This window comes from Carassius gibelio, chromosome B8 (genome assembly GCF_023724105.1).
Source record: "Carassius gibelio isolate Cgi1373 ecotype wild population from Czech Republic chromosome B8, carGib1.2-hapl.c, whole genome shotgun sequence".
NCBI classification, from domain to species: domain Eukaryota; kingdom Metazoa; phylum Chordata; class Actinopteri; order Cypriniformes; family Cyprinidae; genus Carassius; species Carassius gibelio.
In genome coordinates this window covers 14,508,244-14,628,593 of record NC_068403.1, presented here as the reverse complement: position 1 = coordinate 14,628,593, position 120,350 = coordinate 14,508,244, and the positions used below count along the sequence as shown (strand labels likewise).

The window sequence follows — 120,350 nt, the reverse complement described above, 5'->3', positions numbered from 1 at the left end:
ATATATATATATATATATATATATATATATATATATATATATATATATATATAGTTACAGAACTGATTATTTGTTAGGGACGCAAAAGGCACCGATTTCACGGAATCAGCCCCTGTGTTAACCAACAAGTAATATAATGCTCCATCGTGTAATTGCGCGTGTAGACAGCAGGTGGCACTGTAGACAAACAAGTCATGCGCACATTCTTCTTGGCCGAGTTACTGCAGAAATGGAAAGGTTGAACGAGTTCAAACAGCTGGAGGAGAAATTATGTGCAGAGGGAAGAGAATAGCCAGCCATGCGTGCTTAAAGCCAACCAGGAGAAAAGAGAAAGAAATATGACTGGAAAATGTATGTGTTTTGTGTGCATGCGTTTTCACTTGCTGTTTTTAAAGACGCCACCATCCTCACAGCTCTCTACACGGTCTCACAGTGTCAACATGCAAATACATATCGATATATCTTGGACAGAACAGAATGTTCGTTGACGGGCAGCCATTAAAGCGATAGTTAAATTAAATATGAAAATACTGTATTTGCTCAGCTATTTTGTTTCGAACCTGAATGGCTTGCTTTATTTTGTGTCTGTTTCATAAAAGGAGACTGCTTTACAATTTGGAACACGTTATTGTGTGTGAGTGTGTTTGTGTGTGTGTGTCTGAGTACAGGGTTATGAGGCACACATGTGTATAATGACATAGGTATTACAGTGTGAAGATGGTTTATGAGGACACTTCCCTTCTTGTAAACCAGATGGCCTAAAATCATATTAAATTGTGCACTGCAGTCTGACCGCGAGCACCACCACAAACATCGAAGAAACAGGTTTGAATGCACTCAACACATAAATTGGGGCAAATGGAATGCCAGCAGGGCATATATTTCAGTCTGTGTTTTGTGTGTTTTTGACACTAGAAACATCTAGTAGAGATTGCATATTCAGAGGCGCAGAAGTGGATGTCCAAGAAGCGGTTCCAGGATGTTGTTACCGGCTGCTCTCCTATTCCTGCGCTGGGCCATGCGAGTGTATGGATCCTGTCCTGTTGAACAGGTACCAGCTTATCTACTGCTCGCACAGGCTAATACAGGTGAAACATACATAGAAACACAATGCTATACCAGTTTTAAATCTCTCTTAAGCTGAGAACACACTACACAATTGTCATGCTTATTATGAATGGAATTTGGTATTGACAACTGATCGTGCCCAGTCGGACCATGTCTGTTCCAGTTGGGCTCAGTTGCTGTGTGCAGTTGTCAGAAAAAGTTGCATAGTGTGTGCTGTCTAAAGATTATAATCTTAGAATTCAAGAACCAATTGTTGCCAGTCGTCTTCACAAAGATTTTTTTAACACATTTAATATTTGGGACTGCCACCAGTGATTGTATGCAGTTATGCAATGAAGATGTGTTCACTGTCAAAATCATTTAGGATTCATTTTGTAATTTTGTAATATCTTTTTTTCTTCATTACAAGAAAACTCTCGATTGTTTTTGTTGTGATTTATTTATTTATTGTCTTTCTTTTAATTCATCAGTTAACTGCAAATTTTTTAACTGCAAAACTTTTTTTTCTGCAAAGTATAGACTAGCCAATAAATTGGCAGTGATTTCTCTCATTTTAAAGATTATAAAGAAATGTTTTATTTTGATCTGCAGTCTTAATAAAAGGCCTATATATAGACTAAAGGCTAATTCCATTTTTCTGAACCTTAAACCTCTTAAAATTTGTTATCAAGAATTTTAAATCAACTTAACAAATCGGCTAGGCTAACAAATTTTCTTCATAACGAATATATGAACATAATGAACAGTATTGTTCTATTCTTCAATACTAAGTTTTCATAAAGAAATCTTAAATCAGTTATATGATTATATAAAATTATTATATATTTTTTAATTATATTTAGTAATTTTGTTAAATGGATGAATTTATTAAATAAAGTTTTATTTCCTTTGTAACCTGGAAAAGTGTAATAAAAAATAGCCTAATGTTACAGTTTTTACTTAGAACAAATTAATTTTTAATCCCCAATTTTAGACATACATGAGATAATATATTGTTGCTTGACTAAACGTTTAAAAATACAGCTAGAAATGTTGAGAAGAACTAGGTATAAAATCTACTGAAGCAATAATTCCAGAAAGAAAGAGAAGTGTCAGACTTAATGCAAAACATGTTCAAGACACATTGTTGTGACATTAGAAACATCAACATAGCAGGAAAGCTAATGTTTTCTGTTATATTAAACACAAACTAAGAAAAGTGGGATAAAACAAACCCGTGTTTTCTGCAGTGTTGTCTTTGGAGGAGCAGGAGTGGCTGAGGGAGCGTGGTAGATCCTGCGGTTTTCGTGGGGGTTTTTGGCACAATGGTTAACCAGAAAAATAAAAAATAGCACATCATGCTGAAAAGGTTGCAAACCCATTCTGACAGAACACCTTCTCCCAGCACGATGAGATAAAGCCAATAAAACTTGTTACAAACAAGGCATTTGTTGCATCCATTGGGGACATAATTACTGATTATAATGACTTATACTGTCTTTTTAGCGTTGCGTTGCGTATCATGCTGCGTAAAAAGAAAACTGTATCTGCATTTGTGATGGGAGAAACAATACACAACGAGTCTGCCCTACACTGCTCAAAACTCGCGTTTGAATCATCATTGGCAAATTATTTGAATATAAAAAAACGTACTTACAGATAGTGAGTCAGAAGCGGCAGACTGTCTTTGCAAAGTTAGAACTGCCCCACTTTATAGAAACAGCCTTTGTGCCACAGACGCATCGTAGGCTACTGGTTCAGGAAACAGTCCTCATCCTCCATAAAATGTGTGGCACACACAAATATTTGTGCAGATTTCTAGTTATGTCTTCTTTTGGACCACCAAAGAAAGTAGTTTCACTTTCACAATGAAACATACAGTGTCTCCACAAAATGGTAGCTGTGATAACTCTGAGAATAAAAGTTACACCTTCTTTCTTTGCATGAACATTTGGGCAGCGTTATGCAAATCATCCCACTTAGTGATGTAGACATGTGGGGGCGTGTTTGAATGAGCCATTTAAGGGGCGTGTGGTTGACTCTTAACTTTTATAAAAAATATTTCTTTGGATTCAAGATTTTAGTCTTTGCAACCTTACAGGTCTTCATTATGCACCATACATACAGCTTAACACGCAAGAGAAAGGAAAATGTGAAATCATCATATGACCCCTTTAAGATCCATTAGATTTAAAGCCACAGGTAGACATCACAGTTTGCTTCACTTTCTCAACCTCTCTGGAGGCTGGCAGCAAATAACTTCCACTTCAGGAGAGAATGGAAACAAATGTTTGCTAAAATCGGAGGCTGGCAGAGAGCCCTGTTAACTTCCTGTGGGATGGTCTATTGGTGGGCTCAAGGGCGGTGCTTGGACATGAACTGTAGAGAGAGACAATTGTTATGTAATTCAGGATGTGGCAGACTGGTCATGCAGATGTGTACTGTCTGAGTAAAAAACTCTTACATTGAAAGCTCTTTGTCATGAGCTGCAACTCTGTTTCTGTGAAAAGAAACTGTGCATTAAAATGCATCTGGTATTAATAAACAACCTCACTGTATAATGCATATAGTGCATCTACTTAACAGCTGTTATAAAATATGCCTGCCCTGCATTTTTTATGTTAAACAGGTAATGTGCAAACATAAGATTCAGACAACAACCTAATTAAGCAAAATGATTAAAGTATACAGTAAATAAAACAGTCAGTAAAAACCTTTATAAGAATCAATACTATAATTCAGCAAGAATGTACTAAATTGTTCAAAAGTGAGATTAAAGACATTTATGTTACTAAAAATTTCATTTTCAAACAAATGCCATTCTGTGAACTTTATATAAAAACAGTTGTTATTGTAGTATTTCACAATACTTTTTCATTGTATTTATTTCTTAATCAAATAAATGCAGCTTTTCTGATCATTTGACTTCTTTTAAAAACATTTTAAAAAATTATTACAAAACTGCAGAACATTCATAAATTAAAGTTTTTAATTCAAATAAATGTTGTTTTCCTTTTAATTATATTATAATGAATTAAATTATAAAAACGTATTATTATTTAATTATTACATTTTATAAAAACCCTTAAATCTTTTATGGTCATTAAAAGTTTGCAGGGTGGTTTTTCTTCTGTGAATATTAAGAATAAAAGGTTTTAAAGACAGAAACATAGCTTTGTCTTCATGGATTTACACTTGCACTCATCTTCTCACAACTAGAGAGACTGCAAAAAAGATGACATTTCCAGTAAGTGAATATAGTGAGCAGCTGATGCTCACTAGATTTTATGGTGGATTCAGTGGATTTCTTGGGAGTGAACATGGAATGGTTTTGATGATGACAATGGCCCTAGGAATGGCCAACTCCCTGGGCACTGTATTGTTGAATAAGGGAGCGGATTGAGACACACCCCTGATAATTAAGCTTCTGTCTATGTGGATAGATGCAATGCGTTGTATGCTGAGAATTCACAGTGGCTGCTTTCATCTTCTGTTTGACAGAGAAGCAATCCAGACAGGAATCTTTAAAACACTGGAAAAAGAACTTCTAATAGCTAGGCTCACTTAAATTCAAGAGGCATCAAGAAACTCTTGTTCATTACTTTTGTTGATGTGTGTTTAGGTTTAGGTTCTCTCTCCCAGGCACATGAGTATCTGTCTAAGGCCCAGTGGACAGTAGTGAAAAGACCAGGCTGCAGTCACACTGTCCTTCATCAGCTACACAGAACCCTGGTCCGCCTGCATGCTGCCATGGGAAAATACACATCTGCTCTCCCTCTCTTTGCCAATGACGTGAGTCCTAAAACATGTGGAACACTGTTATTGGATTGCATGTACATAATTATCTGCTATGACTCATTGCTGATGTGTGTCTGTTGTGTAATATATATTAGTATATTGTTAAGAATATTGCAAGGCCCTTTGAAATATGTAATTCTGATTGGTCAATTGGGGCGTACTGGCATTTATAAATGTACCAAATTTTTATTAAATGATTTATTAATCTGTGTATTAACTGTACATAACTGACTATATGTATTTTTTTTTCTATGTGTAGGTGTACTATACCAGTGAGATGTTTGGTTTGGGCAGCACAGAGATGACTGGAGGTTATTTCCTTATGGCTGATGTGTTTCTGAAGCAGAACAAGCCTGACATTGCCCATTCGCTCTGTAGGCAAACCCACCATCAGCACACATTGAGACATCTGTCTCTGTGAAATATCTTTCATTGTATTGTGTGCGGGTGTACAGGTGGCAAATTCATGGCACGCTCACTTGTGTAAGCTGATGGATGGGATCAGTTGGAGCTGCACTCAACCAGAGTGTTTTGGTGAGTGGCATAAAGACAGTTAACCTCCACAAATCTGCAATTTAATTTTCTGAACACCCCACAGCATTAATGACATATTTAACTTCCTGAAAAACATATTTTCCCACCTCAGGTATCAAATCCCTATTATTATTGGTCATTATTTTAAGATATGGGCACTATTAATCTTCAACCCTGTTATGGACCCTATGGAGCTTTCTGAATATGATCATAAAATGTATTTGTTATGAAATCCACATTTTCCTGTTAATCAGATGTCCTCACACTACCTCAGTATTTCCAAATATAAAATTACACAAAATCTCACAGTTTTGATATACTAAAGCCTGAAATTGAATTTTGTGTGACATCAACCTCATAATGTTTGATCAAAGAAGTGGGTAAACTTCAGAAGTTGAACTAAAATCAGTTTTCTTATAATTGCATTGAACATTTCAGAGTTCAACAAGCATTAAATCATTTTTTCATAAACTTTTGGTGTGACGGGGTTGAGACTAGGATAACAGGGTTGAAGATGGTCATGGGGTTGAAGAGACAAATAGAACTTAACATGTAAATAGTTGTTTTTTTACTCCAATTCACTGTAAGATTTTCTATAAACGCTGTATTTCATTATGTGACCAAGAAAGACAACAGATATAAATTGCAACTGAACGGCGTTTTATTAACCCGACTGCAGTTAAACAACAATAACAGCATACATTAGAAGATAATAAACTGACTCAATAGGTCATGATATATAAAACATATAACTTGTGTGGCATTCAATATATGGCCCACACCTCTTTCAAGAGCTCTACATAAAATAAAGAACACAGGCTCTGGTTTTAAACCAACATACAACAAGCCTGTATAGTGCATCCAGAAGGTATTCACAGCGCTCCACTTTTTCATAACAACAATTTGTTATGTTTCAACCTTGTTCCAAAATGGATTTAATAATTTTCCACAAAATTCTTAAAACAATACCCCATAATGTCAATGTGAAAGAAGTTTGTTTGAAATCTTTGCTAATTTATAAAAAAAAAAAAAAATCACATGTACATAAGTATTCACAGCCTTTGCCATGATACTCCGAATTGACCTCAGGTGCATCCTGTTTCAACTGATCATCCTTGAGATGTTTCTACAACTTGTTTCGAGTCGACCTGTGGTCAATTGAGTTGATTGGACTTGATTTGGAAAGGCAAACACCTGTCTATAGAAGGTCCCACAGGTAACAGTGCATGTCAGAGCACAAACCAAGCCATGAAGTCCAAGGCATTGTCTGTATACCTCAGAGACAGGATTGTATCAAGGTACAAATCTGAGAGATGGAGAGATCTGAAAACTGATGCACTGACACTACCTTTCCAACTTTGTTCACCTTGTCATTATGTGGCATTGTTTGTTGAATTTACTGAACACTGAGATATGAAAATCTAGGAAGAACACAAACACACAGCTTTGACATGGACATTACTACATTCAACATATGCATGTGGGATAAGATACTTGATCAAATATAATAATTATAATAAATAACGGCCCCTGACCTAAATGTAGTGAATAACAGGAGAGCACATGGTATGCATGATATTAAGAAATTATCTATATTGTTAAAATAAAAAAAGGATAATTTTCACAAGTAATCATTTTCTATCTTTATTTGATGTAATTAAGATGTAATGAGTCATTAAGCTTGACAATCACAATATAATTTATGTTATAGTTATAAAAGAAGTTAACTTGCCTATGTCTGCTCACAATGTTGTTCAGAAGAGTTGTATGGTGTCACTTCCTATTAATGATGTTACGTAAGGATCAGTTCATTATTTTTATGGGGCGAGAATGATTGTGTAATGGGGTTGAGGGGTTACTGAGGTAGCACTGCCAGATGCAGTTAGAAATTTACTAAAAACAAGCCTATCGCAAGACATCTGAAAGGGGGGGGGGCACCTGGGGTGGACATACAAATTTCGGGTGGGGGTGGGTGTTCTGGTGCCACCCCTGGCCTCCACGTAGACATGCAACTGTTTATTGTCCAAAGATACATTAAATGAATCACTTACAGTAGAATGTAGAATATTACAAAAGATTTTTGTCAAATGGATGCTGTTGTTAAACATTTTCTATTTATTAAAGAACCCTGGAAACCCTGGCTTCCACCAAAATCATCTGTTTTAAACATTGATAATAATAAGAAATGAGTCTTGAGCACCAAATCATATTAGAATCATATTACAATGATTTGCAGAAAGCTTTGCTGTCACAGTAAAAGATTAGATTTAGAATCTATTCAAATAGAAAACAGTTATTTACCATTTCATTGAATTGCAGTTGTTGTTTATTTAAAGGGGGACTTGGGAACGTTTTACTCTTCTCTCCAAAACTGTCCATAGTGTTTTGATAATATTCATTCAGAGAATTGAACTGGCCAGGGCAGATGTTAAAATTCACCCTGGTGCTCCAAATATTCAGGTTTTATGATCATGACAATATTGTTCTTGTTTTTGTTTTTTGCATTTTAGCATTGGTGTGTCTATTATTAGTGTTTTAGCTTTTTCATGAATGCCGGCTTTGTGAAGTTCTCTGTGGTGCGTTTTTGTGGAAATACTGTCTTCAATTGTGCATACTGAGGTTTGCTGTCACTTTGCAGAAGTAGTTCTATGTTGTTTCGACACAGACCTTCTCAATGTTGACCGTCCCTATCATGCATTTTCTGTTTCTGCCCACTGTTCTTCTTCTCTAATGAAGTCTTGCTGTCCTTTGTGTATGCATTCATAATGAAAAAGACTGTTGTTCCTAAAACAATTGGGCCATTAAGTTTACAGACGCTCCTGTTAAACAGGCTCCCATGATTCTCACTCACTTCACAGACGGCTTTTAATATAGATATATTAAAAATAATTCAAATTAATAAATTCATGTCTATAACACTTTGAACTTGCAAATAAAAACTTTATTTTAATATGTTATCTATATACATTTAAATTGTTTATGGTAGCATGAAATGTCACATCTGTATGGTGTGGAATTCATTTATCAATCTATTATAGCAGCCTGTACAGTCATGATTGTATGTATTGTGTATTGTTTGTAGTTCGTATGAGGTTAGCGTTATAATTAGAGCCACGAGGTTGTGTCCTAGAGCAAAACCTAGTTCATTCCACTGATAACTGAGATCAAACATGACACAGCCGAGAGTACGTGCTGCGCTTCTGCCCTAGTTCTCTCTCTAAGCCTATTAACCACAGCGGTGTTTTGGCTAAGTCTTACAGTGACGTGGCTGGCTTTGCTCAGTGAGGCTGGCTTGCTGGTCAGTACGCTTGATCCTTCCTGCTCTCTGGCCTCATGCTGACTGACCCGAGGTCAGTAGACTGGCGCCGGTTCCGCCCTCTGGCCAGCCACATCATATTATAACTTCTGACCAGATGACTCTATAGCAGGAAACAGCTCAGCCGGCCTTGCTCTGCATGTCCTAGTGGATGTGACTGCACAGAGCAACAACAACAAGCATGACCTGGTATCAATCAGGGACACAGGCTAGCCAGTTTTATTCTCTTTTCTCTGTAGGGCAGACAGTCATTTCATGCAGTGCTCAGTGAAGCCCAACACCAAACTATTTTCATTGTTCAGTCAAGCAACTCAGTCACTATTTACAATAGTTTAATTTGCTGACAATTGGTAATGTATTCTCAGCATTATTATTCTTACTTAGTTAATAAATGAATTAATTTAATGTTAAATCTGCGTAATGTTAATTTTTAATAACAATGTTTATTTATAAAAAAACACTATTGTTTGTTTGGAATGCATGAACTTTAATTTTAGAAAATAACAAATAAACTGATATAACCAAACACTTATAAATTATTGAAATGTTATTACAATTTTAAATATTATTTATTTTATGAACATGGCAAAGCTGAATTTACAAGTCACATAATATGCTGATTTGCTGCTCAAGAAACAGTTCTTATTAGTTCAAAACTTGTTTTCTTGGAAACCTAATGCTTCTCCTAATAAACCAAGCTGGCATGGTTATCAGCCAACTCAGATGATCATAAGGAATAAGAATATATTTCAAAACACTAGATAGTGGATCACGTTGCTGAATATCTCCTAGAGATTATTCAACAGAATTCATCATTCAGCCTCAGATAGATCTGGTTTCTCAGAATCCAACTGCTGCACTCACCTGTGACTATTATAGCTGACTTGATCTTCCTCTTTTGTTTGTAGATGAGGCCCGGTGCGTGGAGGCTGATCAGTTGTTGAGATGTATGTTAGAGTTTGAGGAACAGTGTTTGTAGATGAGGCCCGGTGCGTGGAGGCTGATCGGTTGTTGAGATGTATGTTAGAGTTTGAGGAACAGTGTTTGTAGATGAGGCCCGGTGTGTGGAGGCTGATCGGTTGTTGAGATGTATGTTAGAGTTTGAGGAACAGTGTTTGTAGATGAGGCCCGGTGCGTGGAGGTTGGTTGATCGGTTGTTGAGATGTATGTTAGAGTTTGAGGAACAGTGTTTGTAGATGAGGCCCGGTGCGTGGAGGCTGATCGGTTGTTGAGATGTATGTTAGAGTTTGAGGAACAGTGTTTGTAGATGAGGCCCGGTGCGCGGAGGCTGATCAGTTGTTGAGATGTATGTCAGAGTTTGAGGAACAGTGTTTGTAGATGAGGCCCGGTGTGTGGAGGCTGATCGGTTGTTGAGATGTATGTTAGAGTTTGAGGAACAGTGTTTGTAGATGAGGCCCGGTGTGTGGAGGCTGATCGGTTGTTGAGATGTATGTTAGAGTTTGAGGAACAGTGTTTGTAGATGAGGCCCGGTGCGTGGAGGTTGGTTGATCGGTTGTTGAGATGTATGTTAGAGTTTGAGGAACAGTGTTTGTAGATGAGGCCCGGTGCGTGGAGGCTGATCGGTTGTTGAGATGTATGTTAGAGTTTGAGGAACAGTGTTTGTAGATGAGGGTGGAGGCTGATCGGTTGTTGAGATGTATGTTAGAGTTTGAGGAACAGTGTTTGTAGATGAGGCCCAGTGTGTGGAGGTTGGTTGATCGGTTGTTGAGATGTATGTTAGAGTTTGAGGAACAGTGTTTGTAGATGAGGGTGGAGGCTGATCGGTTGTTGAGATGTATGTTAGAGTTTGAGGAACAGTGTTTGTAGATGAGGCCCGGTGCGTGGAGGCTGATCAGTTGTTGAGATGTATGTTAGAGTTTGAGGAACAGTGTTTGTAGATGAGGCCCGGTGCGCGGAGGCTGATCAGTTGTTGAGATGTATGTTAGAGTTTGAGGAACAGTGTTTGTAGATGAGGCCCGGTGCGCGGAGGCTGATCGGTTGTTGAGATGTATGTTAGAGTTTGAGGAACAGTGTTTGTAGATGAGGCCCAGTGTGTGGAGGTTGGTTGATCGGTTGTTGAGATGTATGTTAGAGTTTGAGGAACAGTGTTTGTAGATGAGGGTGGAGGCTGATCGGTTGTTGAGATGTATGTTAGAGTTTGAGGAACAGTGTTTGTAGATGAGGGTGGAGGCTGATCAGTTGTTGAGATGTATGTTAGAGTTTGAGGAACAGTGTTTGTAGATGAGGGTGGAGGCTGATCAGTTGTTGAGATGTATGTTAGAGTTTGAGGAACAGTGTTTGTAGATGAGGGTGGAGGCTGATCGGTTGTTGAGATGTATGTTAGAGTTTGAGGAACAGTGTTTGTAGATGAGGCCCGGTGTGTGGACGCTGATTGGTTGTTGAGATGTATGTTAGAGTTTGAGGAACAGTGTTTGTAGATGAGGCCCGGTGTGTGGAGGCTGATCGGTTGTTGAGATGTATGTTAGAGTTTGAGGAACAGTGTTTGTAGATGAGGCCCGGTGCGTGGAGGTTGGTTGATCGGTTGTTGAGATGTATGTTAGAGTTTGAGGAACAGTGTTTGTAGATGAGGCCCAGTGTGTGGAGGTTGGTTGATCGGTTGTTGAGATGTATGTTAGAGTTTGAGGAACAGTGTTTGTAGATGAGGGTGGAGGCTGATCGGTTGTTGAGATGTATGTTAGAGTTTGAGGAACAGTGTTTGTAGATGAGGCCCGGTGCGTGGAGGCTGATCAGTTGTTGAGATGTATGTTAGAGTTTGAGGAACAGTGTTTGTAGATGAGGCCCGGTGCGTGGAGGCTGATCGGTTGTTGAGATGTATGTTAGAGTTTGAGGAACAGTGTTTGTAGATGAGGCCCGGTGTGTGGAGGCTGATCGGTTGTTGAGATGTATGTTAGAGTTTGAGGAACAGTGTTTGTAGATGAGGCCCGGTGCGTGGAGGTTGGTTGATCGGTTGTTGAGATGTATGTTAGAGTTTGAGGAACAGTGTTTGTAGATGAGGCCCGGTGCGTGGAGGCTGATCGGTTGTTGAGATGTATGTTAGAGTTTGAGGAACAGTGTTTGTAGATGAGGCCCGGTGCGCGGAGGCTGATCAGTTGTTGAGATGTATGTCAGAGTTTGAGGAACAGTGTTTGTAGATGAGGCCCGGTGTGTGGAGGCTGATCGGTTGTTGAGATGTATGTTAGAGTTTGAGGAACAGTGTTTGTAGATGAGGCCCGGTGTGTGGAGGCTGATCGGTTGTTGAGATGTATGTTAGAGTTTGAGGAACAGTGTTTGTAGATGAGGCCCGGTGCGTGGAGGCTGATCGGTTGTTGAGATGTATGTTAGAGTTTGAGGAACAGTGTTTGTAGATGAGGGTGGAGGCTGATCGGTTGTTGAGATGTATGTTAGAGTTTGAGGAACAGTGTTTGTAGATGAGGGTGGAGGCTGATCAGTTGTTGAGATGTATGTTAGAGTTTGAGGAACAGTGTTTGTAGATGAGGGTGGAGGCTGATCAGTTGTTGAGATGTATGTTAGAGTTTGAGGAACAGTGTTTGTAGATGAGGGTGGAGGCTGATCGGTTGTTGAGATGTATGTTAGAGTTTGAGGAACAGTGTTTGTAGATGAGGCCCGGTGTGTGGACGCTGATTGGTTGTTGAGATGTATGTTAGAGTTTGAGGAACAGTGTTTGTAGATGAGGCCCGGTGCGCGGAGGCTGATCGGTTGTTGAGATGTATGTTAGAGTTTGAGGAACAGTGTTTGTAGATGAGGCCCGGTGCGTGGAGGTTGGTTGATCGGTTGTTGAGATGTATGTTAGAGTTTGAGGAACAGTGTTTGTAGATGAGGCCCAGTGTGTGGAGGTTGGTTGATCGGTTGTTGAGATGTATGTTAGAGTTTGAGGAACAGTGTTTGTAGATGAGGGTGGAGGCTGATCGGTTGTTGAGATGTATGTTAGAGTTTGAGGAACAGTGTTTGTAGATGAGGCCCGGTGCGTGGAGGCTGATCAGTTGTTGAGATGTATGTTAGAGTTTGAGGAACAGTGTTTGTAGATGAGGCCCGGTGCGCGGAGGCTGATCGGTTGTTGAGATGTATGTTAGAGTTTGAGGAACAGTGTTTGTAGATGAGGCCCGGTGCGTGGAGGCTGATCAGTTGTTGAGATGTATGTTAGAGTTTGAGGAACAGTGTTTGTAGATGAGGCCCGGTGCGTGGAGGCTGATCGGTTGTTGAGATGTATGTTAGAGTTTGAGGAACAGTGTTTGTAGATGAGGCCCGGTGCGTGGAGGCTGATCGGTTGTTGAGATGTATGTTAGAGTTTGAGGAACAGTGTTTGTAGATGAGGCCCGGTGTGTGGAGGCTGATCGGTTGTTGAGATGTATGTTAGAGTTTGAGGAACAGTGTGTGAACCCTCGCCCTGACCAGTCAGCCATGTTGGCTCATTCTCTGGATATGCTCTGGTGGTTACTATGCAACAACTACATCAAGGTAAACAATAAAGTTTGACTAATTAAAGTATTCAATTCAGACACTTCATGAGATACATTTACAGTATGCTCCTGAATTCAACACTCATCTCCTCAACAGTACCCAGCGTATCCAAATTATAGTAAATATGATCGTTGAATTGAATGCTGAAATGGAACATTTGAATTCCATTGACTTGTATGGAGTTGAGCTGTGAACATGCAGATTAACACTAAAGACTAAAGCCATGATGGAAATTGACAGTCTGACTGTTCCATTGCTATTCTGGTTGTAATGGGATTCTCTTTTAAGATTCCTCCTACATCCCCCTACTACAGCTTAAATCCTCTGTTCTAATCACACACTTGTTCAGCCTCCCAGCTCTCATATCAAACTACAACGAAACTCCCTGATTTATCACTTCACAGCTCCTGAGCTCTTATACCAAACTGTTAATATCCCAATATTCATTCAGCTAAACTATACTCCCTAAATTAAACAGCTAAACTTGCCACACCATCATTTAAATAGGTGATATTGTTTAGCAAATTTTCTGTTTAGAAACTAGATTGTCTTTTTTTGTTTTTGGTATATATTCCTTTTATTTTAGTGTATGTAGGCTTTGGAGTATGAGAAGAAGGCTGAGGTGTTGATCCAGGAGTTAAATGAGCAAAACACACTGAGAGTCAATCCATAATCTACTACAACATGCTGAAAAACACTTGGAACGAGACTGGCCACTAACCTAACAAATACAAAAAATCAAAAAGGACCCCAATATACAGCACAGCAACAGTGTTTTTACAACGTACGGTGTTCATATTCATTAATTCTATGGATAGTAGGAGATGTTGTTTAATTAAGATGAGGTCACATTTGCGAAATTTTCTCAATAGCGATGTATGATGCATAGCTTACACTCAAGTTACTTTAAAACCAAGCAGCTTTCTCTTGGTCAACGTGGTTAATTTGTGACCAACTCAGCCCAAACGTGTGGATTCCTGTTAAAATGACTGGATTGAGCCTGCGAAAATTTGCAGAACAACAGTAAATGTGACCACACTTTCTTTAGTGAGGTAGACTACAGCAAAAGATCAGGGAAGAAGGCCTGTCAACTGTGACGTGAGAAAAATAGACAAGCTGACACCGCTTCACATTCTGGACATTTTTAAAATGTCTTTATTGGTATTATTACGTAATAACACATAACATCAACGTTAGCGTTCTATCACTAGTTATTTCTTGTTTTAAAATATACAACATTGCTTGTTTTTTTGGCATTTAGGTTCCCACTAAAAAAAAAAAAACAAGAGGCAATGAAATGAACATGGAGTCTTCAAAACATTTCCCTTTTCCATAACAGAGAGCTAAGTGTTCATAAGCAGCAACTGTTGTTTTTCATCTTTAGTTAGGCGACGCTAGTTAATTGCCAACTCAAGTCGGAGGGGTATAGTGGTACCTTAACAATCCAATTCAGCATACCTTCATATTGACAAGTGAAAAATCTGATGCTATTGTAGCTCTCAGTTCAGATGCAAGTCATGGGAGTTTGACCTCTCCATTCTGAATTTGCATTTTATTAAGCGTTAGGGCAGAAAATACTTCCTGTTTTGTCCTAGAAGTGGAGGCAGAGCTTGAAAGAGTTTGACAACCATATGGTATGTTATCGCAAACACCAAAAAGTGTAGAGTTTACAGGGACACTTGTTCTTGTGTGGGAAGAGGTGGAGGGTGCAAGTCTCTGGTTGCATGGAATGATGGAACACATCACACTAAAGACAGCAAATCACAACGCTTGAGAGGGAGATGTGAGAAGAGTGTGTGTGTGTGTGCATCTCAGGTGGTCAATGGCTGTTCAGTCCAACTCACACCAAAACCCTTTGTCACATCTTTCCCAAGCAAGATTAGCGCTTATAAACAGGTTTTCTTTTTTTCTCAAAAAAAGAAACAAAAAAAAATTATAAATTAGGAAAACAAAAGACAATAGCACACTAAATATTATAAAACAAAAAAAGAAAAGATTGCATGTAACCGTCAGGTCTCACAGCATCTGTTTCTTAATATTTTATAATGCTTTGTCCTTTTGTTTATTGATACACATAGGCAGGACTGTCTAGCATGAATGTGTCACATGTTTCCAAGGAGAGGAATTTGATCAAGGCTGCTTCCCTGAGTTGACACTAAATTTCAAATCTATATTGAATCTTAAATGTAAATGACTTTTCATCTAAAGTCCGGACTCAAGTTTAATTAATCTAAACTATGACGTCTATCACTGTAAACCATTCTGAGCTGGTATGGATTGTGAGCTTGGTCCACTTTAGGTTTGCTGTTTGGTATCTTTAAGACTCGATGTGAATTTCATTACATGCAAATGTGCTGAAGTTAAGAATTTGTGGATTTTGAGAAACCCAGATAGAAAAAGGGACATGAATAGAGTTGCTTAAGTTTAAATAGAAGAATTAGACTTATGAGAAATGTGTGCTATAACTAGAGTACAACAAATAGATGTCAATTTAGCTCAAGTCAATACAGTTCCTGGTTCTCTTTCAGGTAATCATTGGCTTTTAGACCACTGGGCTGAATTAAGAGCAGATGTAGCACCCATTTGAGTTGACATTTCAGTTTTATTGTTGCAATACAAACAAATCGTTGAAGACAAATAGCTTATTCATCGTCAGCGCTTAGTGTTGGCAAATCGTTCAGCCCCTTGTGGTAAAAACATTAGTATTTAAAAGTCTATTTGCTCTATTTCTATGCAACTCACTGTTTAGACTCTAATGTGTGGGAAATTTCCTTTGGGGTGGCAGACATGCAGATTGGCAAGTGGTCATTAGCAGATTTGCATAGTAGACATTGGAAAAAGAAGCTCAGCAAGTTTTTCCGTTCTCAATATCTTCCATACTATTGATCCGAAAGTTTAAAATGGGGGACTTTTAAAATGGCTGCCTCGTTCACAGAATTACCTGACAGAAGATGCCTGTGAGAATAAAGTTCCTATGGGCCAAATCCTCACTTACACATTACGGAAGGTAATTCAAAATGGGTCCCACATCAGTCATTCAGTTTTACAGACACCAGCAAAGCAAATGAAACCTTTACGCTTGTCTGATCAGCAGTAATTCATTTACTACAGGCAGCCACAGCAACAGACTAAAACAACTCATTCATTCTTTTTAAAAGAGATGGGATGGATGAGAATATTCACAGCTTTCCAGTTTTTGTTCTTGCTGACCCTCTATGGGTCTGTCTATGTGGGCTTTTGAGGGCAGGGAGGAATGTGCCTTTGTATCCTGGTGGGCAGTTGAAATTTGGGTCCATTTTGGTTTCCTCTTTCTCGCCCCACACATTCAATGCATTATACCTTCAGCCAGGCCTTACCACAAAGTTTGTAACAGACAAAATTCATTCATTCTCTCTCTATAATACAGACTTTAATATTTTCTCAAGTGTATGTAAGTATGTGTGTACCCTAACCCACAGTATGTATATCAGAATCCAGTTGATGGAAGCTGAAAGGTTAAATTTGGGAATCATGTCCTGGTAAAACCACTCTACAGTGCATGCACCCTCAAATTACAGTGGCAAACGCATATTCAGCTGCTGCACTACAGCCAGGCAGGAGTGTACACCATCTAGTGCACTTCCAACTGCACTGAATGCCTGTATAATTCTATAGTCTGTGAATGGAGATGAAACATCAGGGGAGCAGCCTCAGATGGGGGTTTACAGGGAGGGTTAGTATGATTACACGTGTGCATCTGAATGAATAATGTCCACTTCAGTATGTGTCGCTCTTTGATGTTTGTGTATATCTGTGTGTGTGTGTGTGTTTGTGGCTGTAATTCCAGCTCACTCAGTCAACAGTTTTATCTCACTCGCAAGAAGGGAGTTGATATTGTAGGTGGGATCTGCGGTGACAGGAGCGGGGCCCGTTTCGGTTAGATCCGCCTCGCTCTCGCTGGAGGTGGAGCTTGTGCTCATGGCAGAGACGCCGGTAATGCCAGGCGGGCAGATCTCATTGGGAATACACACCTCTGTGGGGATTATCACCTCGGTCGGGATACAGACCTCAGTCTCGCTGCTGGTCTCGCTGGTGCTGGAGACCACGGAGAGCAGCGACATCTTCCTGCTAAGGCGGCTTGGCAGGAGGGAGAGGGCGTAGTCGGCCACGATGCCCGCCACGTCCATCCCGCAAGCCTGGTCAAATGCTATGAAGCCCACGTTAGCATTGGCCTCGCACACCACGAAGGAACCATCGTTTAGCTGCAGCAGGTCAATTCCACAGACGTCCATCCCCAAAATATTGCACACCTGCACTGCCAGCTGTTTCCCCTGCTCACTGAGTGGGCACATCATTCCCACTCCACCTAGAAAAGAAAAAAAAGTAAGTCTCATTATATATATATATATATATATATATATATATTTTTACTGTATATAAACTGTACTAATATAATGAATTTTACATAAAGTCAAACATTTTAGGCGAGGTGAGTGTGCAAATGCGTACCAAGTGAGCAGTTGCTCTGCATGCGTCCGTCGGTAGAGCAGCGCAGCATAGAGCCGATCACTCTCCCTCCGACTAGAACCACTCGCACATCCCGTCCATGACTCTCCTTCACATACTCCTGAAACAGGTATGGGGCATCATGGCGAATCAGATGACACAGGTCTGAGAGGTGCTGCTTGTCCCGGGCCAGGAACACTGCTTTACCTGTACAGATCAAAAATGTGACGCCATTAAAGACCAACTCTGTCCAAGTGCAAATTTATTAGTAGTGAGGTTTTACCAGTAAAAAATTAAACAAAACTTGACTTGCTCTACAATTCTCAATTCATTTTAGGAACTGCTGAAACAACATGTGTCTTCTGCTACTTCAGGAAGTTATGCAGTATGTAAGTTTCAAAGAGTCACTGCCAAAGGGTCAACTGATGGTTAATTTTATCTGCATAGCAACCAAACAGAACAGGAAGAACCTTTAACAGACTAGGGTTAAATGCATGAACCTTCATGTGATGACAATCACATAAATTAGGGTCAAATTCATCCCTTTCACATAATAAGAAATACACAGCCAGGTGTAGCAGCATGTTTTTGGACATGCAGAATGTCCTACTTGTTTTCAGTGAACAAAAGGAAGAAGAGAAATAAATAATTGCCATCTAACAGATTCAACAAGATGCTAAAGACACTAAATGCAGGGAGAGCAACCAGGGGTTAAGTGTCTCGCTCAAGGCTACAAAGGTGATACAGCAGGGCCATGGACTCTCCAGATGTTTAACTATCCGGCTGCTACTACCCCACCCAATTCCCCATGGGTCCGAGGAAACCTTTAAAAAAAAAATATTCACAGCATGACAAAGGTCAACATTGTGTGCAATGTTTTATTTCCATCTGTAGTTCATCGACCTGATAACCTTTTTAACAAAGGTTTGACTGAAATGTGTGCGCACAAGTCCTGCTTTACATAACCAGTGTTCCCATACCTTTAACCAATAATTTCCATGACTTTCCCAGTTTATGGTCACTACTAGATATGGATTTTAAAAAGATAAGAGAGAGACGAGGGAAAAATGTATTTCTAGCCTATCAAAGTTTAAGAAAGAAAACATTGAACTAGAAAAAAAACCCTGAAACATTCACTAAGTGAAATTATTAGTGACTATTACGGTAATAAAATTGAATGTGAATTGTGATACTATTTTAGTTATCCATTAATAGATTTGTAACAATAAAAATACAAATTAATATTCTATTGTAAATTAACAGGACAATAAATTCCATTGTAATTGTATTAAACAATTTTCAGGTTCCACAAATTCAAGTCATGATGCAATGCACAATTTCACAACTCCACAGATCGGCACATGCATGAACCTGCAGAATTCTGAACCGGCATGCACAGCTTGATTGAGATGATTTGGGAGAATCTTTTAGCACAAAAATAAAATATTAATACTGTAATTAATACATTACATCATGAGGTAATGACATTGTTTAATCATTTTCTTCACGTTTGGCCGCTGGTCTTGGAATCAAAGCAAGTTCTAATACGACTGAGTTCTTTCAGAGCCTTTTGTGTGATTCTGCAAGATTGCAGCAACTACCATTAAAAAAAAAAGCAGTTGAAAAGAAAATGATGCTTTCAGCACACACACCTTAAATGTGCTTGAAAAAACAGTGCAGGACAAAGATGCCTTATGTGCACTGTGAGAGAGAAAGAAAGACTACCTTTTGTTTTACCTTTTTTTTTTTAAGGTAAAAGATGATTCTAAGTAGGGGTTGAATGACTTCAGAAGTTTATGTGATTAAAGCGGAGTTGACATCAACTTGTTGCTGATTAAAAGTAATTATACGAACAAATAAGCCTGAACCTGTAGCTGAGACTCAAACAGCTTGTGCACAGTTATGGCATATGACACAGCACTGCACACATGGCTACTGCTCCCATGACAGCTCATTTTTAACAGAGCTTTTGTCTTTGCGTTATTATATTTCTCACAAATTTCTGCTTGTTCAAAATCAGATATTAGTGAGAGCGATTGTCTGTAGGGCTGCAACAAACCATTATTTTGATAATTGATTAATCTAACGATTATTAGACCGATTAGTCAACTAACCATTGCTTATTCAACTTGTTAATAATTAGACATTTATTGATTATTCAGCTTTTATCATTTGTTAAAATATACCAATTCTAACAAATAAATTAAGGTAATACTTCAGCTATTATGTAATTACAATTAATTTATACAAATAAATATATTTGGTACACAAAATTAGATGAGAGAGAGAGAGAAACACTGCAATTTCGTAAACATAGTTGCCTAATGTATTTGTTGGTCAGCGTGATCTCTGGTTGCAGGTTGGAGATAAGACAACATTTTTGTTATCTGTCAGTTTCCTATTTTTGTTTCCGCTTGTTAAAACAAATATCATACCAGGGCTGTACATTGCCTTTTTTGTTATAGATATTGAATGTTTTTACATTAATATTCTGTATTTTTATAGATTAATATAACTAATTTTGATTATGATGATTATTATTTAAAAAAGAAAAGAATATTACCTTTGTAATATTTTGTAATAACACTTTCACTAGAATATACAAAACGGAATATTCAAGAATAGATGTATTAATAAATCTAGCTGCAAAAAAAAAAATTTAAAATAAATAAAGTACTCTTCTCTACCCTGGAGAAAAACGTACAGATTTGCAAATGTTTACCTCAAAGTTCTTAATTATTTTTACCCACATTAGGGTTTTGTGAGCAGTAGTGAGAATCAATGCATTTTCTTTTACATTCATACTCCTAGCCAGAGGGCACCTTAGCACAGAAACTCCAGGAGTGAGACTCCCTAATGATGCTCCAGGAAATCCCTTATACGAAGAAAATAAGAAATTTAGTCTACTAGTCGGTGCAACCCACTGATCTATAATAGAGAACTGGACTGCTCATGATGTCATGAAAGTGAAGCCGCCATGCCACCATATTGGTATCCCCCAATATTCCAATACAAACCATTGAATTAATAGTAAATCGTATCAATTTAATTAGAAAACATCACCTAAAAAGTCAGTGTTTTTAAATCTGAAGTATCCCTGTTCATTATTACAATGCAAACACCCTAGGCAGGTTTTTCTTTTATGTTCGTTAGGGCTATGCAATTAATCACATACGATTGTCACACACATCTCATCAGTGAAGCAAGTCCCGTTATTAGCAATAAATCTCCATCATCTGCTTTCAGATGGAGTGGAACTTACTACACAGAGCCATAGTTCACTGACAAGTTACACAATATCACGTTCAGAATCAAAGGTGATTTGATCTGCGGTACTGATCACGATATTGCCTAATTGTCAGTGAAAAGCAGGTGATGGAGATTTACTGCTAATCATGGGACCGACTTTACGGACAAGATTACATGATAAATCGCATGCTATTAACTGCACAGCCCTAAATGTTGGGAATTTTACCCGCTTATTAAATAGTTACGTTACAGTAGTGAACATCAGATGAACATGATTAACACCAGATGGACACAACCTCAAGATACATATACACACACACACACACACACACACATATATACACATAACTATAAAAACATACAAATATTATTTGTATAACAGTTATACATAGTCTTACTGCAAATGTTTCAACAATGATTTCGTTAACAGCATTCATCTTAAAGCAGGTTATGATTTAAATGGTGGTTAAATGATTAATTTAGCATATACATGCTAGTAAACATTTGCACAATCTTGGAGAGTCTGAAATAGATACTGCTCAATCAGGACATTAAAAATATACCCATCAATTTATTCGGAGAAATAAATGACTACATACAGTACAGACTTAAAGACATGAAGCTTTATTTGGAAGATAAGCGTTTCAGTTCAGTACAACAAAGCAATAAAGTAAGAGAGGCTATTGTATTATTCATTGTAAATTCAAATCAATTTCTGACATCAATACATTTATGTTAAATAATTCCTGAATAATTACATATTTAAAGAATTTGGCTGTATTTGGTGTTCAATCAGTTAACGTAACATTACCGGTGTCAGCAGTGCGCAGCAGACACACCCACCTTAATGATTTACATATATCTAAAATGTATATATAAAAAGACCATAAACATTGCCGATAACATCTGAAGTAAAAATTAATTTACATACGCCTAACATAAAAACTAACCCCGTTTGACTGATTTGCTTCAAATCAGGTGATTTTAGGTCAATCTTCTAGTAAGATAGTAAGATGGCGGATCGAACACTTCCGGTGGCTTCACTGCTTGTCGGCAGTTTAGAACGCAAGAGCGATCCAGTCATTATATATAGATCAGTGGTGCAACCCCTATTTCTAAGCTGCTTGAGTTTTTTTTTTTTTTTTGGAGAGATCATGCGTGCTGTATAACTTTGCAAAGTTGAGGTTTGTCAGCATGCAGATCTGAAGTCTAACTTGGTATGTTATTTTCAGTTCCCAAAGGACCCATTATATACACGGCTGTTCTAGAAACAGTGATTTACCTCGGTGTCCACGAGCGTTCTTCACCACCACAGGGTAACCCAGTGGCTCGGCTTCATCGATCATCTTGCGGAAGTTATCGTGTCCTCCTGGAGAGAGACAGACGCACACAGATGTTGGTTAGTGAATATGTAATGAATGTAATTAAAAGCGAGATTTAATTTGAGTGAGAGATTCCTGAGCAAGATGCAAACGGCTCTAATGAAACAAGCAACACTGAGACATTCAATATCCACATGAGAAGGACTGCAAGACTGACAGATTTTTTTGCTATGCACAATGTTTCCTGGACCGTATCCTGTCCAACTACGCGGCCAGTTTTTCAAGGTTAATGGCCTGAAGATGTTTTAGGAGAAACATGACGGCCAAGTCTGTAACGTTGTAACACTTTATAAAAGCTTCCATCATTATCTAGCTTAATACTTTTACAGTAAATTTGATATCTCTGTAATAAGTAACATTTCCATTAATTGACAAATGACAGTTCATATCCAGAGTTCAGTAGATCTGTTAAGTTAAATGTCATTTAATCAAGTCTATGACTTGAAAGACTTGATCTGAACAAAACTGCCTACAAGCTAAAGATGTTTAAAGGGGAAAATATATAGGTTTAATGGTTTTCTACTTTGTATTTATATTCAAAATACTAGACAACAAAATTAACTGGTTAGTATTTGGTAAATGACTAACTATTTTCATTTAACGCAACAAGTTTAAACAAACAGAAGCCTATAGAAAGAGTACAAGGAGAAGAGAAAGAGAATGTGTGATGGAGTGGGTGGAAATATAATTTAAGCTCAAACCCAAACCACATAAGTATAACTTCTGGATGTTTCTGTACCTTCTACATGCGGAAATATAAATATTCTTCATGCTTGTGAAGAGAAGATTCTTTGGGATGCAGAATGTGTTTGAGCAGATGAACTAGCGTTCAAGGTGAAAGAGAGAAATGCAGGGTATGTCAGACCAGCTCTGCCAGGGACACGTCACTAAAGCAGCTGTAACTGCTGTTATACACCCCCTCCCCTTTTCCACTCTCTCACTTTCTCTGGATTTTTATTTTGCTTTTCTTTAGCTAGTCATGAGGGCTTCCAATTTCATTCTTTAAACAGTAGACTGTCACATGAACAGCCGTTGTCTGTAAGAATGAATGACCCCCCCCAGGTAAAATTGTGAAATATTACTACTATTTAAAACAACTGTTTTCCATTTTAAATAAAATGATGCTAAAAATTATATATAATGTTTTTAATCAATTTAATGCATCTTTGATCAATAAAAGCATTTGTTTCTTTTAAAAATAATTACTGCGCCAAAAGTAGTGTGTTTTAAAACATTTTAGTGCGTTAAAAAATATGTTATATATATTGGCAAGAATTTCAAATGCCAGTGCATCTTTGTGTAAAACACGAAAACCATTTCTTTATTACAGATTGGGGATCAGCGTGTTTCAGAGATAAAGATGATCTCTCACCGTAGGAGTACGTGTCTGGCAGAGGCACTCCATGCCCGGCGAGCTCTTGGAAGGTCCAGAACTTGTTGACACAGTTGAGGATGGCCTGAGGCCGGTTGACCAGACGACAGCCCATCTTCTCCAGGTGACGCAGAACGGTGATGTCACTGTCCGACTGGACCCATGGGGTTGGAACGCGCACCACAGCAACTTGCGGGTATGAGGTAACGATTTCCTGCTCAACCCGCAGACCTGAAAGAGAGAGAAAGAAAGGGAAGATAAATCACAATGCTGCAGTACAGTGCAGTGCAGTTTGGCCGGCACAGTATTGTGTGAAAAGATTACACTCATGTATCTGGGCAACCAATGAGAGCCAGACTTTCATTTGGATGCGTTGCCCTTTTCTCTCCCTCCCTCTCTCACAAACACTCAGTATGACAGATGAGCTGGCCTTGGTTTAACAAACAACACACACGACAGCATCTCTGCAATACTAAATAGCTGATCTCCTTCTGAGAGCAATTACACAACACTGCAGAAGGTCGCTCGCTTGCTTGCCTGGCCTCGCTACTGCGACGTTCATGCTGACCCACTAACCCAGTTTGCACTGCTTTCAGTTAAGATGCCACTTAGGTTTTATGCTCCCTTAACACCAGCCTTCACTTAGCAAAATCTAAAATCGGTTTTAAAACCGGCACTCATTGGATTTGACTCCACAAATAATGTGTTTCAACTGTGATTATAAATACAAGAGCAATCAAACTTTCATAGAAATTACATATGTCATTTTGTTGTTTGGACGGAAAAAAACCCCCCACATAAACAGCAGATGACGACAAGAAAGGATTTCAGAGATTACATAAAGGCAAGCATGTTTGAGCATTCAGGAGACAACAGGAAATGTAAAAGAGGATATAAAAGGAGGCATGAGAGAGCAAGAGAGAGACAAAACATGAATGAGTCACAGAATTTCTCATCTCTCCAGTTTCTCCGCCATCTTAGGATGGAGCAACACACACAAACCACGACTCAGCATCTTCACTAGCAACTGCTACATCAGCACTCCCTCTTCCTCTCATGGATCAAAGCAGATGGGACTCGAATGAATGCAGTTAAAGCATAAAACAGGACTATACAGGCATAAAGAGACCAATATTTAAGTATATAACATTATTTAATGTATACTGACTGAATAAACAGGCATTTGCTTAGAATTTCCTATATATTTTAGCTCTGTTCTGTTCCCTATCAAGGCATTACCCTAGACATCATAGAACCTCATTAGTACTTTGCACGCTACACAAATAGCACTCACATATCGGATACTCGCAATGAATCATGATTGATTTTTAATAGAATTGTACTTTAGCATACTGCTAACCTAAAATTCATTTCTAATTAAACTATGGAATACAGACATATTTATAAATGTTATACAATTTAAAATAAATAAAAAATATTATAAAATATAAATTAATCTTGTGATACAAAGCTGGATTTTCAGCAGGAATTACTTCAGTGTCACATGATCTTTCCGAAATCATTCTAATAGGCTGATTCGGTGCTCAAGAAACATTTCTTAATGTCGAATTAAACTATATTTTTGTAAACCATGGTTTACAGTATTCTTGTGAACAAAGTTAAAAACAACAGCATTTAAAATCAAAAAAGCTTTGTAATGTAAAAGTTGCTTTAGATCAACTTTGCACATCTTTAGTTCAAACTTCTGAATGGTAGCGTATAATTGCCATTTCTCTTACCATATTGGATGGTGTCAGTGGCTCACACTAGGTTCTGAAACTGCACAAAATTCACACTCAGCATTTGAAAACACTGATTAACAATAATAATATTTTTTCTTATTCGTTTCGTTCATGCTAATTCATTGACTTTCTAATGTTTTAACCTCAACCTGAAACAGCTGTTCATTATATATAGGCCAACTGTTACCAAAAAGGTACACAGATCAGGCGTTCATACCGGTCTGACTAGTTTCCGGAGGAAATGACACTCACTGCGGCAACAAGAAATCAGCCCTCAAGCACTTGTAAGTGTACAAATTTTTATTTGCTTATCTTTCATGTGGGTGTTAAATTAAGACAATCAAGTTTTTTTTCCTGCCTGAGGCTCAATAGGTAAATGTATCCACAGACCCAGAATTCATAGCACACATGCCATCTACTTCCTTCACTTCCCCTTCTGTCAGTTCTGCGGCAACTGTCTCACTGTGGGTTAAGAAACACGAATGATTCTCACACTTACACCAAATCCAGAGCATGTGATAATTTCAGCCAGGGTAACCTACTGTGTTAAGCAAATTATAGACACAGGTTTAACCTACTTCAGAAGTGTGCTTTGAGGGTGAGGAGCTGGTATTAGATGCACATAGATAAACAGACAATATAAACACAAGACAAGGAACCCCATTTAACAAACACCACAGGTAAAAGCACAATACCACACAATTACGCAATATAAACCTCGGCTACAAAAAATGCGGGGTTGGTACAATTTAATGCTACAATTTAACACCCCCACATACTAACCAAGCCTGCTTTTGTTTGCTAAAAATAGAGTACGTCATTTGAAATGCTATAAAAGGAACTGTTTGCTATTTGAATCCATTTTAAAAGTAAATTGATTTCTGTGATGGCAAAGCTGAATTACTTATGTTTATTGTCACATGATCCTTCATAAATCATTCTAATATGCTGACTTGGTGCGAAGGAAATATTATTATCATCATAATCAAGTGTTAAAATTTGTTGTGCTGCTTAATATTTTGTGGAGACAGGGATACTTTTAAGATTCAACTGAATAGAAAGTTAAAAATCTTGGAACTTTAGTCAACTTTGGTCAATTGGAATAAAAGTATTTATATCTTACTGACTCTAAACATCTGAACAGTAGTAGAACTCAGTTTGTTTTACTTAATTGCCCCCCTATTAGCGAATGTAAAGCCATCTTGCATAATTACACATTTCTAATCTCATTCATCCCAAAAAAACCAAGGCTATTCATTCATAAACTAGACCAACATAAACAGCATATTAACATGTATATTCATATTAAAGCATATTAACACATACAATCCAATCGGTGTGCATTAAGGGCTAGAACTGGCATTCATTCCTTTATGACTACACTAATGTGTAATACAACACAGAAATCCTGTATTCAGTACTGAAAATCAGTGAATTGGCACACTAGTGTCATCCAACACCGAGGATCCTAACCCAAGTAAACTGCCTTCCGCATTTGTTTATGAACATGCATTTTGTTTTTTCCTAGTTGAGAATCAAAGAGGAACTACCTCAATCTTAATGCACCACCCGTGCTACTCCTCTTCATCCTCCTTTTATTTATATAAATGAAATGTCTTGGGAAGTGGTTAATTAAATCGTTCCAGTCTAAAGTTTCACTTCCCACCAACTAAAGTCCAATATAGTCACATGTGTGCATGCAATATCTGCATATTTTTTTCTGCATGCTTGGAGTTTGTGCATGTGTGAGACTTTGCATCTATTGGAGGAATGGACACTTGACATCAAAAAGTAACACATACACACTTCTCTCACACCATCAATGAAGTGAAAAATCTGTGTCTTGAACCCCAATTACCCATTGATTGTTTGATTGCTGCATGTGGTGCAACACACACAGCAGGTGATGAGATAAGCGTACACACTCTTGCAGCGCCTGTCAACAGGTTCACTAATAGATTTGCACCATCTTTCAATTAAATGAGACCTGCTCAGGAATTGTGATTTAAGACACTGGTCTCTAACTGCAGTGGTATTACTGACACAAGAGATCACGATCAAGTGTTGGCCTACTCCGTTCCATGTGTCTCACGTTGATGATGTAACTCAGAAGAATGTCAGGATCTCTGGGGGTTTAAATCCCAAAGCTGACCCACGGTCAACCACCTCTTAATCTGACCAAGACAGGATCCAGGCCAGCAGATTAAACAAACACACAGACAAATATGACATGCCAACAACCTGCACCAGTCGTGCTGCTATCATGCTCTCCAGACAGCAGTCTACCTTTGCATTAAAGTAGGTCAATGTGGTCTTAGTTCCACTCTCCTTCAATTATCTTGTCTGTTCGGGACTTCCTGTTAGACTAGATGTCCTTCATGTTGCAAAAACAACACTAAACTTAAAGTAACTGATTCAAAACATTGCTGCATTGGTGCATAGCCACTCCCTTTACCTCAGGTCTATGCAAAATGCACTATGTCCCAGTCCCCATCTGCTGCCCCTAAAAGAAATGCTGTCACCTCAAGGCAAAACAGCCCCACCCACCCACAATGGCAACACTGGTGTCAGTGACTCAGATCATTGTCTTTTGAAACACTTTGCAACTGGCTGTTAGCTGGTTATTAAAGGGACAGTTGAAATGAAAAAAAAAAACCTATATCTTGCTGGCAAGATGTTAAGCAGAATGACCGACTCAGTCACCATTCACTCGCTTTGCATGGAAAGAAAGATGCAATTAAAGTGAATGGTGACTCAGGCTGCCAGACTCTAACATTCTGCCTAACATCTCCTTTGGTAGGCCACTGAGGAAAATCTGCTCGGGACAACATATGGGTGATTAAATGAAAGATGTGTTTGTGAAATGGCCATTTAATTTATACAGCACCACCACATGAATTTTATTCATATCCAAATGTTAGTGAGTTCTACACGCTACAAATTCACACACTTGGTTATAAATTGGCCTGAAATCATCTTTGGTATAGAAGCCATTGTCTCAGATGTTGAAGTGGTTAAGTATATAAGTGGCTATAAAGCTACACTGGTAAAACAACAGAGTAATCCATGACTAAGAGGATTCAATATAGGTTTGTATATCTTTAAGAATCCAGTATAACGTTTCTCAAGTTCATTAGACTGTATCTGTATCTTAAGTATGGCTACCAAACCGTGATGATATTACATAAATACCGTTTAAACGACGGTACAGACATCCTCCGATTGGATTAAACGTTTTAAAAATCGTATTTCAACCTAGGTTTGCACGTGACGAAACGATTATTTCATCTCAAGCCCTTTGTAACGTTATGTGGAACCTCGCGGGAATGCGTCATAACGTCTCAGTTTAATTAATTGGACCAAAGCTTGCGCATTTAATATAAACATACAAGAAAGAGCAAAGAAAATAACGTCATTATAAAGAGTAGAACCTTAATATCGCGGGTCTTTGTGAACGTCGCGCCATCTGCGCTCAAGGCTTTATGTGTTGATAATGAACGCGCTCGCGCCACACACTCGTGACTGTCCGCTCATTCGCGCGCACATGGTGCAACAATAAACGCTGATACGAAAACATTCACGTCAGTATTTAAATACCAAATATTAAATATAAGATTACAACAATTTCTCAACTATTTTAAACGTCGTCCCATTCATCGGCTAGATTGTGGTGGCGGACTGGTTGAAAGTGGGTTAGGTGGTCACCCACACGCACATTTAACGTTACACAAAACACTCTTACGGTGATGTACATCCGCTCAATACGAGCGCGCTAAACATCCACACTAACCAGTTATTTAGCCAACTCAACAGTTTAAACAAAAACAATTTTCGTGCTCGTACAGAAGAAATGTGTATGTAACGTTACATTACGCGTGTGTGTGCGGTTTTTACCGAGCTGTCCATCCGTGATGGTCAAGACGATCTCATCCATGAGAAGATAGCGGAATTCAACATCGTCCTCGGCGCAGCGCTCCTTCAGAGCTCGCAGGATCTGGACCTGCGGGTACTCCTGGCAGATCCGCCGGTCTGTGACAAACCACACTCGGGAGCACATGTTTTGGAGCTCGGAGTGCGGAACTTCGTTAGCTTGCAACAGGGACACGAAGCTGAAGCTACACAAAGAGCCGCGGCACGGTTTTATTTTTTTAAATCCGAGGTAACGTTAATCTGGTCTAACCAGAACCAAAATTAAGCAGCGACACCTCAAATCGATTTTTTAACGACTACGCGGTGAGACTACGGGTTTGCCTCCCAAATAACCGAAATATGACAACCCGCTCCCCCACTGAGGGGCAACAGCAACTGTTCCCCCTCAACTAGGGCTAACAAAAGCCTCGCTGCCTAACTCTGGTCCTAACACTCCCTACGATTCAGAGTCCAACTGTAAAAACTAAAAAATCGCGACAAAATGGAGAGAGAGAGAGAGAGAGAGGGCGGATGAGAAGCTGGATGTTGTGACGAGTGATGTCCTTCTGATCTCCGGCGCTTGCGCTGCTCTCAGCCCTACGCCTCGGCTCTCCCAGCACGCGCTTTGCGTTTACATCTCCTTTCCCTCGCGCTCATGCACGGCCCGCTCCAGCCAATGATCAAGAAGGGCTCGAACTCAGATCGACCAATCGCAGGACAGAGTCCCCACTGCCAACCAATAAGAAGCGATTACAAGAGGAGGCTCGAGAAGGCCGCGGGAGCCAATGGGAGATGTTAGAGGAGCGAGGCAGAGGGGAGGGGCGACTTGTGCAGGGTGCGCGCCCGCTCGATCTCGTTCTCTGCTAAGGTTTTTTTTTTGTTAGTGTGAGCGCGTGGCAGGAATTTCAGCGAGCGAGAGGGGAGGGAGTCTCCAAGAGCGCGCGCTGCTGCCCCCGAACCGGTTCAGACCGGGCTTGGGGAGGTTTGGTTTGGTTTAGTTTGGATACCAACGCCTCTCGCTCATGCTACGTGTTGAAACGTTAAAAAAAAAAAACGGTTGAGAGAAGAATCCCCCACCTGAAGGAGGTGGGGAGCGAGTGCGTCTGCAAGAGCATCCTTGCTCTTTTGTGTAGCTCAACCAGCGTTTTCTTACTGTCTTGACAACCACATAACAACAATACACTAAATATTCTTTTTTTTGGAAAGGCACGTGCCTGATATGGATAGCTTGTCGTCAGTCTGTACATTTGAGTCAATATACTATTATGTCCCAGAGAAACGTTCGTAGTTTGTTTGATTTCTTTTGTGGTTTTAATGACAGATAAATCGGCTCTTTACATGATGAGTCAGGGATGCGGAACCTTTACTATTGTCATGCGAAATCAAACCACGATAAATGACCCACTTCGGCTTTGTTTACACCCAGAGAGGGAGGGGCAAGGGAAGGCTGAAAGAGCAGGCTGCTTTAGATGCAGACATTACTGAACCTGCAAGTAAATAAAGGGTTTTCAAAAAGCAGCCATCTCAATGAAAGTGCTAAATTCGTTTGAAATATGATCTGTAACGTTCACAGAAATACCACGATGCAGTAAATCCTCCTTTCAACCTAAAGGAGTGTCGGTCCAGCCTTATCTTTAGCTAACACCGTCCATCAATCTCCAGCGCCAAACATCTTAACCAATCAGCTTTCAAGAAATGTTTTCAGGGCGGATCATTTATGGTGTGATACTCGTTATTTATTTATTTTCTATCGAAACTGACAAAATAGCAATGTTTATGAAACTACGACCTCCTATTTTCCCAAAGTGCTTTAATATGACGGGCATATTAAATCAAATGTATCGCAAATACATTACTTCTACAAAATAAAGACTAGAAGACACCGGTGATGTGGGCGACGGAGATGTAAATTTCGTTGTGATGCAATCTTGAGTCGATGCTGCCACCCAGTGGTTATTATTGGTATAACATCAACACATGCTTACAACACTGAGATTTTTGATTAAGCGTTGATTATCATCCTTATGTAAAATATATAGCATAATAAATATACATTTTGGATTTTTTTTTGTTCATTCTTCTAAGTAAACAATAAACACTCCCATTTACAAAATATATTTAAATAAAAACTCAGCCCCTCCTCTGTCATCTCACATCTGTTTAATTTAATCTTTTAAACTTCATATTATAACAAACATATATTTAGGATGGCTAGAGTAGAACTTAAAATATGATATGCTAACGTAAAGTTTATGACCTTATTTTGAGTAATGGTGGACTGAACTAGTAACGGAGAGTGCGGGGATACTTAAGTCACAGTTCTAGTTTTGCATAGCAGTCTATTAAATGAGTAAAAAAAGACAAAATAGATTTTAGTCCGATTTAGAAATATAACATGCATTGTCTTAATATTCAGTTTGTTTTAATGAGGCTTGTGAGAGCTGTTAGAATCTGAAATATCAATTTCATGATGCATAATTGTTTGGGTAGGATTAAAAAATACTGATATGTTTTAGATGCTTCTTACTTAGTGTCTGTTCTTTGGCTTGCCCTCATTTCTTCTTTTTTTTTTTTACTTTTGTGTGGCATCATGCTATTAGACAATGAAAGCGAAACACATTCATCAAATGAACTTTAAAACAGAGCAATTTATTAAATCATTCAAGAACAACGTTTCTAAAGTATACATATTCAACTCAACCCTTGAGATGTTAAACATTATTTTACCATTTCCGAGTCTGCACAAACATTTCACATTAAAGAGACTTCTGAAACCCTTCAAGCCTGCAAACTATTTTGGGTCAAGAATATGAATGCCACAAAACAATGGAGATGTGAAATGGGTAATGACTAAATAGAGTCCAGATTTCTCTCCAGAGTTCTGATATTAGTAATGTAAACGTCTCAAATGGGCATGCTTTGGTAACATTTTCGCTCACAATAATCAATCATTGTGTAAACAATTCGGGGTTCATTTGAGCTTTAATTAACTTTTGACCCTTGTTATAAAACATTACAGTTGACCTAATTTAAAAACAAGTCTTCTAATTAAAATAAATATTATTCTGTAACTTTGCATCTATTCTTCATAATGATTTACATATCATTGGCCCTTCCAGGCCTTTTGTTTAGTATAATACCATGTTTACCATCAGAATCTTCACTCAGCAGGACACAAATTTGTGCAAATTTAACAACTGTCTTCAGGGGCACATTTCCAAATCTAATGGAAAAATGCTTTCTTTTTTTTCATTAATTTTCTTTATTAGTTTAGGATAGTGCAGAAGTAGCAGGAAGCAGGGGGGGGGGGGGGTGCAGGATCTGGAAAAGTCCTCGAGCCGGGATTCTCGTAGACCAACAGCTATATGCCGGCCTGTTGCCCTCAATGAGGATAGCACAAAAAAGTAAATACAGAGACTTTTGACCTACACTACTATTCAAAAGTTTGGGATCAGAACGATTTTTTAATGTTTTTTAAAGGAGTTTCTTATGCTCATCAAAACTGCATTCAGGGAAAAATGTAATATTGTGAAATATTATTACTATGTAAAATAATGTTTTTCTATTGTAATATATATTAAAATCTAATTTATTCCTGTGATGCAAAGCTGAATTTTTAGCATGATTACTCCAGTCTTCAGTGTCACATGATCCTTCAGAAATCATTCTAATATTTGTTGGAAACTGCAGCTTAATATTTTTTTGGAACCTGTGATGCTTTCTTTCAGGATTGTTTGATAAATAAAAAGTTAAAAAGAAGAGCATTTATTTAAAATAAAAATCTTTTCTAACAATATACACTACCGTTCAAAACTTTGGGGTCAGTAAATTTGTATTCTTTCTTTTTCTGAAAAAAATTAACCTTTATTCAGCAAGGATGTGTTAAATTGATAGCAAAAGATTTAGATTTATATTTTGAATAAATGCTGTTCTTTATAACATTTTATTCATCAAAGAATCCTGAAAAAAGTAACGCACTTTCCAAAAAAAAAAAAAAAAAAAAAATAATAATAATAATAATAATAATAATAATAATAATATATATATATATATATATATATATATATATATATATATATATATATATATATATATATATATATATATATATATATATATATATATATATATATATATATATTTGTCAGCACAACTGTTGTCAACATTGATAATTCCAATAATAAATAAGCATATTACAGTTGAAGGAGTTCTTAAGGATCATGTGACACTTTATACTGAAGTAATGGCTACTGGAAATTCAGCTTTGCATCACAGAAATAAATGATATCTAAAGGATATTAAAATAGAAATAATTATTTTATATTTTAATACAAACTTTCAAGATTACAGTTTTTTTATTGTATTTTTTATCAAATAAATTCAGCCTTGATGAGCATAAGAGACTTCTTTAAAAAAAATTACAAGTCTTACTGATCCCAAAATTTGAGTAGTGTATATTCATACATATTATTGTGAGCACAATATAATTTTCTCCTAATCCTTAAGGTGCAGATGTTGTCAAGTATGCAGTATGATCTGACCCTTCTTTTTCTGCTGCTGCTGCATTTGTTACAGTACAGAGTCTGATATATAAACACTCACACTATCACTCAACATGAAATCTCTGGCATGCATGAAGAGTTTAGACTGCATCTATTCAATAAAACACAACTAACACAGTCTACAAAAATAGAAGTGAGTAGCCATTACGATAATATATGTGCTCCAGTGAAGCCCACTGAACACACCTTCTTTTAAACATAGAATACTTACATTAATAAATAATAAGTAGTAATGGATTCATTGTATTGCAATGCATTCAAAACTAGGTAAATACGAACTGCAGCATAAAAGTGCATGAGTTCAGGGTTTAATTTAACACACCTAAACCAGCTCATCAAGGTCATTTGAAAACCACACACAGGTGTGTTAAAGCACAGGTATCCAGGAATATCGCCACCTGTATTTGTACGTTACAATTTTTTCAGACAGCAAATGTATTTACAAATGAGAAGTTAATATGTTGATGTATTATTATGTGGACAGTAATGGGATTTCATAATGCTTAGAAGTTCTAAATTATAGCCTGCTGTGTTTTGAAACAATAAATTAAAAAGCCATCATTTTAAGTTTAAATAGTGTCCAATATTTAGATGGCTCATATTTACAAATAAATGTTGCATTAAGGAGGCATTTTAAGAAAACAGATAATTGACATCGATAATATATATTTTTTAATTATTATTATTATTTCACAAGTCTCATTTCTTGACTTGGAGAACAACAGGGTGCATGATGATGTTGTGACTGTCTGGCTGTTTCAGGACTGTTGTTGTGGTGCTGGCCTGCTGCACACTGCGGGTAATAGGCCCTACTCTCTTTCTCAACCTCAGAGACAAACGCTCTTCTCTTCTGGGCTGTATCTTCATGTCACCCACTCTCTGCTCCATTTTTCTACTTAAAACATTTACACGAACACCGGGCTCCTGAGAGTTAACCTGAGCGACAGATGAGATGACTATCTGCTTTGAAGCCAGCTGTGGCATAAAGCCACTCTTTAGCTCCATAGGTTTGCCCTTTTTACTAGACTGAACCACAGATGTTGACAGTATGGTAGATCTTTTAAGCCTAAAATCCTGAGTGGTATCAACTGCTGCATTTTGCTTAATGATCTGATTCTTTGTTATTGTTTTTGGCTCATGGTCTGACACTTGTGGCTTTGCGCTCATGTTTGCAATTTGTCTGCGAAGGCTCCCGTTGTTCTCCTGTGCTGAAACAATGCTGAGTGTTCTTTTTTTGGAGTTTCTACTGGCCGGTCTCATGGGACAGCTAAAAGCTACGTGTTTCTTTAAACTAGCATTGTATGTAAACTCTCTCCTACAATGAGGACATGCAAAAACGCCCAGGTCATCCTGAGCAAAGGCCTTTCTTCCCCCAGCAGGTCTGCCCCTTTGCACCAGCTGAGATTTCTTCTTATTCAGAATACTCATTTTTATCCTAACTGGCGATTCATGAAAGTTCAGTTTTCTTGGTTGGCTGACCTTTTGCGAGAAATTTTGCTTACCATTAACAATCCGTGCAGGTGATAACACCCCATTTTGCGCTTTTGCAAACCGCTTAAGTGGTATAGGGTTCTTTTTAGGAGTGTATCGCTTCTTGTCACTTGCATTAGCACAGGCTAAGATGTGCTTGTGCAGTTCAGGCATGTTGTCAAAGCTCTTACCACATTTGGTGCAACGAATGGCTGTGCTGAAGGTCTGAGGGATGTTATGGGTGGTGAAGTTAGTGGCCGATGCTGCCGTAGTTTCAGATGGTGTCCGATTGTGGTATGGAAAAGGAGGCGGTTTGAAACTTGGGTAATGTTGGTTAATTCCTAATCGTACATCTGGACCTTTTGTTTTGACCCCTCCAGATGCCAAGATTTTAATTGTTGTGAACAGTTCCTCAGAAGTGTTGTCCAGGGAATCATTGTCGACCTTTAAGGCTGTGTTGTCAGGTTCTTGCTTAATTTCTGTGACTGGAAGGCCTGGGTCAGCCATGTCGGTTTTGGGATTGTTATGGTTTTCAGGCCTTAACTTACCATGTACTGCTTCGGTGTGTGAGCTCTCTTGACCAGGATGGAGATCTCGCTGATGCTGTTCCAAGTTGCAGAGAAAAGCAAATTCCTTAGAACATGCTTTACAAACATAAATTTTACCAATGCCATGATAACTGGAACGGTGCTCCAGCAAACCTGTGTCACTCTCGAACAACTGCACACAAAATTCACATTTATAGGGCCACTCTTCTGAGTGCTCACCAACATGTTGACTAAGAATCTTCATGGACTGGAAGGGCTGTTCACAAACATTGCACATGAAGTTCTTGCAAAAAGGATGCAAGGGAGGTAACTCTTCTTCAACTTTGTTTTCCTGCTTAGAACAATCACAGAACTGTAAATTTTCCTGTCCATTCTCATTGCTCTTTGCTTCAACAGCACCGGTGGAATCAGTGTGGGTCAGTTTACTATCTGTAGTGCTTGTTGACTGCTCTGTTGGGGCTGACTGTGTGGAGGTTTCAGGTAATAGGGTGGTGTCAGGACTGAGAGGTTGTGGCTCAGATGAGACATGAGGTTCTTGGTCTAATGCATTGACAGGAATTATATCTGAGAGACATGGAAGGGAATTATGTTGGAGAGCTGGAAGAATATTTTCTGTTGATTGCACTGCAACTGTATACTCAATAACAACAGTGTTTGGAGGAAAAGCCAAGGACGTGACGTTGGACTGGTTCCCAGGCAGAGATGAAGAAAATATCTGTGCATCAGAAGCTAATACAGAGTCTACAACCAATGTTCTTTGAGCTAGTTCACATACAGCAGGATCAGCAACCCAGTGAGGGCTTTGTAAACTCAGTGAAGGGACTGCAGGTATAAGGGTTTCCAGACCTTCAGGAGCAGAGGAACCCCAGCCAGGGATTGTCACTTTCATATCACCCTGTGAAAGATGTACAGAATTATCCGCGCAGTCTTCTACAGACCCTGTGGTAGCTACATTGTCAGATACCACAAAGGCTGAATGAAGAGTTTGAATGTCCTGACTGGGTTCCACTGTGGGAGTTGATAGAAAGGACACAAAGGTTGGAGATGAAGAAGGTGAACACTGAGGTGGTGGGACTGGAGTAACTGGATGGATACTGACTGGAGCGAGCAGTGAAGGGGTTGGATTGATTGAAGCAGGAGGAAGAGCCAACTCAAACAAAAACTTTTCAGGTTTTGGTGGACCTGCATCAGACACTGCCACAACTGCAAGATTTGCTATGTCAGGGACACTGAGGACACCTTCAGCAGCTGGAGCTTCAACGGAAGGAACATCTACCCCACCATACTCATTCATTAGCACCTTCTGAAGCATACTAGAGTTAGGTTTACTCTTCCTTAAAGCAGGCTGAGTGAGATAGACTCCAGCTGAGTCACAGTCTGAACTCTTTCCACTAATACTTAAGTCCAGGATGGACTCTGCTAAAGCCTCGCTGTTCTCTCGATTAACCACAGAATTTGAGAGGTCCAGTGGCTGTTGATTGCAAGAGTTTCCGCCTGTTCTTGATACAGAGCAGTCCAATGGCAATACCTGTTGCTGCATTGGAGCTCCATCAGAGCTATCTATGGGTGAATTCAAAGGCTCAGGTTCTTCATTGCCCAACCTGTGGCTCTCCAACTTTGACTTCTTTGCTTCTGTAGAATCTTGATCTTGCTTTTCTATATTCACATCAAGGGTTTTCTGTGGTGAGCTCGGAGGGGAGGTTGTCCTTCTCTTATATCTAGTTGTTGTTGCAGGTAAAACAGTCAGGGATAAGGGAGGACCCAGTTTTTGGCCATCAGCAATCAATGCAAATGCCAGTTTACTGCCATCCTGATTCTGAAGGATCTGCTTGAGTTTGGGAGACAGATGGACAGTTTTTTCCTCATTAAAGGCAACTGTCTCAATGCACTGAGGTAAATGAGCAGTGACCAGCGGAGTTCCAGACGTAGAGGACAGTGTCAAGCATGACAAGGAAGATGAGGAGGTACTCAAGATGGATTCAGACTCTAATTCTGTTTTTATTTGTGGGAGTAAAGGTGGTGTAGATGTCCTGCGTCTGGTTGAAGACTGCCCAGACAAGTCAGAGGTAAAACTACTGGTAATGGTTTCTAATTTAAGAGCTTGTGAAATCTGAGCTGGACTGATTAGAACAGCATTTAATCCGATCACAGCAGAGCCACCAGAGTTCATCTCAATCACCTCACAGTTACCTACAGCACTTGTGGAGACAATTTTCCCATCTATGTAAAAGCTGAGATTCTCTGAAATGTTACTGGAGATGTCAACCATGTACTCCCTTTCCTGATCAATGTCTTCTACACACTGTGAGGTAGCAGTATGGTTGTCTTGTGCCATCTCAACAAGCGGCTGTCCTTCAGGTTCTTGAATAATACTGACCTTTTTATAAACTGCTCTAGGAAGAAGATGGCGCTCATGGATCCTGCGCTGATGTCTCCTTAAACTAGTATGAGTCCTAAATGCTTTTTTGCAGTACTTGCAGACATGTGCGGCTTTGGCATCACTGTTTTTATCATCCTTTTGTTCACCATCAGCTGCATTAATGCACTTGTTTGGCTCTGGGTTCTGTGATGCTGTTTTCAGAGGTTCAGCACTGCCATGCACATTCTGACTTGCAGTGCAAGGGTTATCTGTGAGATCAACCGTCTTCCTGTTTCTATTTTCATGTCTTTTCTCATGCCTCCGATGACTAAACAATGTACTGAAACTCCTTCTGCAGCGACTGCATTTAAAACGCTGTGTGTGGCAGGTTGAAAGGGCATGTGTTTGTATGTGACGCTGCAGGCCTTGACTAGTCGCAAACCTTCTCTCACAGCGAGGGCAGGGTAATTTACGCTGGGGTTTACTACCAGGTTCAAGGTCAGTCTTAGTGTCATTTAAAGGCAACTCAGTTGCACTTGTCTGACAGGTTTGATTAGCTAGATTTTGGGACACAGTCTGTCTTCCGTTCTGTTTGTCTTTGCTGTCCATCTTCACACCTATTCCTCCTTCTATCCCCTTTTCTATCTCTTCCTCATCTGGCTCCGAGATGCTGTGAAGTGCAGTATCATCAGCGTGGGCATCTTGAACCTCAGGGTGCTGGAGAATAACCTCTGATGGCATACTAGGCCTCTCCTCTTCCATAACTGAAACATATGAACATGTCTGTGTCACAATGAAGAATTTTTATTTGCTGAAATAACAAATAAGTGTTGTAATATATCTACTATGTGTGCAATATTGTCCAACATATGTGAAATCAATTTCCAAATTAAAAAAATTAAGAATTTTTTTATTTACTTTCATTTGATCTCCACATCACTTAACTGCTCTCTTTAATGTTTCTTCTGGGGTATGTAAAGGAGGCCCCTTGTTTGCTGAGGGGAAATAAATACAGTAATAATATTTCTTGACAGTTTCTATGACGTAATTATGCACTCAAAGACAACAATAACTTAAAATAGCAAAGCATAAAAATAACAAAGCATAAGTGAAATCTCTATTAATATTAAAATTTATGTTTGTGTTCAAGATAATTAACTAAATGGGTGACAGAGTGCAGTTGGTGATTCATGGCATGCTGCAATGTCACTCTCATCTGACCTTTAAACTAAGCCAGGACAAACACATAAATGTAATCAAATTACTTCTTTTCATGTCTGAAAATGAGTAAACAAAGGTTAATTAATATAAGGTTACGTTAATAAGGTTAAAATAAATAAGGTTCAGTTATATTATATACAGTGTATATAGATATATATAATAAAAAAAATACATCTCCCAAGAAAACTCTGCCCTTCAACATAACCTTCAACATAAAATGATCAATAATGCAAAGATATTCATACAAAAGAAACTCATTTAAATTACTAATTTGGTAGGCTACACTTACATTTGGAAAACTGATGATCGTTGTAAAATGGTTGAGTTTAACCAAATTAAAATTAGCTAGGGGAAATTACTAAATGTCCACTGTCATCATGAGTTTACAATAGATGTCTCGATTTATGATTTGATTTGTGATCATGTTACTGGATCAAAAATGACATTTAAAACATCCATGTTTTTAAGTGGTGTCACAACCACACTGGAATAAACATTTGAAGATTAAGAACAAAAGAAAGTGAGCTCCTGCGGTTCATGTGCAGTCCACCTGTAACACTGTGGAGGTGTGGGTGGGGTCAGATAAACTTACCTAAGCTAATAATAATAAATAATCTCATTTTACAGACGCCTCTTAGGGTCACAGGGCGTCCTAATGCTGTAAACTGACAATTTATCAACATAATAGCAACAGAACCAGGCAGAGTCGTTGTCTGCGATGCTCAAGAAATAACGTAATGCAGCCATAACTGCCGCATTCCCGCTGTACATATGCGGGGAATCGATTTACCATGCAGCGGCTGTTTATAATGTCAGGCCTTTTTAGATTTATGCATGTGCGCAAATAATTACGCACTTATGCAACATAAGTACATGTTATCGTCGAATAGATTAAACTGCTTAAAATGGATATAATCGCGCAAACTTGTCTAGTGTACAGTCAGGGCGCACATGTTGCGGGTGTCTGACAGCTCTTTAAATAAAACAAACCCCGTTTGGCACTGTCGCTAAGCGCAGACGAGAAGGTCACAGGCAGAGACACACGCTTCATGCTAAAGTGCTTCGACATCCATTTAGTTAGTGCGCCTGTATATCGCTGGGGTTTTTACGGCGTTATTGCATGCACCAAAATAATAAAAATGCACACATGGTTATTCTCAGTGCTGACTCTCAGACAACATAAACAAGACTGACATCGCGAAGCTTCGGCGAGCCATTTCACGCCACATGATTTTGATTAGGTATGCCCTTTGGTCTCTGCATTAAATTGGCTATACCTGTGTATTGCTTACCAGCTTTGTTGTGACGCCTCGCTGCTTGAGTCTGGTGGGCACGCGCAGGACGCTCGCTACTGCAGACTGCACTGATGACAAGGCGCATGTGCGAGATATCATGCACCTGTATAGTTACATGAAATATTACACGTGAAGCACAAGGACAACAAATTACCATTTTGCTTTAACTGCATGCACTTAAATATTTTCAGGGAGAATGTTTTATTGACTAGAGATCTAGAAACAATATTTTGTTTGGAATACTGTTGTGATAAGGTAACCTATTTTGTTAAAATTTTCACTTATAAATGTGAATGCATGAAAACGTGAAAAAATAGTGTTTATATTAGTCATATTCCTTAAAAGTGAAACAACAAACTCATCCATATTATACAGGTATTGAATAGATTGTCATTAATAAATATTATTAATGTTTTAAGCCAGTTGTCACCAACCATTTGATTGAAAAAAATGCATTACATTGCATTACTTTATTATTATTATTTTTCTGTTATTTTCGGGAGCTACTGGGGCAGTGACAAAGAAAAATACATTGCACACGACATCAACAGATGTAAGAGACGCTGAAGACAAGCGCAAAGAATATAAAATACTGTAAAAGACAGAGAACAAGCACACTGTTCACTGTGCTCGAAATATAGGACGAAAATGAGGGACTGCATTGAGAAAAGTTTTGATGCGATAATGGCATTTTCTTCTCTTATCTCAGTATAAAGAGCAGCTCTGCTTTGTTTACAGCGGTAACCAAGGTAACACTATATCGCAGCTGGTTCTTAAGCGCCACCTGCTGTCAGAGAGTGAATTTGCGTCCCATTCAAAGATGTTGCTTTTGTTTCATCTGTGTGTTATGTTGCCAAAAAAAAAGGGTCAGACCATTCTGACATATATATATATATATATATATATATATATATATATATATATATATATATATATATATATATATATATATATATATATATATATATATATATATATATATATATATATATATATATCATTAATATAATATACATATAATAAGTAATTAACATATAACAAGTAATTAAAATACCAAATAAAAAGCCTTAAATTGGAAGTACAAACTGGGATGTCTATTCCTATCAGTTCTTCAATATGTAGGTCTTGTCCTTTATAAAGGCCGAGGTCAGGGATCCTGGGCTTAGAGTTGGTGACCACTATTTTAAGCATATAATTAATAGGCTATAATTTAACATTTAATATAGCCAGTTTGCTTGTTTGTATATAAATTTATATTGTTTCATTATTCTTTTATATAAACAGTAAACATGACTTCATTTATGCAAATGTATTCCAAACTTTAGGCTACAACACCTACGATGTTTTCATCATCCAATGTGTCAAATGATAGCCTCATTGTCGAGAGTAGGCAATAGATCACTGCAGAAATGTTAATCATTTTGCAAACAATGAGGGATTTTTACTCTTGAACGTTCTCTGAAACACTAGTCTATTTTTTTTAGAACATTATTAAAGACCAGATAACACTGGAAGTTACTGGAAGAATGTTTGTTCACAACCAGGGGTGCGTTTCTCCATTGCTAGCTAACGATGCTTTTAGGAAACGCACCCAGGACGTCAGTCAAAGTTCTAGAAATGTTCCCTGCTAGCTGATCTCTTACAATCTCGATTCCTAATTTAAATGTAAAGTTTTACGCTATATAAATATTTTTTTCAAAGAGGAGCAAAGGAAAGGGGCACAGAGTTTTATTAACAGTATGTGTGTGTTCATGTTAATGTATAGACATTCTGAGAAATAACAACACTTTAATTCAATGGCGTAATGGTAAATATCAGCAATAATACGATGCAGCAGTCTGTCCAGTGACAAAACTCACTTTCTTGTAGTTAATACAAGTGACCACGAGAGGCCGCTGTGTCCCAATTTGTACTGATTTGAGATTCTGTGCTGAAAAAGTGATGCATTAATCGAGAGCTCCATAGCTTGGATATGCTCACTACAATATGTTTGAGAGGGTATTAGGAAACATATAATAGAAGCCAATGGATTATTCCTCAAACTGAGATCTGATATGTGTGTTGGTGTATGTTTATGCATGTTTCTGTCAACAAGTAGGACCCTGGGTCACATTTTTGTCTAAAGAGGAGCGGGAAACATCAGTGTCCAGTGTGTAGTGTAAAATCACAGGTCTTATTCAAGCATACAGGCCATCTGTGGAATTTATAGACCTGCTTTTGGTATCTGTGGTCAGCGAGCTTTTGTACTATTCAACAATCACCCATTATAGAACTGACACATTACTCTGCATTAATCTTCACCTACTCATCCTTCATCTGCGGGTTGTCCCACTCTTATTCCATCATTTGCCTTCCGCCCTCACACTCTCACTATCGTACTGTACATTCTTTTACGTTAGAATGTGTTTCTGTGTTAGAACAGCGTGTACCCTGCGTATTCTCCCGTATGTTAATGAGTGAGATCATGTGTGACCTCAACGCCCCTGATCAGTAGATTATATGGCTGTGAGTTAAAAGTCTGCCCCCTTTCACTTTCATTTAATTTCATTGCTCTTGAGAAAATGGTAATTCCTAAGGAAAGTGCAGAAGATTTTAGTTCTTCATATAGAGTTTTTTTTTATGTATAAGCTCGGGGTATGAAAATTTAAACCGTATGAATAATCTCATTCTAAAACAATCTACAAATTGCTTCGGTCTCTCTCTGTGTTTCTCTCACACACGCAACCCAGTGGAAATACATTTCTTTAAAGATCAATCAAATAAAAGGTAAATGCTCAAAACTATTTCATAAGAGTGAGAATCTGAGAACTGAGTGTTCACCATTTTCTCACTATTACCTATGAGCACTACACTCTCAGAAAAAAGTACAAAAGTGGTCACTGGGGCAGTCCCTTTTAAAAGGCACACCTTTGTACCTAAAGAGTCCATATTTGTACCATAAAAGTACATATCAGTACCTAAAGTGTACATATTAGTGTACTAAAGTGTACCTTTTGAAAAGGTATCACCCCAGTGTCAGCTTTTGTAAAAATACATTCTGAGAGTGTAGCAATTACTCAAAATCCCACAATTTTCTCATGAAACCTCAATTAGTCATCAGTCCTTTTATATAATCTGTTAACTCACTTTTGAGGTTGCTTCATTACTCACTATATTCATTTCTTTATTTCTTTATTTGATACTCAAAAATGTGTGGGATAAAGTGAGATAATTCTTGAATCTGTGAAACAGTATTTCAGCCAGTCTCCATCTGCATGTCCATTGATTTCCACCATAGAAGTAAAGCTGTGAGAAATCTTGTGTGCAGAAAAACACAGCGCTGATTAATTTACAAGATAATGACTGCATCCTAGATCTGAACAGAGATTGTAAGATCATTGTGGCACCAGAGGGAATTGAAAAATAACTATTTCCAACTGTTCATTTTATTTTCATACAAAACTAGTCATCCTGGATTATTTTGTAAATTATCTCCAGAAAAACAAGAGGATGACTTGCCATGACTTATAATATGATATTTAATACAGTATATATAAATACACTTTACATAAATGAAGGGTTCTCCATTAGATGAATTAACTTTTTATTGATTTGTTTGCAAAGACTCACAGCATACACATTTTTGTGAGATTCATGGGGTTTTGTGCATGCATAGATGGCTGAAGGGTCTCGAACAAGAGCAAAAATGTAATTGCCCATTATATATTTTTTTTAAACTATTTTTCATTCATGTGCTGAAAATACAAACATGAATGCAGAACAAATTACAGGACACTTATTTATGCTGTAGATAAAATGTTTGTGTCAACTACTGACCATTGGCACACACACACATACACAGACGCATTAAACAATGGGCACTTCTGAGCTGCCATTAGTGTCACACACACACACACACACACACAATGCAGGTTCCGTCCACATGGCACAAAGAACTGCTTAACAAAAGAGAGGGAGAGAGACTTACATATCACAGAACACCAGACGTGAGCTAAACAGCCTCCATTCTGACACCCACCCAACACACACACAAACATGCTAACACATCCATACACACCCAGCATTCAGCTGTCCAATAAATTCAAATGTCAGCCTAGTTCCTGACATCAGCTTCTCATGTACTGTACTTTTAGATGGCATTTAACACACACACACACACACACACACACACACACACACACACATACACAAACACATGAATGTAGAACCCTTTATTAATTTCTAACATTTACAAGTGTTTGATTATAATTTTTGGGGGGATTTGTTTGTGTTTTTTGAATAATGATGAAGGCAAAATATTAAATTGCAAAATAAAAAAATATTAAAGATTTATATTTACTGGGTAATCCATTATTTTATGGGGGGGGGGGGTGACTTTATAAAGTGAGCAGCATCATGTTATTTTTACACAGAGATTGTTGGCTCTGATAATTCAATCGGTTGACTATAACAATCTTTTCTCATTTCATTATGCCAACGGGGATAGTTCAAAAATGACATAAAGCATTTCTCGTGTTTTTGACTCAAGTTTGTAACTCAATAAATATTCTTTTTTTCACAATGCTTACACACAGTTTTTTAACATTTCTCACATGCAAAACGTCACACACGTCTTGCAAAAGCAACTTCTTTGAAAACATTTTTTTGCATAGTAACTCTACACAAAAACATCAAATAATTAGCCACGTACACAAACTACACACAGATGTGAGAAATGTAAAACACTACTCTTGTGTGTCTTTTGTTTTTCAAAGTGGCTCTCGCACATATTGTACATGCATAAATATATACACTGTATATACAGTAACTGACGAATTTTACATAGTTATGCAACTGAACTTAATCAATGGTGAACTGACTTGAGCTGTAGAATAACACTCACTATTGACTTGCTATAGAGCTGCTTTACAGCAGTAAGTGAATTTGATTCTTTTGTGAAGCTATAGAGATGAGTCCAGTCTCTTACTGGTACTGTACTCCCTACAAATATATCACAGTGAGTGGACGAGACTGAGAGTGAGTGTTTCTCGAGACCTGGGGAGTGACCAGACGCACTGAGAGACTCTGCTTATATGTGTGTATCCAGGCTCTGAAGTAAACATGAGGTTGCTGTATTAGCTGTCCTCCCTTGAACACTCACATTCTTCTGTGACACACATAGGACATGGGTCACTTTAGGTCATTTTTTTTAAGTTTAGCATACATGTTTATGTGTGTGTGTGTGTCTGTGTTAGCAAGACTTTGTAGGATTTTCTGCAGGCATGTATATATTTGTATTTCATCGTGTGTGCATATCCAGACATAGTTTTGTGTGTTTTTTTTTTTTTTTTGTGCTTCTCGCTTTTTCTATGTGTTCATGTGAGTGTACATGCAGACTTTTACTAGTCAGGAAGTGCCCTTCTCATTAGGAATGTAGAAATCATTGGATCACAAACAAACGGTTACAGAGATCAGACTGTGAGCAGGACGTCAGAGTGAGTCTCCCACTAAAAGAGTCCATTGTTCATAGCTAAAGAGAGAGAGTAGCTGGGCTACTGCCTAAAACCACATTCAGCCTCATACATATATGCTCACCCACTCAAACACACACACAGAAGTGGCTGTCATAATTTGGTTAGAGGGCTTTCTGATTAATAAGGAGAGAATTAAATATTTATAAAAATATATATATAATTTAGATTTTTAAATGATCATATTGGAGAACTATCTGAGGACAAAAATAAGCAAACTATAGTACAATAGGTGTACTTGAAATACTTGAAAAATGAATACCACTTCCAAATGAAAGTTAATGTTCAAATACGTTTTGGGGGCAGTTGTCTGGTACTCTCATGTTATTTACTCTACTTATCCAAAGAGGTCACTTAAGTACATAGTCATATTTACAAAGATGCCTTAATTCATTGACTCTGCATATCTCTTCCTCTCTCTCCCTTGTCTTTTACAGTCTTTATAACCTAAGGGATTAGAGAGACAGAGAAAGGGAATGTGTGGGTGTGTGTTTGTGTGAGAAAGAGACCATGGGCGTAAATGTGTGTGAATAGCTGGAATGCTAAGTAAAAGGGGCTGAAAAGTAAACAGAGAATAAAGAGACAATGTTATCTGGGATCCACAACAACACAATATGGCAGCCCAACATACTTTTGAACATTTTTATTGAAACTGATTGAACAATAAGAAAGAAAAAAAAAAACAATACACAAAGACAAACTGTATTCTGACATCAAATGGCAAAATGAGATGATGGAATAACAGAAAATAAAGAGGAATCTGGCAAGCCAAAACCACAAAATATCGTTGCAAACAACTGCAGTGTCTTGTCAATATAAATTTATTCTTCATAATTCAGTGCACCTAATACTGATCTCGTAAAGCAAAGCCCAGGATAGCAATGCTATCGAGAAAGAAACGCAAACCCCAACACTTACAAAAAGAAATGCAAACAACTCAAATATACCATGCAAAATGTCTGTATGCTGTTAAAATGATGTAGTCAGGCTGAGGAACATCAGGATTTTAAAGATGCATGCCAATAGCAGCTATGCGCTGGAGCTAAGCGGATTGGAACACACAATAATTTATGCGTTCCAGAGGAAATGATGTCACTTTTGGAATGGGTGACAGTTAAGAACAGCACAGTCAGGCACTCAGTATTAATGCACTTCAAACAAGTAAATCTCAAGCACTTATTGTGTGCTGCTCCCCTTAACTCATAATTAAAAAGAATATTTCTTAGTTAATGCCGCTTACACATCTTGAGAACAGAATGTGTCCTCAGCATCTGCTTATGACAGTTCATAGACTGTTCATAATGCGTCATAGTCCTATTGGACACATCTGTAGAATGGGGAAAAGAAAAATGATTTTTTTTTCTGTATGATTTTTACACTCAGTGGAATAAAAACATACAAGCTTTTGCTTGCATGGGCAGCTGTTTTTTGTTTTTGTTTATTAGGCCCTTCACAAATTCAACATTCATTTATTCTCCTGTTACACTAATATGCATTAAAAAAAGATACTGTAACTACCTGTGGCCTCCCAGTGTTGGGATAAATGAGACTTTTCATGCTAAATAAAGGGACTTGTGGGCACTGGGATGGCGTATATGTGGGAGGGCATCTTTTTTTAATGGGACAGGGGATGGGACACTCTCCTGCTCCCCGTACAGTCCTGGATGGATGGTGAGAGTGCTGCTTGCATTGATTTTGACATCAGAACAATAGTTCAGAACTTCCCGGATTTCTTCTTCTTCTTCTTCTCTTCCTGTCGTGCCTTTCTTTTCAGGGGCTGGGAAATAAGGAAAGCGGAAACGCAATTTAGCACAAATACACCAGAATCAGACACAAATGAGTTTGTATTCATGAAACATAGACAAAGATTACATGACAATGTCTATTAATAGGGTATTTCAGTTATATTTATGAGTTTTATTCATAAGTTTGACTCAGCTATGATCCAAACATAGAAAATCTAGAAAGTATTTTTTTAGATCATATGAATTCAATTGGTTATTTTATTTAATTATTATTATTTAACCAAATTATTATTATTATTTTGTTTGGGGGGGGGTCACACCATGTTAATACCACAAATAATATAGCATGAGCACCACTGTGTTGCTACACTTTTTTAAACAGTACATTTGTACAATGTACAAACATACCCATTATGAGGTCACTTCCCTGTTTAACATTCTGATCTCTGAATGATTCAGTGGTGTTTTTCTCCAATATTTGCCATTTGGTTGGACACTGTTAGAGCACTGCTTAGAGTAGCAACATAGTTTTGTCAAGCTCTAACATGTTTACCATTTTATGAGCAACTGGGTTACACTAATTCATATGGGTTATCAATGAAACAGTAAGACAGTTACAGAGATCAAGATGCTCTCTTGTTTTTGAGGCTTTCGTTTCTTTGCAGTCCTACAACATAGAAAGCATTTACCGTTAGCATGCAAAATTTCACCTCAGCCATGTATAGAGAACACGTTCCTAAAGCAGCCAGCCACATCTGTTAAACATTATTGTTAACACAACATTGGACTCCATTGGGCAAAAAAAACACAATTTGAAATTGAAGTTTACAATTTGAAATTGAAAATGCTAAGAAAATCATATAGATTTGGAATTGACTTGAGGGTGAGAAAATAATGTAATTTTTCTTTTATTTTTGGGTGAACTAACTCTTAATGATATTTTTTAATTAATAATTGTAAAAATTTAATTTTACCTTAAAATGTTATTTATTTTCTTGTACTTACGAGTATTGGCCCATTCTTCTGACCACCAAGATGATCACAGCAATGACAATAATCCCTAGGATCAATGCACCAATTACGATCCCCACCAACTGTCCTGTGGCCATACCTGGAATGAGGAAAATCACCAGGTATCATGGCAATGGCTGCTCATCCTCACTCACACACATTCTGAAGTTATGTTCACACCATTAAAGGTTGTTCTAAATGTAAATATAATAGCAGAGTCCATACCTCAACTTGTACAATTTTCTTGATGAATGATGAATGATTAAAACACTTATCGTTCATGGAGTGAAGAGGCCTTTACTCTAACAATATTTACATTGTATGTTTGTGAGTATATTGTATATCTAACCTTCATCCTCCTCTTTATCTGCTGTCTCTGATTTTGTTTCTTCAGTTTTCCTAGCTTCTTCTGTTCTTGCAATGACAGTGGCTTCAGGGCCGGCTGTCCCTTTAGGTCCAGCTTCTGTTGATTGTGCTGTATCTGTTGGGGTTGTTATTGCTAATGGGGCATCTGAACGTATCATTGGTGCTGCTGTGGAAACCGCTGGCACTTCTGTTGAGGCAGCTGCTTTTGTAGTCTGAGGAGCAGGCTCTGGCGTTGAAACAGCATCTTGAGGAGCTGGTTCCACTGTTTTGGCTGTGGAAACAGGCGGATCTGATGCAAGATTTGGTTCTGAAGTTGAATCAGTATTTGTTAGCACCACCAGAGTACCTGGCACAAAAACAACAAAACGGTTCATAAAAATCAGAAACCCTTAGATGTTCATTTCAACGTAAGAGGAGAGAGTCGGATATAAATGGAGAAATTCCACTGATGCTGTTTGCTGTGTGTTTTGGTTCTCCAGTGGTTGTATTGGATGGGATAAGCCAGAATTTTCTCATGACCTGCCGTTAATAGCAAGAACATTCCGGCCTTCTCCATCAGCTTAGTAAACACACACACTTACACATTCACTTAGACATTTACGTACAAAAACTGTCTGCCACTCCCCCAATAGCTCCAAAGTAATGAGATCACTTCCTTTTTACATCATACCTTCAGCCAGAGTGCCAGACTAATTGTCTCACTTCCTGGGTGGAGCCTGCAATAACTGCACAGAAGGAAATGAAGCAGTGGAGAAAAAAAGCAAAAATGGCGTGTTTCCTCAGGGCTGATCGTTGATATTTCTGCATCCCTCACAATGACCTCAGCAACCATTAGAGACGCAGCAAAAACTGATCTCAGATCTGTGCTTGTGTCTAATCCAGATGGACTTCACATTAGAGACTTTCTCTTGACGATCCGAGAGGAAACTCCCTTTACAATAACACCACCTCAACTGCTGAGCTACACACTTTAAAATATCAAACTCAGCATGCATTGCACTTCAGCTCTGGATGAATAGCAAATTACTGTTTCGCATCTTTAGTAATAGTTTTATGGAGAAAATTGTGTATTTTACTGATGATTATATGACCCAGACACTCTCAGCAGTTTGGAATTAAAGGAGTTCTTCACCCAAATGAAAATGTGTCATTATGTACTCATGAGGGTGAGCAGTTTCCCATATGACTCTCTCTCTTCTGTAGAACCCTAAAAGGAAATTTCTGAAGAATATCCTGGCGCTCTTTTTTTTTCTGAAAAAATATGACACATTTTAATATATTTAATATATGTAAGCAATATCACACAAATAGCCTTACTTGCAGTTTCTTTCTAATTGTTTAAATTGTTTATTTCTGAGTAAAAATGGCTTCTACAACAGTTTTATTTTGTTGTACTTTTATGATATGTTTATGGTACTTTTGAATTATTTTTGAAGTGTCTCCTTCATGTATCTGCACTGAAAGAACAACCAGCTAAATTTGTCATTATGTAATCCACAGAGCAGAGAGTTATACAAGTGTGGAATGACACGAGGAGAGTAAATGACAGAACGTTCATTTTTGGAAGAACCATCCCTTTAATAATAGGTTTCCACACAGTTTGTTATTTTAAATCCATATTTATATAACCTAATTAACTGGCCTCCCAAAATAAAACATTCAAACAAGTTAAGAACTTTTACGTGAGAGTAGAAAATTATTTAATTATAAGTGGGTGTCAAAAAGCAATAGAAAGACGGACAGAAAAATCTGTCACTGTTAGTGCCACATTCAAACAAAACAGTCCAGTTAAGAAACATATTTAAGTGTGGGGTGTGGTCAGAGATCACATTGTCCTGTGTGTATGTGTGTAAGTGTCAGTTTGTGTGTTTATATTAATGTTCTTGTTGACTGCAGCTAACAATCAGCTCATTATGTTAGAGACCCCAACAATTAGTTCTAAGTATGGCTCTCTTTCCCTCCAACCACTACCACACACTCACATAAATACACACGATGTGATGGGAGGAGCAGAGCACGGAGAAAGAGCAAGCTGTTAGGCTGCATGGCCAGCGATTGTAACTGTAAGTTATGTAAAGCATAATGTACAGTCAGTCCCTCATTATTGGGGAACAGCGGCTTGTGGTGGCCACTCATTATGTTAACTGACAAACAATGTGAAAGCGTGTCTGAGAGACGTGACAATAGTGACCAGTTCATTTACCTGGACAAACGGACTGATATCCACATTATTATTATCGCAAGAAGAGAAAGCACATCCATTTTTACCTTAAGGATTTCACCATAATTTATTGCCAAACTGTAATTTGTTGTCATATTATTTAAATGTACTACTGAATCATAAACACACTAGTGCAAATGGTTTTACTGTTTGCTGCACTTTATTATGCACTTTTGCATTGGACAATAAGGAGGATTAAAAAGGTACTTATTTACCTATTGTGGCTAATTAATTGTAAGTCTCGCACATTCACAGGAAATACCTTACTACTTGATTGAAAAATAAGGTGGATACAACGTGGACTTTGGCAACAGTCCATCCATTCAATCACCAAATCGCTTGTCCTGTGTAGGGTGGATTGGCAGTGATAAATAATATAATGACAAACCATTGTGCTACAGACTGCAATGAGTCAAAACCCACAAATTTAGAGCAGGTATGTGTGTGTCAGTGAAAATCCACCCATTAGATGATCAAATCTATGACCAAGCCTGAAACAGTTTCCTGACGAAACTGAAACCATAAAAGGCAAAGACAAGGAAAACGAAAGGCAAATATAGAGGAAAAGAGCAGAGAACAAGGGAAATAGAGCACAAGAGGCCAGTGTAGGGTGTCTGTTAAACAGGGAGGCAGAATTGTTTTGCCGGAATACAGAGAGGAAAGATTGATCTTCCTTTACCCAAACTAATTACTTCCAGTCTATCAGATTAATCTCAATATATTGCTTCAGTATGTGTGTGTGTGTGTGTGTGTGTGTGTGTGTGTGTGTGTGTGTGTGTGTATGTGTGTGTATGTGTGTGTGTGTTTGTGTGTGTGTACAATTTGTGAGGGAGTATGCTGCTGGAATGTTTTAGTTCAGGAAGAACAAGTGAAGAAAATCTCAAACACAAATTCCCTCCTTCACCCATACACACACATACACACACATCACATGGCACGTTATGAGTGGGCAGTAAAGGACATAGCAAGTGAAAATTCACTCTTATCAACAGCACACATACACATACTTAGGCTCTCACACGCACAATCTCCAGGGAACAAATATCTCAATGCTAACACACATCCTAATCATCCAAGGATGATTTTAAGTTATCAATAACAACATTGTTAAAGAGTGAATTTAGATTATGAAGATAATTTATATTGTGTTGTATGGAATTAATTCAAATACATAACAATAAAGTCAGTCTAGTGTAATCTCTATCAGACAGCACTTTAAGGAGTTGATTTGATTCAGAATGAGGACTGGAATTTATTTTCTTTTTGAGCTAAAGATCAAGCGGAACAAATTAATTTAGATGTATCAAAACTCAGTTAGCACTCTTAAGTTGAATATGAAGTTGTTTGAGGAGCACTGTAAATAAGTTGGGGTAAGTCTGTGGTAGCAGTCAGAGACCCTGAGAGAGTTTTAGGGTTCACGTAGCTAAATTAACGGTCAGTACACCCAATACCTCGATGTGCTCTCACGTGCCAGTTTACCATTACTCTATTCATAACACACACAACACATACCAGGCTGACTTAAGAGATTTCTGAAAAGGTATAAAGTTCACAAAACAACATTAATCTATGTCTCAAAAGTAATCATATAAACAACACTGGATCCTAAAAAAAGGAGTACTGAGCAGAAACGTTTAACAGTCTGATGAAGCGGCCCGCATTTAGAACAGGGAGTGGCACCAACAGACTGGGAGAACAGGAAGAAAGAGAGACAAAGGGCAGAGGAAGAAAGAATGAGAGAGACAGAAGGAAGTCTGGAGAGGTTGATGCTCTCTGATCGCAGGGAGTGAAGTTTTCCAAAGTTTGAAACTTGCTGAGCATTTTAATGGGATGTTAAGAGGGCTGTAACCAACCCTGAGCAGTGAGTCAAAGGCCCTGCAGTTTAAAAATAACGTACATGCCCCTCAAACTGAGAGGGGTGAAATCTTGATACCCCGCCAAAGATGGTTATAAGCGAAGGGGGTGAGGAGAGCGAGAGAAAGAGCTCTTTTTCTCTCTCTCAGGCCTCCTCGGATGTAACCAGCCTGTGTGTACTAAATGTTCGATTTCATCCCTTAAATATAGAGTTGGCTCTAGCATTAATGCACGTGTAACCCTGCCCAGATTGAAAGAAACAGAGAAGTAGATCAGTGCTGACTAACTCAAAATGGGTATTACAATCATTGCACCGTTACATCATTTTCCCAGCACTAGGTCCACATGAGAGAAACAGTGTATCAGCACAGGCCTAGATGTATGGATAATGTTCATCATGAACAGAAAAGCACTGAAACATCTATAGATGCATGTAAAGATGATTTTTTACGTTCATTTACTTGCACTGAAAACCCTGTATATATTGTAGCTGATCACTAAAATACTACAATGAATTAATGATCTAAGTAAAGAAAAAAAAAATATCATGTAAAAAATTAAACATTATAACCATTATAACACGTCTTTTTCCTTTATATACTCACATATAAAGCCAAAACACAACTCAGATGAGAGCAAGAGTGAGAGAAACATAATTTAGTGTAATCATGAATAAAGGATATGGCTAGAAACAGATGGACAGCATGGCCAGAGTGTTGGAAAGAAAGCAGAGCTCCCTGTATGTGTGTTTACTTACTTGCTTGGGTAAAGGTACAGAAAGGGCCCGTCAGGGTGACCAGTAGCAGTAGTATGATCCTCACCATGGTCACTTTTGGTCACTGTTCGTGAAGAGGCTCCTGAAAGTGCACAGCAGACTGTGGATGAAATGCTGGCTCACACGCTCAGAAGTGTGGCTTAAAGTTGGTTTGAATGGAAAGGGGTGGTGAGGTCTGAAGCAGCAGTCTGGACATAGACACTGAGAGCCAGAGTGAGAGCGAGTAAATGTGCTTTAGTGTTTCTTCAGAGGGTGAGGGTGAGGGGGCTGGGCATTGGTATAGGTGGTCCTGCCCCTTATGCCTTAAATTGAATCTCTGTATATCTGTCTTGCTCTCTCTCTCTCTCTTTGACTATATAAACCTGAAAACAGCTTCAATATCACCTTTTTATATTCCTTTTTTTTTTTTACTTTTACCGTTGCATACCGTTTATTTTTCTCATATACTTATATCAATCTTATGGAACACGTTAGATATGCTGTATTTATTCTTATTTGAATATAAACGGTTGTGATTGCTAGACAGTCTGATTAATGGTTTACTTCTGAAAATATGGCTTTCCACAAAAAAACTAAAATTAGATGTGATTTAAGACAGTAGCCTACTGTTGTACAGACTGTAACAGTTATGGCTGTCCTTTATAGCCACGTTGTGTAGTAATTGTGTGAAATTAAATATGGCGCACACCCTGACTAAGGTATATTAGATTATGGGAATTTGTGAATTTAGGATGTAATTATGGACAGATTGCGCTTGAAAATAAGAGTTTTCTACTACCACGAGGCCTATGCAAAACCCTCCAGCACATCAGTTTATGATTCTGAGGAATTGGAGCAAGAAAAATAGCCTGCTTGACGCCGAATTATTTTCAACCGTTGAAAAAGTGTGAAATGGCCTGTGAATGTGAGGCATTTGTTGGGTGTGAATGCCGCCATTTAATGCTTCCATCTAGTGGCTACTTTGTGTAATTACAGGAGCACAATGTTCCTACTGTCTCACAGCAATCCACTCTCACATATCAACAAGACCACACAGAAAAAGGGCATTTCTTGAAGACTGAGGCTAGTTATGAATTTTAATAGCAGCACATTTAAAAAATAATAAATTAATCAAAAACATATTTAGGTTAATTCCTGTTATTTATTAAATGTTCATGTCTATAGGCTGTGTGATTTAAAACATTGGATATAAAGTCTTGACAGTATCACAATTAGGTAAACTTCCTTTTCCCGTTTCTCTAGTGAAAATGTGTCAAACAAAACGTTTTATTGGGAACATTGTTTTAATAGAGTAATCTAATTTAATCAGGTTTCCTGTGTCCTCAGTTGATTTGGTTCAGAATGAGGACTGGGCAAACAGCATTAGCAAAGGATTTGTTGTATTCTTTGATGCTTTGTGGTATTAACTGGTGGGTCACTGTGAAGCATTCCAACATTTTACATCAAACAGAAACTGGTATGGTAATATCAACATTTTGCAAATAACTCTTATGCTAAACTCTTAGTATGCAGTTCCAAACTCAGCATTAATCTCTCTTAGAAAGCTCAAAGGGTACTGCATAAGAGGAATGACCTCTGTGTATTTGAAAGACATTGTTTAAAGACATTCTTTTAACTCATTCAAACAGCTTCACCTCATCAAAATTTAAAAGACTAAGGAAAGAGACACCATAGGCTACACACATCACACAAAAGACCCCAGGTGGAGGGAGGTCTCTTAAGTAAGGAGAGAGAGGAGGAGAGTTAAATCAGTTTAGCTTAGAATTAGAAGCAGAAGGGATACTTAAAGGAAATACTCTTACTCACATAAACATTCAAAATATGTTCACACACACATTCCCAGGAGCAGTGATCTTAGATGCTTGCAGAATTGCCTGCTCACCTTTTTCATACAGTGAAAAAGAAAGAGGATGCAAGACAGAGAGAGTGATAAGGATGGAGGAGGTATGAATAAGAGCAGAACAGAAACCAATTTTATCAAGAGTATATAACAATATTTACCATTAACAAACACAAACACACACACACACACACACACAGGATGGCAGATGTTCCTCCGAGTCTCCGTCAGGTGAAGGGAACTCAAATACAGCCGACAGAAGACAGTGAGTATCTGTTTTCTTCTGCCTCTGCAAACTCAAATTGCACTTCTTACCTACGAAGTTTATAAAATAAATCAGTAATAAGTCAATCTTATTCTATGATAATCTGTATTATTTTCATTCAAGTTTTATTTGTAGTGATGTTAAAAACGGTCTGTTCGGTTGTTTACAGTTGTTCAGATTTTTTGTTTTCATATTTTGTCTATTTTATACTCATTTTTAATTGGCAGATGATGGCAGATGGCACTGTAATTCTATAAATTCCATTTTCATGTTGTTCATTTATTGTTAGTTCATAAATAGCAATTTTAGTTTATACCAGGCTTTATACAGAATCTTTATTTTACTTTTTATAATTTTTTACATTAAAATTTGTGAACATAAACATATAATAAATGGCACACAATTTTAAATACTATTGTTTTCATATTTAAATTCACATGGTCAAGTTATTGGATTTATTCTCTGATTGAGATCCTGTATGGATATGGTGCTTTTTACTTTAGAGCACAACCTTAAGTCTTCAAGGATACTGTCAGATTAGCCTGAAAAAAAAGAAAGAAGTAGAAACAGAGTGAGAGAGAGAGAGGCTGTTTTATTTGATTGCTGTTGTGTGGGTATGAGTGAGGCAAAAGAAAAAGTGCAGAATGTTAATTTTTCACCTTTCTCAGCTTTTCTGTGGACTTCTACCACTTTTGTGATTACAAATGATGAGGCAGATTATTCCACACACACACACACACACACACACACACACACTTTGTCTTTCCGAGGCTGCGGTTTCTGTACTTTCTGTAGATGGTAGATGTCAGCAAACTCATTCGCCTGGCTGCATTCACTCCTCTCATTTACCCTGCAGTCCTTTACCCCGAGTGCTGTAGGAACACTTCAGCAGAAGCCTCTTGGATACATTTTTTGCTGCAATGACAGGGCCTTCTGTCCAGATGTACTCGAGCACCCAGCAGCGCACTGACCAAAGGGCAGCTGTTAAACATGACGTATCACAAGGACCCTCACTTCACTTCAGACCATTTCAATGCAACACAGCGGGACATTTTGACATCACTGCAGAGGATTATTTGTGAATCTCCAAAAAACAGAGAAATAGGGAGAGAGCTGCTTCAGTTCTCTGACCTTTGCTGTCAGCTCTCATTATATCAAAAGCTTTATTTAGTCTGCCCGACACCTTTGTGTTACTCTCTTGCACACACTTAAGCACGGAAAGATTTATTGTAATTTTGCCAAGAAAAGGACGGTATCAAATGCTGCAAAACATCATTGTTACTTAATCTGTGTAATAATATGATTTCTGCTGGTGAAATCTAGTGTATATGGTTTAATCTTTACAGCAATATTAATTTGCTGAATATTTACTGAGACCACCCAAGGTGTAGATGAGTCTGTTTCTTCATCAGAACGAATTTAGAGAAATTAAGTATTACAGCACTTGCTCGTCGATGTATATCCTCTGTCTGCAGTGAATGAGCGCCGTCAGAATAAAAAAATCTAAAGTTTTCAGCAAATTTTTGTAAACTATTCTTTTAAGCCTCCACAAACTTTAAACCAGCTACAACTAGTAAACCAGTAAGGTTACCAGTAAGTTTAAAGAACCCGACAAGGATGTTTTTCCCTGTTTTTATACAGTCTATGGTTTTTCCAGGGACTATAGCATCTCTGTTGTGTGAAATGTCTATCACTTTCTCACTCTTAAATTGTTCAGCATGTCTTCACTGCTGTTTGAAATCCTACAGTTTAAAAATCTTTCTTGAAACTTGAGTGTTAAATGAAGATGTGTCTGCAGGAATTAAATGTGAGAGAACATTGTATTTCGTGTGTGTTTGTTTTAGCTTCGCAACATCATATTTTAAATTCAGGTTTCAAGATAACAATATAAATAGATGGAATAAACTGTGTGTTGAAGTAGAGCCTTGTACTGCCTTGTTTCGCGTTTCCTGCCTGCCTCATGCTTAACATAAATTATAGATGATTAATTGTAATAGACAATATATTGATAGGATATTAAGGAATCCTGTGTGATCAGTTTTTGCTCTTTGCTCATTTTGCTCTTGTTTAGTTACATGACCATTAGAGGGCGACATAGATCCTCAGTGTAAGGCACACGAGACGCCAATCATTTACCACTGAAGAACGTTGCAAACACATTTCCCTGTGAAATTGCATAGCTCATTTCGTTTCATAAAACCCATAAAGCCTAAAATCACACTCATAAACAGTATTAGAGTAGTTATTTAATTCAAAGCATTTCTGCACAAGCCCAAGATCTACATCCCCAGCCCTACTTTTTTTCTTTCTTTTTTTACACTCAAAAAGAGTGTATCATGACTCAGTAGCAGCATTTGATCTGTTTCAGTGATGGTGAAGTACGCACACATTCGTGTTGTTGCAGCTGAAAATGAGCGATGTGCTTCAAGATTAGGACTGACAGCAGAAGTCAGTCTTGGCTCTTAAATATGCCTATTTCAGCAGAGTCACACATCTGATGTTAGAAATAATAAGAAACCTTTGCTCTGAACCAATCTTCTTCTTGTTTATAGTCTCTTTGACAGAGCATACTGCGACATTTATGTCGTCCTCGTCCCTTTCAGTGTTGTTTAGATTAATTAACATGCATCTATTAAAGCTCTCTAAAAGATAAGTGGTATAATTTCACTCAAGCATCTGCCATCAGCTAATGAAATGCTTCGAGCTGTAGTAATGTGTAACCCTCATACAGACATGAGAGACCAATTTAGATACAGCTTTAAAAATTATCTTTTAAATTGGTCTTGAAAGAGAAAGATTTTCTCCCTGTTTGTTTTTATATCCACTTTGAGACTATAAAAACACAGCGAGAGGATGACAGTGAAGGGTTGTGGTAGAAAAAGATGACTCCAAAAGGCAATAATGTCCGTCTGTATATTTATGAACTAAATAAATCTCTGAGCGATTCAGAAGATGTTTTAGGGTGTGATAAATCCTGACCTGTGAGCTGCTTCCACAGTTGTACAATGAAGATTTAGATTTTCAGTCTTTCAGCTTATATGCTGGGAAATATTACTGCCTGTCGAGTGTGAATTTGTTCTTGCATTCAGTAATATGAGCAGGTCCACATAAAATATTTTGACTAATTTAATAATGCCTTCACACACTCTCTCTTTACTGTCTTTACTGTTTATGAAAGATTTTAGTGTTTTAGTGTTTCAAAAATATTGTCATCTGACTGAACTGAATAATTTGTAATTATTTACATATTATCAATTGAAAATAAATGGATATATATATATTTAAGTATGAACAGATACAAATGTATATGTTTTTTGTTATTTTATATATTTATAAGCAATACAGTTGAAATCAATAAAATGTATCACAATCAGAAACTTTCATTATATTGAAAAAATAAATAAATACAATATTTTAGTAATGCACATTGTTCCACTCAAAGTCTTAAGCATTCTAACAAAATGAGGGGCAGTAAATAATGACAGAATTTTATTTTTGGGATGAACTGTCCCTTTAAGAATTCGCAATCTCCTTGTGACAAGGAGATTCTGCTTCTAGATGCACTGCTCATTAAGGCATAACTTAATTTAAAACTCATTAAATTAAACAGAAATTAAATCCTAATTAACTTCAACTCCGTCTAAATGGAAAACAGTGATCACTCAGGGACTGTCAGTGTTAATACTGCCATTCATTATATTGTGGCCTCTCTTTATCAGCTACAGTATTCTATAACTGTGTATGAATGTACATGTGCTTGTGCCCCTGCAGAGGGTCAGCTTCGTTTGTATGAGTGGAGAGAGAATCTGGAAGATGAAGAGCAGGCTTCATCACTGCTTATCAGAAGAGAAGCACTTCAGAGAGCCATGACACTCATGACACACCTGCAGCTCAGTGCACAGGTACAGCCAATCATGTTCCTTTATGTCAGTTTCATACAATATTGCTATATACACACTGCTGTTTTTTAATCAGAAGCAGTCAAATGTGACAGCAGAAATTAATAATTTACAAATATTACAAAATGTTAAATATTTGAAATAAAATTGCAATGTCAAATGTTATATATATAAATACCTAATATTCTGAAAAAATGCACAGGAGAATGTTGTTTTGGTCAGTTCGGATGTGTTCCAGTAGGTGTGAGTATGTGTGTGGTTGGGCAGACAATTTCCCTATCCCATCTGCTCCTCCTGGCCGAATCAAACCCTGATGAGCCGAAACCTCCCCCTTTCCCAGACCAGAGATCCATCAGCCAACCTGCCACTCAAGCCCTAGGGGGGGCTAGAAATGATAATGTTGCTGCCATCTTCCTGTCCTCCTCCTGCAATTTTTAATAACCCGAAGCACACGCTCACATCTCACGCCATTCCCTCGCACATAAACACATTTATTTCAAGTGAGCTTTTAATAGGGTTACAAGGTTTATCATAACTAGATGATTAAAAGCCTTGTTGATTCAAGCCTCGCGCTACACATTAATGACCCTCAGTACGAATCAAGGCTAGACGGGACCTCGCAGGGTCCAGACTAATCTCGCCAGTGAGTCCCTGGGGGACTGAGAAGGTCTGCAAGAGTCAATTTGCTATTCCTCATCAAGCCTATCTAAGCACACACGTGCACAAACACACACACACACACACACACACACACACACACACACACACACACTGGTCAGTTTGCTCAGGCCCAGCTGGTTCTCAGAGGGTATATGTCACAAATGACTAACGTATCCCATAATGCCATCTGCTTCCGATATCCCAGAAGGCTTCCAACCAATCAGAAACCCATGGTCACCAAAGAAACACCTGACTGACATTAAAGGGCTGGCTGTTACCATGGTGATGAGCCCAGATCTGATGAGTGCTTTAAACACCACAACAAATAGTTTTAGTGGTTTCATGCATATGTGTGAGGTGTGTGCTTAAGAGTCGGTTTGGGATCGGACAAGATGCTTAGTAAGTGTCTCGATAGGTGCATGAGGGTCTGGCTGGGCTATTGTGTCTGGTTGTGCAAGAGCTACATTAATTGTCTCTCCTCTCCTCATTTTCCTGCTCAGCAGAGCGGAGAGAGAGAGATGGGGAGAAAGGGAGAGGGCAAAGGACAAGGGAGAGGAAGATTCAGAGGGGCATAAAGAGAAGAAGACAAAGAAAACCAGAGGAGATTAGACAAAAAGTGTAAATAAGAAAAATGGGATCTCATTCTTTCCCTTAAATCTCATTACAGTAAAGCCGGAAAGTAGTAATTAAAATTAGCATGATGAAAATAGTTTCTCAAATAGTGAGGATCCTTTATCTATAAAATAGCTGCTGGATAAGAGATCCTGAAGGTCTGTCTCTGGGGTTTCAAAATATTTAAAGGGATATATTCCAAAAAAAACATTTTGTCATCATTTACCCACCCCGATGCATGTAGTACCAAACCTGATTTTCTGTGAAACACAAATGATATTTAGAAAATTTAAAAAGCATCCTTCAAAATATCTTGTTTTGTGTTGCTCAGAAATAAGAAAGTCTTACAGATCTGGAACGACATGAAAGTGAGTCAATGATGACAGAATGTTCATTATTTGGTGAACTGTTCCTTTAAGTGTTGCAGTTGTTCAATCACTGAAGAGGTCAATGGAAACAGTCTCTCCACAAGGGATTTTCGGTGCTGTTTGTGACTGACAATAAGCACATTGAGGGAGACAGCTGAATGTCACCCTCGCACAGCACTCTGACAGCAGCCTGGAGGAAGTGATGTCATAAACCGATGGAGGTGTTGTCATCCGCTCAAAAAAACAAGCTTGAATGCATGTGCTATATTTCACACAGTATGTTGCTCACCTGCAGTTACATGTTACTGTCCTTCTCTTTAATGCTGGGGTTTTTCTGCTTAATTGATGAATTCATCCAGCAGTTACATACATTTTGTGGTCAGCATCATGCATCCTGAGAGGGGCGTGGTCGGTGAGGTCATTGGTCAGGAACGTGGGACTAAATTAACCCAGAAAAAAATGGACTTAGAATGAAATAAAGTCTCATTGCTTATACTGAACATCACAGTATACTTGCTACTATTTTTTTGTTCAATGGAACACATAAAGATGCAGTCACATTAGTGAAATTTCTGTAATTTTTTTGTCAAGAGAGTAGTGATGCATGAAGCACAGCTCACACAAAGTCACTTTAAAAGCAAAGTTGTTGTAAAATAGTAAAAATAGTATACATACATTCCATACTGATCATAGCCAAGGTCACAAGAACAAAGCCAGTTCAATGGCAGCTATGTTTTAAAGTCAGCCTTGCACTAAAAGCAGTTAATATTGAACAGTCATCCCACTGGAATAGCTTTCACAGAGTGATGTATGTTAAGAGGACTTTGTCAGATGGTTTCTGTCTTTGGGTGTGGTTAATACTCTTTTAAGCAGTTTAGCATTACAACATACATTAATAATATAAAAGAGAGAATGAGCAGATGATCTATTGTGATTCCACCCAGATATGACAGGACTGACCGCAGCCAGGAAACTCACATTAAAGTGGAATCATTTTGTTTATACAGAGGAATGAAGAAGAAGACTTTTCCGTTTAGCAGAAAGTAGTGTTAAGGGGATTTTTTAAATGAGTCTTTTATTTTCTTGGCCCTAGTTCAAAATAAAAGCTTTTGAATGTCCTAACACACACACACATTTGTACCATTCTCCCAAAACCACACTATTCTGCCAACTCAGAGATGACTGAGGTGAAGAATTTGAGTGGGTACAGTACAGTAAGTTGATGATATGTAACCAAACAGACGGTGAACATATGTTGCAATCAAACATGCAAAATTTGGTAGTTTTCTGTCATAGATTTCTGGTAGTTTTCAGGCATCATCTGAGGTCCTCCGAGGGGTTGGCATCATTACTTTTCAGGTGTTTGGTCATCTCAGATCTTTGTAAGGATTGGATCCAGAGTGAAGCTTGTGTAATTCATAGTTACCTTGGGATGCTAGTATTGTGGCAGAAACAGAGAAGCAAATAGAGACAACATTATCATAGCTGATGTTCAAACTGAAGCAAAAATTATTTGTTCAACCAAAGCAAAAGCATGATAATGTGCATTTGATCAGATATAGAGTACAAGGTTATGAGATACATTATGTGAATGCTTGGCTAATTAGATGTGTTTTTAATCTAGATTTAAACACAGAGAGCGTGTCTTAACCTCTGAACGTCATCAGGAAGGCTATTACAGAGTTTGGGAGCCAAATGAGAAAAAGCTCTAATTCCTTTAGTGGAATTTGCTATAGGTACTACCAAGAGTCCAGAGTTTTGCGATGGATTGCAGCATGATAGAAGACAAGTTAGGTGCAGGAGCTAAACTATCAAGGGCCTTAAAAGTTAGTAATATTTTGTAACTGATATGAAACTTAATATGTCTTACAAAAACTTTGAATGTGTCAACATTATCTATTCTCCCTCATAGATACTGTCTATTAATTCATACCTAGCTTGACATTAATAATAATAAATACAAATAAATAATTGTGGGAGAAATATAAAGTAAGTTAATGAGTGAGGATGAGAGTCACACAAGACACATATAAAACCTTAGAAGCTATTACGGTTTTGACCGTGTCTCATAGACAATATTTTTTACACTGAGATAATGATATCTACCATATCTTTAATCCTAGCTCACCTTATTTGATTTAAAGCGAAGCTTCATTTGGCAGATTTATGAACCTTAATCACAAGTAGGTTTTCTAAATGTTTTAAGATATTTATAAAGATATTTTCAAAATGTGGCCTTCAGAAGTGTAGACAAACCTGTACATGTACACACACAGAACAATATGCACATACTGCACGTATTCAATCAGCCGAATAGGCCTACATATTAAAATATAACATAAAACGCTTAAAACGATTTTGAAAAAAGCTAATTACTTATTTATGAAGTGAAAAAAAAGATTACAAAAAAAAAAAAAATTAATGGGAAACATTTTATTTATTCGTTTAGAATAATTTTTTTAATAATAAAAAAAAAAATAATAATAAAAAAAAAATATATATATATATATATATATATATATATATATATATATATATATATATATATATATATATATATATATGTATATATATATATATATATGTATATATATGTATATGTATATGTATATATATATACATATATATATATATATATATATATATACATACATATACATATATGCAATATGCAAATGGCACGTTCCTTTTGATAGTTGCCCTCCTCTTTTCTGTCTCAGATGGTACAGTCCGTTTAAAGAGCCGCTCGGAGTCTCTCGTGCGTTGAACTCTCTCCACGAGAGCGCGCGGCAGAAAGAACCGTTTAGTGAGCACGCTGTTTTATTCTTCATACTCTTTAAAGACTCTGTCTTTCACTGTCTGTCTTTCTTTTTGACAACCACATCCGAACATTAGACATTATGGGACTCTAAATGTCCTTTCTTGCCTTGTGGATTTTGGGGGATTTCTGCACTTATAAAATAGAGGACATAGAAAGAATGGGATTTTAGTGTGTTTATGATGCAGCAGGCGATATGACTCGCTACGTGAGTTCCGTGGATTCTCCCCTTAGGCGAAGATCCGGAGAATGATGGACGAGAACAAGCAGCTCGCGCAGCGGATCGATGGGGCGATCCAGAGCGCGAAGCAGGAGGTCGCGAACCTGCGCGCGGAGCTGACAGCCACCGGCCACAGACTGGCGGAACTCGGCGAGCTGGAAGAACCGGGCGAACCGCAGGAGCACCAGCAGCAACAACAGAACCATCACGGTAAGAACCGCACCTGTGCGTCTGTGTGAGCCCTCATATCGCTTACCTGTGTGACCTTCGAGTGAATGAATGGCAGGATAGATTCAAACTCCCACTCTTCCTCCGATTGATAGTGGATGAGTAAGGTTACTTTTTGTTTTTCAGTTTCCCCAGCTGGTGTTTCAGGACTGTTTTTAGTGTTTTTGTGTGAATCAGAATATGTGTTAAGAAAATATAAGAAGATGGGTGTTAAGAAAAGGCGTTTATATTCATCAGCATGCTTTAGATCAGTATCAGAAATAAACTTTTTGTTATTGTAAGATATATTTCCTCTCACTGAAATGTTTTACCTTTTTGAATGGCATTTTATTTCTCAAAACAGTTAATTCAGTTAATTAAAGTGGTACAGTGCCAAAAAACAAAAAACAAACAAACCAAAAAAAACGTGTAGGTAATATTATGAAATGCTACATAACCAATAGCCTACCTAAAAATGAACTTCATTGCAAATCTAGCCCCATGTTGTGAATATCTCTACATTTTTCTCACTTTTAGATCTTTCTCCTGCTTAAATAAGACTATATCCACAAGATAAACTGTTTTACTGACAACCGAAGTAATATAATCGAGCACAGCTCGTGTTTCTGGAAATGGCCCTTCATTTTTTTTCCATTAATGCTGTCAGACTAAGTGTACCACACTATAGAAAAGCTCTCCTGCTGTTCTGTGTGCTGTTGTATCCACCATTGATTGATTGGTCAGTCTTGTGATTGTCTGTAAGCTGCGTGGTGTAGCTTGGGGTGGCTTCTGTTTGAGTCTCTTGGGTGATCAGAGTGAGTCTCTGTTTCTGATCCACCTGCGCTCACTGGGTGGAGTAGACACCCTGGGCTGGTTTGGGTCATAACATTTAACAGATGCTTTTTATCCAAAGGAACTTACTGTATGCCAGAGCCACCCTGGGGTTGTGTGCCTTACTTAAGGGCACAATGATGAATCATGATTGTGATTTCCATAATTACATCCATAATGATGAACTAGATGTGCCCTGCAGTGACAGTGAAGCTTTGGTTCACCTTAGAAACATGCTGCCATCAATTTACACTTCTATTCTTAGATCATCACACAAGGTTAGTCTGTGTGTGTTTTTGATTAGCACAAATCCAACTTGCACTGTAAAAAAAATGCAGTAAAATCCTGTTAATTGATTAACTCTACGTTGCTGTAAAACTGTAAATGGTTTGATATCACTTATGTAATTTTACTGTAAAATTATGTCAAATTTGTGTTCGTGTGGGGGGGGGGGGGGGGGGTTCTGTATATATTTTGGTTTATATTATGATGCAAAACAAGGAAATGTTAATTCCCAGTAGTCCATGCATGACACATCATATATGTTTATATTATATTTAAAGAGTAATTAAAATAGTTAAGTTGTGAAATATACAGGCATCAATATGCTATACTGTAATACCAGAAACATTTTTTGACTGTGTTTTTTACACGGTATGTCTGGCAACCACAGCTGCTGTATTTTTGTTTAAATTTATGATTTTTATATTGATTTCTTAACTGTATAGTTGACCCTTGTGTATGCCAAGAAATTATTTTATATCTGTTTATTTATCTTTTTGGTAAGCGGTCGTTTAACAAGTGGTATAATGCAAAGTCAGCCAGTAGTTATTGCAAAAAAAAAAAACTTCAGAATAAATATTACAGTATGTTTAATTTGTGATGATGTTGGCTAACTGTACATTATGCATTACATACATTGCTGTCATAAAATAACTTATAAAAGCATGTAAAAAGAACAGTAATCTTTCCCTTCCTCATCATTTCTCAGTAGAAATCCATCTCATAAGATGAATCCTGACACTCAGAGGACCACTGCGAGGCTCTTGCCCGCAGCTCTCTGATTTCATTCAGCACTTCATTGAGAACTCAGCAGATTGCGATCTTGTGTCTTTGTCCCACATCCAGTCCAGGAAAGGCACTTTTCGGCATTGAGTTTGGCTTGCCAAGTCACTTGATGCAATTTATTTATGTGTCCATTTATGCATTTGGCAGCCACTTTTATCCAAAAGCCGTTTAGAAAGAATTCAGGCTATATTTTTTATCATTACATGTATTCCCAGGGAACCAAACCTATGACCTTGACATTGCTAGCACCAGTTAAGCTACAGTATTTCAGCCTGGCAAAGCTGTTTTTATGTAAGCAGGGGCTTTGTTGTTGCATTTTGCCACATGTCAGAATGCAGGATGTGTGTATTGACAAAATAATGACTTATCAAGATGGAAAATCACACGGACACATGCACCCAGACATGAGCCTGTCGGTGTAAATGAGAACAGTGCTTATTTATCTCTTGGAAGAGAGAGTAGCAGTGCAGATGGCCCTACAAAGACCTGCTGCTAATGAATGAGACACTAAACGCATACAAATAAGCACGCGCGCTCACACAGTCTTGTCTGCTTGTAGTTAATTTCCCAATTACGGCATTGTATCTACATTAACTGTGTTTTTATGGGGTTTTATTTGCTTAAAGATGATGTTTATGTAGCGTTTCCACACTATAGCCAGAAGAGAATGGGTTTAAGTGCACTTGGCCATGTATCTGGCTTATGTGATATTGATGTTTCTAAATTGCCTTAATTGCTTGGCTGTGTAATTGTTTTGATGTAACAGCTGTCAGCTGCCACGCACGTAAAAATCTATCTGTTTCTGTTTATGGGAATTACACTTGCTTATACATTTGAGAATGAGTTAATTAGTTATGATAAAGCACTAACCTAGTAATGGCGCTTCTTAGTAAATCTTGAGAGACAATGCCAACAGAAGGTTGGCTCCATACAGGTGAGCTTGTGTTCATCTTAGATTATGTCATGGGGGCTGTTCAAGTTCAAATTCCCGATCTATCTGTCTCTAGGCAGCAGTGTGGGTTGCTAGGCAATCTTCTCTAATTATGACATCACAAAGGGGGAGGACTGATAATGCAGCTAAAAGCTTTTCTCCTTTCTCTCTATATACGCTCAGACACACTCCGGCTGATCAATGCTTTTAGTTTATCCTACTGACATTAATGAGCTATTAAGCGGGTCATTAGCTCTTCAAATTTTGCTTATGTTGCGTTGTATAAAAGTGATTATATTTTCATAAGGGTGTTTGTCCATGTGCTTGTTTGTCTATTATTAAAATGCTAAAGAATCCAGTTGTTTGTATCTCAGCAATAGACAGGTGCTATGTATATGTGTGAGCGCACTGTGATGGGAGCTGAAAGCAGTCCTGATCCTGATCCCTCAGACGTGTGAACTGCCTAATTTAAATTCAAGGCAAAGATGAAACATCTCGACATATATCCACATCAAGCCTCTGGATTGAAGCAGTCAAGAGCTCAGTTCACTCATGAAGACCATTTCCACGCACGGATCAAAAGGAATCATCATAATTTAAGATGTAAGGCTTTAAATGGCACTAAAACAGCATTAAAGGTCAGGCTAAATCACCACCATCAAGTTATAGACAGTTCCGGGCTCAGTTTTAATCTAATATTTTTAGACACATGAGTAGGATGTGCTCTCGACTAATCCATACCTAATTCGCTCACTTTATTTGATCCTGCTCAAATTCCTGATGGTGCTGACGGATGTTTCACCTTGCCTGTGATTCCGGCTCTTTTCTTGGAAATGATGGTAATTTAAAGTGAAGATGAAACGGAACTGTCAACAATTTTTTTCTTTCATTTTATAAGGTAAATCCAAGTAAACGGATTTTTGGAAAAGAAATGATGTAGTATGAAGACTGGTTCTATGCATCGGTTGCTGCTTGGGTTTTGAGATGAGGCAGATGAACGCAAGCTTGCAAAGGTGGGTTTTAAGTGGTCTAAATGATTAGAAAATAAAACGTATGAAGAGATGAATTGATCACAATAAATCATACAAACATTTAGAAAATAGAAAGAGTGAATTTCATTTCATTCTGACTTTAACCTTTATTCTCTTAAATAATGCAGATAAAATTTTTTTTTACCGATAATGATGGTGCTTTACTCTTCTTGTTGATGTTCACATATTTTTGAGGACTCACTTATTTTCATGTCATAAAACAACAAAACACGCAGTATGATAATTAGTGTGCTTAGTTATGACAATATGACTCGCTCTTTCATTGCTTTGAAAAGTCTGATTCACTTGTTTTTTTTAGTCATTATTAAATAATCAGCAAAAAATTGGTCTTGTCCTCCTACTATTGACCATACTGTTGTTTTGTATTGCTTTTTGCTGTAGCTAGTCTTGATGCACAGGATAGTCATAGACCTTTGTGACGTTTCAGGCTGATTCATGATTTCAAAGGGCAGAATTGCTAGTGATGTCATAATTAGTGAAAAATTGGACAGACATGAATCAACTTATATTTTGCCGTTTTTTTAGATGATTGACCAAAATTGACAGTAAAGACATCTATAATGTCAAAAAAGATTTATGTTTTAAATTATTGCTCTTCTTTTGGAATTTATGTTTATCAAAGAATTCTGAAATGTGTGTGTGTGTGTGTGTGTGTGTGTGTGTATTTCCACAAAAATATTTCTCAACATTGATAATAATGAGAAATGTTTGTGAATGAAACTTGTGAATCACGCACAATAATGATTTTCAGTTATCATAATTTTCATTATGATTATTATCAGTAAATAGCTACTCTGCTCTCTAGACATGCTTGTTGCTGGTTTGATATGAAGGATTTTAAATGTGTCCACAACTCCATTATAGAACACTTAGAATCTGTTGTTTTTAAAGATCAGTTTTGTGAAAGTCTGTCATGAGACCACAAATTGAGAAATGCTTTCTTTTTCTGCAGTGCACTCTGCCGTAGGCATCCATTGAGCAATAAGGATCTCAGACATGCGGGTCCACTACCTCATTTTTTTCCCTCCATCCTTTTCTTTTTCTCTTTCTCCCTCTGTTTTCTCCCTTCCTTATTTTCTGTCTTTTTTTTCTACTGGTACCCACGTGCATGCTGAACTGATGAAGGCTGTAATCATAAATCTTTACTGCTGTGTTGGTGATATGTTTGGCTATCACTGTTCTGAAGGTGATCAGGTCACCTGACAGCTGCACGTCCTGCTGCTGCTCCAGTGCCCCTGATTGAAGCTGTTTACTCGAGCATTACAGTTCGTATGATCTCTGTATGAGTCACTTTGCATGAACGTGTGTGGCTGTATTTAAACATAATAAATCATCAATGTAGCCTACTGAAAATCTAAAAATAGTTTTTTCCACACCTGCCAAGGATAAATTAACCAGTCATTAATAAAAAAAATTTTTTTATGTGGCATTACATTAACAGATTTATTTATTTTATTTTTTGGTGAAAAATAAGAAGCTGTAAAAGTATGTATAATATATATGGCACGCCGCAATGCCCAGCCGTGTTCAGCGTGCAGGTTTCACTCTCCCCGTCACTGCGCGCTGTGATGCTCCTCTCAATATTCCGCTCTATGAATGTGCGTTTCCGCTCGTGTGCCGATCATAGTAACTGGAAAAGCAAAGTCCGCTTAACACGCAGACCGGAAAATTCTTTGTTCCTGTCTGCAAAAGTGCTACTGTTCTATAACATGGCAACGCTGGTAAAATGACTCCTCTCTCGTGATGCTCTGCTCTGCTCATGGATGATAATAGCTTTGTAGGATTATACATTATTTGGATAATTAGTTTCAAAAAGTTATATTTGATTCTGTTGCATAAAACTGAATAAAAAATCTATATTGATATTTAATGTTAAGGTAATATGCAAGGGATAATGTACACCCAGCCAGTTGTTATCACAGAATAACCCCCACGGAGGGGTCTTGTATCACCCTGAAGGGGGTTATTCTGTGATAACAACTAGCTGGATGTACATTATCCTGCTTATTACAGGGCTAATTGCCACATAAGTAAATGATTAGACACAAAATATTGATTTGAGTTGAAATATTTTAATTGAAAGTTTCCATGAACTCAGCTAAAATTCACCACATAAATAATTAAGCCAAAAAAAATTAAGACGAAAATGTTTTAAAATCTTGTTAGTTATCTTATAATTCATTACAGCTTACAAAACAATCATAGCAAAATGGCACCAGCTGGGTTTGCATGAAATGAGTGAGCAAATCCACAATACCAGGATGACACAATTAAATAATTGAACACCATTTTGAATCAAGTTTTGATATTTTATTAGCTAAACAAACACAAAGCTTCCACAAAGGAAAACTGTTCTTAGCAAGAGTACAACGCTGACTTCAGTTACCCAGATGAGCCTGTGTTATCAGCTTTTACCAGTTGTTATCGAGGGATAACATACCTCAGAATGTTGCGACTGACCAATCAGAATCAAGTATTCCACAGAGCCATGTAATAATTTACAATAAGGTTCCATTAGTTAGTGTTAGTTAATGTAGACCAATAACTAGCAAGAACAATACATTTATTAAAGTATTTATTCATCTTTCCTAATGTTAGTTAATGGGAATACAGTTGTTCACTGTTAGTTCATGTTAATTCAGTTGTCATCAACAAATCAATAACTGTTATCGATAACAAATAACTGTTGATTTAAAGAGCCATTAAGGCCTGGTTCACACGGGACGATTTTAAAATTGTCGGCCGATTTTCCAAACCTGAGAGACCCCACACATGGCGATAAAAAATCACGGGTCCAACAGTTTTGGTCGTTCAGTGTATGGTGTGCAGCCACACGGCAATATCAACACATCACACACGAACTGATTTGACTCCCGAGCAAATCTCGCAAAATCCCTCGAGATCAAATGTGACTTCAGAGTAAACAATCATGGCGGACGAAGAGGATGCAGTGGCCATAGTTTGTGCTTTGTTTTTAACGGAAAAAAACATAAGAAAAACAAGAAAAGGCGATGGTCAAAGAGGTGGAGACAACGCGAGCATGGACTATACTTGCTACATCATGATATGGAGGTAAGTTGTTGTTTTATCTAATAGAAATGTTGTTACGTACTACACAGATTAATTACCGTTGAAATAAACGTTCATATATTCGTTTCCATGTACTCTGGTGTACTGCAGTTGTGGATGAAGTTATGCCCATCGACTTTATTTGTATTTGTTATATTTGTTATTATATACGCCGGCTGTTTTGATTTTGTTTCCCGGTACGTCCTCACTGCCTCGTCACCTCACTTTCTGATTGGCTACACTCCACAGTCCACAGGCTGCGTGATTGTTTGTCCTCGGGGGACACCACACACGAGAAGAAATCGGGCCAAGTAAATCCAACATGTTGGATATCCCCGATTTGAGATCGGAGCGGTCCCGACATTCTTCCAAGCAGAGGAGAGCAGTCTTAACACACCACACACGGCAGGAATATTTGATCAGATTATTTTCCCATAATCGGAGCATCCTAAGATTGTCGGAAGGGGTGAATCGGGGCTAAAATCATCCTAATTATCCTGCCGTGTGAACCAGCCTTAAGATGAAAATTCTAAGCTTCCTATCACCAGTGTTAATTTTGACACTAAATTTTAATTTAGTTTTAGTCTTAGTCTTTTGACTATAATTCTTTTTAGTTTTAGCCATCTGATTTGTTTTAATTTTAGTCTAATTTTAGTCGACTAAAATCGCTTGGTATTTTAGTCGACTAAAATAAGACTAAAATCAATAACAGATTTACTAGACAATTTTTTACAGCTGGTATAGGAAACAAACTTAACCAAAATATATAAAACAAAAATTCAACTTTATTTCAACACAACTGTGTCTTTATTTCGATTCAAAAGCTTTTATGCAGCAACAAACACGGTCATGATAATGTAAACAATAACTAGCTGCCAATTGACCATCAATAAAAGAAAAATAAAGTTAGGTCCAGGACCTTAAAGCTTACAGCTGAGCTGAACAATAAGTGCATACATGTAAAGTAAATATTTAATAAGTTGGGTGGATAAAAAAAGTAACAAGATTTTATAAGGTATTCATTTGTCTAGCAATATTGTATGTTTTAAATACTACAATATTGCTAGATTAGTATGTATAATGATAGGATGTGAACATTCACGTTTCACATGACTAATATAGAAATATTTGTGATATTGTCAACAAGTAGAACATTATAAAATATACTAAACATTAGTATTAATCAAATGTATTTATCATGATATTACGTATTAGTATTGTGCTCTCATCTAACTTGAAGAAGGGGTTATGCTACAGTACTTTTCAGTTCGTAATATTTAATGCTACAACATCACACTGCAGTCTTCCAATTTTGCTTAGCTCAATAAACAAAAGAACATCGTTGTGAAATTACATTTGAGAAAATGTCCGGGTGGCTCGTCTGTAAATGTCTTTTCAAATTGGTTGTGTTCTTGCCACGAATGAGCGCTCCGCGTGCTTTACACTTTGTTTTGTTTTGTTCCTCGTCAAACGTGAAGTGAGCTGTGGACATTTTGTCGCTCTTTTAGACATTACCTCTTCGAATGCCGTCTTCCCGGGAGCTCATTTAAAAACTGAAAACCTTCGCTTCACGTCTCAATAAGTCAGGCTCGGATTGGTTCTCTTCTCTCATGCAGTCTCGCCTGTTCCATTTTGCCGGTTCTTTTGCTCATTCCTCGCATCTCTCCCATCTGCTGATTTGATTTTCGTCACAGTCTATTTTCGTCTCGTCCTTTATTCGTTGACGATAATGTCAATCAATTTAGTCATAGTTTTAGTCTCCATCAGTGCCATCTTTTTTAGTTTTCGTTTCATTTTCGTCCGCAAAAATATATTCGTGACGAAAATATTTAGTCAACGAAATTAACACTGCCTATCACTGTTTATAAGTCCTGTACATTAGGTTTAAATCCATCCAAGGTTAAAAAACATTGTCATTTTGTCAAAATATCATTTTAAAATTACCTCAATTCTCAGAGATCCCCAAGCGGTTCGCGCGAAGCTGTTCAAAAGATTCAGTTTCCTTAAACCCCACCTTTCGGTTGCATACTGTGTTCTGATTGGTCAACTGACATAGTTTTGATTGGTTGTTCCGCACATAACTTCACGGTAAACAATGTGTTAGCATCTGTTTGGGGTGAATTATGTCTTATTCCTCTCATAGCGAAGCAAACAGTAAAATAAAAAACTTGAACAGTCTCGCTGCTTTTTCTTCTGTGTGGGTGTATTCAAGCCGCGCGCTTCAGTTTGAATCTGAATAGCGCGTTCAGCGCTGGGGTGTGGTCACATTAGATATAACGAAGGGAGACATGAAAAACAGACATCGCGTTGTTTTCATATGGTCTACTTTATCACAGAATATCTGTTTTCGGCAGCACTTGTTTAGTTTTTAAAGTAGACATGTCAAGCTTTTTATAGATATCTCTCTCATGTCTCTTCGTTGAGTATTCACGGAGTTACACTTCATTTTAATAACGTTTTTGTAAATGAAGATCAGCGCAGACAGGCTGCAGACAGCACACATACTGATAAGACGCTCGGGAGAAAACAAACACATAACTTCATAATCATACTTCGCGTTGTGATTCGGAGATGCTCGTTGGTCTAAATAAAGTTGGTAATGAACCCTCTTTTATGGCCAAATGCTTTGAAAATCCCGCCTTGTACTCACCGAGATTAGAAAAGCAGTCATCAGTGAAATGTTGTGAACACAACAAGGATTTGTTGTACTGCTCTGGTATTGTGGTCAAAATGAATTTTAGCCATTGGTTCTTCTGATCTTCATTCTTTGGCAGTGAAAATAAAACAAACTTGCCTTTACAATTAAAAACACACTGTCTCCTCGACATGATGCTATCACACCAACCAGAGCGTCTGTGTGGGGGGTGGGGCAGGTCAGAGTTCCGTTTCTCCCAAGACGGTAGGCGGAGATTATTATGCAAAGTGTTCCTAGTGACGTACATAGAGATGGGCAAAAGATTTGAAATCTATAACGACTCGTTTCAGCGATTTAGAGTCGACTCCTTACTTTAGAAGCCAATAACTTTATAAATCGTGTACTTTTTGGTTTAATTACTTTGCACATTGTTTACACTGATGGACAGCTACATCATACACTGTAATACAGGTAATTTTTGATTTCCCATCTGTGTGGCTCTTTAATAGTAAATGTTGAAATTAACATTAATGAAGATTTAAGGGGGGGGGGGGTGAAATTTCATGCATACTGAGTTTTTTACACTGTTAAAGAGTTGGATTCCCATGCTAAACATGGACAAAGTTTCAAAAATTAAGTTGTACGTTTGAAGGAGTATTTCTGTTCCAAAAATACCTCTTCCGGTTTGTCACAAGTTTCAGAAAGTTTTTTCGAGTATGGCTCTGTGTGACGTTAGATGGAGCGGAATTTCCTTATATGGGTCCTAAGGGCACTTCTCCCGGAAGAGCGCGCGCTCCCCTAGAACAGAGCACTGAGAGCACAGACATTCACTGATCAGAGCGAGAGACCGAATTGTCACAAAAGAAGTGTGTTTTTGGTTGCCAGGGCAAGACAACCCTGCACAGATTACCAAAAAAAAAAAACAGCATTAAGGGACCAGTGGATGGAGTTTATTTTTACAGAGCATCAATGGAGTTGTGCAAGTGTTTTTGTTTGTTCCCTGCATTTCAAAGAAATGCTTGTTTTACAAACAAGGCCCAGTTTGACGCCAGATTTGCACATCGTTTATTTCTTAAGGATGATGCAGTCCCAACGAAAAAGGGTCACGATTGCAGGCGGTGAGTAAAACTGCTTCTCTGTGTTGTTAACTTAGCTATAGGTGCGTAAGCACATCAAGTAAACAACATGCGATGTTGTCATCAAACTGCACTTTCTACATGTACAGCTTAAAAAAAAAAAGACGACATAAAGTGGAACTTAGTCATTTTCCAAAACCGCTAAGCAAATATATACAGTTTCAATACATACCACGCAGAGACGTCGTTGCTGATGCTGCTCTTGTTAAATTTCAGCTTCAGGATCTGATTCTGGATCATAAATATACAGCTGAATCTGACTGTTAGTCATGGTTTGTTTTGGATGAAGGTTTTTCCCTCACGTTAATGTCACAGCTTCCAAACGCTCTCAACGCAAAAGCTTACTCGCACTCGTGATTCTTTAGCTCCGCCCACACGTCACGCCTCCATCCGATCGTGTTTTTCTGGGAAAAATCGGTACAGACTATCTTTCTCTTATGAATATATTAAAACTAAAGACTTTTTGGAGTTATGAAGAATGCAGTACTACTCTATAGGTACTCAAGATTAACAGGATATCGAGTGAAAACGAGCATTTCACCCCCCCTTTAAGGATTTTAACAAAGACATTGCCTTACTGTAATGTGTTACTTATATTAATATAAATTTTATTGTGTTACTTTTAGTAAAACATATGTTGTTGTTTTTTTTTTTTTTTTTTTTATTCAGTAGGCATCATAAAAATTTAGTTAAATTAAAAAGTCTTACTAAATTACTTTGTATTATTTCATTAAATAATAAATAATCATTACAAAGCCTTTTTGGTTTTCGGCCAAGTGCATCCAGAATTTTCGGTTTCGGTCCTGAATTTTCATTTCGGCACATCCCTAGATAGGTTTCTGTAAATGTACCATAAACCCTAAATGTATCCAATAGTGTTAACAAATGTAAACATGAGATAAAAATGCATTTGGTGTGCCAGCATACCATTTTAGTTTGAGGTCTTTTATTGTGACTCTTTTACACTCACATCACAAGTGCAGTTCTGAACCAGGTGAGCTGCCGAGCAAGTTTACTTAAGCCATACATGTTTGATGCAAACGTGATGCAAAATGTATTAGTATAATATTTTAAAGTCTTAACTTAATTGAGAATTTGCACAGATGTGCCTGTAATCATAATGTGTTTAAAAATAAATATGTTGTTTGTGCTTTACTGTCACTAGTGTTCATTTCAAATAGAAACTGCATTGAATTGTATGTATAGGTACTTTTTTGGAGTTTAGTTAAAATGTAGCATATTTTACCAGTGTTTCTCTTTTGATTTAATTAAAGGAATTGATCCAAGAAAGGCAGACTAACAGTCTAACACTTCGAAATTTATGTGCAGCTCCTTTTTCACTTGCATTCATTGCTTGTCGAGTGTTAATTTCGAATCCCTTATGCAGCACATCCATAAGCTGACTTCTCATTTATCACAGTTAAAGTATAACACATTTGGTTGAATCTCTGTGAAAGTGTGTGTGTGGGAGACTAGGGTGTAAAGGGGCAGTCTGCACAACCTTTGCACAGCATAGCTTTAAACTTCTCAATGAACTCACTTCACTCTTATGTCACACACACACACACACACACACAAACACACTTCATAGAGTGTCATATTCCACCTGCTCTGTTAGTATGGAAGATCTAGAGGAGCTGAGAGGACAGTTTTGCCTCTCGCTCTCTCTCTCTCTTTCACTTCTGTAGGGCTACAAAACAGGAAAAAGTGAGTAGCTTCTTTGTCTGTTAGAAAGAGCAAATGGATTTGATGTCATTCACACTGTGACCGTCACTAACCCATGGAGCATGTGAGTTTTACTCTTTGGTATGTAATGTGATCAGCCAAATTTGAATGTGCAGCCATATTTAAAGGTTTATCTGACTTGTGGTAGGGTTTTCAGTTAAATTTTTTGCTTTGATGTCAAATAATGCAGTCGTGGTTCTTTTATAGTATGTAGCATAGTACTTTGGGTTAAAGTTTTGATCATCTGAGTGATTATATAAAGTTCTGAATATTACATTTGTGGATTATTTTTTAAAACAAATCAACCCAGTATGTTAAAAAGTAGATGAATCATAAAGGTTTTCTTTTTTTTTATGTTTGAGTTGTGAGGGTGCAGTTTGTATGTGTTAGTGTTCGCCAGTGTTCACTATAATGTTAAACACAGATGTCGAGAGCGAGCTTATATCTGTTTACTGTTTGGCATCAGAACGACTGGATGGGGTTACCAGCCAGAAAGAGAGAGAAAGAGTGTGTGTGTGTATTTGCTATTTGCAGCACTCAAAGATGATATGCTTCTGAAATAAACCCTGTACCCTGCCTACCAATGAGGTTTGGGAGGTTACAGCTAGATGTCAAATTCTTGTGCATCTTGGATCACAGACATTATACTCTGCAGACTTTAATTCGAGCCCAACATCTTGTTTGATGTCCTGGACCAAAATCAATTTTCCAATATTTAGGCTGTTTAAACCAGAGGTGTTTATCATTGCTGTGCCATCTGGACATTATTTTACTGGGATTCATGATGGAAAAAGCTCTGCACATGTGCGCGTAATGATCAAGGAGAAGATTTGGGCTGGCATAGTTGTGGCATTACAGCTAGGAGGTTAAAAAGGTTAAAGGCTTTATTAAAAGCACTGACAGTTTTCAAGGTGGTCTCTCTATACTTCAAAATCAGCAGTACATTCAAATTCAGCACATTGCAGCTTGATGAAGGCCTGGAGAGATGCCTGTGAGAGCAACATTGATCGCTTGTCATTCAGGTATTATACAAGGCCATCAGCACAGCTTCAGCTGATCGCTTTAAACAAATCTCTCTGTGTGTTATTAACTTGTTTGTGTCCCATGTCTCAATCTCATTGAATCCATGGGTTTAATTTGGCACTGCCAAGCTTTTTTTCTTTCTTATAATTTGCATTGATAATCTCTCAAATTCTCGAGTTTTGTAAGTGGTGCACTCAAATTTAACCGTAATGAATAATGTGATGGTAAGAACTGAATGGAATAGTGTCATGGTTTGTCATTTATTGTAGGTACTCAATTTCTGCTAAACCCCATTCTGACACCAAACTTATTTCATTCAAGTGCCTCTTAAATTTTAAGCTTTTGTTGTTGTTTTGAACAAGCAAATACAACAAGCAAATGTTTATTTATTTATTTATTTTTTCATTAAAAAATTTGTGCATTTGCTTGGAAAAAAGTAAGAGCTCCGTGTTTCTACATTTGTAATTCACCATATATGGTGAAAAACTGTAAATGGTGTAACATTGCATTATGTAAGTTCACTATAAAATACTGACAAATGTATGGGTTTTGTATTTAAAAACTAAGAATTACTGTAAAATTTAGGGTCAAGACAGGGCAAAAGGGCATTCTCAGAAGACCCAGCATGAGGCAAAACATTTTATTTTATATGAATATGGCAAAAAAAAAACTTTAATAATGTACATTAGGGTGTTTTGTTGGGGTGTAACGGTACGTGTATTCGTACTGGACCGTTTCGGTACAGGGCTTTCGGTACGGTGCATGTGTGTTCCGAATACAAAATTTTGTTTGGGGAAGATAGGTAAATTTTCGTGTTTCATAACTAACATATTAAGTGGCGGAAGTCTCCGCGTTCAGCGCAAATCACGCCCTGCAGCTGATTCTAAGGGTGTCAGTTGATTCGCGTTTTCTGTGTCTTTAAACACCAGAATCGTGCCTGACGTGGCGCTGGCGCGCTGCTGCTACTTGTAGGTGACATAGAGGGAGGCCGCCGACAGACCAGGATCTTGTCTTCACGACAACAATATCTATACTTCATGTTGAGCATAAGTATAAAGCCTACTGATAGAGGACACCGTCAACAGTATATTGACGGCAAAATAGACTATGTTTGACAGGTGCAATATGCCAGTTTGTCACCGGCCTAAGGTTTTCAAAAGGCATCACGTGAGTGTGAACATCACTACAACTAGGAAAAAACGATTGTAATTCAAACGCAGCTTCCTTCGGCATTTAAACAGACATTTGCTCTTAATTCCGATCGGGCCAATGCAATAACGAAATCTGAGCAGGTCTAAAGTCTAAAAACTGAAACTGTTGATGCTGCACTTTACACTTTGGAAAAGTGATATATATTTTTTAAATATGAGCAGGCCTACAAGCTGGGATTGGTAATGCTGCACTGTAATCATAGTTATTTATTTATATTTTTCATTATATTTTATTATTGGTTTGATATTGGTTTGAGACTGAGAGTATTTTATTTAGTGGAGAACTTTGCAGCAGTATTTTATTTCTTATTCTTTTTTTATTTTATTGTAAATTATATTTTATTATTTTATTAAAAAGTATTTAAAAAAAAGTGTATACAAATTGTAAAAAAAAAGTTTATAGTAATAAACAACCTGCAGTTTAAATGTTTGCTTTTCTTTCCCAGAGATTCACTGTACCGAAAATTAACCGAACCATGACTTTAAAATCGAGGTACGTACCGAACCGTGATTTTTGCGTACCGTTACACCCCTAGTGTTTTGTGATACATATTGAATTATTTTAGTGCCATGTGTTGGTGTTTAGTTCTTTAGCCCTGTTCAGACGGTCTTTTTTTTTCCTCATTTGGACATCTGTAAAAAGAAACTTGCAGTGAGAAAACTTGTCGATTCAAATGGCAATTTATTCACAGTGTTGAAGTAAGTTCTGTGATCCCACGAATCTGGGAATGTGCTGCTCACGTGGCCAGTTACATGGTTGTTTCATGAAAATAACATTATTATATATATATATATATATATATATATATATATATATATATATATATATATATATATATATATATATATATATTTATATTTATATATATATATATATATAAATATAAATATATATATATATATATTATTTTTGTGTAAAATGTATTTCAAATAATACTTGTGTAAAATGTATTCTTATTATTCCAAGCATATTTTAAAATATATATTATCCTTTTTATCATTTAATTATTTAATTTCCTAATTATTTACAAATAGGAAAATAGACGTGATATAGTATATGTTATGTATATTACTGTATATAAAACACATTTTTAAATGTATTGCATACCTCCTGCTGCCATAGTAAAGACCCATTTCCAATATTTACATGATTTTCTTCTCTTTCTGCTCCCATTTGATGTAGTGGAGCAGTTATGAAATAGTGTTCTATAAATACTTTACAGAATTTCAGAAATAAATATACATACATATTATAGTGAATTACCACAGTTACCTTATGGTGTTTGGCAGTGATTTAAACATTGAATTCTGAAACTATTTCTTCTTGTAAACTCAAAGATGTGGATTCAGACTGCAATTAAATAACCACACAACATTGGTGTTTGTCAAAAAATGGTAGATAATTCGGATCGGCTGGGGATTTTTAGGTGGGTGGTGAGAGATAAACACAGACATTCTGGATTCAGGCGGCAATACAATCACATACTTCCCCCAGTAAATGCTTAAAATAACTTGCGTCCCCATGAGAAACCGTTACTATCCAAATAGGGCTTTTGTGTGTATTACCCTGTCCACCATATAAGAGTAGTGTTTAGGCCAATTACAGTGACCTCGAATTCATTATATTACCGCATGTATTTCATGGTTATTAGTAAATTTTTAGTTAAAAAGCACATTTTAGTAGTTCAAATAGACAGATATGTAAACATTATATAAACATTTGTACATGATGTTGGTTAAATATACATAAACCTACATTATATACATTAACAACAATCCCTGAAACGCTGTCATCATATTGATTATGGTAAATTCTATAAAACTCAAAATAAATGTAACCAAAATAAATTTAACACGACATTGTTATTATTTTTTAAATTGTGTATCAGTTTCTGTTTCAGTTACTTTTTAACCTGGAAAAGTGTTTTGCCCCACTAGTGTCTCCTAATTTCAAACGTAGGCCCCCTGATGACCTTCTGCCTGAAACGGGTGTAAGAGTTTTGGGTGCTGTTACCTTGGCATCAGTTGCTTAGCAACCCCTGGTCATGTCCTGGCTCGGCTCCAGACGTTCTGTCAGAGAGACGGAGGAGTTCTGACCCCTGAACCAGACATTTCTAACTTCATATCCTCACAGAGCACACAAAAGCAATGTCATATCTGGTTGGTGAACCGATTTTATTTAACCTCTCTCTAGTCTTATCCCAGTTATTATACCAGTCTTATGATTTACTGTGTGAATTAATCTGCTTTAGGAGATGCCTCTTCAAGGATTTACAACAACATCAGGAGCAAAATGGTTCGAATTCTGTATTTAAAATGCCTCAGTGTTAGAAGTTTTGACGAAGACATTTTCCTTCTGCTGCATTTTGTTCTTCGTTAGAAATGTCATTCCTCCCCCTCACTCCCTTTTATCTTGTTTTTGTCTCTCTGTCTGGGAAACAACACATTTCATCTATTCAACTTCGATCTGTTAAACTCTGCATGCAAGAGAGACCCAGAGACAGGACACATTTTTCACTCGAATTGCATTGCTGAGAACTTAATTTGTACCAAAAACATTGCATTAAATTAGAAAAGAAGCTTTTTTCCTCTGGTGGTCTCAGACTTTGACTCCACTTGGTCTGCTATAATGTTTCTACAGCTAAAGGCTTTTGAGAAACCCTGAAAAGAGAATGATAAAAAAAGAAAAACTAGACATCTTAGCACTTAGCATTTTAGTGATTTTATGTCACTCACAATCACAAAATCAATATATTTCAAGTTCATGTGTATATGTGTGTAAGTGTTTTAAGTAGGATCTTGTCACGCTCTTCTGAAGGATGTTGATCTGTGGCACATGCTGAACAGGTTTTCCGTCGGTGCTGAAATAAGATTGAATGATGGGTGATCAGAGGAAATGAGTGAAAACATCTTCAGAGAGAGAGAGAAGAAAGAGAATAAAGCCGGTGATTTAGTTTTATAAGATTACGCTCACTTTAATTAGGTAAAGAAGCTTTCTAAGCATTGGAATCTATCCTGAAGGCGTTATAAGAAGCATCCAGTGGCTGAGCCTCTATTCTGCCATTGATTTGTGTGTTAAATGCTTCCAGTTCCTTCTGCAGTGAGTGGTGTGATATTTCAGCCGGATCAGAGGTGAGATCTACTGCTTCTGCTGCTGCTATCAGAGGTCATTCAAGCTGAACTCCAGACATTTATTTTGATCAAATGTGAATTTCCAACCATATGGAGCGATCGTAATAAAACCAGAATGTGAATCCTGCTCAAGCACACAATGTTCATAAATTCTAACAGTATGTTTCTGTGTGTTTCTCTTTCAGATGCACCGGTGCAAAGACCGAAAGCTTTGACAGAGCTTGGTCAAAAATGTGACGTTGTTCTTCAGGAGACGTCCTTAGATAAAGGTAAGAATACTGTACATGCTGAAAAGCATGTAAGGAAGTCCAGATAATCACAAATACCATGAAATGCATCACTGACTAGTGGAATGAAAATATGTGTGTGTGTGTGTGTGTGTGTGTGTGTGTCTCTGTGCATATGTCAGATTGAAAATCAGAGTGATCTATGAGGTTTCGCCTGAGAGATAGAGAGTGGAGAATTTTCCTGAGCTGAGCTGGAAGAACACACACACACACACACACACACACACACACACACGCAACATCAGGCTGCATATTTAAAGGGACAGAGGTTTTTTGCAAAATGATAAGCTTCAATCTGATTGCTTGGCTTTGTCTGGGAATTGGGATACACATTTTTTACAATACTGTTCAGTTAAGATTTTATTTTTCGAACAACAAGGCTGCATTTGTTTGAATAAAAGCACAGTAAAAACAGTAATATTGTGAAATATTATTTTGATTTAAAATAACTGTTCTATTTTAATATATTTTAAAATGTAATTTATTCCCGTAATGATGAAGCTGATTATTCCGCAGCCATTATTTCAGTCTTCAGTGATTCTTCAGAAATCATTCTAATATCTAATCATTCCAATTATCATGTTTGAAAAGAGTAAAAAAAAAAAAATTCTTTAAAATAAAAAACAACTCTCAGACTTTTGAAAGGTGGTGCATATTTACTAGGAAAACCTACCTGTTACCTCTACTTAGCAACGTGCACTTCTTCAGAAGAACCGGTTACTGGAATTGTGAGCTATGAGATTTTCTAGTAATTTCATCAGTCTACACAACTTTTATGAGAACTGCTGTGGATTTGCCTGTTTTATTTTTCCTTGGAAGCTTGTTTTTTGTTGTTGTTGTTTTTATTGTTTTGTTTTTTGAAGGGTTGGAGGGACTTTGCCTTTATGTTTGCATGACAGTGGAAAGTACATGACATGACCCAGATTGAACCTGATTCCCTGTGAACCGACGACACTTCTACATCCTGAACGTGGCACAGCTCTGATGCCTTGTTATTGTGGTTTTTCAGCTTTGCAGCATGTAAAATCACCTAAAAAGTGTGGGTGGCGACTTTATGCTTATTTAAATGGTTCTTGGACAGAATAAGATGCAATGTGGACCAGGCATTATGCGAGTGGGCCAGTCTGGCTATGCAAGACTGCACATGTTCACTCTCTGCTGAACCTGTCAGCAGCCCGTCATCCTTTTTGCCGTTAGTTATTTTTATTTTTCTGTCAAACAGGGAGAATAAAGAGAGGTGGAGTGGTAGAGAGACTCTGCCATTTTATCTTGGCGTATTTTTGGCCTGACTGCAGGTTGACTCTTGGAGGGTCATTTGATTCAGGTTCTCTGATTACTGGCTTTTATGAATCAGAGGTATTAAATTATGAATCAGTTGATTTATCATCTCCACAGAGGGAATGACTGTGGCTGAAGTTCTTAAACAAACCTCTCCTCTTTTATCACTCGTTTATTCCCTTCATTTTTGGGGGGTTCATGTCATCAACTAATGTTGGCATCTGTGAGTATGTTTATTATACTTCATTTAGTGTAAATGCTGCTGTTTCTGTGACTCAAAGACTAGAATAATCATCTGTCAGAAGGTGATGCCAGCCTGCATTTGTTTGTCTTTGGCTACGGTGTGCTTGGCACAGCAGTTAGCCACACTTTACATTCCTTTGTGCAAGTGGGATTGTATGTTTGTATGTGTGTGTGAACTCTGTTGACAGGTGTAATGTGTGTATGTGTTGACAAGCCATCCTGAGGGATCTGTAAAATTTAGCCTAGTGTTGAAAAGCAGCACAGCTGCGATCAGGCTCACAGATTCTGTGTGTGTATCAGTTTTAGTTTGTGAGTCTGTGTGTACATGTGACCAAGTGTGCTTTACAGCATTTGGGGTATTTTATGGTCAAAAATGCAGTTTGGGACTGGGTCCCTTGCACACTTTTGAGAGACAGCCATTTGTACAGCAAAAAGCATGATGCTGCCAACACCAAGGTCATGGGTTCGATTCCCTCTGAAGGTACACACTAAAAACTGAAAAAAAGAGTAATACATTCAAAATTGGCTGACAAATAGTGACTTTTTTTTCTCTTCATAATTCACAGACTACTAATACAGAAAGAGAAATGTATACGCTAGCATTTGGGTTCAGTAAGATTTTTAAAGAAATGTATTCTTTTATTCAGCAAGAATACGTTAAATTGATCAACTGTTTTTATTACTGATAATAAAAATGTCTTGTAGCGATATTTCACAATATTGCCATTTTACTATATTGTTAATAAAAAAAAATTAGCTGCAGTAAGCTTAAGAGACTTCTTTGAAACCCACACACCCTTACAAAAGCAACTGTACAATTATTAGGCTTATGATGTCAGGTATAATAATACTGAATTTATTTAAAAATAGTTTATTACAGGGGTAAACAAATTTAAAAAGTATTTGAACCCACTTTATCTCCATTTAAGAACACACGTCAAATTTAATATTTATTTATTGCTTTGATAATTTAATATTACTCATTAGACACCATTTTTGTTTAATGTGTTCACATTAAAATTATCTGATGTTTGATATCTCTGTTTTTACTATAATAAAGAGGTTCAATTAAAGATTCAGATCGAAATATTGGTCTTTAAATGGATATGACTAGTTATCTGATCACAGCCATAATAAAAATCAATATATTTAAAATATTATACAAATAATTTGTAAATAATTTTTAATTTAAAACTATAGACTACAGAAGAGAAATATTGACACTTTAAAATATGTTTCAATTTGTCAGTATTTGATAACTTACATTAGTTAACATGAACTGATGAGCATTTATTAATCTTAAACATTATTAAAATAATGATTTATCTATTAATATTGTGACGAGTCAGCTGCCTCCTCCCTGATTGTCACCGGCACCCCGTCCTAAATCGCCGCCCTTCACCAGGCTCCCGACTGGAGTGGGTGTGTGAGAGGAGGGGCGCTGGACGAGTCAGGGCTGGCGGCGTGTGATGGGGCACACCTGAAGGAAGTGGAGCCTCATTACCGCCGCTGGTTAAAAGCCCAACGCGCCTCTCCTCAAGAGACCGGTCTCTTCCCCGTGCATGCACGCTGGTGTCCTCGTGGGTCCAGGAAGGGTGCGTTGAGGGACTCCCGTGCCACAAGAGACGTGAGCAGCCGGACCCGCGATCCGGAGGAGAACCGCACCCGTTTACACGGCCGACGGGCCAGGATGCCGGGCCGTCCATCCCCTACCAGCGCCGCGGCCGACGAGAGAGATGCGGCCGCTAGAGGAAGCCGCCGCCCCTCACGCCCCGGACCAAGGAGGGGAGCGCGTGCGGCCGCCGGACTCCGCCCCTTACCTGGACCCTTCCTCCATGAACACTGCCTGACCCACACGAACCCCGCAGCACAACGAGGACACCAGATTCCCTGTTATTTTGGACACTTTCCCCCTTTGGCCACTTTTATTCCCTTTGTTTTATGATTTCTGTTAATAAAAGCCTCTCCGAGGCCTGACGCCACGCCCACTGTGTCTGTCTTGTGCTCCTCCCGTGACAATATAGATAAAGTAAACTATCAAATTAAATATATTATATATATATATATATATATATATATATATATATATATATATTTCTCATTGTTAGTTAATAAATTTAACTAACCTCAACTAATGGGACATTTTTGTGAAGTGATACCAAATTATTTGACTTATTATATATATATATATTAGGGGTGTAACGATACGCGTATTCGTATTGAACCGTTCGGTACGAGGCTTTCGGTTCGGTACGCGGTACGCATTATGTACCGAACGGTTCGTTGGACTAATTAATTATATTTGGAAAATAAAGAAAAAATTGTGAAATATAATGATATGCGTTCAACAAGGTAGCCCAATAACCCAAACGACGTAACAGGCAACGCCCCTGACACCCCCGAACAAGAAAAAAACACCATCTTATATGTTTATGTTAGGCTACTCAGGTCAGGCGTTCGCTCACTCAGTACGCGCTGAAGGCTCGTTGCAAAATGGCCAATGCGTTTAACAGACCACAAATAGAAGATCCTCCAATAACCAACAGGTCTGGTGTTTGGGTGCACTTTACCAATCGATCGGGGCATCCAAACAAGCACGGTAATCAAAATGGACTAGTACTGTACTGTGTCGGAATTTCCTGAGCAGTACGATTCAATTAACAGGCCTGCACGTTACAGAAGAACTGTTATAAATAGAACGTATGCACGGGCAGTTTTAAAAACTCCACCTACTTTGCTCTTGGCATAGTGCAGCGCAAATCGCGTTGTATCTGAAGGGCAACGCTGAGCCCAGGATCCAGCGCCGCGCGTATCGCGTCCTGTGTGAAAGACCCTTTAGTCATTTTGCAACGAGCCTTCAGCGTGTGCTGAGTGAGCGAGCGCCTATAGTGGAAAACGCATGTTTTAAGAACATTCTTAATGTAATTTAGCCCCGTTACTATATTCCTTCACGAGCCCATTTCAGCCAGACCGTAATTCCTGCTTTGTTCCAAAAAACATAAGCCCTATAGAGAACCAATTGAGTAAAAACACACTCAATATAAAGAGTTATAGAGTTCCATATGAAAAGTTACATCTTTGTATTTGTTCATAACTACTACAAAAATATAACATTTTCAATTTTTTTTAATAAGGAGCTGTTTTTGTTTTATACAGTATGCTGCTAAGAAAACACCATAGAAGATGGGTAAAGAATAGATCATTGTTCAATGTAAAAAAAAACAAAAAACATACTTTGTTGCCAATTTGTTCCTTTTGCTGTATCTAAAACGTACCGAACCGTACCGAACCGAACCGTGACATCAGTGAATCGTACCGAACCGAACCGTGAATTTTGTGAACCGTTACACCCCTAATATATATATATATATATATATATATAGTATATATTGTGTATGTATATATTGTATTGTATTGTATTTCATCAACTGTTTTTATTATAACTTTTCTACATCTTTTTCCCGGGCAAAAAAGTGATGACAGCATGTGCTGTGTAAGTGTCAACTTTCAATTTAGTCTTTTGCAGTGAATTGACACACATACACACACACACACACACACACACAAATAGAGATACTTGGATCAAAACTGATTGAGAAAAACAAGTGGATAAAGACAGATTGCAAAACCATGGGTTTCCTGTAGTTTAGTCTGAGAACTGTGTGTTAGTTGTTGATTGTTAACCTCTGTGTGTGTGTGTGTGTGTGTGTGTGTCGTTTCCTCTTACCGGAATCTGGCAAGTGAGAGTACTGTGTGTGTGTGTTTATGGATGTGTTTGAAAAGAGAGTCATTACCTGCTTGAAATTCTGCACCTTGAACCTAGATCCTTTCTTTCCTTTTGTCTGGTGTGTGTGTGTGTGTGTGCTGAGCAGCGGTGTCAGTTGTAGCTCCTCCTCTTTAAGCATTTCAAAGAGGGAGGTCTGAGGACAGTTAATATCTGTAAACCAGTGGGAGTCGCTTCTGGCAGGTGAAGAGGGAGTTTGAGCTTTTGGATTTGGTGTGCTGTTGGATTCAGTGCAGGAGATGATAGCTGAGGTTCTTTAAGTCTGGAGCATTTGACTTGTTGTAGAAGACGGTGAGGGATGAGCGCTGACTGCGGGTGAGTAAACGACTGATCGTGAGCGTTTCCCCTCAGGCTAGAGAGAAACGGAGAGCAGCTAAAGTTTCTTTGTAGCTGCATGAATGGTTTCACTGGGAGAGGTTCATGTGTGTGTTCAGATGATGTATAGGCTGATGTGATTCAAGTGGTTTTCAAAGTTTGTTGTTGTAAATGCAATGAGGCATCAGAATGTACCGTTACATCATCAATCGTGTTTACATTCAAACAGACACTCTCACACACACACACACACACACACACACACACACACACACACACACACGCTCTTGAGCAGTTAACAAATAGACATGAACTTTAGGCTAGATTAAAGTAAATATTTGCATAAAATTATTTTTAGATGCTGTTGCAGAAGACCATTTCTAAAATTTCTTAATGTTAATACAAATAATAATGTTGTAGCTAAAAAGGTTATATTTATATATTCTATTTAATATTTTATAATAATATATATAATAGAGTTAAAAAATGATGTGCCATTTGCTTTCTCATTTTATGCATTTTATGCTGCAGGAGTAAGTAATGAACACTGAAGTACTCCCACATAAACAGTTCTTAATTAATAGTAGGAGGTAACCTTGAAAATGCCTTATTTACATCCTGAAATGATTTTGTGAGTTATTGCACAGGACTGTATTGATTAAAAAATTGTGAAATATTTTTTCTTGTATGTCCAGTTAAATTATGAAAATATAAGAGAAAATGGCTTTATTTACTTGTCACGATCATTCTGTTTTATGTAAAAATCATTTGTAAAAGCTAAAAAAAAAAAAATGTCTTGCATCACAGTTGTTTGCATTAAAATACCCCACCATAAGAAGATGGATAAAACAGAGTGTGGTGGTGGAACTGTGGGAGTATTTATCACAGTGGACAGGCCTGGCATCACTTCAGCCCACTGTATATAAACTGAGGCATGAGCTTTCCAGGACAGAAACACACACACATACACACACACCACAAGCCTACAGCCTCTTTATTATTAAGTTCAAACTTCATTGCAAACGTTCATCTGATAAAAGGCTTTTTGTTATTGTTTAAAATTCTGTTTATGGTGCAGTGAGATATTTTAAGTCAGTGATCATTCCTCCTCTAGTCTTCTCCCGGAGGCTCCCAGTTCCATTTTGTGGTTGACGACACTAACAGAATTAAACTCTTCAGAACGTGGCTGTTACATCACTGGCCTTTTCTGTAATGTCCTCAAAGGCCAAAACACTCAAGACTCTTTAAATTAAATGGAAACATTGCATGAGAAGCCCTCACATGCCTCTCTGTGTTTCTCTCCTTTTTTATTTCTTTGTCACACTTGTCAAAAAATGTATAAATGTCATCGCCTTGGTTAACAAATCATTAAACCAAGTGGCATTTATTTTAAAGACCTTAAGTGGAACTGACAGGAGAAATGATTCTGAATAAATTCTGAATGCATTTTTTGCTAATGCAATGAACACTTATGGTTTAAGTGTTTTAATTTTTGGGGGGCCACTATACATGCATGCTGAGCATTCATGATCAGGCCTTGTTTCCTCCTGTTTAAATTACCCTGATATCCTGTTTTTAAAGTCATAAAAAAGCAAGCACAAAGAGTCCAGGTGAAAACTCCTATACACTTAGACAATATTGAACAATACAAATTTCCTGTCTGGACAAGAAGCTTGAGTCTAGAGCCAACCGTAACCCTTCACTGAACCCAGCTAATCTAGAGCTGCATCTGCATTCTAGTGGCTCATTTTTGGATTAGCTGATGCAGAGGTCTTACAGCGGTAATCCGTATAATACAGCCTGGCAGATCTGCAGTGTTGTCTCGTATCTTCTGTCTGAAAGTAAACTAAAGCAGATTCTAGAGCTGCATTAGATGCCTGTGTCAAGACTTCAGCCTGTTCTGACAAGGAAGAACACCAGGTGTTCAGGATTCTTCACCTCATTTCGAATCCCACATTCAGAGCTAACTGTGATGTGAATATTTACTAGACTGTTGTACTTTTTAGACTCGTGTGATCATCACATTGCTGAGAGAATAGAAAATGAATCAGACTTTTAATGAAGAGCTCAGGTGACTGACCTGAACACTTCAGAATTTGACAACAAACCATGAGCCAGACAGAAAAAGCTCATCATAAATGCCAAGCACACACACACACACACAAACACCTCACCACTACTGTTTTTTGCTATATGATTTTATTCACACATTACTGTATGCACAGTTATATCTTTGTGTATAATTTGTATATTTATGTATGTATGATTTTTAGCTTTGTAGATTCGGTGATGTTTTGTCCTCACTGAATTTACTTGACATTCTGTCTCACCTTTTACCTACGCTGATTTTCTATAGCTTCACCCTGCAGAAATGACAGGAATGCTCTCATGCTTGTGTCCTAACACCTGTTGAGTAGGAGGTTTATTTGCACATTGGGCATGACGTTGAACTGATGGAATACTTTGAAGGATTTTCTTTTCGAAGCACTTTAGACATACTGTGATTTATAGATAGGTATGCTTAAGGTTGTGTATAGCATGTGTGTGTGTCTGTGTGTGATACACTGTTGTTCAAAATTTGGGATCAGTAAGATTTTTTTCTAATGGAGTTTTTTTTATGGAGGCTCTTATGCTCTTCAAGGCTGTATTTATTTATTTTAACTAAATACTGAAAACTATAATATTGGAATTTCTAATTTTGGTTTCTTATTTTAATTTAAAATAGAACTTATTTCTGTGTCCCAGTGCTGAATTTTCATCAGCCAGTACTCCAGTCTTCAGTGTCAGATGATCCTTTAGAAATGATTCCAATATGCTGATGTATTATCAGTGTTGAAAGTATTGTGCCTCCTAAATATTTGTCTTTGATTCTTTGAGTAAAAAGTAAAAAGAACAGCATTTACTATTTAAAATAGAAGGTCTTTTCTAACAACATAGGTCTTCACTATCACCTTTTATCAATTCAACACATTATTGCTGAATAAAAAAACACATTTTTGTGAAAAAAGAAAGAAAAAGGTTCTGACCCCAAACTTTTAAATAGTATTTTATATTGTAACACAAAATTTATATTTTGAATAAACACTGTTCTTTTTAACTTTTTATTGATCAAAGAGTCCAAAAAAAGGATCACAGGTCCTAAAAAATATGAAGCAGCACAACTGTTTCAACACTGATTATAAGTCAGCATATATAAATGAAATTACATTTTAAAGTGTATTAAAATAGAAAACTATTATTTAAAATTGCAACAATATTTGACAATTACATTTTTTTCTGTATTTTGCTCAAATAAATGCAGCCTTGATGAGCATAAGAAAATTATGTGATGCTAAGTGTAAATAATTATTTTTATTATGTTTTTGTTTATTATGAAATCTCACAATGACATGCATCTCACCCTGATATACTTCAAGTACACACTAAGCATGCCGATATCATTATTATTGATTCAACCTTGTCAAGTAGGTCAGTTGTTTGTTTTTTCTACCTTTGTTCTGAAGTAAAAGAACAAGAAATATGACATCCGTGTAAGCGTCTTAATTTACTAGAACTTTATAAATATATAATAATAATAATAATAAATGCATCCTTGCTGTATAAAAGTATTAATTTCTTAAAAAAAAAAAAACAACCATGACCATAAACTTTAAAAAATGTTTATTTATTTATTTTGCTGTTGCATTTAAAATCCACTTTGCTCATGCCACTTCTGATAACAAAAATAGTAAATAATTTAATAATAAGAGGCGTTCAACTGTTCAGTAGCAAAATAAATCATGAAAACATCATTGTGGTGCATTGTAATGTTAATGATACTGTCTTGTCTCTGTAGTGCTGCTGCATGAGGAGGTGCTGCGTCTGCAGGAGGAGGTGTCCGTGCTGAAGCAGGTCAGGGAGATGTTGAATCGTGAGCTGGAGGAGACAGGAGGAGGCTGCTCTGTGGAGCTGCTGTCTGTTTCACAGCTCCGCGTGCAGCTAACACAGAAAGAGCAGGAGCTGGACAGAGCAAAGGAGGCATTGCAAGGTAGGAAATGAATATTATGAGCCTGACCTTTCACCCTCAGATCTCAGCCAGCACTAGACCTGTCATTTTGAAATAAACAACAGACTTGCAAGCCCAAACCCCTTGCTCAGTAAAAACAAATACAGTGTTAATAAATATTATGGAGAGAGTCCTTGATTAATTTATTAATAGTGCATTTATTTTTGGCACATTTTAGTGTAATTTACAATCGATTTACTATATTATATACCTTATATGTTTAAATGAGTCTCAGACAGGTCATTTGATCCAGTATCATGAAAACTTTTGAGGACCTAAAGGTGTTTTAAATCTGCCGAGACTGAGACTCCTCAAAACGATTTGGACCTCGTCTCTCCTCCTCCTTTATTTTGTCCCGTGGCTCATTTTTCAGCATTTGAACAGTAACTTTACCACAGTGCTGACTTTGTGTGTGTGTGTGTATACAGTTTATGTGTGGCAAAAAAAGCCTTCTCATATCACCCTCTGCAGTATTCGGTAAAGGCCTACTGAAATCACTAATGAAAATTGTAATTTTGAAGCAACCATTGTACATTTCTGCTATAGAAATCCATTTCGGTAAAAGATGGAAGGATAACAAAAGCTCAAATAACTAATAATGTGATTTGTGTGTGAGCTAATGGAAAAGGAACATCCAATATTTAATTAAGCACAGTTTGGGGGGGGTGAAGAGCTCTTGATCTTCCAGGATTTACTGATCTGAGTGTTCACTGCTATTCACAGTCTCTCCAGGTGTTCCTGTGTGTGTGTGTGCAAGAGTGTGTAAAAGGCTTTTTTTGTGCCGTTTGGCTCCTGTATAATGAGTCTTTAAGTGTTGGGTGAATGGACTCAATGTCCTTGGAAAAGACGAGCTGCAATTTGCAAGTCAGAGCAGAGGCTACAAACAACCTAAAACAGTCAATTACTGCCTCTGTTTTCACACAGTATTAACCACAGCCAGCTGAAGAGAGGGGGGGGGGGATTGGTGTGTGAAAATGGACATATTGGACATCAAGAGAATGATAGTTATGTGTAAATGGGAATGGTTTTATGCAAATTAAACGGTATTATGTATTTAAATTGATAGAGACCACAATCCGAATAGGACATGAAAATGATTTCAAATGCAGAACATTTTTAAGGTGTAATAATAGTAATACATATATGCAATGACAGGTGAAACGCTGTAAGGTCTTTACGAATATGATTTGAATTCATACTATTTAAAGCAGAAAAGACGCTTGATTGTCAAGGTTGTGGAGCACTTCTGATTCGTCAGGGCAAGACTAGCAGCAAAGAACCTTTATAAAACAGTATTTTAGATTGGAAAGCACATGGCAAAGTTAAAACTAGTATTTTCATTTTCTGTAGAGGGAATAATTATTGCTTATTTTGCTTTCTCTTTTTTTGTGGTATGTTTTCTTTAATTATTGGTGCTTGCTAAGTATCAGCTAAGGATCGGTGTTGCTTATACTCAAGGTTATGATTTGTTATAAACTTTTGTGCTATGGACATAAATGATACCTATAATCATGTGACTTGAGGAAGTACACTTCCTTTCAAATGTTTGGGGTTGATTAAGATGACTCTTTGCTCACCAAGGCTACGATTATTTGATCAAAAATACAATACTATACTGTGAAATATTGTATTGAAATAGTACACTGTGAAATATTATTACAATTGAAAGTAATTGACTTCTGTTTTAATATATTTTAAAGTGTACTTTATTGCTGTGACACTAAAGCTGAATTGTCATTACTCCAGTCTTTAGTGTCACATGAACCTTATACTGTATGTTAAATCTCATGCTCACAAATGACATGTATATCATTTATACAGCCATTTTTGATCTACTTCTTCCCCTAGCAATGAAGGCAGACAGGAAGCGTTTGAGGTTGGAGAGAACTGATCTGGTGAATCAGATGCAGCAGCTCTACACAACACTGGAGAGCCGTGAGGAGCAGCTACGAGACTTCATACGCAACTATGAGCAACACCGAAAAGTATTTTTCTCGCACACATGCATATCTCATGCATTCATACTAGCACAGCAACTTTAAACGTGCATAAATTCCCACTTACACACATGCTTCAGTATTCAAACACACTTCTTATTTATGTGTTGCAGGAGAGTGAGGATGCAGTGAGAGTTCTGGCAAGGGAAAAAGATCTGTTAGAACGGGAGAAGTGGGACCTACGCCGACAAACCAAAGAGGCCTCAGAACATGCAAGTGCACTCCGATCAGCACTGGACCTGAAAGAGAACAGGATCAAGGAGCTGGAGGCTGAACTGACTATGGTGAGATACACAGAGCTTAGAAAAGCAGGGGATCCTACTTTTTGTCTTCTAAGTGGATGAGTGAGTCTAGATATATCTGAAGTGTTTGCCTTGTTCAGAATGTCTTCATGTGTCTTCAAACGATCTGTCAGCTGAGTAGCTCAAAAATGTCAGGGTTGGGTTGTTTGTGTGCGTGTGTGTGTGCTTTTGTTTATGTGTGTGTGTTTCTTTAACAGATGAGTAGCTTTATGGCTCAGAAACTAGAGAGTCGCGTGTTTGTTCGATCTCCAGAAAGACCAGCCTCACCCAAAACAGTGTCGGTAAGATCAGCCAGGCCTGTCACTCAAATCCAAATCACTCTTTGATTGGCCTGCAGTGTTGACTGCCCATCTGATATGCACAGTTTGATTGGTTGCACGTGTATTTTGTTTTGAGAACAAACTCGTTGTGTGTATGGAATGGAAAAAGCATGTGCGCTTCTGTTCCTTCATTGTGAGCGTGAATGTTCTTCTCTGCATGCTCGTTTTGTAGAATGTTTAGGAGTTAGCTTGGGAGCCATTCTACACCAATGATAATGTGGTGGTGTTCTTTTGGCTTATTTTCTAGCATGACTGTGGCTTGAAATGATTTTGAACTAGGCCCAACATGGAATCTGCAGTTTTTCAGCATTTTCTGCACCATTACATAAATACACCGCTGTTCAAAAGTTTGGGATCAGTAAGATTTTTCATGTTTTTTAAAGAAGTTTCATATGCATATCAAGGCTGGATTTATTTGATCAAAAATACAGAAAATACATTTGTGAAATATTATTGCAATTTAACCCCTTAACTGTAACTCACATTTCTGAACATAGACTTTGTAGTGCAAGATCCAAACTTAAATTTGTATTATTCATGAATGAAAACATTTTGTAACATGATATTGATGTACCATTTACATGGTAATGCAATGTCTGATTTTAAAATGAGTTTTAAAGGATGAATTATGAGATTTTAAGTTTTCAGTTGATATATAATTTCTGATGATTTCTAAAATGTGATGTGAGAAAAAGGCAACAAAGAAGTCTTTTTTTTAACAATGTTCAAAAAACCAAAAAAAATTATCACCGGGTCCAAAAATAAAATATTAAGCATCACAACAGTTTCCAACATGAATTATAAATCAGAATTAAAATGATTTCTGAAGGATAATGTGACACTGAAGACTGGAATAGTGGATGATGAAAATTCAGTGCTGCGTCACAGAAATAAATTATATTCTAAAGTATATTAAATTAGGAAATTCAGATTTAGAAATTGCAATAATTTTCACGATATTGTTGTTTTTGTCTGTATTGTAGATTTTTTAATAATCAGCTAAATTTTTCGCATATGCTCATATTTAGAAAATCTACAAATAGAAAAGTAATGAAGACTTTAAATAAAACATGGGAATGAACATAAGCGGGGAAGAAGGCGTGTCAGCGTGGTTCAGTTACAGATGTAAAATGTAGTAATATTTTCTGCTAAATCCTCCGAGTATAGATTCTCTGTGGGCCTATTAATAACTTGACTTTAGCTCCAGACTGGCACTACTTCTACATTTGTTTACAACACTCTCTCTGGACAAGGATGTGGACCGTATTGAATTAAATCTGTTTGTGTTCCAGGCAAAACAGTCTTTGGCTACTCTCACTAAGGATGTTCCTAAGCGACACTCGCTGGCCATGCCCACAGAGACTGTCGTCAACGGCAACCAAGAGTGGGCGATGCATGCAGAGCTTCCTCTGACTGCAGCGATACGACAGAGTCAACAAAACCTTTACCACTCAATGGACAGACAGGGTACACACACACACACACACACACTTACAGCACTGACCTGTCCATTTAAACATCTCAACCACTTATGCTAAATGAGTTAAAATCAGCCTCCTAATTCTCCCAATGCTTGTGTCTGTTAGTGCTGAAAGCATCACCGTGTGTGTGCGATGCTGATGGCATCAGCATGATGTCATCAGCTGCAGCCAGGATCAGTCCGTGTCACTCTAAACAACCGTCAGTCATCTCAGACGCCTCGGTGATGGAGGGAGAGAGATCCTCAACGCCATCCGATTCACCACGACACAGAACACACTCCCTCTGCAATGTAAGACACACACACACACACACACAGCATTTCCACTCACTGTGACACTCTTTGCATTGCAAAACACATACACAAATGCACAAGTAGTGTAGTACAGTAGTGCAGCATGCTACTGTTTACCTGACACCTATACCTCAATACATTTACATGCACATTTACATGTCCTTATTTAGCAGACTCTGATATCAATAGTGACTTACAAATGAGAAACGTGTAAAAATGTGTCACAGAGTCAGCAGTGTTCATAGTATACTATATTAAACAATATTCATTTAAGATTTTTAATGTTTTTTTGTAGTGCATGTGTTGGATGTGGTAGGGTTGTGAAGTGCTTTGCAGAAAAGGTGCACAAAATACTGATGTCTTTTCACAGTATTTTCAACTGGTCTCATTATGGTGTTACCATTCTTTTTGTTGCATGCATGGTGCTAATATTCTTTAATTGGTTTAAATGTATGTAGAAAAAATAAATAAATATATATATATAGAGAGAGAGGACTATAGTATTATTATTATTATTATTATTAATAATAATAATAATAATAATAATAATAATAATAATAAAACTTAATTAATTATTAAATTATATTACATATTGCAATTAATTATAATCTAAAATTATAATAATGTTATTATTGTTACTGTTGTTAACAGTTAATTGTGTTTAGGGCTGCAAAACAATTAATCGCATCCAAAAACAAAATTTTGTTTTTACATTCTTTTATGTTATAATAAATATGCACACATACATGTATATATTAAGGATAAATATGTTAGATTTATATATAAAATATGTATATTTATAAAAGTGCTGTCAAACTATTGATCGTGATTAATCACATCCAAAATAAGTTTTTATTTACATAGTGTATGTGTGTGTACTGTGTTTATTTATTATGTACTATACATTAAATTTCAAACCACAGAAGAGCACTCAACACATTTCACATCTTGAGTGGTATTCTGATTCTTTAGCTGTTATTGACCTTTGATATGAAGATATTATGACAACCTTCAAATAAATTGTGCCTTGATACAGATGAGATTCTCTGCTCATTTTTGATGTATCACCTTTGCTTCTAGTGCTTATTATTTCTTTCTTTATCCCTGTCTCCAGTCTCTAGAGGATCTAGAGGAGCAGAGACGCAGAAAGAAGAAAGAGAGGATGGGTCTGGGCTCTCTGTCGCGGGTGTTCGGTCGAGGAAAGCAAAGAAAGTCTCTGGACCCCACTCTGTTTGATGGTACTAACACACCTGACTACTACATAGAGGAGGATGCTGACTGGTGACGCTGCTGAGAGCCCCCCTAACCCGTTTCTCTGTGTGTGTGTGTGTGTATGTGTGTGTGTCTCTATCGCTGCCGTTTATGAGCACAAGCTGACTGTACAATGATTCCGAACTGTGCCGCAGTAGACCCAGACCTGCCCAGAGTTTGTGTGTGTGTGTGTGTTCATTTTATACCCACTTTAGCATATCACTGGAAACTTGAAGGACTGCTGAATGTGTAAATAATAGTCTTTGTGCACTCTGTGCTTGTGTTTCCAGAGGCCTTTTATATCATTTAACGCTCATTGTCTGTCATTGGCTGTTTTTAAACCTGGGTGTTTAACATATTGGTGGAACTCTCCTGTCGGAAGCCAGCAGGACCCTCAGCGTGTATGAAAACCCCAAAAAGGACATTTGCTTTTTCACACTGTGATACAAAAGATATCTATTTGCAACATATTCTGGTATTTGGACATTTGATGTAGTCTGTGACTTTTAGTGAGCAGTGGCTCGTCCTGCCTTTCCTACAGGAGAGTTTATAACCACCGTTACACACACACTAACTCTGACAACTGCCTTCACAACAACATTAACCAGGAGGCAAAAACTGATCTGAGAACTGTGTGGAAATACAAAACCCAGATGACTGGTTATAAAAAAATAAAATACTTAGGATATTTGTCATGGAAATGATTACTGTACCTTTAATAAAGCAGGGTATGACACAGAGCTCCACAGTAGTTTCCCATCTTGCTTTGCAAGTGGGGGCTAGATACCTTTACTCTACAGGGCCTTTCACCATTCAACTTTGTATTTATAGTCTATTATTTTTATTTTTCTGAAATCAATGCTAGCTATCATTCAGTGGCAGATTCTTACCATTGTGTACATTTCAATATTGCACTGACATGAAGTGAAGAATAAATGAGTTTTCAGAGCATGCAGAGTGTTCTTCATCAGCTGGAGATGGAGAGAAGGCTCTCGTTTCCCTGCTGCGTTTGGCTCAGGCTGGTGCTGAATAGCATGGAACTCTAAATGGCATGGAAATGAAAATGGTAATAAGTTATATAACTACAGACTATTTTGAAATAAAATCAGAAACACTCAACAGTGTGTGGCTGAGTTCTTCACTCTTTGTAACTGTGTTTTGGCACTTTGCCTCCCAGAGCTTGTCTTTGGCTACTTCATCGCCTGCTTGATGGCGATTAGGTAGTACAGAGCATACCTTAACTAACTCATCACTAAATATTTTTAACCACATGGGCATTTATCTGTATGTGTGTGTGGTTGTTTAATCCATTCGTCCAGTCTTTATGGGGCTCTCATTTTGTCATGTTGATGCAGGATGGATTCTGTGTACATTGTTTTTCTCTGCAGTGGCTCATTAGCTCCTGGTGATGTGCAAACTCCACAATCCTGATAATGAAGCTCTATTAGAGAAGGAGGGGGGAAATGGTTTAATATATGAAGAGTTTGTGTAGATGAGATGAAAGCTGTAGCAAAACCAGACAAGCTGTTCTTTTCCAACAACGTTTACTCTGTAAGGTCTTAGCAGTAGCCATATGTTTTGTCAGACATTGTTTTACAACCTCCTGAGTCCCTGCTTCCTCATTTGAGGACATTACATTTTAGTGAGACTATACATGCCACCTCCCTCTCCTTGGTCTTCAAACATGTCTGATAATAATTTAGCGACACTCTTATAGAAATATGATAATATTTTGTAATTATCATTTTAATCTGACCGATTTTTTAATTGTGTGTCATAAATCAACATCTCAGGAATATGTAATGGGGTTTCAAATTAAAATATGACTTTCTGTTACGAAACAGGACGTTAATTTCATATGTCCTCAAATGAGGACACCGGGACTAAAAGCATGTTTATTACGCATTTTGGGAGACATAACAAATGAATAGGGAAATAAATTATATTTCAGTATTCCTATGAAATGTATATATTATTATGAAAATCTTGTCAATTATTACTTGTCCATTTTTACATTTTTTTTTCATTTTTTTTTTTTTTTGCCCTAAAACACATTAATATGCTAATTAGATTTCGTTTATAGATAAATTATATACAATGAAAAACCTGTTTATGGCCATTTGACACACATTTTGCATAAAGAAAAATTGTATATCATTTAATTCTGTTATAAAATAGTTAAGAATTATCTTTATCGTGTTTGGTTAAAAAATATAATAATAATATATATATAATACACATAAAACATTTTTTTTATAAAAACACTTGTCCCTTTTGAACTTGCACTCTATTCATTTGCTGCTTGTTTAAAAAAAAACTTGAGTAGCTTTGTAATCTTTTTGTATTATATCTGTTTTCTTGTCATTTATTATGCAATTAACAAAATCAAGAAATACCTATAACACTAGCTTGCTCTTTTCTTTTTCTTTTTCTATTCTATCTGTTTTCTTTCTATTTATTATATTATTTAAAAAGCTCTTGCTATGTGTACTGCGTTAAGCTAACTGAGACATGTATAGGAGCATGAGCACTTATATATCACTGCTCTTTTGTTGATTTTGATTGCTTCCATTGTCCTCATTTGCAAGTTGCTTTGGATAAAAGCGTCTGCCGAATGTCTAAATGGAAAAAAAATCTATAGTTTTCCCTATGCATGTTCATTCATGTCTTTTCATTTTTTATTTTATTGAGTCCCGATGTCCTCTACCAAGGACGTAGCATAACTAATTAATGAAATATAATTTTTAATTAATTTATTATTTCATTTATTAATTTTTACATGTATTTATGCTCTAAGCAATTTAATGACATGAAAAAAAAAATTGCTACTATTTTTTTCTAAAAAAATTTTGCCGGGTCTTAAGAGGTTAAAATTGATTCAAAGAAAGGAGTGCTTTTATTTGTTTTTCGAAGCAACCTTATTATTAACAAATGATGGGCACTTGAAGCCGTTTTTGAAGGCGGTTTTGTGCTGCCATCTACTGGTGAAATTACTGATTCCCGCTCACAAGACGCTTTAGTGGCTGCTGTTCAAAAACTATGATGTAAATGGGAAAATGTTTGTTCCAGGACATTTATCTAACTTATCTCTGAATTAATATATTTTATGTTTATGGTACCGTATAGCTGTCTTCACTTGAGATTGAGAAAACACGGTGGTTATGCTCATAAATTATAGAAAACAAACTCGTATTAAGTCCCGCCCCTCTCCCGTCATCCACCAATCTAGACTCCGACAGTTTATCAAGCCCCGCCCGCCTCAGTGTGAGCCTATCAGAATGCGAGGAGCATCTGGATCGTCTTCAGCAGGTGGAGCTCGCGCGGACGGCCCCCATGTCCCGTTGGCGTGCAGGAACCGTGCAGGCGTGGCTGGAGGTGATCATGGCCATGCCCATGTACATACGGGCCTGTGCAGACAACGTTAAAAGTGGGAAGGTAGACGTGACCTTGTCGGTATTATACATAAACACTAATCCACACCAGTCTATAAAATTATACACAGATCCTATCAGAATGCTTTGGGCTATTTAAACAAGCAGTGTTTGTGAATGTTAGAATTAAACATTGATTTCTGTGTGTGTTTTGTTAGGTTTTGTTAGTTCTTACGGATGAGGACCTGGAGTTTGTTTTAGGGATCAGTAATTCAATGCACCGCAGGAAACTCCGTCTGGCCATTGAAGACTACAGGGATGCGGATTTAGGACACGGGTAGGAAGCACATCTTAAGACATAAAAAAAGAGAACATAACAGAAAAATAATTTCATAGAGAGGACCCATGCAAATAAAAATAAATTGAACAGAACAACAATTTCATAGAGATTAAAAAAAAAAGATAAAAAAAGATATATTAAGACCACAAAATACTTTTAATGAAACCTAAGAGGTTTCTGTCTCTCCATTAAAAGTCCAGGTAACCAAAGTATGGAAGATCCAAAAATGCATCATAAAATCAATCCGTATTAATTAAATGGTTTAAATCAAGTCTTGTGAGATGAGATATGATTGCTTTTTATGATGAAAAGATTTGAAGGTGGGTAAATGATGACAGAAACTTTCATTTTAGGCAAACAATCCCTTGAAGGTCAAATGGTGTGACCGCCCCAAAAACTTAATTCTATTTATGTTATTAATAGCATTTTATTTTATTAAGAAAATATATTTGAAAAGAATATTCCAGGTTCAAGTTATATATCAAGTTTATATATATATATGTTGCCCAGTGGTCCAAAGTCCTCTCTTCAGATGAGAGCAAGTTTTTGATTTGATTTGGAAAACAGTGTCCTAGAGTCTGGAGTAAGGGTGGAGAAGCTCATAGCCCAAGTTGCTTGAAGTCCAGTGTTAAGTTTCCACAGTCTGTGATGATTTGGGGTGCAATGTCATCTGCTGGTGTTGGTCAAGTCACTGCACCTATATACCAAGAAATTTTGGAGCACTTCATGCTTCCTTTTGCTGACAAGCTTCTTGAAGATGCTCATTTCATTTTCCTGCATTTTTTTGGCACCTGCCCACACTGCCAAAAACACCGAAAGTTGGTTAAATGACCATGGTGTTGGTGTGCTTGACTGGCCAGCAAACTCCCTATACCTGAACCCCACAGAGAATCGATGGGTTTATTCTCAAGAGGAAGACGAGAAACAAGAGACCAAAAAATGCAGATTAGCTGAAGGCCACTATCAAAGAAACCTGGGCTTCTATACCACCTCAGCAGTGCCACAAACTGATCACCTCCATGCCCCGCTGAACTGAGGCAGTAATTAAAGCAAAAGAAGCCCCTACCAAGTATTGAGTAGCCTACATGTACAGTAAATGAACATACTTTCCAGAAGGCCAACAATTATTTTTATTGATCTTATGAAGTATTCTAATTTGTTGAGATAGTGAATTGGTGGGTTTTTGTTAAATGTGAGCCAAAATCATCACAATTAAAAGAACCAAAGACATAAACTACTTCAGTATATGTGCATTGAATTTATTTAATACACAAATTTCACAATTTGAGTTGAATAACTGAAATAAATAAACTTTTCCATGACATTCTAATTTATTGAGATGCAGCTGTATATATATTTAATAATGTTGGCTCGTCACTTGTTTCTTTTTTTAGATCAAGTTGCAACTTCTGTTATTAAAACGGTATACAAAACTAGCTTGAATACAAAGAGTTCCATTTATTTCTAGATTTATAAAATATTTTTCCACATCTTTTCTAATGTTGTTTCAGCCTTTCTAAAGCAGCTGATCTGGATCACCACTGGGTGGCTCAGGCCTGGCTGATGGATGTAGGTCTCCCTCAATATTCTCAGTTCTTCCACACTCACCTTGTGGACGGACGTCTCCTAAGTACACTCACGCGCACCGACCTTGAGAAGCATCTGCACGTGTCTAAAAAAGCCCACCAGAACAGCCTGCTGCTGGGAATACAGCTGCTACACACGCTCAACTTTGACAAAGAGGTAACACACACACATAAACCAGAAGAACAGCATGATGGGAATGGGACACACACACACATCAGAATAGCCCAGTTTGGAAAACATACCCTGTTTGTCTGTCTAATAAGTTAATGACGCTAAACAACAATTATCCAAATACTGTTTTACTGCAGATTTTGCAGTCCAGGCGATCAGAGTGTGAGAATCAGAACACAGACCCTGTAGTGTGGACCTGTCATCGCATCATCAAATGGATCAAAGAGATTGATCTGAAGGTACCATTGAGAGAGAACACAGAAAGTGTAGGTGGTGGTATATGGATTAACTCAAAAGAATGACATATCTTTTCATTTAGGAGTTTGCTGACAATCTTCAGAGCAGTGGGGTTCATGGTGCCATCATGGTGATGGATCCCTCCTTCAGCTCTGACACCATGGCGGCGGCCTTGTGTATTCCAAGCAACAAGCACATGGTCCGTCATCACCTGAATGAAGAGGTGAAGGCACTTGTCAGTGCAGCCAGGTAAGACTGTCTGATAGTATTGTTGTACTGTATGTGTCTGTGTCTAACTCTACAAGTGTATATGTCTCAATGAATCAATGTCTCTTTGAATATATTGTCGTACAAGTTCAAGAGACAGTCGAGTCATGCAGATTTCTCTGATGTCTGTGTCTGCAGGGCAGAGCTTGATCAGGAAGTCGAACCTTTGGGGACTCCGCCCACACTTCACCGGCAAAGCTCTCTTAGCAGCTCATCACCTAGCTGTCTTGATGATCAGCAGTCTTTAAGGAGGGTGAAGGTAGAACGCTAAAGCTGAATCATAAAATTCTTCAAACTTATACAAATGCTACATTTAGACATGTGCCAGTATTCAGTAATACAATATTTTGGGTGAACAATTACTTTAAATGTAGTTAGTTAACACTTTATCCTTTGCATGAATCTTTTTGCACAACCAGTGTCTGCTCTCTCTTTCGAGTGTAGTTCTCAGTAACAATCTATCCTCATTATTGCTTGAATAATTCTTAAAAGTCTTTAAAAGTTTGAAGCACCGATGAATCAGAAATCTAATGGATACTTTTTTTTTTTCTACAGCAGCAGCTTGGTCTCAGCCCAAAGAACTTCGCTGGACGAAAGATCAGTCATCAGAACAGATCCGGGTCATTTCCAAGGAATGGACTTCAGGAGGTCTCGCTACAACGAGAGCGTTGCCCGGTTCGACATTTTTCTGCTGCTGAGCTCACAAATGTCTGAGTCTTTCTCCTGTTGAGATCACTGATGGAAAACATAACAAACACATTCTGAGGAAAAACAAAGACACTTTCTTCAAGCTCCCAAATGGGGGATTTTATTTTTCAAGGTGAATGTTGATGAAATTTTAATGAAAGTGCACATTTTCAGTCTCTGGACTCTCAGTTTGCCAGTCGGCTTTGCTTTGTAGACCCTATGTTGTTGTCTGTGGCTGTAGACTCGTTTGTCTCAAAGTGAGAATCCATATGTTTAGATTTTCACAAAATTATTGATATTAAAAGGGAAAGTGACATGACATTCAGCCAAGTATGGGGACCTACACTCAGAATTCGTGCTCTGCATTTAACCCATCTAAAGTGCACACACACAGCAGTGAACACACACACACCCAGAGCAGTGGGCAGCCATTTATGTCAAGGCGTGGTATTGAATTTGGACCCCCCCCCCCCCACCAATGTTTCAAATGGTTCAAATCTGCTGCTTCTGTGCACCGACTGTAAATCACTAATCTCAATATCATGCAAACATAGCTATGCTATCAACTCCAAGATCATGCACATTGCTAAGCTGAAGCAGGGGTTAGGCTAATCATCATAGTAAATGTGCAAATATAAAAGATATGACTGTTGTACATTTATGTGTTTATTAACTGACTTTCTGAAGCAGCGTTAAAGGAGGTGCATATTTGTATAGATAAAGACAGGACTACATGTTCTCCATATTAAAATGGTCTTAAATTTTAGTTGACTCTTCTCTCTGGCAGCCTACTTCTGTATTTTATCCCAGGACATTAAGACAAGACAACATTTTTTCCCACTTTGGCATTGTTGTGTTTTTGTTAAATATTTGTTCCTCATATTTCTGGTATCTGATAAACATTTTACCTGACATTCCCACAGTTTCCCACTCAGGATTAATAAAGTATTTCATTATACTGAGAAAAATACGTAATACATGTCAGAACACTCCTTTTTCCATTTACTGTTACAAAGTTACATGATATTTCCTAACGTAAAGAGGAAGCACTTTGTCAATATGGTCAACCTTTGTCCAGCATTATTAACACTGCCAGAATCACAACTGCCAATAAAGTAGTTAAATATTGTTGAGCATTTGTCCCGCTCTAGGAATTGATGTTTGTCTGAACCTTGTTTGACGTATTTATGTGGGTGATCCTGGTCATTTGATGTGCACCACCCTGACTGAAGAATGGTGATAAACAATGCTAGTATCTTGAAAAGTGTATAAACAAACTTCATGTCATAAATAAACTTAATGTCAACTTCTGTACAAACCTACAGTCTTCCTAGAGGTTATCAGTAATTCTTAAACGGTTTTTAAAAAATTGAGAAAAAAGACTGAAATACAAAAAGATGAACGAAAATAAGATGAACACTTTTGACTGTTAAGAAACTGGAAACCTTAATAGATTGTGATTCTATTTTAAAATAAAGTTTAGATTTTTCCCTGTATTATATATGGAGTTCTTATATTCATCACTGTCTGTTTAACTGAAAGAGTTTTATGGACCATCAGTGTCAGAGGATGGGGAAGTTTAGCCCCTCAGAACATGTGGGCGGAGCAGGAGCCCGAATAGGTCTGTTAAAGGGTTAATTCTGGACTGCAGGGACAGGAAGATGTTCACTTCTGTGAAACTGGAGGCCAAACCGCTTTTAGAAATTCAAGTTGAGTATCTTAAGGAATGCTGCGGTGTAGCATCACTGGATTAAAAGTGGTTTTATCCAGCATTTAAATGGGGTTGGTCTCCTAAACAAAAGGAAGGGGATTTTTCTCGGTAAGTCTTCTTACATTCCCAGTGAACCTGAAGTTTGACTCGTTTCTCTGGAACTTTGTTATGTTTACATGATTTTACGTAGCGCGTTCTGTTTTTAAGTCGTGCGCAGCGTAATTTGTTGTTTTAAATCTGTCATATATTTAATATTTTGACTTTTTAGGCCTTACAGTGTGATCATTCTGTTAAGAATCGCTGTTGCTATCTCTTAGTGTTTAACAGGACGTCTGCTCATGTAAAGTTGCATTAATTTATTGTTTGCGTTAAAGATATTAAACTCTATAAAGTTTCTACTAACACGTATATTACACGTTCAAAATTTTCCAAACTTGCATGACTTTATTTCTTGCATGATGCACACGAGGAGATTTTTGGCAGAGTGTTAAACATCACAGCTTTACGGGTATTTCCCCTTTTTTTAAACGTTTTTGTATTTGGCATAAAAACGAGGTGCTCACGTTAAAGTAAACGGAGATCTGGAGACCTTTTGTCCATTCCCCTTGTATTTAGTTTTATATATATAGTTTTATATATTTAGTTTTATATATATATATAGTTTTATATATATAATAAAATAATATTCTGTGTTAACTCCCCCTTGGGTGTCGTTTTGAGTAAATTACTGTAAATTATTCAAAAAATGTTTCTTATTTTTGATGACAATTTTTGTCAAGTTATCACTAAATTCACTTATGCTGGAATGTGTGTGTACTTTTTCCTCTAAGAAACAGCTTCCATCTGATTTGGTGTCGCTAGAGTTTCAGGGCCCCCGGTTGCCCTGGGCTCCCTTAGCTGAACCTTTTACGGTGTTCCTTGTAATGTGAATTTATGTGGCACTATTGTTTTCCATCGTCTAATCTGGTTACAGTGGCTTTTGGGAGAAAAGGAAATTCCTGCCATTCCCTAGGGAGGATTCACTGTCATCATTTTATCTGTCTGCATGCTTAGACGTGCTAGGTAAATTCTATGTTATGAATCAAATTCAGGCATGTACCAAACCATGTTTATGCATGAGGGAAATTTCCTTCAACAAGTCAGATGTGCCGTGCAGAAATTATGTCTGTCCATCGAGACTTTAAATACTGGAATACAAAGACAAAGCTCATGAGCAACTGCCCACACTTTTCCATACACACAGCATAACCAATGAGTCACAACTCAAGGAAATAATTCTATTATATACTAATTGGTTCTGCATGCACAAGATTTACACTGATCTGGGAGCATGACTTAATGTTGCTACAATGCTAAGAAATGATTAAGGGTGCTGCAAAGAGCGCGTATCCCAGACCTGCCTGGACAGATAACCAATGCCAGGAGCTGTGTAGGCATGACAGAGCAGAGTTATCATGAGCTTTTTTGTTGTGTATTTGTCTATTAAACAATAACACATTCTTAGTAAAGACACTTTTGGAGCTTGGAGGTGCCTTGTTTTCACTTTAACATCAAATTTCCAGAGCAGAGATGAAAAGTCTGTGAACCCTCTCACTTCACTCATGAATCAAGCTCATTCTTCCATTTTATGCACCTGTAACTAAAGCTCAGTTGAAGGGACACCTGCTTTATCTCATGGAAGGATGTTTGGCAAGCCTAACATCATGTCTGCTGATGTGTGTGCACAATAAATATGCTTTGATAAAAACCTTATCACTTCTGAAGCACTGGAAGGGTTACGCTTTTTTCACACAGGCTTTATCAAAGGACTTGGCCTGGATCTTGGACGTTGATTGATATAAGACTCTTTTATGATCGTCTGTCTTGATTATTCAATCACTTTTCTGCTGATTCACCTTTGTTTGATTTTCTGTTCACAGAGGGGGTCAGCACTCCAGAAAAGACAGGAAAAATGAGATACGGTTTTTAGGCATTTCGACAGGCACACAACATATCCAGAGGAGATCTGAATCCATGGTAAGGTGTGGAAGCATGTCCTACAGCGACCCGACTCCACCCAGCCCCAGCAGGAACAGCGGCAGTACCTCTGGGGCGCAGTATGCTACTGCTGTGCTGGGCTTGGGCCTCATCGCTCTGGGGATAGTCATGATTATGTGGAGCGTGGAGCCGGCAGGGTCTGGAGGGAACAGCTCCAGACCCAGCATGCATCAGAATCAAGTTCGGGAGGCCTCGTCCGTGGCGTTCGTCCTAGTAGGGGGAGGAGTGGCGCTTCTGCTGCTGTCTGTGTGTCTGAGCGTACGGAAGAAACAGAGGGCGACCCGGGGACAAGAAGCCAGCAGTACACCTGCTAACACACAGGACGAGGGGGCTAGGTGAGTAAATGCTGTTAAATACACACCCAGGTGCAGCCACATTCTTACACTTTATGATGGTAAATAGGCTATGATGTGTCTGACTTTTATTTTATTTTTGTGCTATTAATGTTTTCAAAAACACATCAAATAAATAATTCACACATACTGTACAAGTGACTTGGATACACTTTATGATTTTTGGAAGATTCTAAATTAAGTTAACATAAAAATTTTTTATTTTATTATAATAATTTTTGTGCCTTAGGATGTCAGAATCATTTTTATAGAATACTATCATCAAAGATGCCATTTAAAAGCTAAACGCAGATGTTTAAACGGACAGACTAAGGATGAAAACTGATATGATTACTCTACTTTTAAAGCATACATTTGATTTAAACAGCAGATGTTCATAATATTCACATATGCAGTTCATAGGAGACGTATTGTATTAGCCCTATATTTACAGCATTAAATATTTAAACATATTATTATTAATATTATTAACATTTTACATAACAGTTATTTATTTGATCTCACAATTCTGACTTCTTTTCCAAATGCAAGTTTATATCTCCTAGTTCGGACTTTATAACTCAACTTAACTCAAAAATTGTGAGTTTGACAATTCTGAGGGAAAAAAGCCAGAAGTCAGGGATACTCATGATTCTCAGACGAGAGGAAAAGAAACAATGACAAGTTGTTTTTGCTTATCAGAATTGTGAGAGATAATCTTGAAATTGCGAGAATAAAGTCAGAATTTTTAAATATAAACTCAAATTCACCTTTTTTAAATTCTTTTATTCCGAGGCTTCAAAAATCATTCTAATGTTTTTATTTATTAATTTTTTTGCTCCAGAAAGATTTCTTATTATTCTGAATGTTGAAAACCGTTGAGTTGTCTTAAGTCACTGGGGTAATATTTGTAGCAGTAGCCAAAAATATATTGTATGGGTCAAAAGATATAGATTTTCCATTTATGCCAAAAAATAAGAAGAATATTAATTAAAGTTCATGTTCCTTGAAGATATTTTGTAAATTTTCTTCCGTAAATATATTAAAACATATTTTTTGATTAGTAATATGCATTGGCGTTTTTTTTTTTTTTGTTGCAAACTCAGATTCCAGATTTTTAAATAGTTGTATCTCGGTGAAATATTTACTGTGCGTTCACACCGCCGGCGTCGAGAGCGTCAAATTGGCTGGAAGTTATTCATTTTGAATGTAAGCTGGCGGCGAGGAGTGGCGCATCGCGACTTGGCCGTTGAGAGCATTGAGGAGAGTTGAAATCAAGGCAACTTTATGGTAATGAGCTATGACGCTGTTGGGCAGCAACCAATCGGAACGTAGAAGTCAACCGCTTGAGAGGATTCCAGAGAACGCAGCTCCGACCACATTAGTTCCCAAGTACAATAGAGGACAGGTTGATTATTGCTGTTTCATGTTTGCAATAATCTATGATGTAGGGACATAAAAAAATTTATTAAAAGTGATACGTGGACCAAGATGTTTGACATTGTTAATTTTCCTGATAATCTAATGATATAATAAATAATAGTACTGTAGTCCCAGTTTACTTTTAAACAAAATTCCCTGATAATACTTACATTAAGTAAGGTTTATACTTGAATATATTTACTGAAGTAGCATTTTCAATGCAACACTTTTACTTACATCAGAGTATTTTTACAGTGCTTTATACATTATTAGGTAAAGTATCTAAATACTTCGTCCACAAAAATATTTAATGAGTTTAACTTATAACGTTACCCTCCTTGTGGTTAGTCTGCACGAGATAAACAAGCTTGTTTGCTTTGCGACCTCTTTAGATACAAAATAAGCATTCAATCTATGTCACAGCGTCTGAGCGCTCATGAATCTTTCTGCAGAGTCGTGATTCAGCTTTCAGATGATGTATAAATCTAAATTTCGAAAAATGTACCCTTATGGTTGGTTTTGAGGTCCAGAGTCATGTATGTAATTTTGAGGATTGTTTTTGTAACGTTTGTCACTTTTAAGGGGTCATCGGATGCTATATGCATTTTTAGAAGTTGTTTGAACTGAAATGTGTTTTGGCAGTGTGTGTACACAACCACCCTATAGTGATAAAAATCCACCTTTTTTTATCTTCTAAAATGTTTACCCCTTTCTCAAATCGAGTCGTTCTCAGATGCCTGTCTATGTGATATCACAAAAACAGGCCTCTCACATGATAGTTTGAGCTGCTGAAGATGCCGTGTATTACGTTAGTTTCTTAAGAAATTGCACCCCGATCACCTACAGAAAAAATGAGTATTAGGTGTTAATAATAATAATAATAATGTGCTAATTCACAAGTTTCACACGATTGCGGCTGAAGTAAACAGTCCCTCAGAGAGCGGCTTAAATGGTTTCCATTTAAAGGAAACCGGCTTGCTCTGCAAAGAGCTGTTTTTGATAGAATAAAAAAAGGTGTTTTTTACAATATCATTGAGAATTTTTAACCAAACTTTGTTACAGATTTTTCATTAAGACCCTAAAGAATCACATCAGCTTGTGGAAAATGGGCATCCGATGACCCCTTTTAATCAGTTTAATGCATCCTTGCTGAATAAAAATATTAAGCATATATTAAGACTTACTGACCCCAAATGTTTTGAATGATAGTTTGAACAAAAATAAGCTGAATATGCTGTGTATGGTTGTACATTTTTGCTTCTAGGATGGAACAACTAGCTCAAACCTACACTGTACCCACTTACGAGGAGGTGGTAATGAGTGGCCAGTATCCCATCAGTCAGTCCTCAGAGCGACACAACAGCATCACCCAGCTGCCAGCCTATGAGGAGCTAGAGGAAGATCAGCACACTGTGGAAGATGGATTCAGCCCAGCACACAGACGTTCATCCCAAATCGACCCCAGCACTGGAGCGGGTGGCCGAAGAAACAGCCGGCCTGGGCGCAAGCTGATTCCCCTTAAAATTAGGCGCATAAAATCTGATATCCTGAGGAGGAAAAGCTTAAGCGATATCCAGCAGACAAACATGTTCTCCATCGAACCCCTCACGCCTCCTCCACAGTATGATGAAAAGCTCCCTCCACTTCCTACAAACGCACACCAGTGAGGAATGCTGGAGGTTTATGCTAACCCTGCAGTGTGATGAAGTGTGACTACCTCTTTTACAAGTTACTACTGTACTGAACTTCATATTACTCCTCTGGAACGGATGTGCCACTATCATCAGCACAGAGGAGGGAGTAGTATGGAAAGGGGAGAGCCGTCGTTATGTCTTCCTGTGTTTCCTGAATATATCCTTGTAGCAAAAAAAAATTGTAATAAAAAAAAGTTGCAGCTGACTGGATTAAAACTGAACTGGATTTTTGAAAGATGTTTACTGAACCACTGCTGATCTTTATATAAGATGGTCTTGTTTTTGCTGTTGAACATGAAATTTGGCATCCAAGCTGTCTAGACCTTTGTTTCATAGGACGTCCACTAAAATTTCAGAAGAGATGTGAAACTGTAAACTGTGAGTCACCTCAGCACTATTGTGTTTTTTTGCACTGATATGTGTTTGTGTCTGGTGTGAGTGCATGTGATGTTTTTTTGTGTGTACATTTTCCAAGAACTTTGCTTTGGTTCTTGTGTTGGCTTTAATTTTCTGTGTTTTTAGTGACCTTGTCGTTGGACTGACAGACTGTGAGATCATCAGTATGTGTCTCTCCTCGTGGTTTACGACACAGAGAAGTTCTTTGACCCTGCAGCTGCCTTATATCACACTCTCTCACCACCAGACACAGAGAATTTCTTGTCTCCTTTTTCTCTAACTTGGATACACAAACACTCAGTCTTTTCTTCCCTTTATTTTTAACTTTTAATGTTGATTTGTGTGAAGACCACTGTGTTTCTGATTGGGCAGCTGTGGAATCTCCATGCTGTGAGGTTGAAGCTCCCAGTCATCTGTCTGCACTTGCATTACTACTCTAAACAGTCCAGGACTTTCACATTAAAACACACCTGTAGCTGGTTATTTATTAAATCAGTGTTTATGTTTCTGGAAATTTTGCTGACGCCTCTTCAGTTTAAGACTGACATGGATGGAAAAATGTTGCTAAATCTCATGTGCTATTTAATAGATTTCTTCTTTTTTTTTTCTTTGAAAAAAATTGCTGAATCTCATGTGCTATTTAATAGATTTCTTATTTAAAAAAAAAAAAATTGCTGAATCTCATGTGCTATTTAATAGATTTCTTTAAAAAAAAAAAAAAAAATTGCTGAATCTCATGTGCTATTTAATAGATTTCTTTAAAAAAAAAAAAAAAAATTGCTGAATCTCATGTGCTATTTAATATTCCATTTTTTCTCTCTATTTTGTTATGTTCTGTTTATAATTGTGAGCTAGAATGGAATGAGAAATAAAAACAATTTGACAAGTGGATCTCTTTGATTTGAAATAAAAAAATATATGCATGTGTCATGAGGGATAGAAAACTTAAAGAAATAAAGCGTTTGTGGTCAGAATAAATTTGATCCTGTATTTCCTGTATTATGGAAAGATCTAAAGGAATAAAAAATGTTGATATTAGTCATTTTAGAAATGAAATTGTTTGTTTTGTTTTGCATCTCTATTCATGAAGTGTGTTATAAAAGGAAATAATAAAGATGTGACACAAGGAAGGATTTCATTTTGGATTATAAATTCTCTAAAAATATATTGTACATTTCCATCCAGAACTGATGTATTCAATTCACACACTAGTCCTCATAAAGTGGGTTGTGATTCATCTGGTGAAGGAGTCGGTTCAAAGATTCATTCATTTTTGTTCACCAATTTGTTCAATGATTCTTGCTATAGGATGAGCGAGTCATTAGCTGTGTCCCAAAGTTCAGTGTAAACATTTCGAAGACCAGTGACTTGTCCAAATCAGGTCCAAACCCACATTTGCTGTCTTGGCCACTTGAGACCGCGTGCGCGCGACAGGTAAGTGCCAAGACTGTCCCAGTTCTTAAAGGTCCTGTTCTTCCTAATCCCATGTTTTAAACTTTAGTTAGTGTGTAATTTTGTTGTTAGAGTATAAACAGTATATGTAAAATTCTAAAGCTTAAAGTTCAATGCCAAGCGAGATATTTTATTTAACAGAATTCGCCTACAAATAAATGACCAGTTTGGACTACATCCCTCTAGTTCCTGCAGTAATGATGTCACTAAAACCTTTTTTTTTTTTTTTGATTAACCTCTGCCCACAGGAATACACAAAAAAGGGGGCGTGGTCTTGTTGCGCTCGACGGAGAAGAGGAAGAGTTGCGTTTGAAGAGTGCTTTTGTCGCCATGTCGTCGAAATGCTGTTATTTTCATATAGAAAGTCCAGTTACCTTTGTTTGGGCTTCCCAGGCAGGCTGTGCAGCACATTTTTGCTGAGGACACCTTCCTCAATCGCAGTCAGTTTAATGCCGGATTCGCATATTATTCTTGAAAAATGGAGCTGCTCCTTCTTTGTCTGGAGAAGGCGTTGTTTATGGACCACAAACGGTAAGTGTATTTTATTATTTAAGTTGGTGCTTTTAACAGTTTCTGTAACTTATTACACAAAGGGCAACGCTGTTTAGCTTTGTTGTTAGCGGCTGTTAAAATCATTATAAGTACATATCCAGCACGTGCGTTCAGATCAGGATTGACAGGTTTTCAAAACAGATCCCACTTGCTTCTCAAAACTAGTCTTCCTAACAAGGAAGTCATCAGCCCGTTTTTATGACAGTGAAAACAGCAGTATACCAAAAGGTGAATCGAGTGAAAAATACTGGGTTTTTTTTACACGCGAAACATGAACACATGTTACATTGCACACTGTAAACGCAATCCAAGCTTCAAAAAAGTACAAAAAACGTGACATTTAAAAATGGCAAAAACGCAGTGCCCTAACACACAGTACATCCACACTATCTCAAATATGTGTATCCCTTCGTGCATCATTTTGTGGAAATAAATCGTGAGACTTTTTGCCGATTCCACTAGAGGTCACAGAAACCTTTCCAGTGTAAATTGAATATTAATAAAATAATTAGATATTACATATAATTAGGTAGAAAAACTGTGTTTTCAAGGTTTATTAGTGCAATAATGAGTAGTGGTGATATTTATTTTGTCTAACATTTGCAGCTGCTTATCACTTAATTAGAAGCACCACAAATTGAAATTACGTCATGTTATGGGGACTACTGAACATCCTATCTAGAAGGAAGTTGATTTTAAATGAAATTAAACTTAAATTAAAATAATGCTATGTAAACATTTGCATTTTTACAACACTATAAGTGTGTCCCCATCAGGTAATGAAAAGTTCTACACACAATTGTGGTCATCACTTTAGTTCTTTGGCCAAATAGAGGACTTAAGGAAATACAAAGAGCGTGGGTATTTGGACAAGGCACAGCCAGGCCTCCGAAGAACACGAAGGACGCCCCGTCCTCACAGGATTTATTAATTGCAACAGCACTCTGTCGCATCGCAGCGATGTGAGAGCTGTGCTGACAAGAGGAAAATTCTGCCAGGATAGGTGGAGCCAAAATTGCTCATTGGTTTTGTCATAATGGAGGAGAGGGACGGTCATGTAAGCTTAGCTAAGACTGAGGCCAGGTAAACTACACTGGTTTGCTGCGTCCTTTGTAGGATTACAATTTTACATGCAGGAATGTGCTTGGAGTTTACTTGAATGATGTAATGATACAGATGAAAAACACACACGCACACACACACAGCAGTTCAAATACTGACTGATATCTTACAGAGGTGCGATTTTGTATAGTTTATTGTCTTGACCATGTGGATCATATGTAGACAGGTTTGCAACCCAGATTTTTTAGGCAGTAAAAGCATAAAAATAACAATATTGTGAATAAAAATGTAAAAAAAATAAAATAAAATAGAGGATAGTACCGCTCAATTTTCATTGGCAGCTGTCACAGCTGAACAGTGCTCTTTTTGACTGGTCCGAGCCTTTGATATAGTTAGCATAATGTTAATATTCTAACAAAATGTTGATACTTTCATTTTTAAAATAATCAGAGGTGGACTGTAAGGAAGTACATCCATTAAGTATATTCGTACATATATGAAGTACTAAGTTTTCTATTTTGTTTTTTTTTTCTCCACAGGACAGTAGCACTACAAAAATATGGTCATTTGATGCATCATGCTACCCAGCAGTATATTTAGTAGGCAACTTTAAATTTAATAACCTTGAACATATTCAGAAGAAAATGCAACAGACACAGTAGTAAATTCTGTTTTAGAATAATACTTTATACCTTTACTTTTACTCTCAATACCTTATATTAGAGCATTCAAGATAATAGTTTAATTTTTAGCTGCAATCTAGTGGTGAGGTTGTGAATTGCAACCCACGGCTCAGTCCCCGCTCACCCCTCCATTTAGAGAAGTTACGGTGGCCGACACAGGTAAAGATGTCGTTAAAGACAGCAGAGAACAATGAGATTTCTTTACAAAAGTAAATCAAGGAATTATATTATATTATTTCCTTAATTATTCAATAAATAATTCCATGTATGTATATCAATCTAAGATTTATAGCTCAATCTAAGGTAATAAAAACATAACGGGTTTGTAATTTTCCTTTTTGGGTGAACTATCCCTTAAGCTAAGGTTTTAAATATGACTAGTAGTTTTTCCCAATGTGGTATTAGCAGTTACTAAAAGTAGTTTACTAAAGTACCTCAATATTTCTTCTACTGATTACTCTTCTCTCCTCTGGAGTTTGATGTCCTCCCTCCATCAGCTTCCACTCACTCCCTCGACTGTCCCAGGACACTTGCAATCCTAAGGCAGAGCGAATAAACCATGCCTGTTAATAACAACAGCACAATGAATTTAAGCAAAAATTTGTCTGTTAACTTGCTTACTTTATATTTATAAGTCTTTCCCCAGCATGCAAAAATATTTTCTCCAAAATAGTACTAAAACAAGAGAAAATGGAAACACTTATAAAAAATATAATGACAGGTTTGCAATCTTGACATTCTAAAATATGACAGGACAGGACATGCATACAAAATACTGGTTTGGTTAAAATCTGTGGTTAAAACATTTGTAGACATCTCTTGCATGACAGCACTACAAAAAAACAAAAAACAAAGGAAAATACTATTGCCTTATATAGTGGTTGTCTTATTGTTGTGGGCTTTATATATATATAAAAAAAACACAATAGGTTTTAACACTTTTCTAGTTATTTGAGTAAATGAAAACACAATACTTAAATTTCAGTGTGAATTCCCCCACATAACTCTCCCCTGCCTTTGAATAAACACCGTTGTCATCTGCCCAAAAGTGATTCTGGGATATGGTAGGGTGCAAAGTGTCCATCAGATGTAGACCTCAGTTTCCTGGGTAAAGAAGGGCACATTTGAAGTCGCTTTAGAAATTTGTCAGCCTTTGTTGTGGCGCGGTAATGCAATCTGCCTTGGAATGCATCTTTGGAGAACTGAACACTTCAGTTTGGGACAGCCTTCATTGCGTGCTGTGACGCAATCACACTTCAAATGCACACTCTGGCATCCATGCACTTCAGTATGGGACACAACTATTGAGTCATTCACTCAACCGATTCGATCAGTGAAAGGCATATCCCTTCAGTAGGTTCAACCAATCAAATGCTTCTTCAGAACTGTATTCGAATGCTATTGGTCGAGCTGTATCCAGGCGGGAATGGAGCAACACGTTCAGGCCTGAGTGAAAGCATCGATTTTGGATTTAATAATTTAAATGCATGATTTGGATGTAGATTGGTATACATATACTATAGATCTACTGTTTAACCATAAAACCTGCTGCTTTAAGACCTCGCAAGTAAGTGAATTACAGATTTTCTGAACTGCCAGTTAACTACCATGCCAACAACACGCACATTTAAATATGTTGCTATTCATTTCTTTTAATTTAAGCATTAATTAACTTTTATTTTACAGGGATTGTGCTGCAGATATTCAATAACAAAGTAATGTAAGTCGGTTAGTAATCTGATTTTATACTTAGACCATACATAGACACATACATAGGGTTTAAATGCTGAACACACATGCTACTATTAATAGATTTGAGAATAGAAGTAATTCAACAGTGACTTTCACCCGCATCACTGTTTTGTTCAGATCTTATGATAATCTCTCTGGTGTTTTGATGCTGGTAGTGTAGTAAGGGAGGAGTTATTTATTCTAGACATGAAACAACTATTGTAGTTTTTCCATATGTTTTGCGTATGTTTTTAATGATAAAGCAATAGGATGTGTCAGTCATATTGCCACTCAAATAAGCACTGGTCAGTCTGAACACCCCTGGAAGCATTATTGACTTCTTGACCTTTGACTGGGGTAAAGACAGATTTTGTTTGGAGGAAGGAAGATGAGCCTAGTCTTGTCAAGATTAAAGTGATATGTCCATGGGGCATGCAGAGATCCTTTCAAGATTTGAATGTCATCGGTATGGTAGAGGTGTGAGAAGTTTCTGAGCACATCTCCTCAAGTCCTGTGAAAGACTGAGATTTTGTCCTGGCAATTCCTGGCAGTTTGAATCTCACAATTCAGACTTATTTTCTCAGAAGTGGTGGCCTTGTGTTTAGAGCGTTTGACTCTTAACCCTAATTTTGGGCTTGCATTACCACAACTGAGGTGCCCTTGAGCAAGGAACACAACCCCCAACTGCGCTACAGCATAAATGGCTGCCCACTGCTTTGTGTGTGTGTGTGTGTGTGTCTGTGTGTCTGTGTGTGTATGTGTTCACTAGTGTGTGTGCACTTTGGATGGGTTAAATGCAGAGCACAAATTCTGAGTATGGGTCACCATACTTGGCTGTATGTCAGGTCACTTTGTGTGTTGTTTGATTAAAAGTGTCTCAATATTTTTATACTCAAACTCGATCCTTATACTTGATATGTATTTTTTCTTAGATATTGTTTTGGATATTTTTATATAAATTGGCTTTGCAGTACCGAGTGGAGCTGCTTCATTGTTGACAAATTATAAAAGACATTTCCGGCAGTGGATTTTATGTCTTTTTAATTTTTTCATATAAAGTATCTCATTACTATTTCGGGTGAAAACTTACTGAAAGGTGCACAAGTAAGATACTGTGAGCAGTGCTTGAGTGAACTGAACGAAACGAACTAAATTGCGAACAAATTCAGACCTTTGCGTAAATCTGTTCACCAGATCAGAAGAGTGATTTACTTTCAAATCTGGCATCATTAGTTCTGGTTCTAAGCATCATATAGAAATATTATCATTAAAAATTGTTCTCATATTGGTATATGGTAATCTCCATGGCAAGAGACGTATTTATCAGTAATATTTTAGTGGTCCTAATGATACTTCACTCTGGTTCATGCTCAAGTAAAACGGATCAAGTGACACCACTGGTGTTACAGCTAAAGTCCAGAAAAGCAAAGAAGGACATTCTTTGCTTTTCTGGACTTTAGCTGTAACACCAGTGGTTCAAGAAAGCTGCTGTCGACGCATCTGTAATATATCATTCATCCAGTAGGTGGCAGTGCATTCATACCAGAGCAATACAGTGTACTGTGACGCACCATATTCAGTTTTAATCCGTTTTCCTGTCAGAAACAAATGGCATTGTGTATCGCAGTCTCCCAGCCCCAGAAAGTACCCCGTTAAATGAAAAAAAGAACAGAAAGGAACGGGGGAGGAAATGGAAGACAGTACTGCATTGTGGCATATTCAACATTGTGGGTAGAATGTTTTGTCCTCTTTACGTACTGTCCCATTTTTTAGCGTTAGCTCACTTGTTTAAGTGTGTGTGTGTGTGTGAAAGAGGTCATACTGTGAGATATGAGCTGCTGTGGGGAATTCAGACACACTGACCAACACTGTGGGCAGTGGAAGACAAAATCGCTCTCTCTGCCTTTCTCTCTCTTTCTGTAAGTCTCAGAGGAGCATAAAGAGCTGTTGTAAGTACTTTAATGTGCTCAGCATGATTGCAAGTGAGGAAACCACACACATGCTCAGAGAGTGAGTTACAGCTTTGATTTAGTCGGAGGAAACACCAAGATACTGGTTATAGAAGTAAAT

The 120,350-nt window shown here is 37.5% G+C and overlaps 5 protein-coding genes and 1 long non-coding RNA gene across 12 annotated transcripts; 3 read left to right on the top strand and 3 right to left on the bottom strand.

The window, feature by feature from the left end:
- The first annotated feature begins 129 nt into the window (after positions 1-129).
- LOC127964050 (uncharacterized) lies at positions 130-7,059 on the top strand. Its single transcript, XR_008154988.1, has 5 exons — positions 130-351; positions 754-825; positions 916-1,051; positions 4,670-4,839; positions 5,105-7,059. It is a non-coding gene; the product is annotated as an uncharacterized LOC127964050 (long non-coding RNA).
- Positions 7,060-14,300: 7,241 nt separating this feature from the next.
- LOC127964047 (beta-citrylglutamate synthase B) lies at positions 14,301-30,026 on the bottom strand. The gene is made up of 5 exons (XM_052564193.1): positions 29,299-30,026; positions 23,663-23,893; positions 22,191-22,277; positions 17,663-17,866; positions 14,301-17,519 (listed from the first exon to the last, which is right to left on the bottom strand). Exons 1-5 carry the CDS (start codon positions 29,459-29,461, stop codon positions 17,002-17,004), a joined length of 1,203 nt encoding a protein of 400 aa, XP_052420153.1. The 5' UTR covers positions 29,462-30,026; the 3' UTR covers positions 14,301-17,001.
- Positions 30,027-34,524: 4,498 nt separating this feature from the next.
- LOC127964044 (PR domain zinc finger protein 2-like) lies at positions 34,525-40,868 on the bottom strand. Of its 2 annotated transcripts, XM_052564186.1 has the most exons (3): positions 40,766-40,853; positions 39,171-39,247; positions 34,525-39,016 (listed from the first exon to the last, which is right to left on the bottom strand). In XM_052564186.1, the coding sequence occupies exons 2-3, from the start codon at positions 39,187-39,189 to the stop codon at positions 34,575-34,577; spliced, it is 4,461 nt and encodes a 1,486-aa protein (XP_052420146.1). In that variant the 5' UTR covers positions 39,190-39,247; positions 40,766-40,853; the 3' UTR covers positions 34,525-34,574. The 2 variants fall into 2 exon arrangements, with proteins under 2 accessions (XP_052420146.1, XP_052420145.1); XM_052564185.1 differs by lacking the exon at positions 39,171-39,247 and having other exon boundaries at positions 40,766-40,868.
- Positions 40,869-46,906: 6,038 nt separating this feature from the next.
- Positions 46,907-54,475, bottom strand: LOC127964048 (uncharacterized). 2 transcript variants are annotated; one of them, XM_052564194.1, is made up of 5 exons: positions 54,233-54,464; positions 49,384-49,746; positions 49,029-49,134; positions 48,642-48,690; positions 46,907-48,055 (listed from the first exon to the last, which is right to left on the bottom strand). In XM_052564194.1, exons 1-5 carry the CDS (start codon positions 54,297-54,299, stop codon positions 47,993-47,995), a joined length of 648 nt encoding a protein of 215 aa, XP_052420154.1. In that variant the 5' UTR covers positions 54,300-54,464; the 3' UTR covers positions 46,907-47,992. The 2 variants fall into 2 exon arrangements, with proteins under 2 accessions (XP_052420154.1, XP_052420155.1); XM_052564195.1 differs by lacking the exon at positions 48,642-48,690 and having other exon boundaries at positions 54,233-54,475.
- A 10,153-nt stretch (positions 54,476-64,628) lies between these two features.
- Positions 64,629-106,704, top strand: LOC127964045 (kazrin-A). Of its 5 annotated transcripts, none has more exons than XM_052564187.1 (16): positions 64,631-65,142; positions 83,138-83,221; positions 92,695-92,886; positions 94,753-94,889; positions 95,015-95,185; positions 95,401-95,484; positions 96,816-96,990; positions 97,110-97,294; positions 98,412-98,535; positions 101,778-101,983; positions 102,138-102,256; positions 103,771-104,002; positions 104,155-104,256; positions 104,337-104,503; positions 104,660-104,780; positions 105,077-106,704. In XM_052564187.1, the coding sequence occupies exons 1-16, from the start codon at positions 64,962-64,964 to the stop codon at positions 105,233-105,235; spliced, it is 2,439 nt and encodes an 812-aa protein (XP_052420147.1). In that variant the 5' UTR covers positions 64,631-64,961; the 3' UTR covers positions 105,236-106,704. The 5 variants fall into 5 exon arrangements, with proteins under 5 accessions (XP_052420148.1, XP_052420147.1, XP_052420151.1 ...); XM_052564191.1 differs by lacking the exon at positions 64,631-65,142 and adding an exon at positions 77,505-77,568; XM_052564192.1 differs by lacking the exon at positions 64,631-65,142 and adding an exon at positions 80,912-82,986.
- Positions 106,705-106,782: 78 nt separating this feature from the next.
- Positions 106,783-112,921, top strand: LOC127962966 (transmembrane protein 51). The gene is made up of 3 exons (XM_052562587.1): positions 106,783-107,027; positions 108,839-109,291; positions 111,975-112,921. Exons 2-3 carry the CDS (start codon positions 108,933-108,935, stop codon positions 112,375-112,377), a joined length of 762 nt encoding a protein of 253 aa, XP_052418547.1. The 5' UTR covers positions 106,783-107,027; positions 108,839-108,932; the 3' UTR covers positions 112,378-112,921.
- The last annotated feature ends 7,429 nt before the right edge of the window (positions 112,922-120,350 follow it).

Coding starts and splice junctions, on each gene's coding strand:
- LOC127964048 (XM_052564194.1), bottom strand. CDS start 54,299: ATGGTGAGGATCATACTACTGCTACTGGTCACCCTGACGGGCCCTTTC. Junction 48,691..49,028: donor AGAAGAATGGGCCAATACTC/GTAAGTACAAGA, acceptor TCTATGTTGTAG/GACTGCAAAGAAACGAAAGC. Junction 48,056..48,641: donor AAGAGAGCATCTTGATCTCT/GTAACTGTCTTA, acceptor CTTATTTCCCAG/CCCCTGAAAAGAAAGGCACG.
- LOC127962966 (XM_052562587.1), top strand. CDS start 108,933: ATGGTAAGGTGTGGAAGCATGTCCTACAGCGACCCGACTCCACCCAGC. Junction 109,292..111,974: donor ACACAGGACGAGGGGGCTAG/GTGAGTAAATGC, acceptor TTTTGCTTCTAG/GATGGAACAACTAGCTCAAA.
- LOC127964045 (XM_052564187.1), top strand. CDS start 64,962: ATGATGGACGAGAACAAGCAGCTCGCGCAGCGGATCGATGGGGCGATC. Junction 102,257..103,770: donor GATGCGGATTTAGGACACGG/GTAGGAAGCACA, acceptor ATGTTGTTTCAG/CCTTTCTAAAGCAGCTGATC. Junction 104,504..104,659: donor GCACTTGTCAGTGCAGCCAG/GTAAGACTGTCT, acceptor CTGTGTCTGCAG/GGCAGAGCTTGATCAGGAAG.
- LOC127964047 (XM_052564193.1), bottom strand. CDS start 29,461: ATGTGCTCCCGAGTGTGGTTTGTCACAGACCGGCGGATCTGCCAGGAG. Junction 17,867..22,190: donor GAACGCTCGTGGACACCGAG/GTAAATCACTGT, acceptor TGATCTGTACAG/GTAAAGCAGTGTTCCTGGCC. Junction 17,520..17,662: donor GCAGAGCAACTGCTCACTTG/GTACGCATTTGC, acceptor TTTCTTTTCTAG/GTGGAGTGGGAATGATGTGC.
- LOC127964044 (XM_052564185.1), bottom strand. CDS start 40,853: ATGCGCCTTGTCATCAGTGCAGTCTGCAGTAGCGAGCGTCCTGCGCGT. Junction 39,017..40,765: donor GAGGCGTCACAACAAAGCTG/GTAAGCAATACA, acceptor CATATGTTTCAG/TTATGGAAGAGGAGAGGCCT.